The sequence below is a fragment of the Panthera leo genome, chromosome A2, assembly GCF_018350215.1.
Source record: "Panthera leo isolate Ple1 chromosome A2, P.leo_Ple1_pat1.1, whole genome shotgun sequence".
Classification (NCBI taxonomy): domain Eukaryota; kingdom Metazoa; phylum Chordata; class Mammalia; order Carnivora; family Felidae; genus Panthera; species Panthera leo.
In genome coordinates this window covers 1,128,612-1,264,875 of record NC_056680.1, presented here as the reverse complement: position 1 = coordinate 1,264,875, position 136,264 = coordinate 1,128,612, and the positions used below count along the sequence as shown (strand labels likewise).

The 136,264-nt window shown below is 62.4% G+C and overlaps 7 protein-coding genes across 9 annotated transcripts in view; 4 read left to right on the top strand and 3 right to left on the bottom strand.

Moving 5' to 3' along the window:
- Window positions 1-10,660, top strand: part of BTBD2 (BTB domain containing 2) — a 20,695-nt gene extending 10,035 nt beyond the window's left edge. Inside the window, exons 3-10 of one of the 2 annotated variants that reach the window (XM_042927846.1) lie at window positions 2,794-2,950; window positions 4,096-4,201; window positions 4,291-4,488; window positions 6,321-6,513; window positions 6,611-6,698; window positions 6,860-7,006; window positions 9,691-9,883; window positions 10,204-10,660. In XM_042927846.1, the coding sequence (XP_042783780.1) occupies window positions 2,794-2,950; window positions 4,096-4,201; window positions 4,291-4,488; window positions 6,321-6,513; window positions 6,611-6,698; window positions 6,860-7,006; window positions 9,691-9,852 (1,051 nt within the window). In that variant the 3' untranslated portion in view covers window positions 9,853-9,883; window positions 10,204-10,660. Of the gene's footprint in view, window positions 1-2,793; window positions 2,951-4,095; window positions 4,202-4,290; window positions 4,489-6,320; window positions 6,514-6,610; window positions 6,699-6,859; window positions 7,007-9,690 lie in introns of both variants that reach the window. The other variant, XM_042927847.1, reaches the window with a different exon arrangement.
- A 7,151-nt stretch (window positions 10,661-17,811) lies between these two features.
- Window positions 17,812-31,004, bottom strand: CSNK1G2 (casein kinase 1 gamma 2). Its single transcript, XM_042927805.1, has 12 exons — window positions 30,918-31,004; window positions 25,755-26,190; window positions 20,094-20,134; window positions 19,900-19,969; window positions 19,660-19,808; window positions 19,313-19,547; window positions 19,163-19,248; window positions 19,007-19,091; window positions 18,774-18,922; window positions 18,515-18,598; window positions 18,309-18,415; window positions 17,812-18,184 (listed from the first exon to the last, which is right to left on the bottom strand). Exons 2-12 carry the CDS (start codon window positions 25,936-25,938, stop codon window positions 18,130-18,132), a joined length of 1,245 nt encoding a protein of 414 aa, XP_042783739.1. The 5' UTR covers window positions 25,939-26,190; window positions 30,918-31,004; the 3' UTR covers window positions 17,812-18,129.
- Window positions 31,005-46,975: 15,971 nt separating this feature from the next.
- SCAMP4 (secretory carrier membrane protein 4) lies at window positions 46,976-68,854 on the bottom strand. The gene is made up of 7 exons (XM_042927822.1): window positions 68,777-68,854; window positions 61,774-61,820; window positions 59,726-59,854; window positions 59,298-59,454; window positions 58,409-58,510; window positions 52,184-52,301; window positions 46,976-50,277 (listed from the first exon to the last, which is right to left on the bottom strand). Exons 2-7 carry the CDS (start codon window positions 61,778-61,780, stop codon window positions 50,098-50,100), a joined length of 693 nt encoding a protein of 230 aa, XP_042783756.1. The 5' UTR covers window positions 61,781-61,820; window positions 68,777-68,854; the 3' UTR covers window positions 46,976-50,097.
- Window positions 63,521-68,847, bottom strand: ADAT3 (adenosine deaminase tRNA specific 3). 2 transcript variants are annotated; one of them, XM_042927813.1, is made up of 2 exons: window positions 68,777-68,847; window positions 63,521-64,616 (listed from the first exon to the last, which is right to left on the bottom strand). In XM_042927813.1, exon 2 carries the CDS (start codon window positions 64,597-64,599, stop codon window positions 63,529-63,531), a length of 1,071 nt encoding a protein of 356 aa, XP_042783747.1. In that variant the 5' UTR covers window positions 64,600-64,616; window positions 68,777-68,847; the 3' UTR covers window positions 63,521-63,528. The 2 variants fall into 2 exon arrangements, with proteins under 2 accessions (XP_042783747.1, XP_042783748.1); XM_042927814.1 differs by lacking the exon at window positions 68,777-68,847 and adding an exon at window positions 65,525-65,817.
- Window positions 68,855-83,094: 14,240 nt separating the features above from the next.
- ABHD17A (abhydrolase domain containing 17A, depalmitoylase) lies at window positions 83,095-92,121 on the top strand. Its single transcript, XM_042927815.1, has 5 exons — window positions 83,095-83,227; window positions 86,736-87,272; window positions 88,502-88,696; window positions 91,348-91,527; window positions 91,626-92,121. The coding sequence occupies exons 2-5, from the start codon at window positions 86,941-86,943 to the stop codon at window positions 91,849-91,851; spliced, it is 933 nt and encodes a 310-aa protein (XP_042783749.1). The 5' UTR covers window positions 83,095-83,227; window positions 86,736-86,940; the 3' UTR covers window positions 91,852-92,121.
- Window positions 92,122-102,032: 9,911 nt separating this feature from the next.
- KLF16 (Kruppel like factor 16) lies at window positions 102,033-111,515 on the top strand. The gene is made up of 2 exons (XM_042927819.1): window positions 102,033-102,561; window positions 111,095-111,515. Exons 1-2 carry the CDS (start codon window positions 102,090-102,092, stop codon window positions 111,394-111,396), a joined length of 774 nt encoding a protein of 257 aa, XP_042783753.1. The 5' UTR covers window positions 102,033-102,089; the 3' UTR covers window positions 111,397-111,515.
- Window positions 111,516-119,083: 7,568 nt separating this feature from the next.
- Window positions 119,084-136,264, top strand: part of REXO1 (RNA exonuclease 1 homolog) — a 21,587-nt gene continuing 4,406 nt past the window's right edge. Inside the window, 5 exon segments of the mRNA XM_042927769.1 lie at window positions 119,084-119,339; window positions 130,629-132,208; window positions 132,210-132,371; window positions 133,418-133,522; window positions 134,297-134,510. Coding sequence (XP_042783703.1) covers window positions 119,183-119,339; window positions 130,629-132,208; window positions 132,210-132,371; window positions 133,418-133,522; window positions 134,297-134,510 — 2,218 coding nt within the window. The 5' untranslated portion in view covers window positions 119,084-119,182.

The window sequence follows — 136,264 nt, the reverse complement described above, 5'->3', positions numbered from 1 at the left end:
CTTCCGTGGATGATCTGGACGTTTCACACACGCGGACTCACACCCCGCGTGGCCTCTCGTGTCGGGTTCCCTCCCTGAGCGTCGCATGTTGAGGCCACGTTGCCGTGCGCGTGAGTCCCCGTTTTCATCTTTTGGAGTCGACACGAGTTTTGGAGGAAGTAAGACGTTGCAAGAATGTTAAATGCCACCTCTAGCTTTTCCTTTTTTGAGCCTCAGAATTTCTCAAGTACTTGAAATAAACACGGTGGGTGCCCGGCGTGGGGGCCGCAGGCAGCTGGCAGCCAGAGGCCACAGGTGAGGCCTGGCCGCTGGCTCTCCCGAGCTTCCAGACTGTTCTCCTTGCTCAGCCGAGCACGATTCTCTTGCTTCCAGAAGCGCTGGGTGTGAATCACAGTGGGTGACTTTAAGGATTACGCGGAACAGTTAAAACATCTCTGTAAACGCGGTTTATTTTTTCTCTATTATCACGATAAAGAGGGCAGAGGTCGCAAGAGAGAGAGGAAGGGAGGGAGGGAAAGGGAAAAAAAGAAAGTTCCAGAAGAGCATAAGGGACAGAACAGACCTGCCTCCCATCTGCCGTGTCCGAGGCCATGTGCTTCCTGGCTGTGCCCCCCAGCTGGTGTCCCTGCACCCCCCTGCCCCCTGGGGAGAACTTTGTTCTGGTTGGTTCCGTCTGTGGATGCCCCTTAGTCCTTGACGCTGACGTGGTTGGTCCCGTGCGCTGCCCCCAGCGTCTTCCCAGTGACGGAGCGCTTTTGGGGACAATCTCACGGCTGCGTCTCCATGTAGCTTCTCAGACCGCTAAGGCCAGGGGCGGCCGACTGCCCGTTTGGGGCCACACGGGCCCCGTCACCACCGCTCACACTGCCGCGGTTCCCGGAAAAGCGGACACGGCCTGTTCGTAAGGTGTGGGTGGGGCTGCGTGCCGATAAAACTTTATTGACAAAAACAGGTGACAAAACCATAAGCTATCACTTCGTACCCACCAGGGCACCTAGTGTTAAAAAAACCAAAAGCCAGAAAAGCCAAAGGAAAGTAACAACAATTAGGAAGTGAAGACATCGGGGCCCTCGGGGCCTCCGCGGAAACTGTGGAGGCCCCTCACAAGGCGTAAACGTAGAGTCACCCTGTGACCCGGCTGTTCCACTCCCGGATGTCTGTGCGGGTAACCGGAAGCCGGGGCGCGGACGGACGCTTGTACCCCGGTGTCACAGCAGCAGCGTCCGTGAAAGGTGGACACACAGTGTCTGCTGGCATGTAACAAACACGGGGTGTCCATTCACCCCCGGAGGATGACCCAGCCTCAGGGAGGAAGGACGTCCCGCCGCCTGCCGCCGCGTGGACGGACCCGGAGGTCGCTGTGCGTGGTGACAGGAGCCGGACACAGAAGGACGCGTCCCGCACGACCCCACTCACAGGGGGTCCCCGGAGGAGTCCCGTCTACAGGGACAGAGAGCGGATGGTGGGAGCCAGGGGTGGGGAGTCCGTGCTTCGTGGGGGCAGGGTCTCAGTCTGGGGAGATGGAAGGTTCTGGAGGCGGATGGCGGGGGCGGGTGCAGGACAGTGTGAGTGTGCCCGATGCTGCTGAAGTGTATGCGTAGAAATGCTTATGATGAAAAAAAAAAAAAAAAAAAAAAAAAAAAAAAAAAAAAAAAGAAATGCTTATGATGGTTTAGTTAAAGTATTTTTTTAAGTTTATTTAATCTCTACACCCCATGTGGGGCTCGAACTCACGACCCCAAGGTCAAGATTTGCGTGTTCTGACTGAGCCAGCCAGGCGCCCCTGTGTTGTATTTTATTGTAATGAATAGAAGAAAAGTGATAGCCGTGAGAACACACACACACACACACACACACACACACACACACACACACACACACACCAGCAGGGGACAGGTTTAGATTGAAGTCTGGTGACATGCGGGTTCCGGCTACAATCTCCCTGCTCTGTCTCTCCCGCCGTCCCCCCCGACCTCCCCGGGCTTGAGTCAGTTTTGCTGGGCTGCCACCAAGAGGGTAGACACTGTCATAACTGGTGTGTGAAAGGCTCAGCCGTCTCCTGGCACCGATCCTGGCTGTCCCCCCCACCCCACCCCTGCACTGCTGACTTCGGGGTTGGGTCCCGGGTCCTGTGGGGGGTCGGGCAGCATCCCTGGTCTCCTCAGGTCCAGGGTCTCCCGGACCCCACAGGATCGTAGCTGTTGACACGTGGGGCTGCGTTTGGCTTCTGGCACATTCGGGGGGGGGGGGGGGGGGGGGCGGGGCGCTACGAGGGCAGGCACACCCTTCCAGGTGTTTGCCCTTGTGGCTGCGTCCTGAACCCCTGCCAGCTCTGCACGAGGCTCCTGGTACCTCCACTGCCTCGTTGTTTTTCAGTTGAGCCCAAGTTCACACCGCGGGAGGGGCGGTCATGGTGTGGAGTGTCTGATTCAGGCCGGCGTTTCTGGTCCTCCGCTCGCCCAGAACTCGCTGAGCTCTGCAGCCAGGCCTGCCGTCCAGGCCCGGAGGTGTGGCAGGCTCTCCCCAGGGCAGATCCCATGCAGGTGCCTCTGGGGGAGTCTTGGTGGCCCTGGTGCCCCCGCACGGGGGTGTCACCGGGAAGGAAGCCGGTCGCTGCACGGCCCGCGTTCTGGTGTCCGAGTGCGGGTGGCTTAGCCTCTGGCCGGTTTCGAGGCAGATGGTCTTTGCCGGGTCACGTCGGTAGGCTACAGAGCGAAAGACACGGGCTCTGGAAGGTTCCTCGGGCCGGGCTGGTGGGGCGGGGTCTGAGCGAGCGAGCCGTCTGTCTTCCAGGTTTCTCTACTCGGATGAGGTTCAGATCGGGCCCGAGACAGTCATGACCACGCTGTACACCGCCAAGAAGTACGCGGTGCCGGCGCTCGAGGCCCACTGCGTGGAGTTCCTGAAGAAGAACCTGCGGGCGGACAACGCGTTCATGCTGCTGACGCAGGTGCGCGGGGGCGGGGCCGGGCCCCGGGGGCGGCTGGGGAGGGCAGTGCGACCCGGCGGGGTGCTCGTGCTCCAGAGAGGGTGCGGGCGCGCTGGGGCCGGGCAAAGGCGGGGACCAGGTGAGGATGAAGGGGTGGGGAGATGGGTGAGGACGCGGGGGCGGGGCCAGGCCGAGGGCGCGCGAGGCTACGGGCGCGGCCGCGCCGCCCACAGAGGGCGCAGGTGTGCTGCGGGGAGGGCAGGTGAGGGCGCTGGGACCCGGTGAGGACGCGGGTGGGAGGACGCCGGGACGCGGCGGAGACTAAGGTGCGCGAGGTGGGGGAGGCGGCGGAGACGAGGGTTTGGGGGGCGCCGGGGGGCGGGCGAGAACGCGGGTGGGCTGGGCGAAGGCGCAGGGTTGGGGGCCGGGGGAGGAGGTGCGCGCGGACTTGGGTTGAGGAGGAAGGTGTGGGGGAGGGGAAGGGCCAGGCGCGAGCACGCAGGTGCGGATAGGTGGCGGGGGGGGGGGGGGGGGGGGGGGGGGTGGTGGAGGGGCAAGGGCGAGGACCTGAGATGGGGATGGATCCCTGAATTTTTGGTGTCCCTTAAATTTTGCTCTCCCCCCCCCCCCCCCCCCCCCCCCCGCATCCTGACCTGGTGCCCTCGCAGGCCCTTCACGGGCGGGCACCTGGCACTTGTTGACTGAAGATTTTCCGCCCGCGATTTTCCCTTTTCCAGGGGGCCGGGCGTGGCCAGGTGGGGCTGGTCAGGCCCAGAGCGGCTGCGCAGGGGCTGGCGGTGGGGGCGGTCCCTCTCCCTGGGGGTCCCGGACCCCTCACTGAGTTGCCCTGGCAGGCTGGAGCTGGGCCCGCGGGGCTCAGAGCTGCGGCCACGCCGGCCCCAGGCTGTGGGGGTCGTGCTGGGTGGAAGGGGCCGGAATCTTCTGGGCTCCTGGTTCCTCCACCCTTCGGGCAGGTTCCCGATGGCGCGGTCTCAGGTGCTGGGAAGTGCGCGGGCCGTTCAGGGCCCCTCCCCCCCGACCCGCAGGGGCGTGTCCTGTCCACCCACCTCGCGACACTGGGAGACTGCGACAGGGTCAGAGCGGCAGCCGGGTGGGGGGGGGGGGGGCGTGCCTCCCACCGCGGCTGACGCGCTCCCTCTTTCCAGGCACGACTCTTCGACGAGCCGCAGCTGGCCAGCCTGTGCCTGGAGAACATCGACAAGAACACGGCCGACGCCATCACCGCCGAGGGCTTCACGGACATCGACCTGGGTGAGGCGCGCCGGCCTGGGGTGGGGGGGGGGGGACGAGCGCGGCCGCGAGGGGGAGGGGCATCCGCGCTGAGCCGGCCCCTCCCACAGACACGCTGGTGGCCGTGCTGGAGCGGGACACGCTGGGCATCCGGGAGGTGCGCCTGTTCAACGCGGTCGTGCGCTGGGCCGAGGCGGAGTGCCAGCGGCAGCAGCTGCAGGTGACGCCCGAGAACAAGCGCAAGGTGCTGGGCAAGGCGCTCGCGCTCATCCGCTTCCCGCTCATGACCATCGAGGAGTTCGCTGCAGGTAACTGTCAGGGGGCGGGGGCCGCTCGGCGGGAGCCTGACCCCCGGGGACCCCAGGTGTGACCCGCCCCGAGAGCTGGACGGCGAGGGTCCACGTGTGAGGACGGAAGGCCCCGCGGATGCCGCCAGATCGGCGCCTGGGTTCCCTTCCTTCTGCGTCGCGTGTCTGCGTCTGCGCGCTGGTCCCCCCGGGGCTGGGGCCGGCGTCCCGGGGGCCGGGCTCTGGCATCAGCATCCTTGACAAGCCTGTGGGGGGGGGGGGTGGGGGGCTCGGCCCGGGCGGACGCGGGGGCAGCCGGCCGTGCCTCCTGTCCCGTGTGGACGTGGCTCCCGCGGCGGTGCCTGACCTAGAGCCAGCCCTCCCCTGCGGGGCTGGAGGGTCCTGGGTGAGGCCACGTCACCGCCGGTGGCCTGGCCGGTGCACCCCCGTCCCCGGTTAGGGCTGTCTGGGACCGTGTAGCAGGAGTCTCTTGTCTGTGCTCCCTGGGACAGATTTACCCCCCCGAGATTAGCTCTCTTTGATCTGAAATCTGGATGCGACAGGGTCCCCTGTGTCACGTCTGTTCGTCCATAGTGTTGTCAGTGCTGGGGTGAGGCTCTGTGTTCCGGGATCGCTTGCTCATCACTTAGTGCCTCCCGTGTGCCAGGCTCTGGCAGTAGGTGGTGACTGTGGTGGCCTGGCCACTTCCGACCGGGGCTGGGTCGTTCTCCAGGATGGACGGGGGGGCTGTCACTGGGGCCAGACCCTGGTCATGAGGGTCCCAGATGTTAACCTAGACGTGGCTCAGGGGGCCAGGCTCCAGGCTGCACCGTCCCATCCTAAGACCCCTCCCTGTGTGAACCTAGCTGGACCCCTCCCCCGCCACCAGACTGGTGCCCCCAGCACTCTCCTGGAGGCCCCCCTGCCCACCTGGCAGCCAAACCCAGTGGGGTCCCAGGCCCCCGTGACCCGGCCCACCCCCTCACCCTGGGAGGGGAGTGTTTGCTGCTTCCTGCCGCCACCCCCTGTGCGGGCCCCCTCCTGTGTCCACCTCCCCCCCCCCCCACCCCCCCCCAGGCTGAGGTAGCCCAGTCCTGGCCCCTGCTCTGCCCAAATCGTGGGGAAGGACACTGTGTCCTCTTGGATTGAGCCGGGCTTTCCTGTTCCGTTCCTCCGTGATGGGTGTCCCTTGTCACTCAGCGTGTTTTAGAGAAGTGTCCTGCTTCTCGGGTACCCTAAATACAAGAGACCTAGAGGGAAGTCTGAAAAAACCCTCCGAAGACCGCCCCCCCCCCCCCCCCCAGCTAAGTGTGCCCCAGCCGCGGCCTCCTGTAGCTCCTTCTGCGTTTTCTGTGCAGAGATTAAAAAGCCCTGGTTACCGTTCTGTCTCCCAGTTGTATCCTCCTTACTCACGTAGAGGCCCCGGGGCCAGGGCACAGGAGCGGGGGGCCGAGCAGCACTGGGGCAGCCTGCAGAAACCGGCTCAGAGCTGAAGGATTCTCGTGAGCCTGCGGCGGGGGGGGGGGCGGGGGTCGAGGGGAGTCCCCCCACGCCGCCTGTCCTCCTTGGCTTCCACCTCCTGGAGCCCCTCCGGCTCGGGGCCTGTCCGGGAAGTCACGCCCAGGCAGCGGGCGGCCCCACGCGCGCAGGGCAGGGGTGGCTGCGCGCCAGGTGGGCCACCTGGGCGGTGGGGTTGCTGAGTGAGGCCGTGAATCGGACTCCCTCCCCCCTCCCCCATGCAGGGAGGGGCCACCCCCCCCTCCCCCGCATCTTCACTCTGGTGCCCTTGGAGGCTCACCGCCACCCACCCTGCCCGCCCGCCCCAGCCCGACCTCCGCCCCCTGTGCCCGCAGGGCCCGCGCAGTCGGGCATCCTCGTGGACCGCGAGGCGGTCAGCCTCTTCCTGCACTTCACCGTCAACCCCAAGCCGCGCGTCGACTTCATCGACCGGCCTCGCTGCTGCCTCCGCGGGAAGGAGTGCAGCATCAACCGCTTCCAGCAGGTGGAGAGCCGCTGGGGCTACAGCGGCACGAGCGACCGCATCAGGTGGGGCCGGGCGCGGCCGGGGTCCCCGCGGCACCGGGTGGGGAGCGGCCAAGGCGGCCGGCCCGGCGGCTCAGCATCCCCTGTGTCCGCGGCTCAGGTTCTCGGTCAACAAGCGCATCTTCGTGGTTGGCTTCGGGCTGTACGGCTCCATCCACGGGCCCACCGATTACCAAGTGAACATCCAGGTGCCCGCCCCGCCCCCGTCGCCTCCGCGCGGGTCCCAGGCTGGACTCCTCGCGCGGGCCCCCCCGGCCCCCGTCGGCCTCTGAGGGGCCCCGGGGGGGTGGGGGTGGGGGGCCCTGGTGAGCAGCGCCGGCTCCTGCCCCCCCTCCCCCCACCCCCGCAGATCATCCACACGGACAGCAACACCGTCCTGGGCCAGAACGACACGGGTTTCAGCTGTGATGGCTCCGCCAGCACCTTCCGGGTCATGTTCAAGGAGCCGGTGGAAATGCTGCCCAACGTCAACTACACAGCCTGCGCCACGCTCAAGGTGAGCCCTGGGCCTGTCCGGGATCCGCCCCTAGTGGGTACAGGTATAGGGCGCCTATGCGGTGTGTCGCTGTGGGGGTGTCTGCCGCGCCGGCCCTCCCCCACAGCACAGACACCCTGGGGAGGGGCTCTGCTGCCCCCCGGCCCCCCTCACAGCACAGACACCCTGGGGAGGGGCTCTGCCACCCCCCCATCCCCCCTGGCCCGCCCTCACAGCACAGACACCCTGGGGAGGGGCTCTGCCGTCCCCCGGCCCCCCCTCACAGCATAGACACTCTGGGGAGGGGCTCTGCCGCCCCCATCCCCCCGACCCCCCCTCACAGCACAGACACCCTGGGGAGGGGCTCTGCCATCCCCGGCCCCCCCTCACAGCATAGACACTCTGGGGAGGGGCTCTGCCGCCCCCCATCCCCCCGACCCCCCCACCACAGCACAGACACCCTGGGGAGGGGCTCTGCCGCCCCCCATCCCCCGACCCCCCCCCCCCACCACAGCACAGACACCCTGGGGAGGGGCTCTGCCGCCCCCCATCCCCCCCGACCACCCCCCACCACAGCACAGACACCCTGGGGAGGGGCTCTGCCGCCCCCGGCCCCCCCTCACAGCATAGACACTCTGGGGAGGGGCTCTACCGCCCCCCATCCCCCCCGACCCCCCCACCACAGCACAGACACCCTGGGGAGGGGCTCTGCTGCCCCCCATCCCTCCCCGACCCCCCCCACCACAGCACAGACACCCTGGGGAGGGGCTCTGCCACCCACCGACCCCCCCACCACAGCACAGACACCCTGGGGAGGGGCTCTGCCGCCCCCCGGCCCCCCCTCACAGCATAGACACTCTGCGGAGGGGCTCTACCGCCCCCCATCCCCCCCGACCCCCCCACCACAGCACAGACACCCTGGGGAGGGGCTCTGCTGTCCCCCATCCCCCCCGACCCCCCCCCCACCACAGCACAGACACCCTGGGGAGGGGCTCTGCCGCCCCCCGACCCCCCCCACAGCACAGACACCCTGGGGAGGGGCTCTGCCACCCCCGGCCCCCCTCACAGCATAGACACTCTGCGGAGGGGCTCTACCGCCCCCCATCCCCCCCGACCCCCCCACCACAGCACAGACACCCTGGGGAGGGGCTCTGCTGCCCCCCATCCCTCCCCGACCCCCCCCACCACAGCACAGACACCCTGGGGAGGGGCTCTGCCACCCACCGACCCCCCCACCACAGCACAGACACCCTGGGGAGGGGCTCTGCCGCCCACCGACCCCCCCACCACAGCACAGACACCCTGGGGAGGGGCTCTGCCACCCCCCGGCCCCCCCTCACAGCATAGACACTCTGCGGAGGGGCTCTACCGCCCCCCATCCCCCCCGACCCCCCCACCACAGCACAGACACCCTGGGGAGGGGCTCTGCTGCCCCCCATCCCTCCCCGACCCCCCCACCACAGCACAGACACCCTGGGGAGGGGCTCTGCCACCCACCGACCCCCCCACCACAGCACAGACACCCTGGGGAGGGGCTCTGCCGCCCCCGGCCCCCCCTCACAGCATAGACACTCTGCGGAGGGGCTCTACCGCCCCCCATCCCCCCCGACCCCCCCACCACAGCACAGACACCCTGGGGAGGGGCTCTGCTGTCCCCCATCCCCCCCGACCCCCCCCCACCACAGCACAGACACCCTGGGGAGGGGCTCTGCCGCCCCCCGACCCCCCCCACAGCACAGACACCCTGGGGAGGGGCTCTGCCACCCCCCGGCCCCCCCTCACAGCATAGACACTCTGGGGAGGGGCTCTACCGCCCCCCATCCCCCCCGACCCCCCCACCACAGCACAGACACCCTGGGGAGGGGCTCTGCTGCCCCCCATCCCTCCCCGACCCCCCCACCACAGCACAGACACCCTGGGGAGGGGCTCTGCCACCCACCGACCCCCCCACCACAGCACAGACACCCTGGGGAGGGGCTCTGCCGCCCCCCGGCCCCCCCTCACAGCATAGACACTCTGCGGAGGGGCTCTACCGCCCCCCATCCCCCCGACCCCCCCACCACAGCACAGACACCCTGGGGAGGGGCTCTGCTGTCCCCCATCCCCCCCGACCCCCCCCCACAGCACAGACACCCTGGGGAGGGGCTCTGCCACCCGCCGACCCCCCCACCACAGCACAGACACCCTGGGGAGGGGCTCTGCCGCCCCCCATCCCCCCGACCCTCCCCCCACAGCACAGACACCCTGGGGAGGGGCTCTGCCGCCCCATCCCCCTCCGGCCCCCCCTCACAGCACAGACACCCTGGGGAGGGGCTCTGCCGCCCCCCATACCCCCCCGACCGCCCCCCACAGCACAGACACCCTGGGGAGGGGCTCTGCCGCCCCATCCCCCCTCCGGCCCCCCCTCACAGCACAGACACCCTGGGGAGGGGCTCTGCCGCCCCCCATACCCCCCGACCGCCCCCCACAGCACAGACACCCTGGGGAGGGGCTCTGCCGCCCCATCCCCCCTCCGGCACCCCCTCACAGCACAGACACCCTGGGGAGGGGCTCTGCCGCCCCCCATACCCCCCCGACCCCCCCACAGCACAGACACCCTGGGGAGGGGCTCTGCTGCCCCCCACCCCTCTTCACCCTGGGCCCCCCCCCAGCCCCCACCCTCCTGGGGCCCTGGGTGCCTGACCGCAGGGACTGTTCCCACCCAGGGCCCAGACTCCCACTATGGCACCAAGGGCCTGCGCAAGGTGACCCACGAGTCGCCCACGACGGGGGCCAAGACGTGCTTCACCTTCTGCTACGCGGCGGGGAACAACAACGGCACGTCCGTGGAGGACGGCCAGATCCCCGAGGTCATCTTCTACACCTAGGCCGCCCGGTCCCCGAAGCCACCTGATGCAAGTAGGCCGCCCCCACCCCGTACCGCGCCCCCTGCCACGTTTCTGGGCGTCAGGAGAGGGTCTTCACTCCCTGCTCGGGGGAAGCCGGGCAGGGGCTGTGATGCGGTCCTTCAGGACGTGGGGGGGTGGGCAGGGCTGGCCCGGACCCGCCCTGAGCCAAGTGTCCCCCGGGGCCTTGGACGTGGGGGGGTCTCACACGCCGTCCCTGCAGCTCAGGGCCACCTGACCAACCGCCTGACCACAGGATTCAAATAGGATTGCGTCTCATGTTTGTTCTAACCGCACATAGCAATGCATCTTGGGTCCCCATTTCTCTGGTAGGAGGCAGCGTGTGGCGTCCTGGTCTATTCACTGGGGATGCTTGGGCCGCCCTGACCCTGGCCCCCAGCACGCTGGCCCAGCCCCCCTCGAGGTCCCACAGGCTGGCTTTCTGCCAGGCCCTGGCCCGCCCAGAGAAGGGCCCCTGCAGCTGCGGGCACGAACTCCCCACCTGATCTGCCCAGAGGGGCGAATGGTGCGGGGCCTGCCTTGGTGGCCGCGACCCCGGCTGGCCCCGCCCCCTGTACATACCGAAGCCCCGCCCCACCCGGCCTCTGAGTGAGCTCTAGGTCCAGAGGTGCTGGAGGGCGGAGCCCCTCCCTAAGTCCCCAGTCCTTCCCCCACCGCGTTTTCACCCCAGTGATCCCTTCCGGAAACTGTCCTCCCCAAGCCATGAAAGGTGTGCCCTCCTCACACCAGACCCCCAAATGATTTTTTTAAATAAAGGAAAGAAACGAAACCATCCTGACCTGCGTGCTTCTTCCGGTCAGGGGTGGCGGGAGGGGACCCTGGCAGCTTTGAGATCTGGCTCTTCTCTCTGCAGTTGTCTCCCCGCCCCCTCCACCTGTAAGATTGGTGGGGGGGGGGGGGCGCTGTGACTCTGTCTGCATCCGGAGTCGCTGCTAACACAGATGTCCCACCCCTAGGGCGTCCAGACCAGGTGGGGATCCTCCCCATGCCCTCTGTCCTCACAAAACTTCTGTGACGCCCATCATGTCCCTGCAGAAGCCCCCAACCAGACCTGCTGCGACAAGCTGTGCCTACACCTTGATGGCTCTGCCCTCTGGACCGGGTCTGTGTCTGTGCAGCGTGGGTAACCTGACCCGGGTCCGCCACCTGGCTCTGCCCCACGTGTTAGGGCGTTCCTGAGAAAAAGCGGAGAGGGAACAGCACGGTAGCCAGGAATTTTCCAAAATGAATAAAGACCTCAATTCACACACTGAAAGATCTCAGTGACCCAAAGTGAGGTTAAAAAAAAAAATTCACGTATACACAAACTGCTAAAAACCAAAGGGAAAAAGATGTCACAAACAGCCAGCAGAAAGAACTACCAAACTAGAATTCTGAGCCCTTCAAAAATGTAAGTAAAGACAGACGGAAACTCAACCGCATCAGTTACGTTAAACATATGCAGATCTAAATCCTCCGGTTGAAAGGTTAGGACCATCAGACTGGATGCAAGACCAAAACCAGACAACTTCCTGATTGCAAGAGTCTCACTTTAACTACAAAGAAACAGAAACTGAGGCTGAACGGTGGGAAAAATCGCCCTGTGCAAACACTGACCACACCTGTATCAGTACCAGACAGACCTTAAGGCAGTGAGCGTTCGTAACAGTTAAAGGACATTTCACGAGGATGAATGGGTCAATCCCACAGGAAGAAAGGACTGCCCTAAGTCTATGCACCAGAGCACCATTAGATATGTTTAAGAGTCGGCAGTACAAAAATGAGAAACCTATGACCCTAGTTGGAAATTAACACTGTCACATCTCTAAATGACAGAACGAACAAAAATCAAGAAGGATCTTTAATAGTTGAACAGACTTTACCTAATCATCCATAGAACACTACACCCAGCTCTGATGACAGTGGAATCAAACATGGGCTAAAAAAGCCATATGTAAATTAACTATGTTGAACTGAATGATACTCTGATTATAATATACCAAAATTTCAGGATCCTGCTAAAGCCAACTTGGGGAAATTTACATATACATTAGAAAAGAAGAAAGGTTTAAAGCCAAAGGTCTAAGCTTTCATTTTAAGAAACAAAACAGCAAATCTGACCCCAAAAATGGGAAATAAAATAGACCAAAAGTGAAGACAAATGAAATACAAAACAAACCATTAGCTGGTTCCTTGATGAAATCACAACAAATATATTTTAAAGAGCAAAAACCCAAGAGCGATGTCAAGGTCGAAAAGGGGACAGCACTACAGACCCTGTAGACCTTGAGGACACAGTAAGAGGGGTGACTTCTGGTTAGAACATAGAGCACTGCAGCAGGCCATAACTTTAGCTGGTTAAACACAAGATGGGAGCGTCTGGGTGGCTCAACTGGTTGAGTGTCCGACTTGATTTCAGCTCAGGTTATGATCTCACAGTTTGTGAGACTGAACCCCACATTGGGCTCTGTGCTGACAGTGTGGAGCCTGCTTGGGATTCTCTCTCTGCCCCTGCCCTGCCTGCATTCTCTCTCTCTCAAAATAAACTTAAAAAAACAAAATGCACTACAGAACCATACACAGGTGCAGCCAATGAAAACAGTCTTAGAGGCGCCCCCAAGAATTCGAAATAGAAATACGTGATGCGGGGGTGCCTGGGTGGCTCAGCTGAGCATACGACTCTTGCTTTTGGCTCAGGTCACGATCTCATGGTTTCGTGAGTTCAGGCCCCTCGTCGGGCTCTGTGCTGATGGCTCGGAGCCTGCTTGGGATCCTCTCGCTCTCCCTCTCTCTGCCCCTCCCCTACTCACGCTGTCTTTCTCAAAATAAACTTAAACAGTTAAAAAATTTGTCTATATATAACATGCAGCAATTCCACCTCTGGGTATACATGCAAAGGAAATGACATCAGTGTCCCAAACATCTGTACTCCCAAGTTCAGTGCAGCCCTGCTAACCAGACAGGGAAACCAAGTGTCAAGGATGGATGAAGAAAATGTGTAGTATCATTCAGCCCTTTTTTTTAAAAAAGAAAAGCTTCGCCCTTTGCAACGACGAGCATGGCGCTATGCACACAGAGGCAGGGGCCATATGACCTCTCACACGTGGAATCTAAAACCACATCTGAACTCACGGAGCCGGAGAGCACAGCGGCGGCCAGGGGTGGGGGAGACGGGCAGGTGCCGGTCGTGGGGTACGGGTTTCTGTTGTACGGCGCGCACATTCTGGGCGTACAGCAGACAGCCTGGCGGCCACAGTCACTACTATCCCATATGCCTGAGGACTAACAGCGGACCCGGTGTTCTCACCGTATGCACACGTGGTCGGCTCTGAGGTGGCGGGTGTGTCTGTTACCCCGATAGTTCACCTTGGGCTAATTATTTCATATTGTACGCGTGCATCAGACCACGACGAGAACCCTAAGCTTAAAAGAAAACGTAAAAGAAATATTTAATTGTAAACCCATCAAAGGGACGTGGATGCCAGGCCGTGGAGAGAAGCTGGGTTTTCAGGGGAAAAAGCCACTGCCAGATGAACAGGGGCCGGCAGGCCACCCCCGGAGGCACTCGCGAGTGGGCTGTGCCGTGGGCAGGGCGCTCTCTGACAAAAGGGAAGCCGGCGGGGGCCGGTGCCCGTGGGGGCGGCGCAAAGGCCTGGAACCTGGAGGGGCTCGAAACGCGGCAGGCTTGCCTTCTCCCTTGGCATTCTGCTTAGCGCTTGGCTGCTGGTGCGGGTGGGTGGGGTGGAGAGGCAGAGCGAAGTCTGTGGTCTCCCCGTGCCTGGAATCAGAGCCCCCGCTACAACCCGGGGCTGACAACAGAAACGCGGCAGCTCAAGGGGCGCCTGGGCGCCTCAGCCGGTTCAGCGCCGACTCTCGATTGCGGCTCAGGCCACGATCTCACGCATCAGGCTGTGCGCTGACAGTGTGGAGCCTGCTCGGGGTTCTCGCGCTCTCCCTCTCTCTCTCCCTCTCCCCAGCTCGCATGTGCGCGCTCAAAAAAAACATGAAAAAAAAATAACCCCTCCCCCAAGCAAGGCAGCTCGAGACAGGAACAAAGTTCAAGACGTGCAAACTGGAGGTGAGATGAAGCCAGGTAGAAACCCGGTCTCGCCAGCGGCCCAACCCCCTGGTCCAGCCGGTCCGGGAAGGGGGCTGGAGCGCGACAGCAATTCTGAGACGTGCGAAGGGGGAAAATGTAACCTGCAGCCAAGAGGAGCAAAAGCCGCTAAGAGAAGCGGACCCACGGGGGACGGGACGCCGAGGTGAGATGTCAAGGCTCATCGGGTGGCTGCTGTGGACCCGTTAAAAGAACGGAGAAGACGACGAGGCCGAGGTGAAGAGTTGGGAGGATTCGCGGAGAAACAAGCTTCAGACACGAGCGGGGCCTCTAGAAGGTACGAGATACCGGAGAAGACTGCCCCGGAGAGCTTGAAAGCACACGGAGCAAAACGGAAAAGGACCCGTAAGTCTAAGACACATCGGGACCGGCCAAACTGGAGGCACAAGGGAAGAACAGAAACCTGGGGGCTCAGTCAGTTGAGCACCGACTTTGGCTCAGGTCGTGATCTCATAATCCGTGGGTTCGAGCCCCGCGTCGGGCACTGGGCTGACGGCTCAGAGCCTGGAGTCTGCTTCGGATTCTGTGTCTCCCTCTCTCTCTGCCCCTCCTCCATTCACACTCTTTCTCTCTCAAAAATAAACAAAGATAAAAATAAATAAAAATAAACAAAAAGGAAAACCACAAAATCAAACAAAATCCCCAGAGTGTCGGAGACCCTCGGGGTCAGATGAGACGGTCCTGCATGTCGATAACCAGAGTCCTGGGGGAGAGAGAAGCTGTGGAAAAACACGTATGAGCTAACAGTAGGAAATCTGCCAGAACTGATGAAAGACACAACCCACAGATCTAAGGAGCTCAACAAACGCCCCGCACAATAAATCCAAAGAAAACCACACATCACAGCCAAGTAACTCACACACGTAGTCTTACAAGCAAAGAGGTACGCAACCTCCAAGGGAACAATGATGGCAACTCACCTTACGTCAGAAGCAACCGGACGAGGTCTTTAAAATGTTGGAAGGCAACAAGGGGCGCCTGGCAGCTTCAGTCAGTTCAGCGTCCCACTCTCGACTTCGGCTCAGGTCACGATCTTGCATTTTGTGGGTCCGAACCCCACGTTGGGCTCCGCGCTGACAGCATGGAGCCTGCTTGGGATCCTCTCTCTCTCTCTCTCTCTCTCTCTCTCTCTGCCCCTCCCCTGCTCACAGTTGCTCTCTCTCTCAAAATAAACTTAAATTTTTTCTTTTAAATATGCTGGAAGGCAAAAAAAAAAAAAAAAAACCCACATGCACACAAAAAAAATGAATCCACCTGCCAACCTAAAATTCCATTTCCAACAAAAAACACCCACCGTTAGCGCAGGCAAAATAAAGCTGTTTTTCAGGCAACGAGAAGCCGTGACGCTTCGTTGCCCAAAAAAGCCACGCAACAAAAAACGTGAAAGACTCTTCGGGCTGAAAGGAGAGGCCCCCGGATGGCATCTCCAGTGGGCAAGGATGAAGAGCACTGTGGAGTCCGCGTGTGGACCACGTGTGTCTATGGATACGTGTATATGAACGCGTATTCAACAGATAACCACGCAACACAAATACAACACCTGGGAACTGTGGGCTTGTGACATTTGTCAGAAATAAACTAAATGGCGAGAGGAGCACAAAAAGTGGGGTCAGTGAAACGGGAAATACGTGTGCAGGTCGGCGCGCACCCGCACGTCTGTTTTTGCGTTCATCTACCTGCTTACACATCACGGGGCCCAGTCTGAGCTGAGCCCTCTGGCTCGAACCCGGCGCCGCAGGGCTCATGCTGGTCTCCGCCGTGAGTCTTGAGCCTACACTTGTGTCATTTGTGCTCCTTCCTCTCCGTCTCAGGTGGACGTGTGTATGCGCACATGTTTGCCTGCGGCCCCAGCGCCCCCCGCCCCCAGGCCAGCCCGCACAGGACTGCGACTCTGGGCGTGAGCTTCTGGGGCTTTCTCCTACCTTGACGCTTGAAGGACAGCCTGGCGGCACGCGGACGCCCGACTCATTTTACTTTACGAGAGGCTGCTGCCCGCGTGCCTCGCACCATGTGCCGGTTTGGAAAGTCTCCTGGCTGGATCCTCTTGCCCCGGTGGATTACTCTGTCTTCTTGCCTGCAGGCCTCGAGGACCATCGTCATCTTGACGACGGAGTCATTTTGCCAGGCGAGGCCTCAGAGGTGGCTGTTCCGTGCGCTTCCAAGGGGCCCGTTCAGCGTGGCGTTTCGGGGCTTTTCCTCTGTCTGGAAAGTTTCCTCCCACGGCGGTTTTTAAACACGAGCTCCGCTTTGCCTCCTCCGGGGCTCGGCTGGCGTGCTGTTCCTCCGTGGCCGGGCTTCCCCCACCCCTGCCTGCCCCCCGACGCGTGGCCACTCGCACCTCCTCTCCTTTCATCTCCTTCTCCTGCCTCCCCGCCCTCCGGCAGATCTTTCGGGGCCCTGGGCACCCTGCGACTCACTCCCCGTTTCCGGAGTCCTTTCCTTCCCGAATTCAGGCTGTTTCCACTGGCAGTCTTTGCCCATCTCCGTCCTCAGGTTTTGAATTTCTGATCCAAGAGGATTTCCCCAAATTTCTTCAAATGCCGCTGGGAGCAAGCCTTGCCAACTTTTTCAGCTTTCCAGTTCCCTCCCCGGGGAGGCTGGATGTCCCCTGGTCACACTCTCCGCCATGTAGTGTGAGGACCACGTCCTAGCTTTGCTCAGAGTTCACTCCCTTTGCTTCTGGCCACATGGCTCCTAGACCCCTGAACAAGGGCACTAATCCCACGGGGGGGGGGGGGGGGGGGGGGGGGCAGAACCTCACGGCCTCACCTGACCCTCGTCACCTCGCAAAAGCCCCGTCCCTGACACTGTCCCATCCCACTGGGATTAGGGGTCAACATATGGACGATCCACCAAGAAGATCACTCTCCCTCCATGCCGCATTCAAGGCCACTTGTGAGACTGTCCTGGGGTGTCCCACCCTGTCTGGGGGGTGCACTGGAGACCCAGCCGGATGCAGCTGCCCCCCCCCCGTTTCTCCTCAAAAAACAAGCCATTCCATTAGGGTTTCAGATGCACCTGTGTGGAGCCAGACCCAAGGCGACCTGTCCTTGACTCTCATCTTGGTGAACAGCTGTGCCCACAGCCCCCAGGCGGAAGCGCACCGAACTCGGACACTGACGGGCTCAGCGGTACTGCTTCCGACCATCCCTTTCTCCCCAGCAGGAGGGTCACCGCCTCTTATTAGCCTGTCCCCTCCCCGGGGGAGGGAGGCTGCGATGCCGCCAGCCGGGCCTCCTGGAAACACCGGACACCACACCCGAGAGTGCTTTCATTTTCCTTTATTTTTTTAAAAAAGCCCCTAAATCCTATGGCTTCCAGGAAGCGCCGAAGAAACCGAAGTGCCACTTCTGTACACCGTGTAAAGCAAGCCCTGGACACACACACCACCGCCGGGCCGTCCGCAGCCGCTCGGCCCCCAGCGGCACCGCGGGACCCACGCGGGGACCCGCGAGCGCCGCACCGCCACGGGGGCTGCCCGGCCCCGAACGCACCCGCGGGGCTGGGACGGGGCTTTAAGGCGCTTGTCTCCCGCTGCTCGGCCGGCAGCGCGGAGCGCGGACGCAAAGGCGCCCACGCACCCCCCGGGGCGCGGGCGCCAGGCGGGAGGGGGGGGCCGCCCCCGGGCTCCGGACGCGGCCCCGCGAGCAGGTGCCGCGGGAACCGCCGCGGGGCTGTGCCCGCCGGCCCAGGCTTTGGTGCAGCATTTTGGTTGGGGGGGGCCGCCCCCACCCCACCTTCCCCTGTGGTGCGGGGGAGGCCCGCGGCGGGTTCGCCCCCGGCAGCGTCGCCCACAGCGCCCCCTCGAGAAAACGGCCTTTGGATCGAGGGAGACAAGCTGGACTTTATGAAACCAACAGGGCGGCCGACTACTCACTTCGGCGGCGGGAGGGGCGCAGGGCGGGCGGCCGCTGTGTTTCGTTTCCTTGTTTCAAATAGTTAATGCTCTCGGAGGGGAGGACTAGACACAGGTGTAGAAATTTCGGCCAAAGTCTCGTGTGAAGGTGACCCCACGTGGGGGGGGAGGGGGGCGGGCAGCTGCGGCCGCCCTGCAGTCTGCGTCTGGGCCGTGGGCCACACAGCCACGGACGAGCTGGTCCCAGGGGCTGCGGCGGGAGGATTCAGGGCACCACTGCCCCGGGTCACTTGTGTCGCTGCGCCGATTTTCTCTTTCTCCTCTTGAAGAAGCAGCAGCACCTGAACGGGGTGGGAGGTTCGGGGGAGGTGGGTGCGGGGGAGGGGAAATACGCGAGGGGGAGGGGGTGTGGAGCCCGCCCCAGGCGTCCCCACCCCCCCCCCCGCGGCTGCCCAGGGGCCTTACTTGGTGTCATCAGTCACCTCCACCTCTGCGGGCGCCGTGATGGGGGCGTTGGAGTGACCGGCAGTGGGGTCGTCCGTATTCAGCTCCCCGTTGGTGGAGTTCAGCGCCTAGGATTGGGGAGGGATGCGGTGGGGGGAGTACAGTAGGGGAGCCGGGTGGCCCTACCCCACCCCTACATCACTGGGGTCCTTGCCCCGGCCCCTCACCTGGTTTTTGCTGTACAGCTGGGCTTTGTCCCGAGGCTGAGGCTGCGAGGGCAGGTCGGTGTGGACCGTGCCGATGGGGGTCGGCTGCGGGGGGGGGGGGTGGGGGGGTGGGGAGGAGGGGGGCAGGACGCAGCGCTGAGGCCGGGCGGCCTCTGCCCACCCCCCACAAACCCGGGGTCCCGCTGGCAGCAGGCACCCAGGCTCCTGGCCCGCCTGTCCTGGGGCCCCGCCCACTCCAGGAACCCGGACCCCCACGTACCAGGGGCTTCCCCGCCCAGTCGTACTCGTAGTCGAACACGAAGCCGCTGCGGTCGAAGAGATCGGTGAAGAGCTTGCGCAGATAGTCGTAGTCAGGCTTCTCGAAGAAGTCTAGGCGCCGCACGTAGCGCAGGTATGTGGCCATCTCCTCTGTGGAGAGCCGGCGGGGGACACAGGGGTCAGTGGGGCGCGGGCCGCGCGGGCCCGGGGCGGTGCGGACCCGGCGTCCCTCACCTGGGAAGCTCTCGCAGAGCACCTCGATGGGCGTGGCCCGCTTGGTGTCCCCGATCTTCTGGTAGCGCTCCTTGAGCGTGTCGGCCTGCGGGGACAGCGGTCAGCCGACGCCGACCCGGCGGCGCCCCGCGCCCGCGCCCCCGGCCCCGCGCCCACCTTGAGCCCCTGCCAGGGCAGGCTGCCGCGCAGGAAGTACATGAACATGTGGCCCAGCGCCTCCAGGTCGTCGCGGCGGCTCTGCTCTGCGGGGGGAGAGCAGGTCAGCGCGGCCCGCGCGCCCCCCCGCCCGGCCCGCGCGCGGCTCACCCTTGCCCAGGTGCGTGTTGATGCTCATGTAGCGCGCCGTGCCCGTCAGGCTCTTGTGCTCGCGGTACGGGATGTGCTTCTTGGTCTCGGGGTCGATGTACTCCTTGGCCAGGCCGAAGTCGATGATGTGGATGGCGTGCTGCCGCTTGGTGCCCGGGCGCCCCACCAGGAAGTTCTCGGGCTTCACGTCGCGGTAGATGAGGCTCTTGGTGTGGACGTACTCCATGCGCGTGATCTGCGGGGCGGCGGGCCTCAGGGCCGGCCCCTCGCCCCGCCCCGCCCCGCCCCTCCCCCCGCCCCTCCCCACCCTCGCCCCGCCCCCGCCCCCACACGCCCTCGGCCCGCACCAGCTGGATGGCGATCATGAGCACCGTCTTGAGTGTGAACGTGCGATCACACAGGTCAAACAGGTCCTCCAGGCTAGGCCCGAGCAGCTCCAGCACCATGGCATTGTACTTCCCACACGGGCCGAAGTAGTAGACCTGAGGGACGCCCTCTGCAGGGGACGACACACGGGCCTGTGAGGACCCTGCCCGCGAGGCGAGGCGCCCCCCACCCCGGCCCCCGCACTGCGCCGGCGCGGGTACCTGTGGCGCTGAGCTGCTTGTAGAAGCGGTACTCCAGGTGCAGCTGAGGGGCCCGGGACTTGATGGGCTCCTGGGAGGGGCAGGTAGACGTGGCGGTCGGGTCACCGAGGTGCGTGCCCACCGCCCCTCCCCTGTAGACCGGGCAGCGGGGACGGATGTAGGGCAGGGAGGCGGGAGGGGGGGCCGGGACTCACCAGTTTAATAGCTACGTATTCATTTGTATAGAGATTCTTCCCTGTGGAAGAGAGGCTTGTCAGCGTGGTATGCACCCCCCTGCAGGGAGGAGACCCCCCCAGGGGCCAAGCCCCCCCCCCCCCCCCTTGAACTTGACCATGTCCTAGGAGTAACAAGAACGCCTACGAGCCCCACCCCCACCATGGGCGGCGCTCATGTGCCCCACACCCTCATCGCAGAGCCCACCCTGCCAGCCAGCCTCTCCTCCCCCTCCAACCCCCACCCCGCCCACTCAAGGGGGCTGGTCCCAAACTCCTCTCTATGGGATCCTTCCCTCCAGCACACCAGCTCGCTCCAATTTCTCCCATCTATAAAAACAAAGAGAACAGACGGCCGCGGTGATCCCGGGGCGCCCCCTTCCGCTCCCACCGCGGAGAACCAGGAGGCGTCCAGGCCCCTGCCCGCTCCCCCCCCCCAGCTCCCTGGACCCCGCCTCCCCCTCACTGTGGAGCAAGGCCCCCCTGGCAAGAAGCCCCACAGAGAGGCCTGTCCTGGTCAAGTCCTGCAAAGGACTCACCCAAGGTGCTGCACACCCTCCTCCCGGCCCTCAGGGTGGGGAGCTCCCTCGTGGCACAGAGAAGGGACTGGCCCCAGGCCCCTGCCCGTGCAGGAAGGAACCTGTGCTCCAGTGACACCTTGCCCGGCAGCACCTGGTAGGCTGAGAGTCCCTGGCTGGCTTCTCGGGGCAACATAGTCACCACACCTGGGGCTGGGAGTGTGTGCCTCATGGGTTAGAGACACACACAGCCCAGGGCACACGGCCTTCCCAAGCCCATCACCAGCCCTCAGGACCCCTAGGGAGCCCAAACTCACAGAGCTGTCAAAACTAGAGCCCCTGACGCCCGCAGTACCCCAGACGGGCCTTCCGGCAGCTCGGGGCTTCTGTGAAGGGTCTCACCTCCCTGTGTGCGGACACCCAGCCCCCACCTGCCTCGTGATGGAGGGGCCGCCCGACCCCTCAAGTCTAAATGCCGGCCCCCAGCCCCTGTGGAAATTACCGTGCACGGCGCTGTGCCCGCCTGTGCCCCTGCCCGCACTGTCCTGTCCCTGCCCTTGGACTGGCCTCACCAGGCCCTGAAGTCCACGGACGTGGCCCCCACATGGTACACCTGCTCCATCACCACCTGTCCCGCTGTCCTGAGTAGGATCCATCGTGGGAGAAGGCCTCGGCTTCCTCTCCATCCCGGTGCACGGTCTGGGCGACACCCGCCCCGATGTGGTGGCAGAGACATGGCTGAGTCCCGCCTCACAGGACACGGCCAGGGCTCCCCACGCACGTCAGCCCACGGCATGGGTCACCGCACCGCCCCGCCCCATCGTGCTCCGAGGTGTCTGCACCACCACGGCGGCGCCCGGCGGGGGGGGGGGGTGGGGGGTGGGGGTGGGGGTGCCTGGCCCTGCGTCGGCCACTCTCGGGCCTCTGTTCCAAGTGGCCGTTTCAGAGTCAGCCTGTCAACGTCCCCAGAAGGCTGCAGAGACGTCGCCTCAGGCCTGCAGGAGAGGCTGAGGAGGGGACATCCCGGCCCCAGCCACGACTGGGAATTAACTTCCCTCGCTGATGTTTTCGGTTCCTGGTGAAGAGCCTGCACGTCCTTTATTCACTTATTCCGGAGGCACTGGGCAGGTCTGGGCACACTTACAATGGTACTGCTTTTAAATGTTTATTTTCCAACTCTTTGTTGCTCAAACAGAAAAATTCATTTCTAACTGCTTCTTGAGAGACCGCTCTGGCTGTTGCGTGCACGTGATCACGCCTCTGGGCTTAGCCCCAGCTCGCTGCTTCCCCGGTCGGTTTTTCCGCTTCCCCCATTTCTTGCCACGGCCTGGAAGGGGTGGGCAGAGGGGCCCCATCTTCCCGCAGACCTCGGTTCTCTCGGTGTGACAACTGAGAGGCTTCCTGCGGACTCTCAGCAGGGAAAGAAAGTTCCCCTCAAGCCCTGCTCCCTGGGCTTTGATTACAAATAGGTTTTTGCCTCCTGTGTTATGAAAGTTTCAAACCAAAAAAATGGAAAACCGGTGCAGGGAAGACCCACGTCCTTACTGCCTAGATGACATCAGTAGCCTGCTCTTCGTCCCACTGCGTATCTGCGCAGCTGTCACCCCCTGCTCTTTTGTTTTTTTATTTTTGAGACAGAGCGCAGGCGCCAGTGGGGAAGGGGCAGAGGGAGGAGGAAGAATCTTAAGCAGGCTCTGTGCTCAGCGCAGAGCCTGGGACCATGGCCTGAGCCAAAATCAAGAGTGAGGCCCTCAACCGACCGAGCCACCCAGGCACCGCTGGATCTCCCTTATTTTTAATTGAAAAAAAAAGAGCATCTCACAGTCGCAGACATCAGCAGCCTGTCCCGTCAACATCCCAGCCTATTAGGACCGCGGATTAAGCTCAGGGTGGACCCAGTTCTCGTTCTCCCCAGGGAGACAGTTACCTGTAATGCACACACCTTACGTGCCTCAGACCGGGAGCTCTGGCAAACGTGGAACCCTGTGCAATGCCAGCCCTGTATCAGGACAGAAAACGTGGCTACCACGCACGCCCCTGCCCGGTCAGTCTCCACCTTCACGTCCCGAGAGGGAGCCTCCGAGGCGGAATCATCTGGCACGTTCTCTCCTCCCTGGGTCCTCCTGCACGCCGCGCTGCGGCACGTCCGTCACGGGGACACTGCCTGGCTTACCCGTGACCCTGGGGGACGACCACCCCATCCCCAGGTCCTTCTACAAGCACGGCTGACGTGAGCGGCGCCACACGGGACCTCCGACGGGGCCGGCCGGCTCCCTCGTCTGGCAGATTTGCTGGGGTGGCCCCCCCGAGGGAGGAACTCACGCGGCTGCCTTGCTCGGGCTCCTGCGGCGGAAAGATTCCCGTGCTCCCCGGCTGTTGGCCTGTCTGCTTTTGCGAAGTGTCCGTTCACATCTGTCGCCCATGTTCAAGTTTTTAAGAAACCTCTACAGCCCACGGTGGGGCTCAAACTCATGACCCCGAGATCAAGAGCCACGTGCTTCTCCGACTGAGCCCGCCGGCACCCCTCTTGCCCGTTTTTCATCGCAGCATCTGTGCGCAGGAACCAGCGCTGTCACACGGTGCCCTGTGCGAGCAGTGGCCTGCCCGCGGCCTGCCCGGCCTCGCTCTTAGCCACGTGTTCTCATAAGCAGATGTTCTATTGAGCCTTTCTGGGAACTGCTAACTTTACTGTGTCCTGCTGAAGAAACCTTCGTGTTTTGACTGCACACGTGAGTTCAGGGAGAGCCAGTCTCCTTGAAGTGCAGCCCGAGGTGAAGGCGAGAGTGGGTGTGTCCGGCACGACTGGGGTCTGGGGACGTGCAGGCCGCAGGGGCTGGAGCTCAGGCACTCGGGGCTCTGGGAGCCTCGCCCCCTGCACGGGCGGAAGGCAAGAGTCCAGAGGCCAGACGGGAAGTACCTCCCGAGGGGCCGCGAGCAGGAGGAAGGTTCCGGGGGCCACACAGGGCCGGAGCCGTGGCCATCCAGCGTGCGGAGGCTGCCCTGACCTCCCCTGACATTCGGCCGGGAACCCAGAAAGCCCTCGCCTCGGGACCGGGTGGCTCCAGGCTTCGAGTAAGGTCAGCCCTCAGCCTCCCCTAACGGAGCCAAAAACCGGCCCTCGCGCTATCGAGAGGGGTCTCCAGGACAAGGCAGAACCCCGACCAATACCATGAGACACCCACAATTTCCAACACGTGAAACACCACTCGTGTAGAAAAGGAGGCAAATCAGACAATCACAAGGAAAAACATAGTCAAAGGCGCCAAAGACCTGGCCTGTAAAACGGTTACAAGTAGGTTTGAACGAGCAGCTGGGAGATCCCGAGAGAGAGAAGCAGGGGTCGAGCGGAGTCACAAATGCCACATAGAAAATCAAGAAGTCACCAGAATGACTCCAACAACAGACTGGACGCGGCAGCAAAAAAGAAGGGTGAACTCACACCAGAGCAAAAGGTAACTGGAGTGAAGCAGGGGGAAAAAAACTACAAGAAAACCGAAGAGCAGCCTGAGGGACCTACAGGAAGCATCAAACCCTCTCCACCTACGTGTAACTGGAGCCTGAGGATGCAGAGACAGAAACGGAGGCAGAAAAAAACCCGAAGAAATAATAACTGAAGTTTTTCCAGTTTAATGAGGAAGTATTACACACACCGACGCGGCTCCAAGGAGCCCCAACCGGGACTGTCACAAAGAAAACCACCTTAAACAGCGCAGGATCGAAATCGGACGCCAGAGGTGAAAAGGGGCTCTCGGAACGTCCAGCTCACTGTCATCAGGGAAGGCCACGCGGAAACCCCTTCACATCCACGCGCACGTTCAAAGTGGAAAAGCCTGGCCACTGAGATGGTGGTGAGGACTGGGGTACCCCGGACCTTCGCGCGCTGCCCGCGGGAGCTTAGAAAAGCTACCACCACTCTGGAGACCAGTCCGCACTTTCTCATCGACACACACCTCCCCTCCGACCTGGGGCTCCAACAGAAACACTCGTGCGCTCAGGCCGGTTTTATTCACGACGGCGGAAACCTACCCCCGGCTGAGCGTCCCCGAGCAGGACGACAGACGTGGACGGTGAGGTGCGGTCACACAGATGGACAGGGTGACAGACAGCAACCGGTCACCTACACACCCAACCGCGGGGACACTCGCGAAACCTCGCAGAGCAAAAGCCGGGCGGAAAGGAACACATACCTCAGTTTTAGGAAACGTTTAAGCTACCAGCCGCTGCACCCACGGCCCAGCACACGCACTCTTCTGTCGGTGCAGAAGACCCCTGCTGTACAGACCGTGATCCGCACACCAGGCCGCAGGTCAGGACCGGGCCCGCTGCGTGTCCGTCTGCTTGCACAAGCACGCGTGTGCGCACACACGCATCCTAACGGGGCAGGCGTGCGTCGAGGCGGCCCCATCTGGCACGAGCTGCAGACTGGTCACCAGGTTGCCGGGGGCCCTGCTGCGCGGGCCGGGCCGGGTACACCCGGTCCGGCTCTGGGGAAGGCGCCTGTCTCTCCCGTGAAGCCGGCAGCGTCAGTCGCTGAATGACAGACGCCTCTGGTGTTGGAGCCCGGCACCCGCCCTGCCCGCCCCACCAACCCGCACACGGAGACTGGAGCCCAGCCCTTGCCCGTTGCTGGCTCAGAAACCCCGAGCCTGGGGCCGGGGAAGCCACAGACAGGCAGTGACACTCCCCAAGCCCAACCCCGGCAGCCTCTGCAGCGGCTGAGGTACGGCTCTGGCTCAGGACAGGGAGGTCAACCCAGCCCCGAGGGGCCACCAGTGACCCCGGCCCCGCGTACGGTTGCTGAGCCAAGTGCGGAGAGGGAGCCGAGCTCTCGCTTCACCTCGCACGTGCACCCGCACCCACCAGCTAAGGGCTAGCGGCTTCCACGTGGGTCCACCCACACGGGGGCCCAGACCCACCCCCCCCCCCACAAAACTGGCCCTCAGCAACGCAGGGGTGAGGCCGGGCACCCGCCCCTCCAGCACAGCCTCCTCCTTCGGGGGCAGAAACTCACACGTACCTGAATTCCCAGTCCCGACAACCTGGAAACCATCTGGGAGCGGTGACCGCGGCCCTGCCAGGACCTCCCCTCCCCCGGGCCCCAGAACGCACACACGAGTGGGCTCACCTAGCCGGAGCTCCCCGAAGTTGCCACAGCCTATCTTCTTCCCGACCCGGAAGTTGGGGCCCACCATCAGGACCCCCGAGCTGGTCCCCGAGCTCCGGACGCCATGGCTGGTCCGGCCGCTGGCCTTGGACATTCTCCGACCCTCCTCCGACTCCCCTTTCCCTCCTTTCTTGTCAAAATCCATAAGTTTGTGGTACCCTGGCCTCTCCACGGTGACTCTGCTGCCGAGCAAATCCCGGGTCTGTGCAGACCTGAGGTTGCGGGCGGCTCTTCGGGGCTAGTACACCATGGTGGCCCGGCGGGCTCCCTGCTAGTGAGACGTGGGCGCTTGCCAGGGCCCGGCCGTGGCGCTCATCTCGGTGGCCTCGGGGTCGCGTGCAGAGGGAGGACGCATTCTGTTGACCGGTCCCGCCGCCTCAAATCTCGTGGCTCCCAGCTGGCGGAGAAACGAAGGCACAGGTTAGAGTCTAGGCCGGAATCTGTCCCCCTGCCCCCGACGCAGCCCCGGGGTCCAGAGCCCAGACTGGCAGGGAGGCCCAAGACTGTGGTGTTAGCGGAAAACCACGCCACAGAGGCTTGTGCAGCATAGTGGCGTCCTGGAAAGATCTCTCAAGGCACAGATGCGGCTGTGGACTGGGATGCACAGGAGTGCAGTGACTCAGGCCATCGTGAACTGCACGTGTGAGGGGTGCTCTGACCCCCACCCCATGGCTCAAGCACAATTCTGCTGGCAGAGGTGACGGCCAGTCAAGAGACAGGGGCCCTAGAGCCTTAAAGCCAGGTGTGGAGACCAAGGCTGGGTGCAGAGAGGGCCGGGCCCTCTCCCCAAGCCAAGGGTGTGCTCCTCGGTAGAGAGAAGACAGACAACAGAGCAGAATGTGCCCAAGGTTGGGAGACAGGCCCTCACCACTGACCTCAGAGGCCTCTGAACTGCACCCCGCACAGCACCCCACCCCACGATGTCCCTGGGCCTAATTCCAGGAGCCTGTGACCCCGCGGTCAGGTGGGGCTGCGGAGGATCCTGACCCTGGCAAGGCTTCACTTGGGCAGCAGCCGCCGAGGGAGGTCAGGCGGGCTCCGAGGTTGACAGGGCACAGGCCGTGCGTGCCACCGGGGTGGGACTGGCCTTGGCCCCTTGGGTACGAAGCTGGCCTTGTGGAGGGCAGGGCAGACACTGAGCAGCCCCCAGGATGCAGGGGGCAGCAGGCAGCCACCCGAGCTGGGAGCAGTGAGGGACAGGTGCCCACAGAAACCACCCCGGGTCTGTGTCCCCAGGCCCAGCCCTCCCCAACCACCCCCACCCCCCGTCCCTGCAGTCTGTGGTTGCCACCAAGCTGGCCTCTCAGCCACGCCTCCGCCTGCAACCCCCGCCAGCTGCTCGCACCAAAGCTGAAGAATCTCCTCAAACAGAAACCACCAACGAGCTCCTCTAAGCGCCCCCTACCAAACGCGTCCCCCTTTAGAGTCTGAGTGCAGCGCCAGGGGCCACACCGCCATCAGGCCCAGAGCGCCACAACCCAGCTTGCGAGTTCCCGCCCCACAGGCACCGGACGCCTTCCCACATCTTGCAGAGGCCGTGCACCTCTGACCGTCCGTGAGCGACCACCAGAGTCCAGGCGACAGAAGACAGGGCAGCGTGGGCACCGCCGGGCTCAGTGCGGGTAGGGGCAGGCAGCGGTTTTACCTCGAGGGAACTACACTGAGGCTGTGTGAGCGGGGTGGGCAGGGTGTGGAAGCGCCCTTGCTGCGGGACGTCCCAGGGAGGCAGTGACCGTGTCACCTGACCCCAGTACTCCCTCGACGTTGACCAGCCCAGGGCCGGGGGGCCCCCACGGAGGGGGTCCGGGGTGTGGTGCACACACACATGCCCACGCACACACGTGTGCATCCGCATCGCTTAGAAAGCTCCTCCCACCCCCCTGCCTGAGCCACGAAGACCTCAGGCCCTCAGGCTTCCTAGTCAGGAAGAAGCAAGGCCCTGCCTGCCTTGGGGGCCATCGCTCTGGTACGCCCTGGGGACCCTGGGCCATCGCTCCAGTGGGTCCTGGAGGACCAGTCGCGAACAGGGCCCAACCCCGAAGGAGGCTGTCTGCACAGATCCCCAACTTCCTCGCTCCATCAGTGGCATGGCCTAGAACAGGCAGGGGGGATGGGGTCTCAGGACGGTGGCTGGGCTCACCCGGGAAGGAATGTGTACGTCTGGGGCCGATGGGACCCGTCCCCCGCCCACCATGAGCACCCAGAGGCCTGCGAATGCCTCTGTCCACCTGAAGGTGAGTCTACACGGACGGACCCGAGTCTGAAGTTTACTATTAGAACAAAGTCCTCCCCCGGCTGCAGCCGCCCTCCTGAGCTCATGCCAGAGCCTTGCTCCCCGCGTATGGTGGGGGCATCAGATCCATCCGAAGAGAAAAGCCAGAGAGCACTTCTTTCCTCCGCAGGGTGGAGGCTGCCTGCTTTGGCTTCGAAGTCCCTAGTTTATTATTTGCATTATGGAGATACGATCCACATATCATACAACTCGCCCTCGAAAAGTGTACAATTCAGAGGTCTTCAATACGTTCAGTTATGCAACCATCACCGTGATCCAACTCCAGAACATTCCATCAACCAAAATAAAAAAACCCCATCCCCATCAAGCAGTCACCCCCCAGCACCCACGAGCCCCCCCCCCTCGTGTCCATGGATGGGCCTGTTCCGGACGTTTCACACACGCGGACTCACACCCCGTGTGGCCTCTCGTGTCTGGTTCCCTCCCTGAGCGTCACGTGTTCAGGGTCCGTCCATGGGGCAGCGGGTGTGGGCGCCTCGCCCCTGCTCGCGGCCGAGGGACGTGTGCGCGCGCGGTGGACCAAGCGTATCTGTTCGTCCGTCAGCGGACATCTGGGTCGTGTCCATCTTTGGGTGCTGAGAAGCGTGTGTGTGGACGGACGCTGGTGCACGAGTTCCCGTGTGGACGCGAGCTTCTGTTTCTCGCGGTGCACACCTGGGGGTGCACCTGCCGGCTCAGATGGAAACTTCCAACTGGCGGCACGACTTCCTGGAAGCCCGCACAGCGCGCACAACAGTGCCCTCCAGCCCCGGTGCCGCGGCCTGCGGTGGGTGTGCTTCTAGTCTGCAGCTCCCCGAATGCCTGCGTCCCTTGCAGACACACACCTTCCGTCACAAAGTAATTAAGAACGTACGCATGTGCACACACACACATGCACAGACACACACAGACACACACGGGCCGCCAGAGTCAATCAGATGGAAAACCCACGGGAAATCAAAAGACCCCAAGGAGACAGAACGCGCCCTCATCTCATGATCTGCACTGTCCTGATGACGGCAGAACTCAGGGCTGAAGGGCCCTGGGCGCGCCCCGAAGAGGAAGCGTCAAAGAAACGGGGCGGGAGCCAGGAGCGGGACCTCCTCGGGGCCACACAGAAGCAGGCGGCCAGGGACGGCCTCCACGCAGATGAAGCCAGGGGGACACACACTCGGGGCAGATAACCATAGATGCGGTCTTTGTCCCGGGGCCTGGCACGCAGCTTCTCAAACCCTGGGCACCTCCCGAGTGATGGGAGGGTCTCTGCCCTTCTGAAGCAACCCGTTCCCGGCACACAGGAGCTCATGCCGGGACAGGGCACCAGAACGGAGCTGGAGAGGCTGCGGTGCAGAGCACAAGGTCTGGGGAGGGCTCGGCGACCCCCTCTGCAGGCAGGGAGACTCGGGTCCGGACTCCACCCCCCACCCCACCCTGCACACAGGCTTCATGGGGCAGGAAGTACCCGTACCACTCTGCCCCGAGGCACACAGGAGCCGCCCCTCCGGACGCCTCCCGCTTCTGCACCTTAGCCCGCAGCCCTCCTGGGAGGCCCCTCCTCGGCCCTAGCAGCCCCCTCACCCCCTGCGCAGTGACCCCCACCTGCGCTTCCAGGTGGGAGGCGCCCTCGGTCCCCACCCCAGATCGGCAGGCACGCCCTCCATCTCCGCCCGGCCGCGTGATCTGGGGTGCAAACCCTTCCTGGGCGCGCAGAGCCGCCCTCTGTGGGCCAGGGAGGCCCGCGTGCCCCTGTGGGACGGCTTCGAGGGTCCCCTCTGAGAGATCCCTGTGACGCTGGGGGTCCGGGGTCTGGCAGCCGCCTCCACCAGCCTCCCCACTCCACAACAGGCTCCCTCTGCGTGCGCCTCCCTGCAGCCCCTCGTGGCCTCACGGTCCCAAGGGGGCCTCTGACGGCCCCGCGGGCAACAGAGACCAGGCGACCGGGCGCAACGCTGGAGGCCTGCTCGTGCACGCACCGCCCCACCGCCGGTCCCGGGGCCCACAGGTCCCTCGACACAACGCCGGCGCCCCCCAACGGCAGCTTCCCCAAGCCGCGTGCTGGCCAAGGGTTGGTTCACGTCTGCCCCTGTAGGTCTCCTTACAACAGGCTGTACGGTCGCCACGTGGGTCACCGCCCGCAGAGGACGGCAGGCGCCATGGAGGCGGGGGAGCAGCGCTCCACTGCGACCCCTTCCACGGACAGCCCGGAGGACACCGGCCCCTATTCACGAGGAAAGGGCCACCACCCCGCAACCCCAAAGGCAGCACAGACTTGCAAATGTTCCGGACGGTGGCCAAACTCGGCACGCCCTGGCAGGCCACCCCACCCAGCGCGGGCCACATGGGAGCATTCTGGGTCCCCTCGGGACACTCTGGAAGCCAGGTGGGACCCGCAGGGGAATGGCAAGAGCGAATCACGTGCTGGCGGGTGGGAAGCAGGGACAGGGACGACACAGCGCCGCTGAAACAGGTCCGGGGCCAGAGCCTGGTGAGAACGATGCTCGGGCAGGGGCCCAGCCCGGCATACCTGGGGGAGGCAGGGTAACCCGAGAGCTCAGGGGAGCGGAAGTGTCTGCTGTCGGCCCAGGCCCAGCGCCAGAGCTAAAAATAATCGTCCTGGGGGAGAGGGCCTCCCATCCCTCACTCGGGACGAAAATAAACCCCGTCCCAACGCAACCAACGTGGGCCCGGGCTCCTGACACGGGGTAGGAACCCCACCGCAGGGACCACTGCCCAGCGCCCAGGCAGAGCCCCTGGAAGCTGCCGGCCCGCCGTGGCCACACCGAGCGGGTTTTGCAGAGACTGCTCCGGGCCGGGGCAGTGCCGTCCTGCGAGTGCCCCCTCAGCTGAGTTACCTGCTGTGGTTTTGGGGGCGTCCCCCATCTTGTCAGGGCCAGGGGTCAGCTCCCCTGGTGGAGGCTCCAAGAACCCCCTTCTCTGACCGGCCCCACTCAGTGATGTCACAGTCCCTGGCTGACATCACCAGCCTGGCCCAGAGCTGGGGCACGTGCAGACGCAGGCAGCCTCCTGCCTAAGCGCAGGTAGGAGCCGGCGGTGGGTGCGGACTCAGAAGCATGCGCCTCACTCGGGACCCAACCGGGCATCCCTGGGCACGCGCATCCCTCCTGAGCTTGCGGACGCGTAGGCGAGGCCCCCTCCCCAAGAGTCACCTGGGCTCAGGGTCACAGTGCCCCAGGAGCCCCGAGTTCCCCTTGTGGGTGCCACTCCCCGGGAGCGACCTGGACCCCGGAGACACGGCCGACCTTGTAGCAGCAGCCGAGAAGCCCAAGGTCACCCGCGAGGTCATGTTATGACAAAGAGGAAGGAAGCGGCCCCAAAATGGCAGGCACGGGCGCCAGCCCAACCGGCCCCCCGTGACGAGGCCAGTGTTGACGCAAGTTAAGCAGCAACGGGTCGTCACAGTGGAGCTACGATGAAGGACCCCGACCCCAAATAAACCGGGGAGGAGAGTGCACACCCCACCCCGACCCCCACGGCGGGGGCTGCCAGCTAACCGGCGGGGTGAAAGCGGGAGAACCGTCATCCGTGGGAACCACAGACGCGGGCTACGTGTGCCAAGAGGGTGGCCTGAGGTCACTTCTCAGTGACCAGGAGGGAAAGGCCGACGTCCAGGGTGAGCGTAAGCCCGCGGGCGCACTGAGGGGGCACAGGGTTCCTGCCCAGAGCCCTGGCCGGGACGCAGGGACAGGAGACAGGCTGGTCCCATCACGGCAGGCGAGGGACAGAGGCACAGGTGACAGGCTGCTGGGCCGTGAAGAGTAGGGGCGTCCAGAGCATTGTACTTTCCTTGTGACCTCTGGACACGCTAGAATTCTCCCAGAATTAATCAGATTACAAAAGAGAGGCAAGGTCCCGACCACAAGCCCCACAGCCTAGACTGTGGCCACCAGGACCAAGCAAAGAATTGTCAGCAGCCGTCCTCCAGACGGTGGGGCCATGGCGAGGCCCAGGGTCACCTGCCGGCACCTCCTGCTCTATTTCCAGCGGCAGGAAATGATATCTGGGAGGCTGGTGACCGTGGGGCCTCTCTCTGCACCCAGTTGCGTCCGAACATTTCCGAAACGAAGGGCTGAAGGCAAACGGGAGGGGTCCGGGGTGACGGCAGGGATGCCCGCGTGGCTGGTCCGGGCGCAGGCCCTCCACCGGATGGCTCACGTGAGACGCTGGGCCACTAATGGCACGAGCGTCCGGCTGGGTCCTGCTGCTCAGGCAGCACTGACCCCCCCCGGCCCCCCAACGCCCCGCACACAGTCCACGCGGAGCCGTCCAGCAAGGAGTCACCGTCACATTACCGGAAACACGCTCGGTCGTGCCGGACGTGTGCCAGGGCTCGGCAGCTGCCCGGGGCTGGCACACACTGTCCTGGAGGGCGCACGTCTGGAACCAGCCACCATCAGCAAGCACCGGCCTGTGCCCACAAACCCCCACCCGCACCTTTCCACGGAGCTACTGCCTGCCGAGGGGGCAGGCGCGTCCCACCGCACATGATGGTCCCCAGGGCGCCGCTCACCTGGCAGGCCCACCGGCCCAGCGTGACTGTGACCGCGACGCCAGCAGCACAGCAGTCCTCAGGGTGGGCGGGCTTGTGTCCCCACGAAGTCACGTCCTGACCCCCAGAAACGTGACCCTATTTGCAAATCAGGGTAGGCCCTCTCCTCAGACCAGCGTCCCCGCGAAGAGAGGACACAGATGCAGGGAGGGGCGGTCACTACCTTCACGGTGACGGCACACTATCCAGAAACGACAGGATGCAAAAGAGAGAACAGGCAAAGCCCCAGAAGAAACACAAACGGCCCCACGATGGCGGGCCACGTGCACCGGCCTCGGGAAGCGCGGGCTGGCACCCACGCACTCCGGACTTTTCCATCGGCGCGGCCCCGTAGAGCACTTCCTCCTCCTCCGCCTTCCCGGGGGCGCTCACTCCCTCTAGCTCGCTCTGCCATAAGGCAAAGACCCCTGTCGGTGACGGCTTAGTCGCGGGCGAGGCTTCCGGTCAACGGCGTTGGAGGACTCAGGCGTTCCACGTGGATTTTCGGCCCTCAGAGGCCGGCGCCCCCAACGCCCGTGTTGTTCAAGGCTCATCGGTGACGGAGACCATCGCCACCGGTCAGGCTGTCGGAGACTGAGAACAGGAGTGGCGTTCAGGAGCCACAAGAGCGCGGGAATAACGACCGTGACATCAGCAGAACCGTGCTTCCTAGGGGACATCCTCCAAGGGGGTGGAGGAGGCGTCTGCACTGCCACAGGCCCGCAGGGGGACAAGGGACCGCCCGCCGCTCTGCAGGTTCGGTGGCCTCGCGCACAGAAAGGAAGCAGCGATGGTGCCAGCCCCACAAAGCCATGTCCCTGTGTGTGGGCAGAGGTCCCAGAGGTGGCCTCTCGGGCTCAGGGGCCCCTCACAAGCTGGGGTGTGGGGAGAAACGCCAGGACTCCCGCATCTGCCTTTCCCAGGCAGGGATCTGCTTTCTCCCTCCAGGTGAGTGCACCCTCCGCCATGAAAACAATGTACAACAGTGGGGGAGGAGGGGAGAGCAGGGGAGGGGGGGGGAGTGGGTGTGGAGTGGGAAAGAGGAGGGGGAGGGGGGAGGAGGGGGAAGAGGAGGGCAGAGGGGGGGAGGGGAGGAGCGGGGAGGAGTGGGGAAGAGGGGAAAGGAGGGGGGAAGGAAGGGGAGCCAGGCGGAGCTTAGCCTCTTCCCTTCTGCCCCAGGCCTGGCCACCCTCAGGGGTGAGCTCGGGGTACAGCACACGCGAAGCCACCGGGCATACAAAGGTCGGAGGTCATGGTGTGGGCCCTGGAGGGCCCCCAAGGCCCCTGCAAACCACCCAGAACGCACAGAGAGGGCACTGCCCCGTCTCTCTGGTTCTACTGGGGCTGCACTGGGCTACCTGCGGGAGGGACTCCCTCAGGGTAAGGACCACCCCTCGACCCACACGCGTCCCCGAGAACCAGGCACGGCAGCGGACTAGGGACCCCAGTGACTCTCGCCAGGGCCGGAAGGGCCGACAGCTACGTCAACGCAGGCGACACGGAGGCAGCAGCCCCCCCCGGAAGGAGTCTAGCGCGTGCCCCATGTGCCGGGCACCGTGCCCCCCACTCAGCCCACACCTGAGCCTCCACGGGGCCTTCCAGCGGTTTCTGTCCCCCCCACAGTCAGAGCCGCGCCGGCCGTCCAGGGCAGGCACCGCCTGGCAGGTCCCACGGTTGAGCGTGCTCCTGTGTTTCAGATGCCCACGGGGTCACGCTGAAGTGCCAATGGTGCCCACCTGCCAGGCTCCGAGGGGCTTCTCCCAACGTCCTTTCATGTTCCCCTGTAGGGTCAGCACGTGCTTACCCACGTGCGCACACGGCGTTTCCGCCACTTAAAACCACCAAAACCAGGGCACTGACTCTGTGTCCTCACAAGGCCCACGTGTCCCTCAAAGACACTGGACTCACCGCTCAGAGGGGGGTGGATGAGGGGAGCCCACGGCCTCGGGAGCCGGGAGACCTGCCGCATGAGGCTCGGGAGCCCGGCTTTCTAGAAAGTGCCAGGCAGCGGGGAGGCGGGCCTGCAGAGAAACCAGTCAGGGTGCCCAGAGGAGGCAGACGTGCCCGGAAAGGGATCAGACCCTGACCCAGGAAGGAGACACGAGTGGCCACTGTGGAAAACGGCCACCGGTTCCTCAAAAGGTTAAACACGGAGCCACCACGTGACCCAGCAACACTGCTCTTCAGTGTCCACCCAAGAGAACCGAAAACACACGTCCACACGAAACCGTGTTCACGGCAGTCGAAAGGCGGACACGGCCCAAACGTCCACAGACGGGTGAATGGATACACACGTGTCCACCGTGCACACGCACGTCCCTCGGCCGCAGCAGGAGCGAGGCGCCCACCCCCGCCGCCCCGCGGACGAACCGAACACACGACGCTCAGGGAGGGAACCCGACACGAGAGGCCCCGCAGGGCGTGAGCCCACGTGTGTGAAACGTCCAGACAGACTCGTCCACGGACGGGAAGGGGGCTCGTGGGGACGGGGGCTCAGGGGGCTTCTTTTGGGGTAATGGGATGTTCTGGATTTGAACAGAGATGACCGTTGCACAACCCTGTGACTGTGTTAAAAACCACCAAAGTGGGGCCTGGGTGGCTCAGTCAGTTAAGCTTCTGACTTGATTTCGGCTCAGGTCACAATGTCACAGGCTCACTGAGTTCAAGCCCCCGAGTCGGGCTCCGTGCTGACGGCACAGAGCCCGCTTGGGATTCCCTCTGCCCCCCTCCCCCATGCGCGCACAAGCGCTGTCTCTCTGAAATAAGCTTAAAAAACCAAAAAAAAATAAAAACCAAACCTACCAAGGTGCACATTCCAGTGAACTTGTCCGGTTTTGTGAATTCGTCTCGACTAAAACCAAGTGGAGAGCGTGATGTGTCAATAAAGCTGGCGAAAAAGGCACAGCGAGTGGGGAGACCCGTGCAGAAAGCCCACAGCCGGGGCCACGCCTCCTGCTCAGGGCCCGTGGGGCCACAGGAAGTGTACGACGCAGGAGAGGTGGGAGGGCTGGCTCGGCGACCCCAAGCTGCGCGCCTCGGCCCCTCTCCGTGGCCCTGGGCGAGCCCCCTGCCCCCACGGGCGCAGCCCACGGGGAGGACACAGAGCTCACTCGGCACAGCGGTGAAGGCGCACCAGGCCCAGTGAGGGGCTCGGGGCGACGGCAGGACCCCCACTTACCTGCGCGGGGCTCACCAGGAGCGGGCCGACCTAAGGCACACGGGACGCTGCCCTCCCCGTGCAGCAGTAGGGGCCGGTTCAAGACCCAAAGAAACCCCACAGCTGCCCAGCCCTTGCCTCTGGCCCCAGTGTGGCAGCCCCCAACCACAGTCCCCTAGATCAGCCCCGAGACGGAACAGTCCCCAACACCCAGGAGACCGCACCGGGATTCACTCGCAGGACTGCTGAAAACGCGGATTCCATCCGAGATGCTGATGCGGGTGGCCGGAGTGGCCGGAGTGTGGCCTGGGGGCCACCGTGAGACCGTGAAGGTTCCGCTCCACACCTCACAGGCCCGTCAGCCACCCGCCCCAGCCCAAAGCGGCCCTGGCCTCAGCAGCCGGGTAGAGCGGATAAGAACGCAAGGCGCCCAGTGAACACCAACTGCAGCTGAGCAACAGACACCTTTCCGTATGGCTGCGCCCCTCGCGGTGTGGGGGACACGCTCATCCCCGGCAACATCTGGCTGGCTGAAACCGAGGTCCCTAGACACGGCCGACTGGCAGACCTCCTGAGAGCCTTCTGGCCGCAAGGGCGCTAATTTTCTACTCAGTCGTGTGTACTCTTAAGACCCAGCATTTCCAAAGAAAATGTAGCTTCCAAGCAGTGACGAACCAAGACTATAAAATACACACCCAAACGGGAAGAAAACAGCAAACCGTCCCAACAACCTCTAATAGCAAGGACACGCCTACGTGACCCTAAATACGTTGAGCAAAACAAGATAAAGTGAGTTTCACCTACTGTGTTTTCGCCAAGGCCACCGGTGTCCTGTCAACTAGCCGTGTGGCCCGAGTCCCATTCCCACCGGGGGACTCCACCGGGGTCACCACCCAGGAACCTAGCACCACCGAGCGACCTCAGCCGGGGAAGCCGAGGCCCAGGGGTGAGAGGCACCGGGGAGCAGGGGGCCAGGGCAAGAGCCACGAGGTGGGTGGGGACCAGCCGAGCAGGGCCCTCAGGTTTGGAAGGAGACAGTGCAGCATCCGCTGTGGCTCTCTGCTCCCCACCAACCAAGGACATCTCCTGACCAGCTCCCCGGCCCACCTGGCTGCGGGGCCCTCCACCCGGAACAGAAGGCAGACACCCCCTCCCCTCCCCTCCCCTCCCCGGGCAGCAGGTACAAGTCCTCCCCCTGCAGCCAGGCGGCCATCGAGGAAACCAGGAAGGAGCAGGACAGGGCAGAGTGGCAGGGACGCACAGCTGCCCCCTGCGGGGCGGGCGTGGGGCGACCCTGGCCACCAGGGAGCCACAAGGCAGCACAGGCCACCTCCCCAATGGCTGCTGGAATGACCTGCCCCCATCGCCTTCTCCCCACCTGCTTCCTCAGCCTTCCTGCTCTGGGGGGCGAGGGAGGGCCGTACTTTATAGGTCCGGGACTGGGACCGAGAGCCAAGGAGGCCCGGCCACACCCCCAGGGAGGCCCCGAGACCCAGGGAACCCCAGAGACCCTGGGAGGCCCCGAGGCCCTGGGAGGCCCTGAGACCCAGGGAAGCCCCGAGACCCTGGGAGGCCCCGAGACCCTGGGAGGCCCCGAGACCCTGGGAGGCCCCGAGACCCAGGGAAGCCCAGAGACCCTGGGAGGCCCCGAGACCCTGGGAGGCCCCGAGGCCCCGAGACGGGCTCCCTCGGGGCTCCAGCTCACGGCAACAGCTGCAGGTTGGCAGGAAATCTCTAGGGCGGGGCTCTCACCCGGGACAATCCTGCCCCCAGGAACAGTGGGCGACACCTGGGACATCTGTGGCCGTCACGACTGGAGGGCTCCTGGCATCGCGTGGGTGGGGCCCGGGATGCCGCTCAGCCCCCACAGCGCCCAGGACGTCCTCGGAGAGCGATCCAAGCCCAATGTCAGCAGTGCCGAAAGGCAAAGAGCCGAGTGTAGAAAGTGTCCTCGGCAGAAATTTCCAACAGACCCATCAGTGCAGCTGAAGGAAAGAGAAGGCGGCCCAGAGCGGGGGCCAGCGGACTAAGAGGGTGGGCCGTGAGCGAGCAGAGCCACGAGCCCCCCGACCACCCTCCCTGCTGGTGTAACGGCAGAGGCACAACCCTGAGCCCCCCGCCCCCGGTACGTTGGCTCTTCCTGAGTCGGCTGGGGGTGAGTCCTGAGAGCCAGCACAGACGCACAGGTGGCACAGTAAACATTCTGTAAAGACATCTGCCCCCCAGCACAGCCCCTAAGCACTTCTAGAACCAGTGAGAGAGCCCTCAGGTGCCTGCGTCCAGACAAACCACATCCCAGTCTCCCCCGCCCCCGCAGCCCCCAGCCTTTCTGGAAATCTCTGTCTGGGATTTCTAATCCCTGGGGCACCCAGGTGACCCTGGAGAGACTAAAACGTCCTCATCCCTCTGCTGGGAAGCCGCTAGAGGCTTCGCTCGACCGAGGGGTGCTGTCTAGAGCCCCTACGACCACAGGCTGGCAGCAAAGTTCCACTGGGCCCACTCCCCGCTGGGTCAGCCACCCCGCCTACTCAGTGCCCAGCAGCCCGGTCCTGGGACCACAGCAAGCAGAGACCCCCGATGACAGGCACAGCCTCTGGGGCAGCACTGGGAACGCCTGCCCGTGGAGGCCATGTCCGCAGAGGGAAGAGTTAGCCGGTCTCTCCAGACCCAAGACCAGATGAGCTGTCAGCTCCAGGAGGGTCCCCGACTGTCTTCGGACTCTAAGGTATCACAGCCCAACGGGAAGGCAGGTAACAACACGTCACGCCCCTTTCCACCTCTGAGACAACAACTGCCGGCCCCGGGACCCCCCCCCGGAGCCACTCGGGGTCTGGCAGGAGGCTCTGAGCAGCGCGGAAACGGCTGGCACCTGGCCCGCCCGCCAAGAACGCTCCTGGACTGGCGCTTCTGGGGGGAGCGGCCCAAGTGCAAGCAGCCCCTCCTCGGCGGGGGTCGGGGGGAGCGATGGCCCCGGGTGTCCCCACCCTCCCCTGCACGCACCCCGTCCACGCTGGTCCCCACGGCCACCCTCTCCGCTGAGGGACTCACTCCGCGTCACTGCGGCTCTCGAGAACCTCGGGAGCTGTAACCTGAGAGCCGACCTCGCACCCCAGCTCCGGCCTGCTAGTTGACTTGACTTCCTTCTCGCGCCACCAGGAACTCACAGGAATAACCCAGCATTCGACGACGGCTGTGGCCGAGCTCCCAGAAGGGGAAGGACCTGTCCCAAGGGGGAAGGCTCCCAGAGGGGACCTCCGGCTGCCCCCCGAGGTTGAACAGAGCACGTGGGAGGCCTTCTAGAGGAGGGGACCCCAGACAAGGCCTGGACAGGAGCGGCGTGACAGCCGGGCCCAGAGCCACGGTCTGTTCTTGGGAGCAGGAAGACACGGGGTTTCTGAGCAAGGAAAAGATGTGCTGTCATCCCCACCCCGTGACAGCGCCTCCGGCCCTGCATGTGGACCCCCACGCCAGTAGGGTCCTGCGCGAGCACGGCCTGCACCACAAGCTTCTGTAGAAGCCGGGTAGGAGAGAGACGTAAAGGCAGGCCACCAGCCACGGGGAGAGTGAGGGCGGGGGAGTGCTTACAAGCAGACTCCCGCCACACCCACTCCTGCGTGGGCCAGTCCCGCGGGCACCGGGGAGCACAGGCGTGCGCGCTGTCTTCCACACTCAGCGGGTCACTCAGGGCTCGGCCCGGCACGGGCTCCCCAAGCCCCCAAAGGCGAAGGGAGCAGACTCGAAACCGCCCTAGGTGGGGTCCTCCCACGCCAACCAAGACTTGGTTCAGGTGTCCCCTTCCCCAAAGGTTCACGGAGTGTGCCACACGTCAACATTGCCGACCAGTCATCACAGCGCTCCCTGGCATGTCCCGCTGCGAAGCCCAAGACCCCGAGGCATCCATCGGGTGCGACGGGCCACCGGACACTGATGCAGACCCCAACCCCAACCAGCACGCCCACGCTGGCCTGCCCAATGCCACCGAAGGCCTGAAGGCTGGCGGCCCCCAGCACCCCGTCTCTCCTGCTCCTTCCCCAGCCCGCTGCCCATCACCTGACCCATGGCCTTGATGGACTTCTAACTCCTCACAGGAGGAGACGGAGCCCCAGCTGCTCAGCCCTGGGTTTTCAGCGCCCACCTGGAATGAATCTACCAAGAATCCACCACAACCAGGACAAGGGACCCTGCTGCTCGTGAGGTGGCCTGGGACAGCTCCATGGGGGCCAGGGGATGGGCACCAAAGGCAATCACGGGACAAGAGGTTACTGGGCATCCCAGGAGAAACGCCACCCTCCACAAGTACAGCCCTGAGGGAACCGGGTCAGCGGGGGCCCCCAGACCTGTCCCAAGCATTTACTCAGACCCACCAGGAAATCCCCGTGGACACAGGTGACACCGTAGGTGTCTGGAATGTCCACTGCCTAGCATGCCGGCTTCCTCAGAGCGGGGATGAGTAGATGGGAAGGCTTTCAACTTAAAAAAAAAAAAAAAACACACCTCACCTACTTCCTCTCCCGACCCACAGATAATTACTATGTAATTAAGAAGAAAAGGAGGAAAGCCAGCTGGAACCGGAACCAGGAGTTCAAAGAAGTCTGTCTTCACAGGGGCTCTATCCTCCCCGAGCAGGGACACGCCCAGGACCAGGCAACGAGACACTCATCCCCAATCCGCTCGAGAGAAATGAGAAGTAGTCAAAATCCGACCACAAGCCCCTTTACCCAAGAAGGTCCGACTGCCAACCTGAGGCAGAAAAAGCAAGCCCTGTGCCCCATGACTACTGCGAGCCCGGCGCCCCTGGGGTTCTGCCCACCGCTGGGGCGGGGCGGGTGTGTCCAGCCAGCTCCTCTCACACCTCCCTCCCCACGGCCCCACGCAGGTCACACTTCCATCAGCCAAATGCAGCACACACAGCGGTGGCCCCCCAGCCCCTTCCAATTATCAGGGCTACTGACACCATTCTGGGAAGGGGGCGGGGGGCAGATCATCTCAGGTGTGTGCACCCCCTATGCACTCCCAGAGGTGCTGCAGTCAGTCCCCAGCCATCACCCTGCCCATCTACCTGCAGAGCCTGGGGGTCCCTTTCCGGGGGCACAATTTGGAGACACGAGCGAAAAACAAAAACAAACTACCAGGGAAACCGCAAACTTCCCCCTTTCAAACCTGCGGGTCTGGCTCCCAATCTGTTCTCGTCACAGACACCACTTCCTTCGGGGACCAGATCAGGTCCCTGCGGACATCACCCCCCTACACTGGAGCCTTTGTGCTCCCACTCATCTCTCACACCCACGAGCTACAGGGGCCTGAGCCTGGCCATGTCCTTCAGGGTAGGGACAGAGGACCCACACAGATGGAGCCCCAGCAGATGGATGATGTGTGGACGCCCCCGCAGGCCAGGGTCCTCTGTGGGGAGACTGGGAACAAAGTGCTGGAGCCCTCCAGGGCCACTGCCCACAAACAATGCCGTCCAGAGGCCAAGAACCCCCAAGCCTGCCCAGGACGACAGCCCCTAACATGAAAGCTTCCCCAGAAAGTTGGGGCAAAAGGGGGCAGGGAGATCAGCGTGGCCACCGCCCCGGGCGCATAGACACCTCACCCCCTCCCTGATCCGAAGTGTTTCCGGAAAACAAAACCGGTGGCAAGGGCGGAAGGGGGAGGGCACAGCCACACCGAGGCCGCAGTTCCCAAGCAGTGCCCTGCAACAGGTCACCCTGGACGAGACCCCTCCTGCTGCGGGTCTCGGGCTGCACGCCCCTTCCCCACCCCAGCGCTCCCCACCCCCCAGCCCCTGCTCTTCCCTCAGGGCCTTCAACACCACAAAGCCAGGAACGGGTGGGTGCGCTGGGGCAGGGGTCCAGGGTGAAAGATGGAGGGTGGGGGACCTGGGGAGTGGGCAGTGGGCAGTGGGGTCCGGAGTCAGGAGACAGTGGAGGAGAGCAGGGTCTGGAGTCAGGGCACACCGGGAGTGGGCAGGAGGGTCTGGAGTGAGGGGTCCGTGGAAGACAGCAGAGTCTGGAGTGAGGGGTCCGTGGAGAACAGCGGGTCTGGAGTCAGGGGGTCGGGGAGGACCGTGAGATCTGCAAGGTAGGCGCCAGCCGGAATGAGTAAGGCCTGAGCCCGGGGAAAGGGGCAAGGTCTGGAGCGAGGAGGCGGCGGGTAGAACGCGGGAGTCCCCGGGCTGCGGGGGACGTGGGGCTGGAGTACGGGCCCCGGGGGCGGGGGTGAACAGGGTCTGGAGTGAGGGGTCCGCGCGGTGGGGCGCGGCGGCCCGGGCGCGTGGCCGTGGCAGCGGCGAGGGCGCGCGCGTCCTTACCTCGGGGCCTCCGCCGTGGCCGTGGCCGTGGCCGGCCGGGCAGCAGGCGGCCCGGGCTCCCTCAGCAGCGCGGCGCGGGCCCCCGCTCCGGGCCCCGCTCGTGCCGCGGCTCCGGCTCCAGCGCCCGCTCGGGCCCCCGCTCCCGCGCCGCCGCCGCCGCCGCTTCCGCCGCCGCCGCCGCCGGCCTCCGCATGTTGGCGCGGGCCGTCCCCGCCGCGCGGGCGCCCGGCTCGCCCCGGTCTCGCAGCGTCGCCCGCGGCCCGCGCTTACGCCCCGGCGTCGGGGGAGGGTCCGCACCCACTGCGCAGCCGCCGTCCGGCCCGGGGCGCGCGACGGCTCAGCGCGGGGCGGGGCTTCGAGGCCGCGGGCGCCGCCGCACGACGGCCGCCGCGCTTTGCGGCCTCTCCGGGGCTGCCAGACCGCTGCCCGCGGGGGGTTTCCCGGAGGCGCGCGCCCCACGGCTTGGGTGGGGGCAGGGGAGAGCGCGCGGGCGCGCGGGGAAGGAGCCGGGCAGCGTCCACCCTCCCGGGGGCGGGGCTCCCGCCGCTCGCCCGGGCCCGCCTGCCGTCGCCATGGCGACGCGTGGCCGGCCGCCCCGCCGCGCTTCTGTGACGTCACGGTCTCGCCACCTGACATCACGGCCGGGCGGTGGCGCGGGGCGTGGCCGGCGCCGGGACGGGCCGGGAGTGACCGGGACTCGGTGGGGCGGCGCCCGGGATGCGCAGCTGAGGGCCGGTCAAGGCGGGGCGGGGGAGCGCTCCCCGGGCCGCCGCCGGGCGCGCGCCGCGGCAGCGGAAACTCGAGGGGCGGGGGCAGGTCCACCTGATCTGGCGCGGCCTGCAGGGCTTGCCCTGGGCTCCCAAGGTGGCTGCCGGCCAGGACCCCGGGCGCGGCTTTCCCGGGGGGTCCGGGCAGTGAATAATGGGCAGGGCCCTTCACGAGGTCTTGTGGGCAGCGTGGGGCAGGGCCCAGTACTCTGGAAAAAAGATGTGATCAGGTGGAAGAGTGCCGTCCTGCTGGTGGCGGCCAGATGGGATGCAGAGGAAACCGGCTGGGAAGAGTCCAGCCGGAAGGGCCAGCGGCCGGGTGCCATGAGCGGGCGGGGCGGGGGTGGGGGGCAAGCCAAGCGCTCGCAGAGGCTGGCGTTGGTAACCCAGGACTTCAGCCACCTCCATTCCACCTCAGTCGGTACTTTCTAATTGATGAACTTCTTTCCAGCTTATCTCTTAACTCAGGCAAAAGAGCCTGCAGGGGAACCATCCCCTGATGGGAACCAAAATTTACCCCAACAAGCAAGAGGGACTGCCCTGAGCCAGCAAGACCCCACTTGTGATGGATCCCGGGACAGCGATGTGCTTGACATCACTGGCCACACGCTCATACCCACTGACTTTGTCCCACAGTTTCCTTATATAAACCTGGAAGTATTTTCGTCATTTGGGAGGGGGTCTTGAGACGCTAGTCTGCTTTCTTCCCGGCGTTGGCCTCACTGAAAGAAACTTCTCGTTTTACCACCACTCGGGTTCTCTGCCTTTGGATTTTGTTGGCAGCGAAAGGCTGGACCTGGTCTGTTTGGGATTCCCGGAGCCAGGTGCTTTTGCACCCCTGGACCCCCGCCACGTTAGGGCTTTTCCTGCCACAACTTTCTCCAGCCCCCTTGCACTGTCACCACCACCAGGGAGCCCATGCCACATTCCCGAGTTGTCCTTTCTCACCACATCCTGACCCTTTTCCATAAAGAAGTAGATTTTAAAATCAGCCTCCTCCTAAATACAGTGCTCAATGGATTACTAGGAGGGAAAGGAAGAAAGAAAGAAAAAGAAAGAAAGAAAAGAGAAAAAGGCAGAAAGAAATCTACCTTGTCCACCAGCCAGGCCAGGGACCACATCTGCTCTGCTCACTATCTATGTCTGTGCACCCAGCAGCAGGCACTCAGTCTGTGATCACTGCGTGTGGCAAAGGAATGACGGAATGAATGAACAGAGTTCACAGTCCTTCCAGATTCTGGAGCACTCAGGGGTTTGTTTCCTCAGACTTCCTGGCCCCATCTCTCCTCTCCTCTCATTCTTTAGGAAAATCTGCTCTCTGCGCTCAGTTCCCAGGGGGTCAGGAAGCACGGTGGCCGCTTCTCCAGAGGAATTTCAGCCTAGCCTTAACCCTGAGCTCCAGCCCCGCCCCTGTAAAAAGCTGCGTGGCTATGCAGCTGAAAGATCATGGAAAGTGAGGCCAAGTCTGGGGTTGTGCCAGTAAAAGGCTGTGTGACAATGCACCGATCACCCACCCTCTCTGCTTCTCCGCGTCCTCATCTGTAAGTTAGGACTATCCATAGCCTCCTCAGGTATATTATGGGAATTCATGGAGAAAGAATTTGCCAGCACAGGACCCTCTGCCTCAAATGAACATCTCTCTAATCGCGGAGTCTCTGAAAAAGCAAACGGCCTCTGTGCTTCCTCATTTTGGACCCACTTCAAATGTGGTCCACATGTCCCTGCCTCCTTTTAGCTTTGATCATGGGGACACCATTTGGAAAGCTGGGGTGGGAAGCAGCCCCGCGGGGGCTCTCAGCACAATAAGAACATTGTAAAAAGGGTGAGCTGCTCTCTCCATTGCCCATCCCCCCATCCGGAAAAGCCAAACAAAATCCCAGCCTCCCGATAAATCCCAAACAGCTGTGGATTTCAGGGAGGGCATGGGCAGGAAGCGACCCCTTCTGTTCCTTTACCCTTACGAGAGGCAGGCCCATCTCTCTGCCTGTCCTTGGAGAGACCCCAGCACAGGAACAGGCCTGCATCCTGGGGTCCAGTGACAGCGTACAGGCACAAGCAGGTGCCGGGGGTCACTTTTGTCAAACTGAATTGGATTTTCGCTCCCTGCAGCCAGGCCTTTCCCCCTGTGGGGCAGGGATGCAGACGCGCACATTCCCGTTTTCGAGATGTGGAAACTGAGGTTTACAAAGAAGTGGCTGGCCCACTGTCCCCTGGCTTCAAACTTGCAACGCTGGTACCCTCCGCCGGTGGGTAGCACCCGCCCCCACTGTTCTCCCTCCAGTCCCCCATCCCCCCGCTTGGGGGGAGGCAGCACCCCCCACTCCCAGCCCCAGTGTTTGTGGTGGAAGAGAACGCTCAACCCAAGGTGAGGCCTGGTGCCACACGCTCACAGTTCTGTCTCTCTGTGAGCTCTGGAGGGGAAACCGAGGCCAGAAGGCACGTGAGAGGCAGCCAGTGAGGGGTAGCCAATGAGAAGAAACCCAGGAGTTTCTGGGAGAGAGTGCAGAAGCTCCTGCGCGTGTAACTACCCACCCCCAAGGTCTCCCATCCTCTGAGAACGGACCCCAGCAAGGCTGTACCATGTGACCAACCAGCCACCTCTGATTGGCCCAGAGCGAGCCAATCAGCTCCTCCTCTGGGATTGCGGGGCGGGACGTATCTCTGTCTGCTTATGTTAAATGTGCCCCAGATAGTGGTCTTCTGACCTCGTGTGGCTTCTCCGGCATCTGACTCTGGTGGTGTTGAGATGAACCATAGGTGAACAAGCGCCCCAGTGTGCCCCGGCTTCCTGGGACCTGAAACTTCTCGTGCTAAAACCCTGAAAGTCCCAGCAAACCAAGATGGCCTCGTCACCCGAGCACGGGACACGCAATGTGCTATTTGTCACCACAGATCCCAGATGAGGAGCTCCTCCACCCCACTCCCAGGGGGCCAAGGCCTGAGTGAGGTAGAGGGTTGAATAGCGTCAACCCCAAAATTCAAGTCCACCTGAAACCTCAGAATGGGACCTTATTTGAAAATACGGTCTTTCCTCTTTGCAATGGAAATTAAATTCAGATGAGGCCGTGCTGGATCAGGGTGGGCCATGACTCAATGGCTGGTGTCCTTAGAAGACACACAGGGACAGAGTGGACACCCGAGGCATGCAGCCACAAGCCAAGGCGCGCCTGGAGCCCCCGGAGCTGGGAGAGGCAGGACGGTCCCTCCCCTGCAGCCTCCAGAGGGAGAGCAGCCCTGACACAGGCTTCGGGGCTCCAGCATTTAGGAGGATAAATCGTTGTTTCAAGCCACCCAGTTTGCGGTACTTTGAAACGGCAGCCTCAGGAAACTCCCACAGACGTGGACCCAGAGTTGGCCACTGTTTTGGGTTGAGTTGTGGTCCCCAAAAAGGTCTGTCGAAATTCCAACTCCCATACCTGTCCAAGATCAAGGTGTCACAGGGCTATTCCTGCTGAGGGAGAATCTGCCTCAGGCTCTCCCAGCATCGCTGGGGGGATCACTGCAATCTTGGCGTCCCTTGGCCTGTAGAAGCATCACCCCATATTGGCCCCATCTTCACGGGGCTTCTCCCTGCTTGTGTGTCCCAATGTCCCCTTTTTGCAGACACCTGTCGTATTGGATTAGGGCCACCCTCCTCCAGTGTGGCCTCACCTTAACTTGAAAAATTACTCCTTCAATGACCCTCTTTCCAAAGAAGGTCACCTTCTGGGATCCTGGGGACTAGGACTTCCAACGTATAGATGGAGAGGTACTCAACTGAACTCGTAGCAGAGCAAGCACATGGGCACACGGCACGGACCCACCACGGGGGGTACGCACACGGGCACAAGGACCAGCACCCACCACGCTCCACCTGAGTGAGGGCACAGTCAAGGCCCTCCAACCCCCAAAACACGGACAACCTGAGACAGGCTCAGTGCCTTCCAAAGCGTCCCAGAGGGACGGAGCCCCGACTGCCTGTACCTCTGACCTCCCTACTGGCTCCTGCCCTCTCGTCTCCCACATAAAGCTTTCACCCCCAGTCTTTATGTTGGGCCCAGACAGGTCACAACACAGTGAATGCAGCGGCGACGGGAGAATAGAGCTGCCCTCTCTGCAAAAATGAAAAGAATACGACTCATCCCTTTTTGTAAAAAATGTTATTTTTTTAATCTTAGAATGTAATGAGCATATTTTTAAATAACATTAACAAATGTTAAACTTTGTCTTAAATTCTGGTTAGTCCTAGTACTTAACAGGGAGAGGCAGGAAGGACCGGTCCCTGGAACTTGCAGAGGGAACACAGCCCCACGGAGACCTTGATCTGGGATGGTCCGGCCCCCAGGATTTGAGAACGCTGAGCCCCCACACCGCCCCATCATCCCCACCAGGGCCTTTCCGCCTGCCTCCCCTGGATTGCAGGCTCTGCCTTCCAGAAGGTGGGAGGATAGACGCCTGTGGCTTAAGCCCCCAGTTCATGATCTCCTGGAGCAGCCACCCAGGCAAACTGTCCCACTCTCAACTCCACCCCCGTCCTCTGTCCTTACAGGTCACCTGGGGGCCGAGGACACGTGCACTCCTTCCTCCGGGCCTGGGCGTCCATCTCCTAGGCCGTCCCCTCCTCCTCCTCCTGTCACCAACACCATCTCCCACCCAGCCCAGGGACACGTGCAGTCAAGGCACAACCACGCAACCCGTGTCCCACATCCATAGGCACGTCCCCCCAGCACAGCGCACCCCATCTCTTCATGGTTTCATTTCCCTAATATCTGCGGGGCGCCTTCCTGCTGCAGCCGAAACATTTATCTTCACAACTCAGGACATAGCCCAGGAAGCGTCACAGGGCTGCGGGGATCACTGCAATCTTGGCGCCCCTTGGCCTGTAGAAGCATCACCCCATCTCGGCCCCATCTTCGCGGGGCTTCCCCCTGCTAGTGAGTCCCAACGTCCCCTTTTTAGAAGGACGCCAGTCACTGCTTTAGGGCCCACCCTACTCCAGCGTGACCTCACCCCAACTAACTATACCTGCAACAACCCTATTCCCAAATAAGGTCCCCTTCTGAGGTCTGAGGGTCAGGACTTCAACGTACGGACCTGGGGGGAGGACACAGCACAACCCACGCTGCTTGCCTGGGGCTTTGCTTTGTCTGGTTTCTGTCCGCAGGTCTCGTTTCCTTCCCGTGGTGGCAAAGCGTCCTGTGGAACAGGACTCCGCCCTCCCTCCTGTGTCCACGCGGGATGTCCACTCTGCCGACAGGCCGCCACGCTGAGCCCCGGGGAGGCCCCTCCAGGTGGGTTTCTGTGAGACCTTCCTGTTTTTATTCCAGACACTTCCACCATTACTTTGCCTTCATGCCAAGTGACGCTGGTTTTTCATTTTCTGCAAACTCCCTTTTTCAAATTAAAAGTCGAGCAGCTGGGGGGCCCAGTCGGTTACGCGTATCTGACTCTTGGCGATTTCGGCTCAGGTCATGATCCCAGGGTCGTGGAATCGGGCGGGGTGCTGAGTGTGGAGGCTGCTTGGGATTCCCCCCCACTGCCACACTCTCTCTCAAAATTAGAAAGTAATAATTAAAAACAAAACCAAAAAAACAGCTAAGCGTATAAAACCAAGTTGATTGAAAAGGAGGACAGGAGGGAAGCACACCGTGGAGGTGGATGGGCAGGGCTGAGGGGGTGCCTGTGCGGGGCAGGGTCCACGGGCAGGGCGCAGGGGCGACAGGCCACCGGGGCCGTGCGCCGGGTAGGGCAACACCGCGCCAGCCACAAACGGCCCCGCAGAGGCTCTGCGATGCAGGCAGGACTACAATGTTTATTTCCAGGATCCTCCCCCGTAACAAAACCCACCGTGACGTAACAAAGGTGCCCAGCGCCGCAGGGGCACGGGCTGTGCAGGGGCGAATCCGCACGTGCGCACGCACGGTCCTCCAGGACGGGCTACCGCCTGGCGAGCCGGCCATCGGGAGGGACTCGGCCCCACGGTTAGTGCAACGCGTGCCTCTCACGGAGGCTGAATTGGGGACTTAGTTAAAGGGACCCCCGGGAGACCCAAGGCTTGGGTTTCCCACGCAGGAGGCCTTGACCTTCGGGCACCCGGACCCGGGCGCTTTCTCAGGGACCGCGGCCACCTTTGGACACCACGTGGTGTTCAGCACGAGTAGCCAAAGCAAGCAAGCGTGTGTGGAGAACAAGGCTGGCCGTCCTGGGGCTTCTGGAGAGGCCGGCGACCCGGTGCGGCAGTGTGGGACGGAGAGGGTCCCCGTCCTACCCCGAGGCAGCCAGCTGGGAGGAGAGGGGCAGCACTCGGGGCGCCCGGGAAGCCTGGCCAGCAAGGGCGAAGAGCCCACTACTGCTTCGGACCATCTGTTCACAAGGGTGCTGCAGAGATCCCCATGGGACGTTCGGCTGCTCCGTCTCAGAAGGAGCTAGAACAATCGGAGGGGAGAAAAGTGGAGTCTTGTTCCGGTTCCTCACTAAGGCACAGGTTTGTCCTGTCTTCTTTCCTTCCGAAAAGCCGTTCTCCTGAGAAACTCCATCCCCCGCTTCCTGCAGCTCGAGCACAGGGCTGTGAGGCCACAGGCTCCGAGCAGCCGGGGGCAGGCGGTGAGCGTGCGGGCCACCCGCCCTCTGCCAGGTGCCGCTGCTTTCCTCGGCTTGTACACGGAGGGGAGAGGCCAGCGGCCCCCCATCCTCCCCCAGAAGGATTCTGCCCCCGGTTTCGGATCTCGACAGAGGTCTACTGCAAGTCCCCAGGAGGAGAGCCACCGCGGGCAGGAAGGCTGGAGCCAGGCTGGCCAATGGCCCCAGCACGGAGCGCGTGGGGCAGGCGGACGGGGAAGCCCAGCTAACGAGCCTCTGGACGACCCCGGAGGCTGGTCCACAAGAGCCCTCTGGCTGCAGGTGAACAGAGACTTAGAAGGACGAGGACATGGGCGACTCGGCCACACGCCAAGCCCGTCAGGAACGAGGTGAGAAGGCAGAGGGCGAGCGGGCGGACACGGGGCCGTCCACTCTGCAGTAAGGGCGGGTGGGCGGCCTGCTGCTGCCTTGTCCGTGGGGAGGCCTGTGGTCGGCCCTCTGAGACCTCGACAGGAGGGGGCGTGGGCGTTTCGGTAACCAGACAGGACTCGCAGCCAGGGAGGCGTCCTCCTGCTGGGCAGCAGAGGCTGGACCTCCACGCCTGAAGGTGAGATGAACACGAGTGGGCCCCACGCTTTGGCCGGGGGCGGGGGAGGTGGGCGGCGGGGGCGGGCAGCAGGGCTGGTCGGCCCCTCTAAGGCCACTGGCTGCCAGCAGCCGGGTAGCTGGGCACGGTGGGGTACTCGGGCAGACTATTCCCCGAGAAGTTGTTGTACTGAGCCTCCCGAGACGGCGGGTTCCGCCAGGTGCCCGCATTCCACTCTGTCTGTGCCTTCTGGAAACTTCCACCGGCCCCCCGGTAGATCCTGTGCACCTGCAGGGACAGAAGGTGGGGGTGGGGGGCAGAGAAGTGCACGTGACCAAGAGAGACCTCGTGCTTAAGCCTGTGCTTTTCCTAAGCAGACTATAAAATACCAGAACGATCCTTGTGGAGACTTCAGGAAACGCATGGAAGCTGAGGCCGTCCCTCCCAGCTTCTCTCTGTGGACCGCCCCCCCGGACACCCACCCTCGGGCCCCTTATGATGCTAACAGCCATCCCTGGGCATGACCGGTGGCTTCCAGGCAGAGACCCCCAGAAAGGACTAACTCCCCATGGCCCAGCAGGCCTGTGCTAACAGGCCCCCCACCGCACCTCTGGGAATGCGGGGCAGTACGAGAAATTCTAGAAGTCCTGGAAAAGTCAGGAAGTGAAAACTGGCATTTTAACTCAACGCTCTTGATGCTTAGTGACGCTGAACACTTTCCTCGTTTCTCACTGGGATTTGCCTTTTTTCTTCCACACAACTATTACTAAATATGTTTCTTTTCTTGGAGGCAGTGGGGGGTGTGCAAGACAGAGCCCGCACGGGCCTGACACCTCCGTCCCCCAAGGCCGGCTCACGAGGCTGGCCCTCAGGGGCGTCAGGACCCGGACTCTGGGGCTCCCACCACCCTCGCCGGCAGGGGGCTCGTGTCCCGGAGCTGTCTGTGCAGACACGAGGTTTGCACTGAGGACCTGCTCCCCTCCTGGGGTCTGGGGTCTCAGCCCGAGCCCGGCAGAGGGGCCTGCTGACCGACACCCGGTGAGAACCTGGGCGCTGGGTCCCTTCGTACCCCCTGGAGACCACACTTCACATGTGGTCACGTGCCGTTTTGGGGGGACACCTGGGAGAGGATTCTGGAAGCTTAGCCTGGTGTCCCCGCCCCCACTCCACAAGCCTCTGCCCTTAGGTCATTTTGCTTCTCATCCTTTCTCTGTATCAACCTAGGCCTTGGGGAGACTGCTGAGCCCTGGGGGTCCTCCTGACATGCCCCGCCCCTGGGGCATCTCTTTGTTTTGGAAGCACAGGCTCTCCTTCTGTCCAGGCAGCCTTTCTTTCTGGCCCAAGAGCCCTTTTCAATTTGCATTTGCTTTCTACTCTGTGAGGTTTGCTGCTCGGAAGTCCCTGGTTGGAAAGTCGGCTCCTGCAGGGACCTCGTGGTGGAACCGCCTGGAGGCTCACTCGCGCGTGTTTTCTGCCGGCCCCTCCCTGCCCTCAGACTGTCCACACGGCTGAAGGCATCTGGGGTGCAAACGGTGGGGGGGGGGGGGGGGGAGTGGCAGGATCCTTCTGTCCGCCCAGCCAGGCGCACCCGGGAAAAAGCCTACGTAGGCCAGGAGCCCCACTCAGACAGCTAGAGGCGCGGGGCCAAACGCTCACGACACTCCGCGCGTGCTGGGGGCGCAGCGCTAGAGCCCGCACCGCTCCTCTTTCCCACGGGGACTCCACGCACGTCCCCGCGCCCGGGCCTGTGACCACCACCTCCGGGGGGGCTCGAGGCCGCCGGCCAGGTGCGGCCGGCTTCCCCAGCACCGCTCGGTGCGCGTTCCCGCTGCGGCCTCCGCACACCCAGGGCAGCACCGCCCGCGGGAACTTTCCGGCACAGAGACGGCGCCCCTTAACTTTACCTCATGTGACTTTAACCGTAAATGGCAACAAATGTCCGGTGGCGGCCAAATCGGGCAGCGTGGAGTACACCCTGGGACACACAAGTGCGGGGACACTAGTGGGTGGGCCCCCAAAGGCAGGCGCGGTCATCATCAGCCCACACTCTGCGGTTTCCCTAAGCCTGCCTTAGCAGAGATCAGCTCGTCATGGACATTAGGTCACGTCCTGGAACAAGGAGGATACGAGCCCCCAGGGCCCGGGCGATCCGGCGACCGGAAGATGCCGGAAGTCCCGGGCCCAGAGGACTCACCTTTATGATTGCGATGGCCATCATGGCAGCTGACATGGAGAACATGATGGCCGAAAGCAGCATGACCACGGCGGCCCCGACGTTGGTCTGGAAGAACCCGACTGCCGCCAGCCAACCACTGCAAGGGGCAAGAGAGAGCAGCATGGGTGCCAGCACGTCCACCAAACAAGGGCCCAGCATCCTTCATATGTAAACAGCTCCAACAAATCAACAACAACAAAAACGAATGGCAGAGAAATGGGCAATTTGTGCAAGGGCTCGCAGGGGCCAATGCACACATGAAACGATGCTCAAACCCAGCAGTGGGGAATGCAAGCTAGAACGCGGGAACGTGTGGTGTGTGTGAGGGGCCGAGAGGAGCACTGCACCGGTGGGAGCGTGTCCCTTTGCGGGAGCGTGTCCCTTTGTGGGAGCGTGTCCCTTTGCGGGAGCAGTGAGAGTGGCCTACAAAAAGCCCTAAGAGCTCATTTCCTGCACCCCGGCTCTCCTCCTCTGAGAATTCACGCCACAGCAATGACTTATAATGAAAAGCCAGGAGTAACCCAAATGTTCACCAGCCGGAAACACAGCCACACGACAGAATGCTGAGGAGACGTTAACAAAACCAGAGCAGAAAAGAAAGCTGAAGATGAGTCAGGACGGCAAGACTCTACGAGACCCGTTCTGTCCATGGCACATGTGCAAAGTGGAAAGAACACCCACGCCCGCCTCTGGGGGGAGAGACAGAAGATAACTATTGTCGAGATTTTATCATTTTACTGATTTTTTTTTAAAGTAGGCTCCACGCCCAACGCAGGGCCTGAACTCACGACCCTGAGATCAAAACCTGAGGTGAGATCAGGAGTCAGACGCTTAACCCACTGAGCCATCCAGGTGCCCCTTGAGATTTCATTTTTCTAAACAGGTAATAAAGACACACGGTTCAAGGTTCAAGGAACCTAAAGGCTAGGAAATTATCACCAGTTCATTACTATTACTGGAACCATGTACTTTATTCAGGTTTTGTTGCTGTTCCCCTGGCATCCCTGTTCCAGAGCCTGTCGTGTGGCCACATCCACTGAGAGTCCAGCCAGGTCCCCCCCGCACAGGCTCCTGCGGCCACCCCCACACCGTGGGAGCGTCACACCCGGAGAGGTGGCCGCCCAGCACGCACGTGGTGGAGCCCCACGTCTCCAGGGGCTGCCCGTATTTGCTCGCGCCTTCCGGAACAGCACGAGGACCGCAGCGCTCAGCAGCACGTGGGCTTTCCCGCAAGCATGTTTAGGGACGATGCCACGCTCCCACCGAAAGGGAAGCTGCGTGTCCTCCTCACCCAAGTGTGGGAAGTGGGGGCAGAGGACCCCTGGCCCACAGGCCCATTCTGTGCTGGGTGCCGGGGCCGAGAATGACCCTGGCGGTGGGGACAGGCCTGCTGCCTGTTCCCACTCAGCCTGGGGGAGGTGGAAAAACTACTGGGGGCGCCCGGAGGGCTCGGTCGGCCAAGCGTCCGCCTCTCGATTTCGGCTCGGGTCGTGATCCCAGGGTCATGAGATCAAAGCCCCACGTGGAGCTCTGTGCCGGGCGTGGAACCTGCTTGAAATCCTCTCTCTCCCTCTGCACCTCCCCAAAATAAAATTAGAAAAATTTTGAAATAAAAAACTTAAAAAAAAAACTGAAAAAAGAAAAGCCACTGGGAGGGGAGACTCAGCTGGGTGTTTAGGCCGAGGGAGAGGTAGGTGGGAGCCCATAGTGGGTGTGAGCACAGCTAGGCAGCTGCAGGGCCAGGCGGGCACCAGGCGCTCCTGGGAGGGCAGAAACGCTGGCTCTGCTGGGGGTGTCACCTTGGGGATGAACATCCTTCCACCAGATCTGGGGCTCTGGAAAGAGGGGCCGGTGGGCGGGGGCCCCAGCCTGAGGATCGTGGTCTCCGGGGAGGGCGAAGGCACCCACGGGCTGAACGTAGGACTGGGAGTCTGCCCCAGGCTCCCAGCAAGCCCAGCAGTGAGAATAACCTCCTTTATTACCCAGGATGACAGCACTCAGGTTCTAAGGACAGCAGGTGACAAACTGGCCTCCGTCAGGACCAACTGGATGAGCGACGGAGCCTGCCGCATGCCACCCTCGTCGGGGAGACACCACGGCATCAGGGCTGGGGAGCAGGGAAGATGGAGAGGGCAGGGCTCAGGGAGGAGATGAGGGGGTGCTGCTGGGTGCTCCCCCAGAGAGTCTCAGGAGCTCGCGGGGCTGGAACCAGGGACAGGACAACATGCACGTAAAAGAACGATGCGGACACAAGACCTGGGGAGTCTGGCAGCTCCCCAGGAGGTCAACTCAGCTGCCGCGTCACCAAGCAACCTGGCAGCCGAGTGCACACCCGAGACACTGAGACCTGTGTCACAGCGGCACTACTAACGGCAACGCCCATAGACACCCAGAGCCCGTGAGCTGTGGACGGAACCACAGCGTCCACCGCGCACACGCACAGATGACCGTGTCTACCGCACATGCGCACATCCCTCGGCCGCGAGGCCCCCACCCCCGTCGCCCCACGGGCCGACTCTGAACACACGACACTCAGGGAGGGAACGAGACACGAGAGGCCACATGGGGTGTGAATCCACTTGTGTGAAAGGTCCAGAAAAGCTCATCCGGGGACAGGGAGGGGGCTTGTGGGGGCCGGGGGAGCGGGTGGGGGTGACGGCCAATGGGGGCGAGTTGTTTTCGGGGCAATAGAACATTCTGGCACTAAACAGAGGTGATGGCTGCACCACCTGTGAACGTACTCTAAACCACTGAATTGTTCACCTTAAAAGAGCGAATTTCTGGTCTGTGACACGTACCTCACCAAAGCCATTATTCTAAAAACTGAAGTCTGGGAAACTACAGGACAAGCAAGCCTGTTTCTTCGATGAATCGATCAGAAAAAGACTGGGAAGAGCGAAGACAGAAAACGACTCATGGAGACGTGCGCGCCTCATCTGGGTCTGACCCGGAAGGACGGCTAAAGCAGAACATAATTCAACGCCACGTGGAATCCTGAGCAGGGGGGCAGCCGTGGGGACGCGGCGGAAATCCAAACGCGGCCCACGTCTGAGCACAGGCACTGCAGCCGCGCACACCTGGGGTCGTACCAAAGGCGTATCAGACACCCCTGCTGGCGCACGGCCACGCGCTGTCCCGTCTCCGCGCCTCTCTGTAAACCTCCAAGTAGCCTGACATAAAATACCCTGTTCAAGGGGCGCCTGGGAGCCTCAGTCGGTGAAGCGGGTGAGTCTTGATCTCAGGTTTGTGAGTTCAGGACCCACGGTGGCCATAAAGATTACTTTACAAATAAAATTGGGACACTTGGGTGGCTCAGTCAGTTAAGCATCCGACTTCGGCCTAGGTCATGATCTCGTCGTGGTTCGTGGGTTCAAGCCCCACGTCGGGCTCTGTGCCGACAGCTCGGAGCCTGAAGCTGCTTTGGATTGGGTGTCTCCCTCTCTCTCCCCCTCCCCTGCTCACGCTCTCTCTCTCTCAAAAATAAACATTAAGAAAAGTTTTTTTAATTAAAAAAATTACTAAGTAAAGTGGAACTCATGAATCAAGCCACCCAGGCGCCACCCAATGTGGGTTTTGAACTCACAACCCCGAGATCAAGGATTGCACGCTCCACGGACTGAGCCAGCCTGTTTAAAAAAGACAGGATCTCAGCGAGCGGACGGCACGAAGGACTTTAGGTTGGTCTGTGAGGCGTGAGGCAGCATCACGGTCTCGCACGTAGGGACACTGCGTAGGATACTTGTACGTCCTGAAAGTTCTTCTCCTTTATGAGTTCGCGGGGAAGCGTCTGCGGAGGAGATGACCCACGCGTGGAGCGTGAGGGGGGCAACAGACCCGCAGGATACAGAGCTGGCTGCGCAGCGCGGCCGGCACCCCGAGAGCACCCTCTGAGGACGCGCTGGACCGTCTCCGGGAAGCGCCCAGCGGCCGCTCCGCATCCCACGCGGAAGGTCGCGAGCAGGGACTGGCCGGGGCCACAGCCGCGGTCCACCCGGCCACCGGGGACCAGGAGGACGGGGAGACCCTGGCCGGGCTTTCAGGGGGAGTGCGGTTTGGTGAAGCACACCTTCGGTCCCAACCCCCTGCTCCGCGCCCTGAGGAGGCCAAGGGGCCGGCGGGGGGGCCGGGGGTGTGCCAGCACCAGGCAGTCCACCTGTGTGACAGTCAAAGAAGCCACAGCAGGGCAGGGGGGTGGGGCGCGCCACACACTTGGGGAAATGAAAGCGCCCGGAGGCCCTGTCCCGCTTGTGCTGGCCCCAGGCCTAGCCTTGCGACAGAACGGGAGCGGTGACGAGCTTCGGGAGAGCGGATGGGCCTGCAGCGTCCCCCTCCCCCTGCCTCCCCCTAATTTTCCAGAGCAGCTCTCTGCCCAGGCTCACCAGCTGGTTGGTCACCGTCCCCTGCTCTGTTTGGCCTGCACTCAAAGAGGGCTGGGACGTTCCTGAAGTCCCCTTTCTGCAAGCCAACCCCCAAGGAAGGTGCCCACCATGCCAGCCCAGTGTGGAAAACGGCGTGGGGGTGGCACCGGGCAGAAAAGAGCCCGCACGGGCCTGACACCTCCCGCCCCCGAGGCCGGCTCGCGAGGCTGGCCCTCAGCAGCATCCGGACCCGGACTCCGGGGCTCCCGCCACCCTTGCCGCCCGGGGGCTCGTGTCCCGGAGCTGTCTGTGCAGACACGAGGTTTGCGCCGAGGACCTGCTCCCCTCCTGGGGTCTGGGGTCTCCACCTGAGCCCGGCAGAGGGACCTGCTGCTGACCGACCCCAGTGAGAACCTGGGCGCTGGGTCTCTATGCCCCCTGGAAACCACACCTCCCACACGGCCACATGTTGTTTTGGGGGAATTAAGTGCCTCCTGGGGGACACCCTGGGAGAGGATTCTAGAAGCTTGGCCCAGTGTCCCCGCCCCTGCCCTCCATCCCTTTGCCCTGAGTTCAAATTACTTCTCTGTATAAACCGGGGCCTTGGGGACGACAGGCTGCTGAGCCCTGGGTGTCCTCCCGGCACAGCCCCGCCCCTGGGGTCCGAAGCCAGCCCCTCACTGGCCCTGTAGACCGAGATCTGAGAGAGCATCAGAGACAGCTCATCTGCCCGACAGGTGCAAAGACCCAGAGGAAGGGTGTATCTTGGAAACGGTCCCAGGCGAGAGGGGACTTCAAGCCTCTATAAAGGGGGCAGAAGACACGGGAGGGAGCTGAGGAGCAGGTCCAGGAGGCCACCAGCACCCACCCGGGGCCTCGAGCAACAAGACAGCACACGTTCGACGTGCGGTGACCAGGACAGAGCCTCGTGGCTCTTCCAGGGCAAAGAGGAAAGAGTGACAGGAGTGAAACCCAGGAGGATGGCAGCAGGGTGTCTCCAGCTGAGAGCTGGAGACACGGCGAGGGCCACGGCGTGTGACACCCGCCCTCAGGGGACGAGCTCCCGATACCGAGATTTCGACCGACAGGCCGAGCAAGACACACGTGAGCACAGAGGCGCGTGATGTCACGGCACCGACCAAGCAGAGCCACACACACGCAGCCGTGGCTGTCGCCCACAGGACGCTCGGTGCCGCAGACGTGACCTGGGGGTGCCCACATCCTCATCCTGGGACTTGTCCCCTCGTGCAGCAGAGGGGACCTTATCAAGGCCCCCGAGGCGGGGGTGACCCTGGGTGCCCAGCATCCTCACGAGGTCCCACGAGAGCAAGGCGGAGCCAGGCGACCCGAGCTGCTGGCCGTGAGGATGAGGAGAGCCCGTGGGCCAAGGATGCGGCGCCTCCGGGAGCCGGGAAAGGGAGGAGACGGGGCTCGCTGGGGCCCCGGGCGGGGGGGGATTCCAGCCCTGCGCACACCTGGCCGTGAGGCCCGTGTCAGATCCCGGAGCCCAGAGCTGTGAGATAAACCTGCTTCCCTCCGAGTCCCCACGTTTGCCGTGGTTTGTTCCGGCAGCCATGAGACCAGGTACGAACCCGTCCAGGCAAACTGAAGGCCGGCCCTCTCTCCGGCTGTGCCCCGAGCCGCTCCTCCCAGGACATGCCACCGGACCGCACTTCCCGGTGGCCCCGGTGGCCCGCGAGCGCGTCCTGGGCAGAACCCGGAGGGCAACAACCCCCAGCCCCCCCCCCACCCCCCCACCGCCCCGTGCGGGTGCTCACGATGGCCGGGGCACCGCTGAGCACCCACACGTCACACCGCTGCGCCACAGCCCGGGGGCCCGGCTCACCACGCGCCCCATCCTGAGAGGCCGATCGCCTGGATGACGGTCAGGACGAACTGGGCTCCGAAGACGAAGAAGAACGCCATGAAGTTGAAGGAGCTGTCGGCCCTGCGGAGGGAGAGGAGGGAGAGGACGGCCGTCACCGCGCGCACGCACGGCCGGTGAGGGGACTGGCTGCCTCCCCGGGTCAGCCCGGGTCTCGGTGACCACCTAGGGGCAAACGCGGCACGCTCCTGAGTCGTGGGGCCCACTGGGGGCGAACATCCACAGGAGCCAAGAGGTGCCAGTGACCCAAGTGTTCGCAAACGTATGAGCAGCCAGACACAGGCACACGTGTCCACTTCGCACGCGCACGTCCCTCGGGCCGCGAGCAGGAGGAGGTGCCCACGCCCGCTGCCCCGCTGCCGGACCCAGACACGAGAGGCCACACGGGGTGTGAGTCCACGTGTGTGGAACGTCCAGAACAGGCTCATCCACGGACAGGAGGGGGGCTCGTGGGGGCTGGGGGAGGAGAGGGGGTGGAACAGGGATGGAACGTTCTGGAACTGGAAAGAGGTGATGGATCCACAGCCCCGTAAAGATACTGGAAACACCGATACACGAAGCGTCTCCCGACGAAGTTATTGAAAGACAACGGGTCGTGGTTGGCTGTAGCCCGCAGACCGTGGACATAACCTGTCCCCCGCCAACCGGACAGGAGGAGGGACCCAGGCACCAGGCACAGAGCAGGTGCAGGTCCCGATCCCGAGAGTGAGAGCGGGAGCTGCATGGACCTGAGCGCACGCGGTCAGGCGCGCACGCGGTCAGGCGCGCACGCGGTCAGGCGTCCTGGCTCCCCCCCCCCCCCCCACTCCGAGCACCAGACGCTCCAAGGCCGCCCCGCACCCCCACTCACCGAAAGGCCTTGTACGCAGGCCGGAACCAGCACACGTAGCCGCAGGGGGAGAAGAGCAGTAGCCAGACCAGGGCCAGGCCGAAGTTGGCTCCCGAGCCGCCACCGATCCACCAGGCCAGGCAGGCGATGAGGTTGACCCCCAAGGTGACACAGTAGACTGGGCGGGGGGAGGGGGGAGAGGCGAGGAGGGTGAGCCTGGGCGGAGGGCTCCGGGCCGGGCCTCTCGGGCCTCTCCCACCCGCCGGGCGAGCAGGGCTGCGGCTCTGCTGAGCGAGGGCACCAGGGGGGCCAGAGAACAGCTCAAGGGACATCATTTGGTTGGAAAAACGGATTTATCCCAGAACCCTTGGGCTCTCACCGCCCGGGAGGGGGCAAGCTGTGGCCCGGAGGTGCCCCATGCCCGCCCCCGCCCCACCCCGGCCGCTCACACAGCCAGAGCTGGTAGATCTTCTTCACCAGGAGCTGGTGCTCGATGGGTATCTCGTCGGAGAAGTTCTGGTAGAAGCAGGGCTTCAGAGGGATGAACTTGGGCAGCGGCGGGAAATTATTCTCCTTTTCTGCAGAGACAGAAACCACCGCAAAACAAAACCAGGCTAAGGGACCCAGTGACAGGCCCACACACGTCCCTGTCCTGGTCCTCAGAACCCGTGGACATGTCACCTCACGTGGCAGAGGGGACCGTGTCAAGGCCCCTGAGGCGGGGGTGACCCTGGGTGCCCTGGGTGCCCGGCGTCCTCACGAGAGGGAGGCCGGAGAGCCGGGCGGACCCCGCGCTGCTGGCCGTGAGGATGAGGAGGGGCCGCGGGCCCAGGATGCGGCGCCTCTGGCAGCCAGAAAAGGGGGACACGGGTCTCCCTGGGGCCCCGGGAGAACCGGCCCTGCCCACGCCCAGGTGTTAGGACTTCGGAGCCCATAATCGTGGTTTAAATCACTACGTTGTGGTGATTCCTCAGAGCAGCCACAGAAGACACGCAGACTCAGTGGCAGAACACAAATGCTGGTGACAGCTGCCTCGAAGGAAGGTTCTGGCATCCTGAACATATGAGCTTCCTGGGGAAGCTCTAAGAAATGACCACAAACCGGGAGGTATCAACTATAGGGATTTACTCTCTTCTAGTCCCAGAGCCCAGAAGTCTGAGGTCAAGGTGTCCATGACCTCATACCACCGTGTGGCAGGACACGACTCCCAACTACCTCGGGGCGCCAGACCACGAACAAAACAGAGAGGACCCCTGCCCTCGAGGTGCTGCCCTCCTAGGCAGGGGGAGCCCGGCAGTAATCATATGGGAGATGTCACGTGCGGGCCACCAGGGATGTGTGCTGGGTGCTGGTTAGCTGTGATTTAAGAAGCGGGTCAGGGTAGGCCTCACTCGAAAAGGCAGAATTGGAACCAAGACTCCAGAAAGCGAAGAGGAGAGGCCGGTGGTTCTGGCCCCTGCAAAGGCCCCGGGGTGAGTGCCAGGTGCTCTAGAGGCAGCGGGGAGACCAGGGGCCGGAGGGGAGGACAGGGAGAGGCAGACCATACCATACTGGTCACAGAGAAGCCCCAGGCATCTACCAAGGGACACAGGAAGCCGTGGAGCATGCCAAGCCTGAGCCCGGCGGGGTTCGACCCCACCCCGAGCTTGCTGGCTCTGCGCCTGTGTGATGAGACACGGGGAAGGGCCTCCCCGGCACAGCCTCCGTGCCACGGTCACAGGTCACAGCCCTTCGCGGTTCCTGCCCGAGGCCCCAGCAAGGACCTCACCTGGCCCCTGCCCCGCTGCTCTCCCTTCCCCTGACGTGTGACCCCTCCCCCCGCTGCCCACAGCAAGGACGGGGTGACGCCTCCAGCGGCCAGGCGGCCAGCACACCCTGTGCCGAGGGGGGAGACAGAAAACCACCAGGCAAATCACACGCCCCTTGAAACCCTGTCTTCTTGGCAGATGAAAAGCCCCAGGGGAACGTTGTGCGCAGATTTGGGACTCGGGGGGCCCGAGTTCCAATCCCAGCAGCAGCACCACCAGCTGACCCCAGGCACCTAGGGCCCCAGCCGCCCTACACCTGAGCTCGGGGGCAGGGTGACCCTGTCTGGAAGGCGTGTCCCTGTGGCGCCTGGCCGTGGCTTCAGGGCCCCACCCCTCCTCCTGAGCGGGAGGGGGGCAGGCAAACCCACGAGGGAGTGAGGGTGTCATCTTACGCACGTAGGGATGAACCCAGATGTACCAATCTCACGCCTACACTGATGTCAACCGCCCAACGGGCCCCAAGGCAGAAGGCCTGGCCGGGCCAGCTACTCCTATGGAGACCGGCCTCTCCCTCTAATCTGGCTCCAAGCTAGGAGGCAGCCCCGACACCCGTCGTGGGAGGAGGGGAGTGAGGTGTGCGCCCCTCCCCGCGGTGGGGGGCATTACGGTCCGTCGGGCCACCAGGGGACGCTTCCCAGAGGAACAGACAAGCTGGATTCCCCGCTGCAGGGCCTCCGGGCGAGACTTACCAGACATTTCCGCTGTGACAACTGGCGGGGCCGAAGCCTACAGCCACCTGGAGGGGAGACAGCCACAGTCAGGGGGTCCCCAAGGCCACTGGGGGACCCCCACACCAGCTGTGTGCCCAGCAGCACCCACGGGTGGAGTCCTCACCTCCAGGCCACCCCAGGGATGGTCTGGTCCCAGAGGCCAGTCCCCTGCACCACCTCCCTCCAGAGCCCCGTCGGCAGCTGGCAGGAGAGGGGTCAGGCTGTTGCCAGGTCACACACCGGCCAGAGCCAAAATGCTCCTGGGACCCCCCCCCCCAACCTACCCCATGCCCTCCCCACCCCCCAGGCTTTCTCTTTATCCACGACTGGCTCTGAGCACCTCCTCGGGGCCACAAAGCCCAACTTGTGAGACACTGAGAACTGGGTTCGCGCTCACTGCTACGTGACACGCAATCAGTCACACGACCTCTCTGGCCTGCGGTTGTCGCCCCTGCAAGCCTCGCAGAGCTGAGGATCGCGTCACGACCCGAGCCAAGCACGTGGCACCCCAGCGGCCCTTCTACGTGCAGCCACGTGAGCTGGTGTCACACGGCGGCCCCACGTACCAGGCTGCCACTAACACACACGCCCGAAGAGAACGCGCCGGTCCCCGAGGGCTCTGCGGGTGGGCACCGCCATCTCCAGGAAATGAGCCACAACGCGGCCTTGCCCGGCACCCACCGGGGCCTCACGGCACAGGTGAGCCCGGCGTGGGCAAGGGAACCGTACCTGGAGGCGGGCAGGGGGACGGGAACCCACAGACGTCTTTCTCACGCACAGCCCGGGTGAGAAGGTTCCAGTGACGTGACGCGGAGTTTCCAGGGTCCACGCCCCCGAGACCCTCCCGCCCGCACCGCCCATCCACTGCACTAGCTCGAGGGCAGACCCCCTGCCCCGGCCCCAGGGGCTAGGACGGGCCGGGAGGGCTCAACGGCGGGCTCACAGCGAAGACCACCCGGGGCCCCCAGCTGGCCCGGTGATCCAATCACGCACGGCTGCTGAAGGGACGCACGTCGCTCCTAGCACTACCTGCTCTGCGGCAGACCCCCGGGTCAGCCCCTCTGGCCAACTGTGAAGGTCAGGAGCCGGGCTGACCGGAAGGAGCCTTTCGGTGGGGTGAGTCCAGGCCGGCAGGCTACACCCTAGCGTAAACACACGCTGGCCGGCCACGCCCTTCCAGACGTAGCACGCAGGCAGAGGCCCCGCTCCCAGGGCCATGCTCTCGCCACACTTGGCTCAGAAGCTCCCCTTCCGCTGTACAAACCCCACACCCGGGAGGAAGCGGTCACTCCGACCCAGGTACCCTCGGCCACCACGGCCCCATGCCTCCGTCAACAGACACCGACCTGGTTTGGGGGTGTTTATTTTCACATGTGGAGCCGCTCCGTGACACCTGACACACGGGGGACACCGTCCCAGTGGACCCTCGGGCTGGGGGCAAAGGGCAGCTGGAGGAAGGAAGTCCGAGTGCCCGGCTCCCCGGCCCGGGCCGGACCCCCGCTAAGCTCAAGCCCAGGGAAGAGCTCAGTTGGGCGCAGATGCGTCCCCACACACCGATGCAGACAGCACAGGGTCTGGCTCCGGGCTGGGAGACGTGAACGTCCCTCCAACTGACCGGCAGGATCACAGCCGGGACGAGGACGGACGCAGGGGCCCGCCGGTGGAGTCTGCCGGGAGGCTGAGATGCCAGGGGAGAGCCCGGCCCGGGGTCCGGGGTCCAGCGGGCACGGCCGCCTACACAAAGGGGTGCAGCCGGCGGCACTGGGCCTCCAGAACACCACGGAACACCTGGAAGCGGTGGTTGAGGTCCGGCCGGGCGTGGATGCGGAAGCGGGTGCCCAGGGCACCGTCGGGCGACGGCGCCCCGTAGAAGACGCGCTGCACGCGGGAGTGTACCAGGGCCATGGCGCACATGGCACAGGGCTCGCGGGTGACGTAGAGATCGTAGCCGGTGCACACGTAGGGCAGGCCGTCCCCGTGCGCGTCCCCGTCCTCCTCCAGCTTGCGCACAGAGCCCGCGCGGACGCCCTGGGGGACGACGGCGGCCGGGGCGAAGGAGCAGGCAGGGTAGGGGCGGAGGTCATAGGCGCCGCGCCCCTGGCCCCGCGCCACCAGGTCGATGCACACCATGGTGGCATGCAGCAGGGGGCTGGCCGCGCTGCTGCAGTCATGGCCCGTGGCCAGCACGCGGCCCGAGGACGGGTCCACCACCACCGCCCCCACGGCCCTCAGGCCCCTGGCGGCCGCCTGCTGTGCCGCCCACACGGCCCGCTCCATGTGGCCCTGCATCGCCGCCTGCTCCTGCACCGAGAAGAGCCGTCCGGCCAGGGCACGGGCCACCTGCCTGTCCTCGTGGAAGGACGTGGGCCAGTGGGCACGCGCCTCCTCGAACTGGCCTCTGGTCAGGGGCGGCCGGGCGGGCACGGGCACCAGGAAGGGCTGCCCCAGGCCGCGAGGGTCCACGGCCGGCCGCGGGAGGAGCTCGGCCAGCGACCTATCACCCGGGGCCGGCCCCGCCAGGCACAGCAGCATCTCCAGTGCGTGCGGGCGGCTGGCATCGCGGCTGGGCCGCACCCTCTTGAGGTGAGGCTGGGCGGGCAGCGGGTGCACGGCCGACACCTCCTTGAGGAGGCGCGAGGTCTGACGCTTGTCGAGGACGGGCGCGGCGTAGGCCAGCACCAGCTCCACGTCCTGGGACTGCTGCTCGGACAGGACCGGGAGGGCTTGCCACGGCGCAGGCGCTGGCTGGGGGCTCGCGGCCTCCTCGTCCCCACGCTGCTCCGCGAGGCCCGGGGCGGGGTCCATCCTCGGCAGGGCTCCGACTGTGGGAGACAGAGATCGGGGCAGAGCATCATCCCTCAGCCGCAGGAGTCCGTCCCAGGTCCCAGGTCCCAGCGTGCGGCATCCGAAGTCCGGGAGCTCTGCCCACGCGACGCGCACCGCCGGCCGCGCTCGCCCTCAGATCCTACTAACTCTTGGTCTGCAGAGCTTAGGCCATCACTGGCATCCTTTTCTCCCTGTGCGAGGTGCCACGGGTGAACGTGAGCGGTCTCGTGAAGCGTCTTCACGCTGACTACGTGCTCAGGTGCTCACGTTCCGTGTTTCAGGTTAAGCGAACGCATCTTTACAGTGAATTTCACCTGCTTCTTTGCGCATTTTTTTGGAAACACGGCTTCTAAAACGCTTAACGTTTCGTGCGTACCCCGCGTCATAACCCCGTCGGTCAGCACCGCCTCGGGTTACATCGGGGCTGAACCACTGGTCCTCTCGACGAGATTCAGAGGCATCAAAGGTGCCACCGTGTGCCCGGAACACACCGTCCTCTGGAGTCCTGGGGTGGACCAGCCCCCTGCCCCTTCCCCGTGGACAGGAAAGTGCTGGGATCGTCTTACAGCCGTGGGCTTTCACCCTCTCTGATGCGCCTGAGCCGCCCAGAACCTCACTTACTCATCGGTCGGGCCCGCTGGAGGGCACAGGGCACCCTCGCCCACCGCGGTCCGTCCTAAGCTCATGATACAAATTTGACAAACGCACAGAATCGGGGGGGCCCGCGGCAGCCACAAGAGGCAGAGAGCGGAGAGGGGCCCCGCGTGCGTTCCCAGTACTGTGCCCGGCAGGGCCCGCAGCACCGACCCTGAATCTGCTCCCGGCACACACCACGCTCAGGACCCCACGGCCCGCACCGGTCACGAGGCTCCCACTGTCTCCACGGCAAAACACACCGTCTCACCTGTCCTCCAGGAGCACAGCCGCTGAGTGACACAGGCAACAGGGGGCTGTCAGGGGGACGCCGCCGGCGGGGGTGCCAGCTCTGAGGCAGAAGGGGGAAAACCCGCAGCACAGTCACCGTGTGAGCCAGTGGCCGCTCCCCTCCACGCCCAGGCGGGTGCCCACGAGAGCCGAGAACACACGTCCACAAAGAACCCCGCACACGTGTGTCCACAGCAGCCAGACGGCGGATACAGCACAAGCGCCCTTCAGTGGATGAACGGACGGATACACGCGCCCACCGCGAAAGGTTCATGTCCCTCGGCCGCGAGCAGGGGCGAGGCGCCCGCCCCCGCCGCCCCGCGGACGGACCCGAACGCACGACGGTCAGGGAGGGAACGGGCCACGAGAGGCCACACGGGGTGTGAGTGCGCCTGCGTGAAACGTCCGGAACGGGCCCATCCACGGACGGGGAGGGGGCTCGCGGGAGCCAGGGAGGGGATGGAGGAGTGACTGGTGATGGGGACGAGGCTTCCGCTGTGGGGGGCATGGAGATCTCTGTAAGAAGACAGCGAGGAGAGTCCGGCACCCCTGCGGACGTACTGAAAACCCCAGAGCCGGACGCTTTCAACGGGTGAGCCGCAAAGCGGTAAGGCTGCTAGAGAAAGCGGGGAGGGGGAAGGACACGGGGCAGGCGCGAGGTCAGCAGACTCCACGCGAGGCCCAACCACTGGTGCGGTCCCCACCACGTGTCCTCCCAGTGACACAGGAGGGAGCTCCTGGAACTGTCCCCGTTCCACAGGACAAAGACAAGGCTCTGTGGGGTGCAAGGCCTTGCCTGGGGCCACAGGCAGGCAGAGTCACGATGTGACCAGGCTCTGGCCAGGCGGGCCAGCTCACCGCCTCTGCCTTCGGAGCCCCTGCGTAGGGCAGGGGTCCTGAGCCTCTCCCACAGATAAGAAAGAAGCAGCTTCAGGGGTGCCTGGGTGGCTCAGTTGGTTAAGCGGCCGACTTCGGCCCAGGTCACGATCTTGCGGTCCGTGAGTTCGAGCCCCGCGTCGGGCTCTGTGCTGACAGCTCAGAGCCTGGAGCCTGTTTCGGATTCTGTGTCTCCCTCTCTCTCTGCCCCTCCCCTGTTCATGCTCTGTCTCTCTCTGTCTCAAAAATAAATAAACGTTAAAAAAAATTTAAAAAAAAAAAAAAAAAAGAAAGAAGCAGCTTCAGGGCACCTGGTGGCTCAGACGGTTAAGCGTGGACTTCAGCTCAGGTCAAGATCTCACGGTTCGTGAGTTCGAGTCCCATGTTGGGCTCTGCACTGACAGTGTGGAGCCTGCTCGGGATTCTCTCTCTGCCCCCATCCCGCTCTCTCAAACTCAATAAACTTTAAGAAATAAAAAAAATAAATAAAAGAAAAAGAAAGAAGCGGTTTCAGGAAACAGTGACCCGCCTGAACCCCCAACCCCAACGTCCGGAGGGGAGTGCCAGCACGGGGGCAAGCAGTGTCCACGCACGCGTGTTCCGTATAAACACGCCCAGGGATGTGGAGCAGGATGGGGTCGGCTGCTGGACCTGGGCTCCTCCTCTGTCCCCAAAGCCCCAGATGAGTCCCCAGCTCCAGGCACCTGGCTGCCTCTACCCCCCCCCCCCCCCACTCTGCTGGTCTCGCCCAGCTCAGTCCCCACCCTGGCATCTGCAAGGACAGCCGCGGCGGGCTCAGAACTGCCTGTGTACGTTTCTGGTTGCAGAGCCTCTGCCTCTGGTGCAGAAGTCCAGGGCCCGGGAGCACTAACAGCATCGGCGGCCCCCAGAGGGTGTGCTGGGCCAGGGAGGTGGGACCCTAACCTCAAGTCCCCTTGGCAGCTTAGGCACCTCCCCACTGGAAGCACGGGTGCTCCGGGACCCCCCGAAGATACGCGGCAGCTGGCTCTGGGAGGGAGACAGAAAATGGCATTTATACACCCAGGAAAGCGTAGGCTCGAGGCCTCATCTTGTCCCTGGGTGACGAAGGCAGGCCAGAACCTGGACCTGGGTGTGTGTCCTGCCCTGTCCTAGAAGTCCACACCCAGCCCGGCTGTTCCCTGCCTGTGAGACCTTGGGCACCTGCCCTAGACCCCACCCTCAGTGCCCCCTCTGAGAAATGGGAACCCATCACCACCTCCCAAGGCTGAGAAAAGCCACATGAGCTCCACGCTGTCCCAGGGTAGAGCTCCCAGGGGGCGCGGTGCCCTGTGGTGGGCAGTCTAGGAAGGCTCCTGGGAGGCGGTGACCCCAGCTGGACCCAGAAGGCTGGTGAGGCAGGGTGGGGAGTCCTTGGCAGAATCTCCGAGGGCTAGTGCCCTGTGGTGGGCAGTCCAGGAGGGCTCCTCGGAGGCGGTGACCCCAGCTGGACCCGGAAGGCAGGGGAAGCAGGGTGGGGAGTCCTGAGCAGAAGGCACAGACGGCTAGAGCCTCACACATGCCCACAGGGCGGTAGCTGCTGGATTCCAATCCAGTTTCCAGGGCTTGGCTGCCACCTGCATCCCTAACAAACTCCCCACTGGAGTGGGGCCGCTAAATTCGAATTCTGGACATGCGCAGAATTTGCGAGCGCGGTGGGGTCCCTTGCAAGCTCTGAGGCTTGACGCGAACACGGACATCGCTTGTCGTGTACACAGAATTCTAACCTCCCGGCACGTCCTGCGCTTCACCTGCCCAACCTGGCCACCCTACAAACGGCCCCTCTGTGTGTGACAGTTCGCGAACACTGGGCATGTGGGGTGTGGTAGGAGACCCCTTATCCGCGGAGCCAGGGTAAGAGAAGGCCTCGAAAACCCACTCTTTCAGTATCAGGAAAGTTTAATGTTTGCCACGTTTACCAACGTTTAAGACGCCAGGAGCTGGCGGGAAGCTAGTGAAAGGGAGGACCGGAGGCAGGGGGCTGGCCGCGATGACCCCAAGCACGCGCACAGGGGAAGGGGAAGGGGAAGGGGAAGGGGAAAGGGAAGGGGAAGGGGAAGGGGAAGGCGATGGGAGGAGAGGGGCAGCTGGCTGTACGGGGCCTCCACCCCCGGCCGCAGGGGCGCACGCACGCGCAAAAGGTCGACGGGCGCGGGGAGCGGCGGCCCGCGGCCCGGGCGCCCCGCGCGCACGCGCACACGAGCGGATGCCCCCTGCTGCCTCCTCGCGCCCCGCGCGGCCGGCGCCCCCACGCCAGCCGAGGCTCCTTGACTGCCCCGGCTCGCCGCCCGTGGGAGCCGGGGCCGCGAGAACCGAACCCCCGGGTCCGCGCGCTTACCTGAAGAGCCGCACGCGAGGACTGCGCCTCACAAGTCTTAGCAACCGACCGCTGCCCCGCCTCCGCCTGCGCCGCGCGGCACGACGGGAGCGTAGTTCCAGGGGCGGGGTCGGCGCGGGACTGGGGCGGGGTCCGGACTACAATCCCCACAAGGCTGCGCGCCTGGCCGCCGAGCGCCGCCCTTCTCTCGAGTGCGGGTGAGCGCGGAGTTGAGGATTCAAGACCTCCTGCGGGCGGCCGGAAAAAGAAAACCTTGGCTGCCGTTTAGGGAGTCAGAGTAGGGGAACTGAGGCAGAGGGGCACACGACCCCCAGTGTGACGCTCCCCCAGCCCAGGTTGCTGCTGCCACGTGGCTCCTAAAAGGGCTGTCCCCAGAGACCCAGATGGATGGGTCAGGTTCCCATAAGGGTCTTAGGAGTGGGCGATGCTTGGCCTCAGTTTTCCCATCTGTACAGTGGATGAAGGGGACCTCTTGACTCTTTTAGGCAAAACGTGCTAACTTTATGAGCAACTCCAGTTATTCATTCTAGTTAAACAGATTTAACCCAGCGGTTCTCAACCAGGGGCAATGCGACATTGGCCAATGTCTGGGGACATTTGTGGTTGTTACAACTGGGGGTGCGCTTAGCATCAAATGGCATCAAAACCGGGAGGCCAGGGATGTCCCTCCACACCCTGCGGTGCACAGGACGCCCGCAACACAAGCAACCCCAAATGTCCACAGAGCAGAGGTTGGACGACCCTGGTTTAACCCCGTTGCTGAGTAAAGAGAAAAATACAGCTCTAAAAGCACCCTGGGCGGGGGAGGGGGGGGTACTGGAATTCCATTTTCTGGATGCTTACTTCCTGCAAGAACCAAGGAACACCCCCCCCCCCCACATCTGTCAGATGTCTATCCATGGAGGGGGTGGCTGCAGGGGAGAACCCTAGCTGCCACCATGTCCCTCAACCCTGCGGGGCCCTGGGAATCAATCCGCAGGTGTTTCTCTTAGTTTGCAAAGCATCGTGATGTCCGCGTTTATTCCTGGTAAAACAACATCCCAGGAAACAATGCTGCTCACAGCTGGTCACTTTCCTTTTTCTCTTACAAATAAAAACTCAGATTAATATGTCTTTTAGTGTTTGGGCTTTTTTTTTTTTTTTAACGTTTATACATTTTTGAGAGAGAGAGACAGACAAGAGTGTGAGCAGAGAGAGAGGGAGACACAGAATCAGAAGCACGCTCCAGGCTCTGACTGTCAGCACAGAGCCTGACCCGGGGCTCTAGAATCTATGAATGGTGAGCTCATGACCTGAGTTGAAGTCAGAAGCTTAACTGACTGAGCCACGCAGGTGCTCCATGTTTTTTGTTTGTTACACAGATCTCTCCACCCCTGGAGGTGTCCCTCAGACTAATGTAGATCCCCCTTTGCTGATTTTTTTTTAAATTTTCATGGTGTTTGATAGGCATATTAAAAGCAAAGACTAGATTTTCTGCATGCAAAAAATGAAACTCCTCAATGTATTTTTCTGCCTATTTTTTTTATTATTTAAAACAATTTACGGGGCGTCTGGGTGGCTGTCAGTTAAGCAACCGACTTCAGCTCAGGTCATGATCTCACAGTCTGTGAGTTCAAGCCCTGCGTCAGGCTCTGTGCTGACAGCTCAGAGCCTAGAGCCTGCTTCGGATTCTGTGTCTCCTCTCCTGCTCATGCTCTGTCTCTCTCTGTCTCAAAAATAAATAAGAACATTAAAAAAAATTTTTTTAAACAATTGGGGCGGGACACCTGGGTGGCTCAGTTGGTGAAGTGTCTGATTTCAGCGCAGGTCATGATCTCGCGGTTTGTGAGTTCAAGCCCCACATTGGGGGGGGATCTGTGCTGTCAGCTCAGAGCCCGCTTCAGATCCTCTGTCCCCCTCTCTCTGCTCCTCTTCCGCTTGTGTTCTCCCAAAAATAAATAAATATTTTTGAAAAGAAACAAAACAAGACAGACGGGATCGCTCACACATCCCCTTAAGAGCCCCATGTAGCCTCCCCAACCTATAAGAATCACGAGGGCACCGTCTCACTCACCTACTAAAGGCAGCATGTCCGCATCCCTGGCCTCAGTCCTGATAAGCTGTGCAGTTATTTGAGGGCTCCCTAAAGCATCCACACCCACAGCCTCGCCCCCCCCTCCCCCCCCCCCCATCTGAGGGGCCTTGCCTCCTCCAGGTCACTCAGCGAAGCAGGGGTGGCTTGTTGGTAGCGGGCCTCTCAGCGACACCAGGTACAACCTGAACTCCTTTAGAAATGCAGCCTCTTGGGCCCTGACCCAGACCCTCTGAATCAGAATTCTGGGCTGGCCCCCCCTGGGGGTTCCAGTGCTCTTGACTTTGAGAACCAGGCCCTGAGAATCAGTAACTTTGCTCCCCCACGTTTGCAATGTCTGCAGATGTCCGTGGTCCTCACGACTAGGGGTGTTCCTGGCATAGAGTGGGTGGGAGCCAGGGATGCTGCTGAATCCCATATAAGCAAGAATCATCCACCCCAAGTGTCAATAGTGCCAAAGTTAAGAAATCCTGCCCTAGAGCCCACGATGTACTAACCACGGTGAGGGACCCTGGACTAGGGTCCTGGGGCTCCGAGCCTCAGTTTCCCCACCTGTAAATTGGAATGATGACAGCACCCATTCGCCTTCGGCTGTTGCAAAGACAGGGACAAGCCAGGCCAAGGAGAGACCCAAACCCCGGGTCTGGGGTGGGGGGCGGGAGGGTCTATTCGGCGGCAGACCCCGCCCCGTAAAACGGAGGCTCTTCTCCGACTTGGCGATATCTACTTGGGGCAATAGGGGCCCTTCCTCAGGAGAAGGCAGTGCCCTGCGTCAGGGGTTGGAAGAACCCCCTTGCCCCTGTACCCCCCACAGCTCGGTCCTCTACGTCCCAACGTGGAGCCCGCGTGGCCCCGGAGCTACGGGGAGGGACTTGCGCCACATCCCGCCCCCGCTCTGGAAGAGCAATTTCTATTGGCCATCAGGCAGCGGTAGCCAGGTCCTATTGGCCGAGAGGCGTGTAGCGGCGAGTGATGGACGGGCTGGGGCGGGGCCTCCAGGGCCCTGCCCGGGATCTGCGCCTGCAGGCAAGCCCTGGCTCGGCGCCGGCTGGGTGGGGACAGGGGCGGGGCTGCGGCTATGGTGGGGCGGGGCTTGCAGAGCGCCCCGCCCACCGCCGGACGGGCCTGCCGGGAGGTGAGTCTGCAGGTCCTCAGCCGCCACCACTTTTCCTTTCTCAGACGAAGCAACTCAGTCCCGGCTACCCGCTTTTATTTAACATGTTATCTCTGCCTCCGATTTCCGCTCAGGTCGTGATCTTGTCCTTTTGGGGTTCGAGCCCCGCGTCGGACTCTGTGCTGACAGCTCAGAGCCTGGAGCCTGCTTCCTACTATGTGTGTGTGTCTTTCTCCTGCCCCTCTCCTGCTCCTGCTGTTTCTCTCTCTCACTCTCAAAAATAAGTAAACATCAAAAGAAGTGTTTTTAGGGGCGCCTGGGGGGCTCAGTCGGTTGAGCGTCCGACTTTGGCTCAGGTTCTTGGGTTCAAGCCCCACATCAGGCTCTGTGCTTGTAGCTCAGAGCGTGGAGCCCGCTTCGGATTCTGTGTCTCCCTCTCTCTCTGCCCTTCCCCCGCTTGTGCCCTGTCTCTGTCTGTCTCTCAAAAATGAATGATAAATGTAAAAAATATTTCTTTAATGTTATCTTCAACACTGTGGGGTGTTGTTTCTGCATTACCTTTGATTTTTAAATATATTCCAATAAAATAGTATTTACCTCCATGACCGTTTTGTTTTTGTTCTTGCGTCTTGTAAATTTTGGGCCCAACTTGAGCTTCTTGCCCTTTTGACCCAGGTCCCAGCTCAACAGAAAGGGTCATAGGCAAGTGAGTTCAGTGGATCCACATTTGGGGAACACTGATGCTGGGGTCAGAGTCATTACTGACCTTCAGGGGATGGAGAGGGAGGGGACCTGGCTCCTTTGGCCTTATATTCAAAAATTGAGGGGGCGCCTGGGTGGCTCAGTCGGTTAAGCGTCCGACTTCGGCTCAGGTCACGATCTCACGGTCCGTGGGTTCGAGCCCCGCGTCGGGCTCTGTGCTGACGGCTCAGAGCCTGGAGCCTGTTTCCGATTCTGTGTCTCCCTCTCTCTCTGCCCCTCCCCTGTTCATGCTCTGTCTCTCTCTGTCTCAAAGATAAATAAACGTTAAAAAATAAATAAATAAAAAATAAATTGAGTAATTAGAGGCACCTGGGTGACCCAGTCGGTTAAGCACGTGACTCTTCATATTGGATCAGGTCATGGTCTCAGGGTTGGTGGGCTTGTCCTGCTTTGGATTCTCTCTCTTGTCCTCTCTCTGCCTCTTCCCTGCTCGCTTGCTCTCTCTCTCTCTCTCTCTCTCAGAATGTATAAATAAACTTAAAAAATTAAGTAATTAGACACAATTATCAATTTCTGCAACATCTGTATAAAGATAGAATTCACCTACCATACAATTCACCCATTTAGGGGCCCCGGGCTTCTCGGTCAGTGAAGCGTGCGGCTCTTGATCTCGGTGGTGAGTTCCTGCCCCACGCTGGGCGTAGAGATTACTTAAATAAATAAAAACTTACCCAAAAATTCACCCATTTAAAGTGTACAGTTCAGGGGCGACTGGGTGGCTCAGTCGGTTGAGCGTCCGACTTCGGCTCAGGTCACGATCTCACAGTCCGTGAGTTCGAGCCCCGCGTCGGGCTCTGGGCTGATGGCTCGGAGCCTGGAGCCTGTTTCCGATTCTGTGTCTCCCTCTCTCTCTGCCCCTCCCCTGTTCATGCTCTGTCTCTCTCTGTCTCAAAAATAAATAAACGTTAAAAAAAATTTTAAATGTACAGTTCAGTGGTTTTTAGTACATTCGCAGAGCTGTGCATCCGTGACCATAATATATTTCAGAACATTTTCATCTCTCTGAAAAGACTGCATCAGCAGTCACCCTCCACACCAGACCCCCGGCACCCACCAATTCCCCTGACTCTACGAATTTGCTCCTTCTGGACATTTCGTGTGAGTGGGACACACAGCATCTGTCCCTTCGTGCCTCCTTTCACTGAGGGCGATGTTCTCAGGGCTCACCCCCCCGTGTGCCAGCATGCCGCTCCTTTTTACAGCTGAATACTATTCCAGCGTGCTGGACCACATTCCGTTCGTCAAAGGGTGAACATTTGGGCTGCGTCCACTCCGTGGCCATCGCAAGTAGTGCTTCCGGGAACACGTGTGCACAAGTTTGTGTGCGGACATATGCTTTCGTTTGCTGGATCGGATGGCAACTCCGTGTTTAACCCTCGGAGGAGCGGCCGGCCTGTTTTCTGCAGCGGCTACACCGTTTCGTGCCTCCACCTGCCTGTGTGCGAGGGTTCTGACGTGTCCGTACCCTCACCAGCACTTGTTATGGCCTGTCTTTTTTTTTTGTTTTCAACGTTTATTTATTTTTGAGACAGAGCGTGAGCTGGGGAGGGGCAGAGAGAGAGGGAGACACAGAATCCCAAGCAGGCTCCAGGCTCTGAGCCATCAGCCCAGAGCCCGACGCGGGGCTCGAACTCACGGATCGTGAGATCATGACCTGAACCGAAGTCGGACGCCCAACCGACTGAGCCACCCAGGCGCCCCCGATGGCCCGTCTTTTTGAAGGTAGCTGTCCTAGCAGGTGTGAAGAATCATCTCAGTATGCTTTGGGTTTGCATTTCCCTGATGACTCAAGATGTGGAGGTGACAATGATTATTGAACACCTACTATGCACCAGCTCCTTTCCTGGGCTCTAGACACAGGGCTCTGGAAAACAGACTTGATCCTTGCCCAGCAGAGCTCCTGAGCAAGGGAAGGGGACAGATGACAGTCAAGGAGGACAAAAGAAGGGAGAGGTCATGCCGTTGGGGTGAGTATTCCGCGGAGAGCTGGAGGCAGGTGTGGCCTTCACAGGGACTGAAAGGCTAAGGTACACGAAGTGGTCAGGGAAGACATATCTATGGAGGTGACACTTTCCCACAGCCCCAAACAATGCAATGTCTTCTGTGGGAGAGCATTCCATGCATGGGGAACAGCCAGTGCAAAGGTCCTGAGGCAGAGCCTGGCTCAGCATAGTCAAAGCAGGGACAAGATCCTGCAGGTTGGAGTTTGGTGAACTCAGAGGTTCACGGAGAAGCCAAGAGAGCCAGAGAGTGCTGGCACTTTGCAAAACCCTTTGGCAGTTTCCATTAAAGCTATATTCATGCATATTCTCTGACCACACAAATCAACTCCTGAATAGATAAGCACCTGTTATGGACCTAACTGCGCCCCGCCCCCCATTTATACCTTGAACCTGCCAAGAGCTCAGAATGTGACTGTTTAAACACGGAATCTTTAAAGAGGTGATTACATTAAAACGAGGTCACAAGGGTGGCCCTGATCCAGTGTGACCGGTGTTCTCATAACAAGAGGAGACGGGGACACAGAGGGACGACCCTGTGGGGACACTGGGAGAAGGCAGCGTCTATAGACCGAGGAGAGCGACCTCAGGAGAAAACGGCAGACACCCTGATCTCAGACCCCCCAGCTCTAGGAGACAGGGGGTGTGACCAGCTCCCCCATCCGTGTTACAGACACGTCTGCACCGTAGAGTTGTTTCACTCCCTAAAATTGCCCTGTGCCCCACCCGTGCCCACCCTCCCCAGGCCCCGGCAACCCCACCCCTTCGTGCTGCCTGCCTAGCTCGGCCTGTGCGTGTGTGCTTTGACTAAGCTATGCGGGCAAGGTACATGCACGCTACTTTCTAAGGCGTATCTTCATTGTATAAATGTTATTTCCAGGTATGTCTGCGAGGATGTTTCTGGATGAGATTATGACGCGTGTTGGTGGCCTCAGCAGAGCAGAGGCACCACCCCCTGCTGAGTGGGCATCCTCCAGTCAGTCATGGACCTGAACTCGAAAGAATGTGAAGGGAGGGAGAATTTGTGTCTTCTGCCTGGGCACTGAGGCTGAGCCCCGGCCTGGGACCCACACCACCAGCCCCTCCCGGGTCCCCAGCCTGCGGATGACAGATCGTGGGACTTCCAGCCTCCATAACTGCATGGTCCAATTCCTCATAGTAAGTCCCTGTCCGTATAGCCGTTCTCATGTTCTTTTTTTTTTTTTTTTTTTTTGAGAGAGAGAATGTGAGCAAGAATGGGGGGGGGGGGGGCAGAGAGAGAGGGAGACCCAGAATCCGAAGCAGGCTCCAGGCTCTGAGCTGTGAGCACAGAGCCTGACTCGGGGCTCGATCTCACAAACAGTGAGATCGTGACCTGAGCCAAGATCAAGATTTGGACGTTTAAGGGGCGCCTGGGTGGCTCAGATGGTTAAGTGCCAGACTCTTGATTTCGGCTCAGGTCGTGATCTCACCTTTGTGAGTTCCAGTCCTGCATTGGACTCTGGGCACGGAGGCTGCCTGGGATTCTGTATTCCCTCTCTCTGCACCCCCACCTCTCCCTCAAAATAAATAAATAAACTTTACAAAAAAAAAAAAGACACTTTTGGACACTTAACTGACTGAGCCACCCAGGCATCCCATTCTCATATTCTTTTTTGTTTTTTTGAACCTTTTTGGCATTTATTTTTGAGAGACAGAAGGAGACAGAGCATGAGTGGGGGAGGGGCAGAGAGAGAGGGAGACACAGAATCTGAAACAGGCTCCAGACTCTGAGCTGTCAGCGCAGAGCCCGACGCGGGGCTCGAACCCACAAGCCATGAGACCATGACCTGAGCTGAAGTTGGACGTTTAACCAACTGAGCCACCCAGGCGCCCGCTGCATTCTCATATTCTTACATGTCTTATGGTTCTGTTTCTTTGGAGAACCCCGACTAATACAAGCTCCCAGGGGCTCCTCCCAGCACCTCCTTCTCTGCTTCCAAGCCCTACTCCTGCAGTGGGACAGACAGGAGGGACAGAGGGCAGGAGGGGCAGGAGGGGCAGGAGGGGCAGTGGGACAGGAGGGACACGAGGAGAGGGGGACAGGAGGGACAGGAAGGGCAGTGGAACAGAAGGGACAGGAGGCCCAGGAGGGACAGGAGGCATGGGCGAGGAGTCTGGCCAACTTGGGAGAAGGAGACGGCTGGATTCCCGGGAGAGGCTTCCTGGGAAGTCCCTGGCCTCCCGGTGCCCCCTCCTGTGTAGCCCCCCCTCCCCACCCCACCCCTAGGCAGCTGGGTGAGTGGTGCTATTTTAAGTCACCCCCCACTTCCTTCCTCACCCCTGTCAGGAGCCCACTTCCTGACTGGGTCTCGCTCGCTCTGTCCTCTCAGGGTGGGGTAAAGATAGACTTGCAAGTTGGGGTGTTTGTAGGGCCCCAGACCCGGAATTTGGGCTTCCCTGTCCATTGCACAAACCAGGAGCGGCCACGTAATTTGCAGATCGCAGTTCAAAATGAGAATACAGGGCCCGTTGTTCAAAAATCAGTAGGAATTTCAAGACAGCAGCCACAGAGCAATAAACCACGAGTGCGATCCTTCGGAGCCTGAGGCTCTGGGCGACTGCACAGGTCCCAGTCCCCCGAAGCTGGTGCCGCCCTGAACATCTGGGGCTCTCCCCACACCTCGTGGCTCCATAAACTTGTATTTATCTACTTTATTGTGGCTAAATACACGTAACCTCAAATTCACCATCTGAACCCTTTCCAAGCGCACAGCTCAGCGGCATCAGGCACACTCACACTGTGGTGCAGCCGCCCCCCACCATCCGTCTCCAGAACTTTCCATCTCCCCAGACCGAGACTCTGTCCCCAGGAAGCACGGACTCCCCTCCCCTTGCCTCACCCCTGGCTCCCACCATCCGCTTTCTGTCTCTGTGGACGGGACTCCTCTGGGGACCCCCTGTGCGTGGGGTCACGCGGGACGTGTCCTTCTCTGTCTGGCTCCTGTCACTGCACACAGTGTCCTCCGGGTCCCTCCACGCGGTGGCAGGTGGCAGGACGTCCTAACTTTCATGGCAGGTGTGTTCCCCGGTTCAAGTCCCTGCTCTCACTCTTGGGCAGATGCCAAGAAGTCTAAACATTAATTAAAAAAAATTTTTTTTTAATGTTTATTTATTTTTGAGAGAGACAGAGAGAGTGTGAGCAGGGGAGGGGCAGAGAGAAGCAGCCTCCAAGGGCAGCCTCCAGGCCCCGAGCAAGCTGTCAGCGCAGAGCCTGACGCGGGACTTGAACTCACGAACCGCGAGATCGTGACCCGAGCTGAAGTCGGACGCTTAACCGACTGAGCCACCCGGGGGCCCCAACATTAATTTTTTTTAATGTTTATTTATTTTTGAGAGAGACAGAGACAGAATGTGAGTGGGTTAGGGGCAGAGGGAGAGGGAGACACAGAATCGGAAGCAGGCCCCAGGCTCCGAGCTGTCAGCACAGAGCCCGAGGCGGGGCTCGAACTCGCGAGCTGTGAGATCATGACCTGAGCCGCAGTCGGGTGCTCAACCGACTGAGCCACCCAGGCGCCCCCCAACATTAATTTTTTTAACGGCCAGTCTTCTTTAAGCCATTTCATTTTATTTCAGCCTCTGCCTGATCATAACAGTGAAACCTATCCTCTGCCAAGCAAGACCCAAACAAACTCAAAAGACACACCAAAGTGCAAAGAACAGAAAACAGCCACCAGAAACCTCATCTCCCTGCACTGCTGGCCGTTCTCATGGCGGCGTGTTTTTCTCAGGGGGGGACCTGTGGGTTCTTCATTTCCCAGACCTTCGACCTTCTCCCTGGAATCCTGTGCCTCCAGGAATCTTCCCCGCTGGTCCCTGCCCACCAGTGTGAAATGCCCCACATGCCGTTTCTGTTCTGGCCACAGCCAGAAACAACACGCATGTTCATCAGGAGGGGATGGGAGTCCCCAAGCGTTGGACCAGCCTGGGGGTTGCACGAGAAGGTTGCGGCTGGGCCAAGGCAGAAGTCACCACCCGTGCAGTGTTGGCTGAAGGCTACTATGTGTGTTTAAGAGTTTTTAAAATGAGGGAGGATCTCTTTGCACCTGCTCACGGGTGCACACAGATGCATAGATTTCCTAGCACAGAAACAGAAGCAACTGAACATTGGCTGCCTTGGGATGGGATCATCCTTGTCCTGGGAGACAGGACCGAAAGCAGGACACTTTATGCGTTGTCTCCCGGACCCTTTATTTTGAACCATGCAAGTATATTTCCTATATAAATGCAAGTAAACATAAAATATTAAAAACAAGCAAACAGGGGCGCCTGGGTGGCTCGGTCGGTTAAGCGTCCGACTTCAGCTCAGGTCAGGATCTTGCGGTTTGTGGGTTCGAGCCCCGCGTCGGGCTCTGTGCTGATGGCTCGGAGCCTGGAGCCTGCTTCGGATTCTGTGTGTCTCTCTCTCTGCCCCTCCCCTGCTTGCTCTCTGTCTGTCTCTCAAAAATAAACATTAAAAAATGTTTTATAAGTAAACAAGCAAACAAATAAAAAACAAATGGATGGACAGCTATGGGCAGAATTAGCCGCCCTCTTTCTGTATTATTTGCTTAGATCCTGAGAAGGAGAATTCTTTTCCTCCCCTCCCACCCTCCCTTCTCTCCTTCCATCAACATTTATTGAGCACTTACTGAATGTTAAAACCTGACTCAGGCACTGGAAATACAACCAGGAACAAAACAGACACAGATACCTTTCCTCGTGGAGCTCACTGGCTAGGTCGATGCTTCTTGAACTTTCTGGGCGATGGACACATTTTCCATCTGTAACATCTGGGAGCTACCAGCTGCCCTGTGGCCCTTGAACACTTGAAATGGGTCCTTGCAACTGAAGAACTGAGTTTTAAATTTTATTTACTTTTTTAGTGTTTATTTTTTATTTTTGAGACACAGAGAGAGAGTGTGTGCACTAGGCACGTGAGCAGGGGAGGGGCAGAGAGAGAGGGAAACAGAGAATCCCAAGCAGACTGCCAGAGCCCAATGCGGGGCTCGATCCCAGGAACCACAAGATCATGACCTGAGCCAAAAATCAAGAGTCAGAGGCTTAACCAACTGAGCCACCCAGGCAGCCCAAATTTTATTTACTTCTAATCGATTCATTAAAAAAAATTTTTTTTAACGTTTATTCATCTTTGAGAGACAGAGAGAGACAGAGTATGAGCGGGGAAGGGGCAGAGAGAGGGAGACACAGAATCAGAAGCAGGCTCCAGGCTGTCAGCACAGAGCCTGACGCAGGGCTTGAACTCACGAACTGTGAGATCATGACCTGAGCTGAAGTTGGAGGCTCAACCGACTGAGCCACCCAGGGACCCCTACTTTTAATCAATTCATTTAAATTTAAATAGCCACATGGGGCTAATAGGTTCCTTATTGGATGGCACGTGGTTGGAATTCAGGGCTCCAGGGTGGGAGCATTTTTAAGACCATTGACTCCTGTGACCCAGGCTGTGTCTCAGGTCAGTAGAGGAGAAGAAGTCCAGGGTCAAGACCGCTTGAGATCTATGCTGGGTGCCGCTCAGATGCTCACAAAAGCCGTCGGATTATCCTCATCCCAAGTGTCATGCATCCACACATTTGTCAGACATCATGGGGGACAGTTGGGGACATGGTGAACAAGAGCCTGGGTCGCTGCCCTAAGGAGCTCATGGAATGTGGGGAAGACGGGATAATCAAGGAAACAACCCCCCAGAATGACCAGAGATCGGGGTGCCTGGGTGGCTCAGTCAGTTGTGGGTCCGGCTCAGGTCATGAGCCCACTGTTCGTGGGATTGAGCCTCACATTGGGCTCTGTGCTGACAGTACAAAGCCTGCTTGGGATTCTCTCTCTCTGACTCTCTCTCTTTCTCTCTCAAAATAAATAAACATAAATAAAAGATCACAAATGGTAAGTTCTATGATGGAAATAAATGAGGCCATGGGATGGCGGTGCCTGTGGTAAGGGCTCTGGCTGGGGGTGGTCAGGGTGGGCTCTCTGAGGAGGTGATGTGTGAGCGAGGCCTGAGGCCTGAAATGAGAAGATGTTGGCTGCGGGGTTATCTGGGGACAGGGCACTGCAAGCAGTAGGTGCTGCTGGTGCAAAGGCCCTGAGGCAGGAACAAACTTGGGAAGGCCAGCATGGCTCGGGCTGAAGGGGTAGGAAAAAATGGGCTGGCGTCTGGACCACCCAGGACCCTTGGGAAGGGAGGAAAATGGAGGTGACCGTCCTGAAACATTGGGAGGTTTATAGCAGTGCTTGTGTCTTTGCAGAGTTTGCTCTGGTCAGTGGGGGAAGCTCACCGAGCTCAGCAGATCTCATTTGGGTAGGAAAGGAGCCTCATCCCCACCTCCTGGGCCCTCCCCACTTTTCACTGGTAACCGCCAGCATTCCCCTTGAGGCATATTGGTGCAGCCCACAGGGAGAGGGGCAGGAGAGGAAGGAGGGCTGGAGAAGGAGGCTGTGGACAAGCCTCTTCCTGCTCAGAGAAGTCACGAGGACATCAAGGAACCTGGCATGGTTGTGACCTTTGGAGTTCAGAGGAACTTGAGCTTGACGGAGGCAGCTGGGCAGGGGCACTGTGGGGCCCCTCTGGACAGCCCCCTGACCCACAGCTGGGGAAGGTGGCCAGAGGAAATCACAGGAAGCCACCCTGGGGAGCCTGGACCCCCAAGCCCAGGAGCCCAGGTCCTCTTCTGGCCCCTGTCCGGAGATCTGGGGCGCTGGGGGAGGGCTGGCTGGGAAGCCCAGAGCTTCAGGCTTATCTCTGTAAACAAAACTGAAGATTAGAGTCCCTGGGGAGAAGAGGGAGCTGGGGCTTGTGGTGGGAGCATTTTTGAGCTGGAAAAGCCCTGCATGCAGGCAGAGGGGGCAGAGTGGAGGCCTGGAAGGGCAGGGCTCTCCAACTAATTCACAATCCTGCCTCCAGGCTGGGCTCTGTTGGCTTCTGCAGACTCTGCCTCTGTCCCTGTCACCTCTTCTGAAGGCTGGACCTGATCACCCTCTCAACAGAGGCTCATCAGTAAACTTTCGCCACGTTCCCCATTTGGCTCCCAACTCTCATCCTTATTCAGCTTCTGTTCCTTCCTTGTTTAATGTTCTGCTCCCTCCCTGCAGCGGGAGCTGAGACTGGACTAGGGCCGGGGCAGGAAGCACTCCCTGAAGGCACAAAGTTTAAGGGACACAAAGAAAAAGCTCAGCTACGAAGACTCAAAGCTTGTGCATTTCTTTCTTTAGAGTAGGCTTGATGTGCAATGTGGGGCTTGACCTCAAGACCCTGAGATTGAGAGTCAAATGTCCCGCTCACTGAGGCAGCCAGGCACCCCAAGGTTCATAGTATTTTTTAAAAATTTTTAAACATTTATTTATTTTTGGACAGAAAGGGAGAGAGTGTGAGCGGAGGAAGGGCAGGGAGAGAGGGAGACACAGAATCCGAAGCAGGCTCCAGGCTCTGAGCTGTCAGCACTGAGCCTGACGCGGGGCTCGAAGAAGCCACAAACCGTGAGATCATGACCTGAACTGAAATCAGATGCTTAACTGACTGAGCCACCCACATAGTATTTTAATCCAATATTTTAAAAGCTGAAACTAGGGGCACCTGGGTGGCTCAGTCGGTTGAGCGATGACTTGGGCTCAGGTCATGATCTCACGGTTCGTGGGTTCAGGCCCCTAGTCCGGCTCCTTGCTGACAGTGCAGAGCCTGCTTGGGATTCTCTCTCTGTGTGTCCCTCCCCTGCTTGTGCTCACTCTCTCTCTTTCAAAATAAATAAATACACTTAAAACAGTATAAAAATAAAAAAATAAAAAGCTGAAACGAATGCAAAATAATCCACGATGGACAAAATATTAAGATTTTTAAAAAGGTAGGACCAGACCCTGCACTAGCATGACCTTGCCTCGCCGTCCTCACCCTGTCAGGGTCCTGGCTCTAGTAAAATTTTATTTTTTGATAGTCCGTTACTATTTTTATCTTGATTACAGAGTTTCCTGGCGCCTCTGTAAATTTCGTTCCGAAGCGAGTGCCTCACTCGCCTCACTCTACTCCTGGCCCCGGAATGAGTGAAAGAACGAATGAATGGCCGTGTCTCTGCGGAAAACCTGGGCTGCAACCCTTAACTCCGCCCCGCGCACCCTGCCACGCCCGCCCACGGCAGCCGAACCCGCCCACCCCACCATGCCCCGCCCCACCAGCGAGCCAGGCCCGCCCCCAAGCCCACATCCACCAACCACAACTAGGCCCCGCCTACTCCACGCTCGCCCCCGCCTCCAAGCCCGCCCCCCGGCCCCCGGACGCCTGCAGCGCCAGCGCCTGTCCGCAGCCCCTCGGCCCCCGCGCGTACCTTGCGTCACTTCCGGGGCGGTGGCGGGATCGAGGCTCATTTCCGCCTGTGGGGGTGCGGCGGCGGCGGCGGCGCAGGAGGCCGGGCCGGGGTGCCGAGGGACCGACGGACGCACGGGCGGCGGCCGGGAGCCATGGAGCGCGGCCCCGGGGCCGGGGGGCGCGGGCCGCGGCGGTGAGTGCCGAGCAGGGGCGAGCGCGGCGGCGCGGGGAGACCTCGGTGCCGCCCGCGGCCGTTTGGGGAGCTGGGCCTGCCCGCGAGGCCGGGACAGCCGGGTGGGACGCCCCCGAGACCCCTCACTGCTGGGGAGGCCGCGGTCCCGGCTGTAGGACCCGTCGACCAGGGACCGGGACCGCGGGCCAACGTGGCGACCCCGGCAGAGTCCTGGCCCCCGGTCGTTTGAGGTCTCGGATGTGGGGTGAGCGCCCACCCCTCTGGGGACGCGGCCCCCGCCTCCGGGCCGGGGCCGTCCAAGTCGCGGACTCTACCTAGTTTCCCGCCCCAGCCCGACACCCGGGCCCGCCGCAGCATCCCTTAGCTGAGTCCTCCTTCCTAAACGTCTCCCGGACGCCTGTACCCCTTCGCGGGCGTCCTCTGGCCGCCTGGGACACCGGGGTAGACTTCCCGGTCTTCACTCCAGTTTGATCTCCAGGTTGCAGCCAGGGGACGTACCGCAGCCCCTAACCCGTGGTGCCCGTCCATGCTCCGCCCAGGACTCCAGGGCTCCAGGGCTCCCCGTTTCCTCCAGGATGAAGTCCAAACTCTGCAGCAGGGCTCACGGGCGCGGCCTGACCCAGCCTGACCCAGCCCTGGCTCCCTCTGGGACCCCTCTGCTCACCTCTTCCTCCCAGCGTCCGCTCGACAGGGAGATCTGCAGTTCCTGGAACTCGCCGTCACTTCTGGGGTTTTGCAGTGCCCTGTTCCTTGCCACTCGGTCACTTTCTGTGCACCTCTCAGACTGCACCTTACTCCAGGCAGCTTTCCCACCCCGACTGGCTGGGTGAGGTGCCGCCAGGCCGAGCGTATTTAGGTCATTCTCGAGTATCGCGGTTGTTTGTTTCCTCGTTGGTGCTCAGAACACCGGCAGCCCTTACGGGGCCTGGCGGCAGAGTGCCCAGTCCGCGCTCGTGGACCGAATTGCCCCGCTCGCAGGGCATGCCTAGGGACACTCATAAATGTCGCACGGGAGGCCCCAGGCGTTCATGGCCTAAGAAAAGACCGTCCTCCTTCCCTGTCAAAGCCGGCACACTGTAGCTTCCCTCTTTTCTCTTTACCTCTTGTCACTTGCTCTCTTGTTCAGCCAGGGTTCACTGGATAAGAACAGATAGCTGTCCTGCCCTCATGGGGTTTCTCTTTGATTGCTGTCGGGGGTGGTCAGACAGGTAAATACAAGCTGTGGCAGGTGCTGTGGGGACAGACTGGAACCAGGAGAGCTTGTGGCATCTTCCCGTGGTTTGGAAGGCCTCTCCAGGGGCGCTGGAAGGTTGATCTGAAGGGTGGGCAGGACAGGGGGCAAGGGCTGGCCAGTGGAGATTGGGGGAGGGGGTCCCTGGCTGGGCAACTGCCTGGGCTCTGGCTTGTCTGGGGAGATCGAGCGGGAGTGAGGCCGCAGAGGTGGGCCCTGGCAGGCTGTGGCAAGGCTTCAGTTTCTACCTGGAAGTGGCAGGAGGCCAGAGCGTGTCCAGAAAAAGGGTGTGCTTTCTTATCTTAGGTTTGTGCCGGGAGAGGGATTCTGTGGCTGCTGGGGGAGAGTGCGGGCGGGCGATGAACGGGACGGCACAGCCGTCCAGGTGCAAGGTGGTGGCTGCGTGGACCGGGCGTTGGTTGGATGGAGACCCATCAGGCCCCGGCAGACGGGGGAGCGAAGGATGGCATGCTGTGTCTCTGGCTCGGGCAGTGGGGCTTCTCCACCTTGGTGTGCCCCTTCATTTCCGGGGTTGCGGGGGGCTCCCGCCTGCCCACGGACTCTCAGCCAGGCCTTCTCTCAAAAGCAGTCTTTGCTGTGCTGCCCCGGCTCCAGACCCTCTAAGCTTCCCCAGCACCAGGGCAGTGTTGCTGTTCGGGCCTGGATCTGAGAAGACATTGAAGCCGCCTGGGCTGGGTTGACTGGTTGACACTTGGGGACGGATAAGTCCCTTGGGGTAATGGGGGAGGACATCCTGTGCTCTGGAGAGCATCCATCAGCATCTCTGGCCCCCACCCACTCAGGAATGGGAACACCCTTCCCCGCTTGCCACAACCCAAAGTGTCCCCAGGAGTTGGCAGGTGTCCTGGGGACAAACTCCTACCTGGGAACAGGTACGATGGACTCTTTCCTCCAAAGGATGCTTGCACGTAAAGTGTGCGTCCCGCCTGCGAGTTCAGGGACCCTGGAAGCTGCCTGGTGTCCCCTCCTGGTGTCCCCACCTGGGCCCTCCCACTCCCTCCTGTGTGCCCAGACTCTGGGCAAACTCAGGCTGTGGCTCTCTCCTGACCTTGGCACCAGATCACAGGCCCAGAGGGAGCACGTGTGTCTCTGGGCCTCAGCCTGCTCTGGTCCGCTCTGAATCTGTGTGTCCCCGGCCCGGGGGGTTTTGAAATGCCACGGCCCCAAAACCGCGTGTGCCAAGGTGCTGTGCTGCTGAAAGTGAGTTGTGAGTGTTCCAGTCTGTAAGGAAAAGCCTAGTAAGTGGTTATTTTCTCAAGGCTTTGTATTTCTTACAGTCTCTGTTGGCAACTCCCTGTGGGACTGTTAGTGATTTAGCTGTAGTCTGTGACTTACTGTGCCGCCTCTGAGCCACACCCCCCCGTCCCCCACCTACTTCTCGCTAAGTCCCCGTGGGAGGCAGTGTTGTCTTCCCCAGTAGGTGAGGAAACTGAGGCCCAGGGAAGGAAGGAGCCTTGCCCAAGGTCACAGAGCCCTCCGTTGAGCTGGAGAAGGAAGCCATTCGGGCTCCAGTGCCCCCCTCCCCCGCAGCCTGGCCCCAGCACAGGGCCCAGCCATTGTCCGAGCTCAGTAGGCCTTCCCAGCCTCTAGATGTATCCTGCTTTTGTTACCAGAGCCTTTGTTTCTTGTATTTCCTCTGCCTGGGCTCCACTGTCTCTGGACGTTGCAGTCCTGCCCCTCGAGGCCCGGCCCCTGTGAGCATGCTCTTACGTCCGAGTTCCTTCAGTTGGCAGTCTGTCCTTGCCTTGGCTGCGGTGTGTCACCTGGGGTTGGTGGCAGATGAATCCTTGAAGGATGGCCTGGAGATGGGCTGGGGGGGTGGGGGAGTCTGGGCCGGCTGTGTGAACAGGGGCGTAGGGAGAGCACCGGGGTCTCTCTGCGCCCAGAGCAGGGGCTGTGTGGGGGAGAGCTGGCGTGAGCCAGGGGTCTGATTGCCCAGTACAGCCTGCTGGCCGAGGCTGGGCTGACTGGGGGGGCTTACCTGGCAAGAGTTGGTGACTGCGTGCTGAGAAAGGGTGCAGCAGGTGGTGGTCCGGTTAGCTTTGGGTCCCACAAGGGGCATATGGGGGGTACGTGGTCCCTGTGGATGACGAGCTGGGCCCCCAGGCCCATGGGGCGGAGAGCAGACCAGTTTGAGTGGGAGAGGGTGGACTGGGCTGCGGGGAAGGCCGAGAGGCTCGGTACGGACAAGATCGGGTCACTGTGTCCTAGCGGAACCCTGAGGGAACCCCGTTTCTCGCTTCCCCCCCTCCCCAGGGTTTCCCTCTGCAGGACGTGGAGACGCAAGGCTGCGAGGCTCCCGAGGGCTCGGCTTGGACCACGATGGGGCTGGGCTGCAGCCTCCTAAGGGGGCTCTCGTCTGGGGCAGTGGCTGGGGGCTGCCCTGAGCCCTGCCCGCGTCTCAGAGCACCCCCACCCCTCCCCTGCCAAGTGAGGCCCGCCCTGGGGCCCGGCGCCCGCCATGAACGGCCTGTCAGTGAGCGAGCTCTGCTGCCTTTTCTGCTGCCCACCCTGCCCCGGCCGCATCGCTGCCAAGCTCGCCTTCCTGCCGCCGGAGCCTACCTACTCGCTGGTGCCCGAGCCCGAGCCGGGGCCCGGTGGAGCTGGGGCCGCCCCCTCGGGGGCCCTGCGGGCCTCCGCCGGCAGCCCGGGGCGCTGGAAGCTCCACCTGATGGAGCGTGCTGATTTCCAATACAGCCAGCGCGAGCTGGACACCATCGAGGTCTTCCTGACCAAGAGCAGCCGGGGCAACCGCGTCTCCTGCATGTACGTGCGCTGCGCGCCCGGCGCCAGGTGAGCGTCACGGAAGGACGGCACGGGGTCCGGACAGTGCCCGGAGGGAGGCCCGAGAGGTTCCCGGTGCAGAAGCAGAATGTGTCCCGTCCTCGGGCCCCTGGCGTCCTGCCGGAGGCCGTTCCCCGCGGGCCGGAGCCGGGGCGAAAGCCCGTCAGGCGGCGCGGGTGCCCTGGGGATTCTTGTTGCCAAAGGGGTGGCAAATGGGATCCACCAAGAGCAGGCCACGTGGGACTGCCTGGGCCCTTACTGCCGAGTGCCCTGCCACGTGCAGCCCCAGCCCCGTCATGGAGGAGTACCCTGGGGCCGGGGGGGGGGGGGGGGGGGGGGGGGTCCTGAGTGGCCTTGTCGCACCTGCCTGACAAGGAGCCGCCTGCGTCAGGGTCTCCGTGCTCACCTGCCCAGGAAAGGGCTCCTGGGTGCTTGGTGCTCAGTGAGGACTTGACATCTGCTTCAGGGCCAGGGCACTTGAGGCCTGGCAGGTGGCTCAGGCCAAGTCTGCCTCCTCATTTAGAGTGTCCTTGAAGCCTGGAGGCACAGCTCTTCCTTGAGTACAGCGGGACAGCGGGAAAGAGGTGGGGCCCTTCAGGTGTCTCTGCCTTTAGACAGGGCGGGGTCTGAGTCCAGATCTGAGTTCAAAGGGCAAGCTTTTACCTTTTAGCTAGGCTGGGGCCCAGGGGTGCTGGAGGAAGAAGACTGTAGGAGTGCGTTGGCCAGGATCCAGCCTGTCGGGGTGACCTGGGGCAGGTCCTGATGGCCAGCAGCATTGTAGGGCGGAAATGAGTTTTGGGTCATGTTCTGTAGGAGGGGAAGAGATGGTGTGAACAGGGATTGATCTGGTTCGTTTGTGGGGGCAAGGGTGGGGGCCAGCTGTCGAGAGGAGCAGCCGCTGTCTCATTCTCTGGAAGGTTCCAAGCAGCGGGCACACGTGCATGCCATCCTTGGGCTGTCAGAGTCCCTCTAAAAGGAGTGATTCCAGAGGAGAGAGCTGCTGTCCCCAGGCAATAGAGGTGCGGCGGTCACTGACTTGCCGAGCTGTGGGTCCACCCTGTGCTGAGGCCATGGCCAGCAGTCCCCTTTCACTGAGGGGAAGCCCTCATGGCCAGAGGAGCCAGGCCACTTTGTGGCAGAGGCGGCCTCTCTCCCGCCTTAGTGCTCTCGTCCACGGGGCGGCTGGGAGCCTCCCTTGCCCTCTGACCTGCCCCCGCCCCCCCGCCCCGACCCCCCAGGTACACGGTTCTCTTCTCGCACGGCAACGCGGTGGACCTGGGCCAGATGAGCAGCTTCTACATCGGCCTGGGCTCACGCATCAACTGCAACATCTTTTCCTACGACTACTCTGGCTACGGCGTGAGCTCGGGCAAGCCCTCCGAGAAGAACCTGTATGCCGACATCGACGCCGCCTGGCAGGCGCTGCGCACCAGGTGAGCTGTGTGTTGGGAGTAGCGGGTGAGCACCCAGGGCCTCAGGCCGGCCTCCCTGGGGAGGCCCTGGTGGGTGGTCCTCAGGAGAGGGCCATCGGCGGCCACACTGGGCGGCAGGGTGAGGTCTGACGTGTGTCCCCTTGGTGTGGCGACAGGCATGCTGGTGTGCGGGGAGGTGGGGCGGGCAGTCTTCAGATCTGCCCTCCCCTCCCGGGAACCCCTTGTCCGGCAGGGGTATAGATGGGCTGTACCTAGGGGAGTGGGGGCTCTGCCTGCAGGGGTGGATAGAGGACCTGGGCCCAGGAGGTGGGCTGTGTGGGCTCTGAGAAAATACTCAGAGTCCTGGGGCCAGGGAGCATTTGGGGTGCAGGGAGGAGTAGGGCTGCTCTGTCATGGTTCTCAGGGCTGACCCATGAGGCATGCATGGCCATTGACGGTGGCCTCCTCCTCGGGGCAGGGCTCCTCTGGGCCTAGAGGGTTCTGAAGAGTTCCAGAAGGTTCTGTCAGGCAGTTTGGTGTCCAGCACAGCATCCGGGGGCCGGTGGGAGGCTAGCAAGCAGAGGCACATACCTCTGTGCTTGACTCAGGGCCACCAGGGCATTGGCCAAGCCCCCTTCCCTGGACCCCCCCCCCCCCCAATCCTGTTTATTTAGATCCCAGACAGCCCCCTTCCTCTCTCACTGAAGCTCATTTGCTTGGTCTCTGAGCCCAGAGATTCCTCTGGAAGGAGGCCACCCTGACTCTGGCCTTCCCAGACACGGGGCCCTATCCATTGCCTTCTTGGGGCTGCCCCATCTCAGCCCTGCCTGCCCGACCTGCCACTCCCCTCCCTCCCTCCCCCCCCCCATTCCTGCAGGGACCAAAGTCAGCTTGGCCTGGGGAGGTGGGGACCCTGGTTGCCCAAGTGATGCACCAGGCAGTTCCTGCTGCAGGCCCCAGGAGTGGGGTCCCCTGGCACAGCCCTGGCACTGGGGACCAAGCGTGGGCAGCGTGCTGCAGGTACGTGCTGTCCTCGGCTTCCTCAGTCCCTTGTGCTGCTCCTGCTGGCGGTGCTGGTCCTCAGTCCCTTGTGCTGCTCCTGCTGGCGGTGCTGGTCCTCAGTCCCTTGTGCTGCTCCTGCTGGCGGTGCTGGTCCTCAGTCCCTTGTGCTGCTCCTGCTGGCGGTGCTGGTCCTCAGTCCCTTGTGCTGCTCCTGCTGGCGGTGCTGGTCCTCAGTCCCTTGTGCTGCTCCTGCTGCTGGTGCTGGTCCTCAGTCCCTTGTGCTGCTCCTGCTGGCGGTGCTGGTCCTCAGTCCCTTGTGCTGCGCCTGCTGGCTGCTGGTGGCTGGCAGAACCACCCTGCACTGTGGTGTGAGGGATCTGAGCTCTGTCCATCCAACCCATCTGTCCTGCGGCCAGCACTGTCCTCCAGAGACCTGATCCCGCAGAGAGAGAATCAGGAGGAGGGCAGGAGGCTTGGGCCCCACTGGTGACCAGGGGCTGGGGAGGCCTGGGGAAGATTTGCTTCTCCGTCTGCCTCTCGTGTGTCCGAGTGTTAGGGCTGGACCGGCTGGTGCTCGGTGCAGTGGTAGCTTCCGTGTCCGGGGAGCAGGCTGAGGAGGAGCGGCGGGGTGGTAGGCAGAAGGCCACGTGGCATTCCCGAAGCTCAGGGCCAGGCGATTGTTAACCTGGAAGGCCGCCGGGACGGAGACAGGTGTGGATGGCCCCTGGGTGGACAGGGAGGTGGACTCTTGCTGCCTGGGTGGGCTGCACAGGTGAGATGTAGCAGAGGGGTGTTCCCTTGGTGTGTCGGGGTCCAGGTCTGTGGAGGCCTCGTACCTGGGGAGGGTGGCTAGTGGGTCCCCAGGCAGGTGGGAACGGGCGTTCGGAGGCTGTGGAGTTGGCTTGGGGCTGGATCAGCTGTGCTGGGGGTGGAGGGTGAGACTCTCGGGGGTGGCGGCAGGGTGGGGGAAGAGGCTGGGGCCTGGACGCGGGAGCTGGTGCTGAGGAGGCTCGGGACCCGGCCACGCTGTAGGGAAGGTGCCCCGGGAAGGAGGTGGTGCCCAGCAGCCTGCAGGAGACACCCTTCTTGCTCTGCCCGTGTTGTGACGAGGTGGACGTGCCGACACCAAGGGGCTGCAAACGGGCCGATAAGTCAGGGGGCATGACTGCCATGATTTCCCGTGGCTAAGGGATGGGCGAGGAACGCCCGGAGGGACCTGTTCCCTATGTGCTACTGGGAACTGGGTGTGTCCCTGGGCAAGTGTGTTTGTGGGGGGGGTAGGTGTTGGGGGGTGGAGAGCAGGAGAGGCCTCAGGGCCTGCCCTGCCCCCAGGAGCCCAGGCGTGGCCTTGGGGCCCTCACCAAGGGCACTCGGCATGTGTGATCCAAATTGGTACTGTTGGTGAGGCAGGGTTAGGGCCACCTGTCTGCACACCTACCCAGGCCCTACTTTCCTACTGAGCAGACTTGTTCATTAATGGGTCAGGGGTGGGGGGTAGGGGGCTTGTCACTGGGCCCAACCCTACTGCTTGGAGGCTGTGCAGGAAGGTTGGAGGGGGGACTGCCCCAGGAGGGCACGCGGTGGGGGGGGGGGGGGGCGCGGTGCGCGCGCGCATGCAGCTCACTCGCCCAGGCTGCTGCTGGCCGCGGCTGACCCTGCCCCACTGCCAGGTACGGCATCAGCCCGGACAGCATCGTCCTGTATGGGCAGAGCATCGGCACGGTGCCCACCGTGGACCTGGCCTCTCGCTACGAGTGCGCTGCAGTGGTGCTGCACTCGCCGCTCACCTCAGGCATGCGCGTTGCCTTCCCTGACACCAAGAAGACCTACTGCTTCGATGCGTTCCCCAAGTGAGAGAGGGGAGGGTGGGGGGGCGGGGCGGGCGGCCGGGGGTGGGGCTTCGGCGGGGCGGGCGCTGCTCCCAGACTTGACGCGCCCTGCCCTACAGCATCGAGAAGGTGTCCAAGATCACGTCACCGGTGCTCATCATCCACGGCACGGAGGACGAAGTAATCGACTTCTCCCACGGGCTGGCGCTCTATGAGCGCTGCCCCAAGGCCGTGGAGCCGCTGTGGGTGGAGGGCGCCGGGCACAACGACATCGAGCTCTACAGCCAGTACTTGGAGCGCCTGCGCCGCTTCATCTCCCAGGAGCTGCCCAGCCAGCGCGCCTAGCCTAGCCGGGAGCCGCCTAGCCTAGCCGGGAGCCGCACCGGGACTTCAGCAATAAGGCGGCGCCTGGACCTTGCCCCCGCCCCGGCCCGGGGGCTGCATGTGAACCCTCGGGCACCCCGGTCCTCCGAGGCAGCTGGAGGGTTAGGGGGCCGGGACCTGCCCCGGCCCAGGGGCCGTGGACGATGTACAGGCGCAGAGCTACGCTCTCCTTTCCTTTTGGAAGCAAAAAGAAGGAAAAACGTGAACACGAATTAAAGATTTAAAATTTTAGGATTCCTCTCCCTTTCGTGGTTCGTGCGCGCTCTCCCAGGGCCCAGCGAGTTGGAAGAGGGAGCTGGGCTTCGCCCCTAAACTTCCAGGACATTTCGGCACAAATGCAGAGGTCAAGCCACTGCCACTGTGGAAGAGGCGTTGGGCTTTGAGGCCCAGCCGAGGCACCCCTTGAGGCTCCTGGTTGCTTGGGTGGTGATGGAGGGGTAAGGCAGCATTTGAACCCGGGACCCGTGCCTGCCTTCTCCTGTGCGCCTCCTGGGAGGGTGGTGGGCTCCCAGCATACCAGGGGTGGCAACAGTGGGTCTGAGGTCAGCCTGTTCTGGGGCCCCGGTAAGGTCACCCGTTCCCATGTAGTAGAAGAGGATGTTGAGGTCTGGGAGATACAGTGCAACCTCAGGGCTGCCCTAATTGTCCCGCCCATTCTAGGTGTCCCCTATAACCCCCCCCCCCCTCGTTCCCCGTTCCCGGACCCCCACAGAGAGCCCCAGTAGGGGCTCTCCAGGAAACGGGGCTAGGGCTGGGGCCATCAGAGCTATGTCCTCCTGGGGTGTCATTGAATGCAGGGCTAAGCCAGGGTCTCCCTGGACCTCAGCTAGAGGCCCACTCACCACCAGCTCCTGGAGTGCCCTCTGCGCCACCCTAGAGCGGGAAGGCCCTCGGAGACGAGTGGCCTGTCATTCCTGGCAGCTCAGCGTGTGTTGCGGCACCAGGCGGTGGCGAGGCCAGGACCCAGAGCTGCTTCCACATTGCCCTAGTCCGGGGCTTCGTGGGTTTCGCGGCCCCTTTAAGGGCGGGGGGGAGGTGCTTCGGTCCAGGGGCGGGGCGACGCCGAGAGGGGTGTGGCCAGGGCGGAAACGGAAGAGGCGGCTTTCGCGCGCTCGGCGGCGTCGGCGGCGGCGGCGGCCGGATCCCGGAGGAGGTGGCGGCGTCGGTGGTAAGTGGCGGCGGCTCGGACCCCGGCAGCCCGCCCGGCTCCCGCGTCCTCCTGCGCGCCTCGTCTTCCCCACGCGCGGAGCGGGCGTGTCCGGGGCCAGCGGAATGGACGCCGAGCGGGGCCGCGCGCCTGTGGGACTCGGGGCTCGGGGTGCTCAGAGCGCGCAGGCTGCTGCCACCGTGGCGGGGTGACCGGCCGCCGACGGCGCGAGGGGTCCCCCCCCACCCCCTTCAGGCTAGTCTCGGGGCCCACCCTGCCGGTGGAGCCCAGGCCCGGCCCTCTTGCTGGGAGTCTAGTGTCATTTGTGATAAGAAGGGACGCCTACAAGCAAAACTGGACGTGAGATGTGTCCTCGGTGGAGTAGTCTAGGGGCCCAGCTCTCCTCCGCCCTTCCCACCACAGGGCCTTTGCTCGGGTTGGTCTTTGTGACTGATAATGCCCTCACTACGTCCCGGCTTCGTGCGGATGGCCCCAGCATGGCTAATGTTTCTTGCTACAGTATTTCTTCCCCAAAGTGCATCCGTCCCCTCGTGCTCCCCCACCCCCACCCCGAGGTGCTGCACTTGTCACAGAGCATGTTGTCTTTTGATCCCATCAGAATGCAAACTCCCTGAGAGTCCGGGATCCCCAAACGCATCAAGTTGAAAGCCATTTGCTTAGAATTGGAACAAGAATGTTTTCAGATACACAGAGTAAAAAATTTGGAGTTCGTAACGGTGTTGGGTGAAAACTTGGCCTCCTTCCGACCCCTGACCTCCAAGACCTGGCTCCCCTTTCCTGGGGCAGTTTCTTATATGTTAACACAGAAAATCTGTGTTTGTACATCCAGTGTATTTATACAAAACTCTGCTCACTGTACATGGGATCCTGTTACTCAGCATAGCTTGGAGAGCATTGTTTGTGTTCTGACGTAGAGATCTAGGTCGTTTGTTTGCATTGAAGCACCATATTGTGTTAGTCCTATGATTGGGTAGAAATTTAGGTTCTTTCTAGTCTTTTTGTAATAAGCAATGCTAGATTGATTATCCTTGTACAAAAGTCTTTGTACCCAAGTAGGAATGTTTTTGTAGGCTAAATTCTCTAGTGCAGGAGTGCTAGGTCAAAGGGCTTTCGCACGTCTCTAAATGCCTGTGTGATCTCTCAACAGGTCATACCAAATTGCCTCCCACCACCAAAGGAGGGGCCTGGGGTCCTGCACCGCCGATGCTTGAGTTTGCAGATCTGGTAGGCGTAAAATAGCATTTTTTTATTTTTATTTTTTTACATTTATTTATTTTTTTTGATAGAGCAAGACAGAATGTGAGCGGGGGAGGGGCAGAGGAGAGAGGGAGACACAGGATCCGAAGCAGGTTTCAGGCCCTGAGCTGTCAGCACAGAGCCCGACCTGGGGCTGGAACCCACGGACTGTGAGCTATGACCTGAGCTGAACTCGGACACTTAACTGACACCCACCCAGGCGCCCCAAAGTAGTATTTCATCGTAGCTTTGTTTGGGTTTCCTAGAAGTATAATCAAACATCTCAATGGTTTTGTCAGATTTATTTTTATGTTATTTCTACCTCTAATATAGTCATCTCAAAACTGGAAAGTCTGTACATATAAACATGTATATATTTATTTATTTTTAATTTTTTTAATGTTTATTTTTGAGAGAGAATGAGCAGGGGAGAAGCAGAGAGAGAGGGAGACACAGAATCTGAAGCAGGGTCCAGGGTCTGAGCTGTGAGCACAAAGCCCGACGTGGGGCTCAAACCCCCAAACCATGAGATCATGACCTGAGCCGGAGCCAGATGCTTAAACCGACTGAGCCACCGAGGCGCCCCAACATGTATATGTTTAAAACCCATGTGTATTTTATATTCTTCAACCATTTTTCCATTGGGTCGGTGGTGTTATTGTTTTCTAAGAGCACTTTACATATGAAGGAAATTAGCCTATTTCCTGTTTAAAGGTTTTTTTCCCCCTCAATCTGTAATTTGTTTTTGACTCGGACTGTGTTTTTTCCTTTGATTTCTAAAAAATTAATAGTCATTTGGCCAAGCATTTGAAACCATTATTAGTCATTACTAGTTTTTTTTCATTTATGGCTCCTTCATTTTGTGTCATGCTCAGAAATACCTTCTCTACTCCAAGATGATAAAACATTGGATGTATTTTTCTCGAAATGTAATGGTTTCTTTTTTAAATATAGATTTAAATTTTTGGTGTAATTTTGGAAAGTGCTTCTGGGAAGGAGTGCGGTGGGAACCAGCAACGTGTTCCCCCCCACCCCCAAAATCGTTCACCCCAAGTCCATTTCTGGCAGAGGCCACTCCCGACCCTACTGAAGTGTTGCCTTTTTTTAAAGTTTTTTTTTTTTTTTAATGTTTATTTATTTTTGACACAGAGAGAGAGAGACAGGGCATGAGTGGGGGAAGTGTTGCCTTTATCGTACGAGTGTGAGTGGTCTGTCCCCGGACTCTGTATTGTCGCAGTTCTCCGAACTCCACTGCCTTCTTTACTGAGGGTCCCAAGACCCCGCCTCCCCTCGTTCAAGTCCAGGGAGGACTCTCCTAGAAAGGACTCTGAAAGCTTCAGTGTTTGCCCCCCCCCCCCCCCCCCCCCCGGGGCCATGCACAGGGCACAGTGGTGACCTGGGTTGAGGCAGGTGGCTGTTCTCAGTCTGACTTGAATAGCACCGGCCCTTGGGGAGTGCTCACCCTGCTTTTCTCCCCGGGTCCTGCCCATTGCTCGGAAGGGATAAACTAAGGCAGGCCTCTGTGGCCCCCGGGCTCCGCTGTCTCCTCTTTCCATGTGGAGCCCTGGGAAGGCTCACCCTCAGCCTCTAGACTGGGGGTGGGGGGGTGGGGGAGTTGGGGAGGGGTTGGGCCATGCGGAGCGGTGATGGGGGGAAGCCTGTGGTACATTCCAGGATGCGCCCCCCCTTCCTTTCTGCTTGGTATGGCCCATGGGCCAGGCTGCCTGGGAGAAGGGCCAACTTTCGGTTCTCCATTTTGTGGATTTTCCAGAACACATGTGTGCACACCCGGCGGCAGCCTTCCCCTGCTGCCCGGCAGGTCCCTTAGCGCGCACCCCGGCAGGGCGCCGCGCGGCTCCCCGGCACCTTTGGTCCCCCCCGAGACACCTGACCCGGCACACCTCAGACGCGGGCCCCTGGGTCGCATGGCCTGGGCTCGCCCCGGGGCCCGGAGACCCCGGGGCCCACAGCCTGCGTGGGGGGTGACAGACACAGCTGCCTCGCCGGGCGCGGGCCCCTTTCGAGGGGCGGGTCTGGGGCGGTGTGGGTGCCGCTCGCCCCGGCCGTGGAGCCCAGACCGGACTTCGTGCGGGGTCCCCAGCACCCGAGGGCCGGTCCGTCCAACCTCTCCTTGCCTCTGGCGACCCTGCTTCCCCGCGTCATCGCAAGGGAGATGGTGGAAGCCCGGCTGCGGCTGCTTTCTGTCTCCGCCCATCTCCGTGTGAACTGCGGGGGAGGGGGGGGCGGGGGGGGGGCAGGATTCCGGCAGAGCCCCCCCCCCCCCCCCCCCCCCCCCCCCCCCCCCCCCCCCGTTCCCTCCAGACAGTGGCCGGCTGCTGGAAGAGCACTTGCCCAGCAGGGCCCGGACCGGAGACGGGGCCTCTGGTGGTGCCCCTACTGAGCGCCCCGATCCGAGGCCTGGGCGCTCCTGCGGGGCGGGTTACCCGTCGGGGTGCGGGACCCACCTGGGAGCTGGGGGGCCCCGTAGCTGGGGGTGCCAACCCAGCGTCAGGATCCCCTTCCCTTACACTCAGCACTCCTGTCTCAAGCCAACTCTGGGCCACCGGGGTGGCTGTCCCCACCGTCCCCAGGAGGAGAAGTCTCGGGGATCCCAGCTGGGCTTAGGCCCTGGGCTCCCGTGGTGCTCAGTCTCTGGACACACACGTGCCCCTGCCGGACAGCGGGCTCTGTGCTGTCACACCCCAGTGCGTGGCACCAGGCAGAACACACACCAGAGCCACGTGTGTCCATAGCGCGTGCCCGTCGGGCCTGGGTGGTCAGGGCCTGGCCGCTGTCGCTCAGGGATGCTGAGCCCGGGTACCCTCCGTGGCCACCGCCCAGCCCCGGGGTGAGAGGAGGAGAGGGCCTTAGGGAAGGGCTGTCGTGTCGCTCTGCAGCCTGTCCTCCCACAGCCACGGTCTCCAGAACTTAGGAACCCACGTTTGGGCTCGTGCCTTCTTTTTTCCCATTGCAAGCGATGCAACGATATGCAGACCTGCCTGGTTCCGTGTGAGTATTTGGGGGGTACCTTTTTAGGAGTGGAACCGGTGGGTCAAGAAGTACATTTAGTTTTGACAAGACGAAGCGGGGGGGGGGGGGGGGGGGGGGGGGGGTAAAAACTCCGTGGTGCCTCCATGGCAAACTCCCGATACCTTAGGACCCTGTACTGTGTTTGCTTGTAAGGTTTCATCTTTCAGCCTGGGGGGCTCAGTCGGTTGAGCGTCCGACTTTCGCTCAGGTCACGATCTCACAGTTCGTTGGTTCAAGCCCTGTGTCTGGCTCTGTGCTGACAGCTTGGAGCCTGCAGCCTGCTTCGGATTCTGTGTCTCCCTCTCTCTCTGCCCCTCCCCTGCTTCTGTTCTGTCTCTGTTTCTCTCTCTTAAAAATAAATAAAAATTAATAATTTTTTTTTTAAATAAAATTTTCATCTTGGGGGCACCTGGCTGACTCAGCCAGTGCAGCCTGCAACTTCTTGATCTCAGGGTTGTGAGTTTGAGCCCCATGTTGGGTGTAGACGTTACTTAAAAAAAAATTTCAGGGGCACCTGGGTGGCTCAGTTGGTTGAGCGTCCAACTCCGGCTCGGGTCACGATCTTGCGGTTTGTGAGTTCGAGCCCCACGTCTGGCTCTGGGCTGACAGCTCAGAGCCTGGAGCCTGCTTCGGATTCTGTGTCTCCCTCTCTTTGCCCCTTCCCCGCTCATGCTCTGTTTCTCAAAGATGAATAAATGTTAAAAAAATTTTTAAAAAAAATTTCAGGGGTGCTTGGGTGGCTCTGTCAGTTGAGCGTTCAACTCTTGATTTGGGCTCAGGTCAGGATCTCACGGTTCCTGAGGTTAAGCCCCGCGTTATGGCTCTGCCCTGACGGCATGGAGCCTTCTTGGCATTTTCTCTCTCTGCCCCTCCCCATCTTGCTCTCTCTCTCTCTCTGAAATAAACATTTAAAAACCCTTCATCTCGGAATACTTTGGGCTCTGCAGAAAAGACAGCAGTGAGTCCCATCTACGTCTCACCTGGTGCCCCTCATGTTAACATCTTGTCGGAACCAAGAAGTTCACTTGTGTGCGTCAGCGTTAACCACACTCCAAACTGTATTCTAGTTGTTTCACTAATGTCCTATTCTGTTCAGCATCCCTCATGCTGTTTACCCATTTTGTCTCCTTAGTCTCTTAAACTAGGACACTCCTTCATGTTTCTTGTGCTTCATGACCTTGACAGTGTTGGGGACTAGTCAGGGGTTTTGTAAGATGTCCCCTGACCTGGGCCTGTCTGAGGCTACGTGAGGGTTATGGGTTTGGGGGAAGAACGTAGAGTCGAGGTGTCCTTTTTGTCACCTCCCATCAAGAGTCCTTGATGCTTCCCGGACATCATCCTGAGTTTGACCTTGATCTTGACCACCTGGCTAAGGTGGGGTCTACCAGGCCTCCCCACAGTCAGGTTACTGCCCTCCCCTTCCCTGCTCTGTTCTTTGGAATCGAGTCCCGGAGTACAGCCTACACTTCAGTGGGAGGGATGTGTTTAGAAAAGAAATTTTCATATAGAAAACCATAAAAAAGAAAGGACACATGGCCTGTAATTGCACTGTTTAGGTACCTGCTGACATTTAAAGAGAACAAATGATACATACACATGGGTTCCCAAAAAACTTGAATTGCGTAAAGTATTATTAAAACTATTGCAGTGGGTGCCTGGGTGGCTCAGTCAGCCAAGCATCTGACTCTTGATTTCGGCTCAGGTCATGATCTCACGGTTTGTGGGTTTGAGCCCCAAGCCAGGCTCTGCGCTGACAGCACAGAACCTGCTTGGGATTATCACCCTCTCCCTCTCTCAAAATATTTAAACATAAAAAAAAAAAAAACAAAACAACAACAACAAAAAACTATTAAAAAGAAAGTCTTCACCCAAAAAAAAAAAAGCTAAGGTCATTCCAGCATGTGTATACACACATTCGCACACTGGAGCTTTGATTCTGACCCTGACCTATCTGGGGCACCTTCCTCGCGGGCACGCGGTCTGGGCCATCCGCAGCAGGGATGCCCCCACTTTTTGGAACCCTCCGCTCACCTGTGCCCCCAGGAGTCCCTCCCTTCCACAGCTAGTGACTGCCCCCTGCCCTGCTTGGGTCTTGCAGCCGGGTGAGAGCCCTCCTGACCCCTTGGGAACCATCAGGGCAGGGTAGAGACCGGCCCCCAGTCACGGGTGAGGAAACTGAGGTAAAAGAAAGCAAGCACTGGCTGCCGTGGGTGTCCCAGCAGGTGTGCACTCGGGCCGCCTCTATTTTCCCCAAACCCTGTGCTGCCTCAGCTTTGCCCACAGGCAGGCCACTTCGCTGTTCTCCCCAGCCTTGGTGTCCTCATCTGTGAAATGGGGATGCCACTTGTAGGGTCGTAGTGAGAACAGTGACAAAAATGAGGCAGAGGTGCGCGTGGGGTCAGAGCGGGGCGGGGATGGTCGAGCTGTGCGGGTGATAACTGAGCACAGGTCCCGCGGGTGCAGCACGGGCTCCCACGCAGGGACTCCTGCCCACAGAGCGGCCGGCACAGCCCACAGATGAGGTCTGAGATCCCAATTATTGCCAGGAGTAACGACTTGTGGGCCACCCTGTGGGGAACAACCAGGACGCAGCCCTGACCGCTTTGCTCACATCCTCTGCAAGAAGGTGCCTGCCTCTGCCCTGAGTGTGGCCTCGACCCACACCTGCCCCGGGGGGGGGGGGGGACCGCGTGCTCCAGGCCCCAGGTGGGGCTGCTGATGCCACGTTTCCCCAGCCACCCCCCTCTTCCTCCACTCTGTAGGTCGCTGCCCACCTACCACCTATGCCCTGATCTGGCTCCCAGCTGCCTTGCCCTAGACCTTGAGCCCCTTGAGGGCAAGATGCTGGGGGGAATGGCTCTGAGCTCAATAAACATCCCTGGAAGCAACAAATGATTCCCGGCCTCTTTCTTGTCCTGGTCGTCGCCTAAGTGCCCGGTGCAAGCTGTGGGTGGGGGAGCCTCAAGGTGCTTCTTGCCTTGTCTGAACTTGGAGGGCCCTTTCTGTAAAGACTGGGCAGCACCTAGGGGTGTGTGTGGAGGGGATGTCTAAGGCTCCTGAGGGCTGCTGAGTTGGTGGGAGACTGGGGAACCCGCCCAGGTGGTTCACCTCCTAGACCTTTAGAGGCCCAGGGGCCCCGGGCCGGCAGGAACGAGGGCTCCCAGTGCCCACCTGGATGGTCCGCGGCCTGTCCAAGGGGCTGTTCATCTCTGCGGCCTTCAGTCTACCGTGTGTCCCTCTCCCGCCCTCCTCAGTACGGCCACGTGCAGGGTGGGGGGCGCAGGGAGGGGACGAGAGAAGACAGTCGAGGATGGGGCCAGGGTTCCAGCCTCCGTCCACACGCGGGCAAGCAGCTCTGTTCCCAGGAGCCCACCCTGGCCATTGCAAGGCCCTCACAGCCAGCTTAGGAAGGGGCGGTGCTATCGTCACCAGGGAGGGGGCCACCTTGTCCCACTTCCGCGTGTCACCCCCCACCCCCCCCTCCCGCCTCGGACTGCTGGCTAGGCTGACCCCCTGCGTCCTAGCCGCTGTCGAACTCCCCGGCCTGGACGTCCTCAGGGCTTCCACAGGCCCCACTTTTCCCCTCCGAGTCCCAAGGATCCCTGCCCAGCGTCGGGGAACGATGTTCCCAACCCTTGTGTACCGCCGGGCCGGAATGCTCTGCCTCGCCGAGGGGTCCCGAGCCCGGCCCTTTGCAACCCCACCCGTCTCCTCTTCCCGATGCGCCGACCCCGCTCCTCCTCCAGCGGACACCGGCCTTCCCCACCCGTGAGCGGGGCGCAGGAAGAGAGACGAATGCAGGTTCACTGGGCGGGGCGCCCCACTCCTCCCTTGTCCAGCCGCGGGGCTCCGGGAAAGGCGAGAGGGGTTCCCGCAGAAGGGGGCGAAGGAACGAAGGGGAGCGCGGTCCGGCAGGGCCCAGGTCAGGGGAGAGAAGGTGGGGGGGGGGGGAAGGGTCGCGCACGTGGCCGGGGGGCGGGGCTGGCCGCTTCCGCACCCCCACCCGGCCACGTGGGGAGCGAAGCCCTCCCCCATCGAGAACGGGGGCGCGCCCGGGGCCGGGGTGGAAGCGTCCGGGGAAGGGGCGGGCTCCCGCCGGCCGCGCGCCCTGGCGTGGGGTGGGCGCGCCCGCGAGGGGGCGGGGCGCGCGCCGGGGAGGGAGGGAGGGCTGCGCCGGGAGGGGGTGGGGCCGTCCGGGGAAGGAAGGAGGGACGTGCCGGGACGGGGCGGAGCGCTCCCGGGAGGGAGGATCATACCGGGGGAGGGCGGAGCTTGCCGGCGTGGGGAGGGGGTCCTCCGAGAAGGGCCCGGGGGCGCGCGCCGCGGGTTACGGAGGCGGGGTCTCTGGCTGGGGGCCCGCGTGGGGAGGGCGCGCTTGGAGAAGCAGGCGGGGGCGCGCTCCAGGGCCGGAGTGGGCGCGCCGGGGGCGGCTCCTTCGGCCCGGACCCCGCCCCCGGCGGCCGCGCGCCGCTGGCAGGGCGGTGGAGGGCGCGCCGGGCGGGGGGCGTGGCCGCGCGCCCCGAGGGGGCGTCCTCCGGGCGGGGCGGGCCGCGGCCGCCCCCGCGGGCTCCGGTGCGTCAGGGCGCGTCAGGCGGGGCGGGGCGGGCCGAGCGCGGGCGGCGGCGGCGGCGGCGCGCGCCGGCCTCCTCCTCCTCCTCCTCCTCCTCCGCCTCCCGCACTCGAGCAGCCGCCGCCGGCCGGACGGGCACCGCTCCCGCCGCCTCCTTTCAGCCCGCTCGGCCCGCGCCGCGCGCCTTTGCCCGGCATGTCGGCGGCCGTGGCGTGCGTGGATTACTTCGCTGCCGACGTGCTCATGGCCATCTCCTCCGGCGCGGTGGTGCACCGCGGGCGACCGGGCCCCGAGGGCGCGGGCCCCGCCGCCGGCTTGGAGGTGCGCGCGCCGCGCCGCGAGGCCGCCCCACCCGGGCCCCCGGGCCCGCCACCGCCGCCCCCCGCCGCCTCCGGCCCGGGCCCCGCCGCCACCGCCGCCGCCGCCGCCGCCGCCGCGCCCCACCTGCTGGCCGCCAGCATCCTGGCCGACCTGCGCAGCGGGCCCGGCGCCGCCCCGGGGGGCGCCTCGCCCGCCTCCTCCTCCTCGGCCGCCTCGTCCCCGTCCTCCGGCCGCGCCCCCGGCGCCGCGCCCGCCGCCGCCAAGAGCCACCGCTGTCCCTTCCCGGGCTGCGCCAAGGCGTACTACAAGTCCTCACACCTCAAGTCGCACCTGCGGACGCACACAGGTGAGCCCCGCTCCCCTGTCCCGCGCGCGCGCGCGGTCTCCTGCGCCCCTTCCCCCTCCGGGACCCCAAAACTGCGTGGCGCGTGGGGGGCGGGGAGGGGGGCGCGCCCGGGCCGCCGCCGCGCCGGCCGGGCGGGCGGGGCCTCGGTGGGTGGGGCGCGCGCAGGGGGCGTGGCGGCCACGCGGTCGGGCGGCGCGCGGTTGGCGGGCGCGACGGTGGTGGCTGCAGGCGCTCTCGGGGCGCGCGGCGCGATGGGGTCCGTGGGCGGGATCGGGGCTCCCGGACCGTCCCCTCCCCCCTCGGCTCCGTTTCTCCTTAATTTCCTGTGGCGTTTGGGTCTGGGGAGTGGATATTGTGGTTGGAGCACGTAGCTCTGAGATGGTTGTGTTTTCCTTTCCCTGTCTCAGTTTCCCTATCTGGAGAGGGAGGAGGAGCCGCGCCGCCGCCTCCGGGGTGGCATCGAGGATTCACCCCCGAGGGCAGCAGAGCGCCTGGCGCGGGAGTCGGGGTGGGGGGGTGCCCGCGCGGTTTTTTTTGTTTTTTTTCCTTATGAGTTTTAATACGGCGGAGGGCGGGGCTGAGAGTGAGGGTTGGGGCCAGAGTCGGGGTGGGGTGGGGAGAGGAATTTGAAAGGGGACCCTTGAGGGAGTCAGGTCCTCATCGCGTTTGGAGGCAGGCTTTGGGGGAGGGTTCAGCGACATTTGTCACCTCTCACAGCCGAGCGGGGGGGGGGGGTGCGGCGAGGGGACGCCCGGAGGAGTCTGAGGCAGGGCCGCCGTCATCACCCTGTCACCCCCTCCCTTGTCCCCCTCTGGGTCCACCACCCTCGACGCTGAGAATGGTCTCCAGCTGGGAGTTTGGGGTGTCAGGGGGAAGGTGGGTCTTGGTGGCTGGCCCGGGCTTGAGTGTGGAAGGCGGTCCTGCCCTGGCGGTGGGCATCTGGCCACCGGCTGTGAGGATGTACTTCGATTCCAGCCCTGCCCCTCTCCAGCACGAGACCTATTCCGGAGCTCAGTTTTTTCATCTGTGTAAAGGGCTCACGAAAGTCTGCCTTCTGAACGTCACTGTTTCTCGTGTCGCAACACTGGCTCTGTGGACACACTCTCATTGTGGAGAGAGGGCAAGAAAGCAGGGCTGGCCATAGTGGTGTGGTGGGGACGTGGTGGGGCAGCCTCAGGCCATTTGCAAGGCCTCGGATGCCAGGCGCCCTCCTCCCTGCTCCACCCCCCTCCCCGCCTCATGTCTTGTTCAGTCCCCATCCTGCCCACAGGGACATACAGGCTCTGCTTGCTAGTGGGCGTAAGGCAGGACAGGGCAGCCGGGGCAGACTTGAGCGGGGAGGATCTGTATTTCCTGCAGGATCCTTCCTCTTCTGAGCAGTCCCTGGGTGTTACCTACACTTTGAGGCACTGAGGTGTGTGTGAGGGACTCCTGGGGGGCCGTGAACACAGAGAGGCATCTTTATTGGGATCTGAGGGCAGATTCCTCTCTGGGTGGGGGGCTGGGGTCAGAGCAGAGCCCTGGCTCATGCTAGGTGAGTTTGCCCGTCTGAACAATGGGGGTGCTGGAGCGGGAGACCAGCCAGAGAGGGACCTCGTTTCTCCCACTGTATTCCTCCGCCTGTCCTAGGTAATTGTTGCCTGGCGAGGCTCTGGTGCACTGATTTGCTTTTCCCTTCTGGGTCGGTTGAAGGGGGGTGGCCAGGCCACCTCCTACAGCGGCTCCCAAGAGACCCTCCTCTAGGGTGTCCTGGAGTGCTTCAGAGCCTCCATAGGCCCCCAGGCAGTGGCGGCCGGCTCCCTAAGCCCTGGGAGAAGAGGGACTCCTTACTGGGCCCAGGACGCCAATGTTGTCATCCATGTTTTAAACGAGAAAATTGGGCTCATCCGGGGAGTGTCCCAGGGGAGGGTGGCCTCCCTGGATGGATCCCTAGTGCCAGTAGGAACTGTAACTCCGGGTATCCTCTCCCAAAGCCCTCTTTCATAATTATGGTGTGGGGACCCAGAGAACGCAGCTCCTGGGCCAACCCTGCTATTCCTGAGATTGGAAATCCTGGACTTAGGCACCCCTGGTGTTCTGTTTCTCGAGGGTTTCACACACTTGTCTGCATAAGACTGTGGGTTCAGTGTATCTGTGACCCCCCACCCACCCCGGACCACAGAGCCCCGCGTAGCTTTTCTGGCACCTAGTTGGGGGGGGGGGGGGAGTCTCTGCCCTTATACCTGGCTTGGGGGTGGGGAAGCCATGCTTGTCCCTGGTGCCCCAAGGCTAGCTTGGTGTTGCCCATTCACAGGGGCTGGCCTGGGGACAGATGTGAGGAGGAACAATAATTAGAGGTCAGCTGTCTGCCGATTGTCCCCAGAGGCCTGTCTCCCCCTGCTCTGCCTGAGGTTCACTCCTCCTCTCAGTAAAGAGAATGAAGGCCAATCCCAGCCTAGCTCCATTTTACAGATGAACAGACTGGGATCAGGTGCCTGGCCAGGGTCAAGTGTGGTACCCCCACCGTCCCTGCTCCGCTTGGCTTGGGGGTGGTGAGGCTGGGAGGGCAGTGGAGTCTTTCAGAGGGCCACCCAGCTGCAGGGGCAGGGCTGTCCTGTGCTCCCCCGGGGCCTGGCCTGCAGCCCCAGCACAGAGCTCTCCTGTGTGGGGTGGGCAGGCACTTCGGAAGCTTCAGGAGAAGTTGACGCTGTTGCTATGGATACGGAGATGAGAGGAGATGGGGCGGGGGGTGGGAGGAGAGGCTGGCTGGCTGCTCCCTGCTCTCCCAACCTCCAGATCCGGACTGCTCCCCTGCCCCAGAGCCCCCAGCTCTGAGCACGCGGTGAGCCCTGCGCCTTCTGGGGTCTCAGGCTCCTTCCTGGCAAGAGGGAGCTCAGATCGGGAAGTGGAGCTTCTAGGGCCAAGGTCTGATCCCCGGGGCACAGCTGATGCCATTCTCTGTGGGGCGTCCTGGGCACCTTGGGGAGTTCTGCAACATCCCTGGCCTTGCTCACTCCATCCCAGGAATCCCAGGAACGTACCCGGTTGCGACCAGTGACAGGTGTCCCGTGGGGGAGTTGCAAGGTCACCCCCCAGGAGAGACCCCCTGTTTTACTCTAAAACCCACTCTCCTTACGTTTGAGGAAAATCAGGTAAGGGTCCAGTGTGCAAGGTACTGCGGGGAGAGCCCAGTCCCTGTGCCCTTAGATTCTGGAACCTTGGGAGGGGGTGACAGGGGCAGTGACGGAGGAAGAGGCTTCTCAGCTGATGGCATGGGGTCCTGTGGGGCAGGAAGGGGTGTGTCCCCAGAGAGGGGACCACACCCTGGCCTCAGGGGATGGGGGCAAGGGCCCTGGGGCATGAGTTTTGAGGATGAGGTGGAGAAGTGAGGTGGGGAGGGTCAGAGCAGGTGAAGGGTTCCATTTAATCCCAAGGGCAGGGTGGAGGGTGGGCAGGAAGGCAGGCCCGGCTTTGCAGAGGAAAATCCGTTTATGGAGCAGGGATTAGGGTCCCGGGAGAGGGGTTGAGGAGGGCTGTGGTAGGGGAGGGAGAGGGGTGGGCCAACCCACAAACCGGGGCCAAGTAAGAAGCCCCAGGACCCAGAGAGTAGGAGGTGGCTAGGGTGAACCCTAGTTTTTCTGACTGAGCAGCCCAAAGGGGGGCAGGGCAGCAGAGGTGGTGTTCTTTGCTGAAGAGCCCCCCCCAGGGGAGAAGCAGATGGGGAAACTGAGGCCAGGAGGGGAAGCAGGCATCGCCCTCCCAGGGCTGAGCCGACGTAGATCCCACCCTCTCCCCCTGGCAGAGCTGTGAGCTCCTTTAAGGACAGGTGGGGTTCAGGAGACTGGTGGCTTATAGGGGGCAGGGTAGGACACTGCCAGGCCGGAGGGGGTGGGGGTGGCCTGTGAGCTCCCTCCTGTAGCAGGCGGGGTGCAGAGAGCAGCTGGAGCTGACTTTAGGTGCCCGTGCTGTAACTGGGGAGTGCGGGAGGGCCCCCAACATTGTGGGGGGCGATAACCACCCCCGCCCAGGCTCCCTGATAAACGTGGCCCAGATGGCCTGGGAGCGGGCAAGTGATACCAGTTCCAGGAGCCGGCCGCCAGGGGAGTGAGGGCTGGAGGGCCGGCCCTCACTGTCACCCTTGGCCAGCACTGTTCTCCCCATCACACATGGTGGGGGTGGGGGGGGGTGGCTGGGGGCGGTGTGACCCTCTCATCCCCAGGCACCAAGAGCCCCCATGCCAAGGATGCCCGTCCGGGTGCCAAGCGGGTGATGGCAGTGTGGGTCTTCAAGGAGGAAGGGGGGATGAGGGGCTGCACGTGGCTGGCCCTTTAAACAAATGGTAGTGGGAGCCCCTACCTGGGGGGGGTGGGGGCAGGGCGGGGAGGAGGGGTGAACCGCATGATGAACCAACAGTTAAGCCGGCAGCCCAAGCTTGGCTGGGAGCTCTCCCAGCCGCAGACTCTCTCCACAGATGCGTTAGGTGCCCATGGCATGCCAGGCCTGTGCCCTCGGCTTTGCAGTCAGGTGAGGGGGCAGATATCACACCTAGGAGATGCTAAGCACAAGGTTATTGAAGCTAAGAAAGGGGACAGTGAAGTGCACCAGCGGGGTAAAAGGTAAACACTTTGGCTTTGATCCTGGATCAGGGAGTAGCTTTGGGAGTTCCGGAGGGCAGAGCACAGGCTGGGCGGCTCAGCCCCAAGCCTATGGGCTATTGCACCAGTCCAGGCAGGAGCTGGAGTCTAGAGCCAGGGTGGGGTCTGGAGATACTGTGAAGGCGTTACTGATGGGATTTGCTGCCCGGTACCACGCAGGCCAAGGTGAGGGATAGAGAGATGGCTGGGGGATGCCTGCCTTAGTTTTCGTGGCATCAACACAGTGCTTGAAAGGGGAACCCTATGGGAGGAGCTGGGATGTGGGGTGGGGTAGGTGGTAAGCCTTGGCTTTTCGGGGGCAGGGCCCAGGGGGTGGTTAAAGTCACAGAACATGGGGCGTTTTGGTGGCTCAGTCAGTTGAGCGTCTGACTCTTGATCTCAGCTCAGGTCGTGATCTCACAGTTCCGGGGATGGAGCCCTGTGTCAGGTCCTGCGCTGACCGCACGGAACCTGCTTGGGATTCTCTCTCGCTTTCCCGCTGCCTCCCTGTCCCCCCTCGCTTCTGCACACTCCCTTTCTCAAATAAATTCAGGAAATAATAATAATAAAATCCCAGAACGGGGCACCTGGCCGGCTCAGTAGGTGGAGCATGAAACTCTTCGTCTCAGGGTGAGATTGAGCCCCACGTTGGGTGTAGAGATCACTTAAAAACTATGAAATAAAATCGCAGAGTAGACAAGCCTCCCGTGGGCTGGTCTTTGTAAAGCCATAATGGCTACTTGAAGGGCACCCCCTGCCCTGCTCTCCAGACCTCAGCATCTATTTTCCACCTTTCTGCTGTTATTTCCAGAACTGCTCTCTGGGCTCTTTCTGGACTACTCGGGGGCCGTCTTCAGGTAGTCTCAGCTGCTCCCCGCCTTCTGTAGCTCTGCGAGAGTGCTCCCTCACTTGTCCTCCCCCATGCAGTCTTCCTGGTAGGTGGGCGTTTGTTCCGGTCAGCTGGCAGACACCCGTCCCTACCCCTAGGGATGACCTCAGGAGGTCACGGTGAAGGTTAGTTGTCAGAGCCCTGGTCCTTGGCCCCTGGCCCTGCGGGGGGAGGTGGGGCACCCACCCCACGCAGGCCAAGCCGTCCTGGCTCAGGGACCACCTTTGCTCTGTCCTGTGTCAGGTCTCAGGACCTCTTGGCCTCCATTTTTCTGAGCCTGCACGGCACTGTGGTGGCCCCAACTGTCCCGAGGTCACCCCAGCCCAAGTCAAAAGGTTATGTCCACCAGGGCCCCGCCCACCACATCTTCCTCTAGTCCCTGTTCCAGTCCGCTTTGGGGCAGCCGGTGGCCGTACCTAGGGTCCCCTCCGGCTCTGAGCTTCCTGGTTGCTCCCCACCAACCTCCTGGCTAGTGGGCTGTGGCAGGGTGACAGGGCCTGGTATCTTGCAGGCATTCGCTCGACGTTGTGGGGGCGGCGGGAAGCCTCCGCGCCCAGGTCTCCGCCACCCGCGTGTGCACGTGAGCGCCCCAGCAACTGGGTGTGGGGCGGGGCTGGCGGGCGTCCAGCCGGCGGCAAGTCGACCCCGACCCCCCACCCCCACCCCCCCGCCCTAGAGGGAGCGGGACCACGTGAGCGAGGCCGGCTGGGCTGCGGATGTCCCCGCCGCCACCGAGCTACGTGCGGCAGCTGTGTTCCCGGCGGCTGCATGTGTCCTGCCCCAGTGGGCGCTGGCACCGCTCTTGCAACCTGCTCATTGCAAAGTAGAACTGCCGGAGGAGGGGAGGCTGGGAGGCGGGTACTAGTCCCGCCGCCCGAAATGGGGAAGTGAGCCAACTGCGGGGCGCGCCAGCAGCGGGATGCCCGCCCCCCCTCCGCCCCGCCTGCGCCCTGCAAGATGGCGACAGGACCGCACGCCCCTCGGAAGGGGCGCCGCTCCCCCTGGCACCAGGTCTGGTCTAAAGCCAGCAGCCCCGCCTCCAAAACCGGACTCCCCTCCCCCAGACTGCAGCCCCGGGGAACTGTCAGATCCAAGCCTTCCGCCATCCAGGTGGGGTAGGGGTCCTTTCCGGGCTGTTTTGAGCTCCGTGGTTCCGTAGACGAGGCCCTTGCTGAGACCCCTCCCCCTGCCTTCTGGATTGTTCCAGGGAAGGGTGCAGCCCCAGAGATTTAGGGTCTGCGAGGTCTTGGGCATAGTTGTGTAACCTCCCCTCCCCCCCGGGGGTAGGTGACAGCTCACCTGGATTCACAGTCTCCTGGGGCATGCCCTGCCCCAGGCGTGAGCCTGAGCCACAGGCAACCCACAAGAAATCTTCCTGGGGGGACCGCTGGACTCCACCTCCTCCTTTGGTGCTGGTGGTAGCCAGGAAGAAGGGGTGGGGGAGGGGAGGTTTTGGTCCCGCTCTTTCCTGGGCCCTGGGAGATGGCAGGAGCCCCTCTGCCTCTTCTGACCCCTACTCCCCTCCCCCACCCCTCCCCAGCGGTTCTCCCCGGGACAGTCCCTTAGCTTTCAGAGCAGAGATGTCCCTGGCCTACCCTGTTGCCCCCACGGCCACAGGTCTGTCCCGTGGGCCTTCCTGCTGGCTCCTGGTTACCTCCACCATCGCTCCTGTTTGGGGAGCCTTTCTCTGATCCTAGACCGTGTACCTTCTCCTGGGTGTGTTCCCTGAGACAAGGTCAGCCTGGATCACTGCAGGGCCAGCATGTAACCCAGGATGTGACCACCCTGACCGCTCTGTGGCCTCCCCCAATTCCAGCGCTCTACCTTCCTATGTGGGACTCCATCCAGTGCCACAAAGGGTATAGCACAGGGGTGCGGGCATCACGGATCAGTGTCCACATTCTGTCCACACCCCCACCACACACACACTCCAGAACTCGTGGACAAAGCAACGCCTGGGGAGTCCAGGGTTCCAGGCGCGGGGCGCAAGGGTGCAAGCTCCAGGGTGCTTACCACCCCTTGGCCTGGGGCGTGGCGGGGTCCCCGGTGGACCCTGCGTAGAGGTGGGGCCCTCGGCGCTCCCGGGTCGGCCGGGGAGATGCTGATAATACTCGCTGGGGGTCGGGCTGAAGCGTTCTGGGGCTGAGACCCCAGACGCGAGGGGTGGGTGGGGACAGGCGCCCGGGGCTGGCAGCGCCGTTCACGGCAGGATGGGCGAGGCCAGCCGGGGAGGTGGGAGGGGTCTGCAGAGGAAGTTGCAGGGTGGCGGCCCGCCCCTCCCCTCACGGTCTGTTCCGCGGGGGCGGGGTGAGGCCAGTGGCCGTGGCCTCCAGGCCCTCCCCTTCCCGGCGGCCGTCTGTGCCTGGGCCTCGTGCCCTTCTCCTCCCTCTGCCCCCGTGTGGGGCTGCAGGTGGCCCTAGAGGCCCTTCACGTGTTCTCCATCTATAGAGGGGCCACGAGGGTCAGGGGGTCGTTGGGCCACGGGGATCCGCCCAGGCACCCCCACACCGACTTTGCGTCCGGGGTGGTCATTTTCAAAAGGAGAGGGCCAACGGGTTGTGAACACCTGAGAGCCTCCGGTAAGCTCCAAAGGAGAGCGGAGGTGGAGGTGGGGACGGCGGGATCCATTTGCATCGGGAGAAGCCCCTGCAAAACCCCGCATGCGTTCCGAGCAGGCGCGCACGTGTGTGTGGCTCGTGCACCGCGAGACCCTGTCACGGATGTCACGGAGGCGGTGCGGTGGTGCCGCGGGGGCGGGCCTGGAAGGGCTCGGGCTCCGCACGGTCTTCTTTTAACGCACGGAAACTGCTCGTGGAATTACTACGAGTTCATGGGAAAGAAAGGGCAGGAATACTAATCAGGGGTTCTTGAAGCGAGTGGGGCTTTCCTCTGCACATTTCCACGTGTTGAATTCACGCCCGGAGTTCAGCCTCTAGAACCGGGGCGCGGGGGGGGGGGGGGGGACGAGTTGCCCCGCCCCCCTCCCCCCCTCCACTGACCCTGCTGTCTGCCCTCTGCCTCCTCTGCCCAGGTGAACGCCCCTTTGCCTGTGACTGGCCTGGCTGCGACAAGAAGTTCGCGCGCTCCGACGAGCTGGCGCGCCACCACCGGACGCACACCGGCGAGAAGCGCTTTCCCTGCCCCCTCTGCTCCAAGCGCTTCACCCGGAGCGACCACCTGACCAAGCACGCGCGCCGCCACCCCGGCTTCCGCCCGGAACTGCTCCGGCGCCCGGGCGCCCGCAGCACCTCGCCCAGCGACTCGCTGCCCTGCAGTCTGGCGGGCAGCCCCGCGCCCAGCCCCGCGCCCAGCCCGGCCCCCTCTGGCCTGTAAGGGCCCTAGTCCAGCCCACCCTGCCGCACCCCTGCTGGGCCTGGGCCTGGAGCACCAGCAAAACGCCTGCTGTCCACGGCCCGGGGCGGGCCACGGACCGACGGCCGGTGTCCCCGACACTGGGGGGGGGGGGGTGGCCCTTGGGAGGGGTGGCTGGGGCCCCGTGTGTGTAAATAGCCATGTCGGATAACTCTCTTCCTATGTGTTAAACAGGAACCCCAGGTGGGCAGCCGGCCGGCGCTCCCCTCCCCCCATCGCCACCTCCCTGCTTCGGAGAGGGTGGGTCTGGGGGGAGCGGCCCAGGAAAGGGGCACGTAACCAGTGCTCAGACTTGGCCCCCCAGCCCTCCTCTCCAGGTTGGGATGATGTGTGCAAAGAGCCATAGATGAACCGGGGGTTCCCGCGGCCCCACCCCCACCCCGCCCGGGGCCCCCCACCCCACTGAAAGCCATTGGAGACGTTCAGGGAATTGGGGTGCGGCTCCAGCCGCCCCCATCCGGGTATTCAATCTCAGGTGTCCACAGATTCTGCCCTGCCACCCAGCTCCCCAGCAGTGGGGGCAGGGTGGGGAGGGGGGAGGCCGGGAGGGGGGAGGCAGTAGGGTCCAGGTTTTGCTCCTAAAACTGGGGTAGGGAGGGAGAGAAAGGGGTTCTTCCAAAGAGCATTTTGACTCTCGTTTGGGGAAGGTGGATAACACGGGCTGGGGCAGATGCCTGCTTATTTATTTTCCTCTGTCTCTGCTGGTAGGAAGGAGGGGGCCGGTGAGCGGCCCCCCTCTGGGTGGGTGTGTGAGTGTGTGAGTGAGGACTGCTCCCTTCGGGGTAGAGTCCCCAGCATTGGCCTTCCATAGCATCACATGACAATCAATCCCTCCTGTTTGGGACCGTGACAGTCATTGAGCATCGGGCAGCCCTTCCCTGCAGGTGCCCCTGGACCAGAGGTTGAGGTCCTGCTTTGCAAGGGCAGGAAGCATGAGGGCTGACCCCTGAACCCCATGGGATAGCTCGCTTTTTTGGACCGGATAGAATATTTTTTCAGGCGCCAATCCCTTTCTTGATCTGGGCCCCATGGGTGGTCCATTGTCCTCAGGGGGTGTGGGTGTTGGGGGGAAGGTCTGTATGATTCCTACTTATGGTAGGGAGGGGTAAGCGCCATGACCCCTCCTGGTGTCTTCCCACTGTGGCTTCGGTCGGATTTCATTTTGGGTAGGGACTGAGGGCCGTGCCCTAGAATGGAACAGACCCAGGGTCCCTGTCCCAAGACCCTGAAAGGACCTATCGCCCACTGTTGGCTGCAGGAGGTTTTTGGCACCCACGTGTGTTCCAGAACCCTTCTGTCTCCCCACTGGGGGCTGGGGATCTGGATGGCGGTGTGGACTGGACCTGCCTTAGCAGGATCAGGGGGTGGGTGCCTGGGGTCCTGGGGAGGAGGCCAGGGAAGCCCTTTGGAGCTGGGCTGGGAAGGGTCTTCTGGCCCAGTCTCTGGGCAGATCTTGGCAGGGCTGGCCCATTCGTGCCCTTAAACCCTCCCTGCCAGCAGTGTTGGTGAGATGCCTTAGTCTGTGGGGGCAGGCTGGGGTCCCATTTTCCTTTATGTCTTTATGGACGTCCTCCTGATTGTCCCATCCCTGGCTGGTGCCTGTCCACAGGACGTGAAGTGTGGGTCTGAGGGCCCAGGAGGCCGAGGACTCGTCCCTGGCCCCTCTCCCATGTCCAGGGGTCCGGCCAGACCTGTGCCCCTCCTCCCCCAAGGAGCTGGAGGTCACTGGGACCCGGTTCCAGCCACTTCGCTGTGGCATCTCAAGGGGAGGGCCCCAAGGGACTCGTGCTGTCAGGTGGCGCCCCCCCCCCCCCCACCTTACCCTGCCCTGCCTGGCCTTTTCCTTGTATTTAATTAAACAAGCCCTTTTTTAAACCCGACTCTGGTGACTGTGTGGTCTTTCTCACCTCTGGCCTTCAACCGGAGAACTCTCTGAGCCTCTGTCCCACGCAACAGGGTAGCCCCCAGGTCACCAGCGTCCCGCTGCAGAAAGTGAGGCAGTGGGGCCCTGAATCTCGGGACCTGGTGGGGGCATGGGATGACGCCCCCTCAGCCCTAAGGCCTGGGGAGGGGGCTGCTGGAAGCAGAGCGCGCTGCCGTCCCGTGTCACCCACGCCTCTCGCAGCTGCACCCCCCTCCTTCCCGCTCGGTTACCCGGCAACCGAGGCGCGGTGACACGGCGCCCGGGGGCGTCCCGCGCCCGCCCCCTTCCGGCACCGGGAGCCGGGCGGCAGGGGAGCCTGCGCCGCTGGGGCTGCTCGTGGGCGTGACAGGACTCCTCCCCAGAGTGTCCCCCGCCCCCGCTGTCTGTGCCCCGCCTGGCCCCTGTGCCCAGGGGGCTGCCCACGTTCTGCACGCCGGCCGTGTGCCAGCTCCCGACTGGAGGCGGCCGAGCGGGGGGGCCCCTTGGTGAGGGCTTGGCGTCCCCGGGAGCACCGAGAAGCCGATGAGGGTCTCGGACCCCTTCCTAGGAGATAGACACCCAGATTCCAGCGGTCTCCCGAGCCCCGAGGGCGGGTGTGGCTTGGGCGGGGAGCCAGACCCTCCCCAGGGCCTCCCCGGAGTCCGTCCCCGGGGAAGGCGGAGGCTGCGCCCTCTGGCGGCCGCCCCTGTCATTGCACCGCCGGCTCCTGCCGCGCCCTCCTCGGGGTCCGGGGTCCGGCCCTGGCGGCCGCGCAGGTGGCCCTCGCCCTTTCTCGAGGTCGGCCTCCCTGTTGCATCCCCTAGCTCCTGCTTCACTTTGTCCCCCTTTCTACCGGCTTCTGCCCCGCAGGCCCGCCGACGTTGTTCCTTGGACCCCTGTCCCACTGTCCCTCTCCAGCCCTTCTGGCCTTTCTGCCCCTTTGGGCAGAGTTCCTGGAATTCGGGGAACGCAGCCCCTGCCTCCAGTCTCTCTTGGACACCATCCCACGTGCTCTGAACAGCTCGAAGATGTCCCCCTCCTGCCTTCTCGACACTCCCTGGTCATGCGGCCTCGGGGACCCCTGACCCTCCCCGATGCTCCCCCCCCCCCCCCCCCAGGCTAATGTTCCCCTCTGGCTGTGCTGCTTGTACGCTCACCTCCCCTGTGTGCAGACGATACTCCCTGGTCCGACACCAGGACCTCACCCTCAACTCCAGACCCTGAAGGTGCCAACTCTCACCCCCAGGCCGCCCAGTCCCATCCCCCCCCCCCCCCTCGGGCACTGGTACCTCCATGTTTCCTGGTGCGGAGGCCCAAATCCTTGACCTTGACTCAGTCTCACTACCACACCCATTTCCATCAGGAAATCTCCCCGGAGTTTTCAGAGCACATCCGAAATCTGCCCACTTGTACCCGGTCCTGGCGTCCACCCAGTCCACCACCTCGTCTCCTCATCTCAGGCAGTCTCCCCCCCCCCCCCCCCCCCCCCCCCCCCCCCGCCCTGGTCCCCGGGGTCGCGCGGCCCCACCGTCGCCCCGCCCCCGTCCGCCCTCCCCTCAGCGGCCACCAGAGGACGGTCGTGAGCGCCCGAGTCAGGTCCCGCCCCCTAACGCCTACAGCCCTCGGAGGCTCCCACCTCCCGCCGTGTGAAAGCCTAAGTCCTCACGGAAGTCCCCAAGGCCCTGTGCGACCTGCCCCCATCCCCCGCATCCCTTCCATTCCTCCGTGTTTCCCTCTTGCCCACTCTGCTCCAGCCGCGCGGACCTCCCCTCGGTTCCTCCAACACGCAGGCCTGGTGCTGCCCCCAGGGCCTTTGCACAGACTGTGCCTGCTGCCTGGAATACCCTTCCCCCCTTTAGAACTGTTCATATCCCACCGTCCTCAGAGGACTACACGGACCACCTCTTAGTCCCCTACCCTGTTCTACTCCCCCCACCCCATAGCACTTAAATCATGCTATATCATTTACTTATTTCCGATTGTCTGTCTCCCCCATTGAGAACGCTACTCCCACCGGGGTCGGGATCTCTGCCTCGTTCACCGATGTTTCTAGCACTGTGTCTGGCATACAGTAGGTACTCGGTGAATATTTGCTGAATGGATGACCAAGGCCATCCTCGGGCGTGGATGGAGACCAGGCGGGCTCTCGCAGAGGGGGGCCCTCGCTTCACCTCGCACGCGCCGTCAGACCACTCTCAGGGGCGCACCCTTCTGTTATTGGCGATGACGGGTGTTGAGAGACCCCTGCATGAGGGGCCTCAGGGCCTCAGGTGGCTGAGGTGAGGAGGGCAGTAGGCTGGGAGGGTCGGTGGCAATCACCAGCCGCTGGACCCCAAGGGTGGCCAACTGTTCATACAGAGGCTGGGATGGCAACTTTTAGGTAACGTCTCCCCAAGTTTTAAACACGGGCGGCAACAGATTTATATCATTTGAAAAGCTAGTACAGCACTCAAAAAACCTAGTCCCCAAACACGCACATTGAAAGCAAACACACGCTGCACAGCAGCACAGAGCACGCCGCCCAGAGACGCCGCAGCCAGGGGCCCTTGACAGGTGAGCGGACATGACCGTGTCCACCGCGCACGCGCACATCCCTCGGCCGGGAGCAGGAGCGAGGCGCCCACACCCGGCGCCCCGCGGACGGGACCCTGAACACAGGCGCGCCGCGGGACAGACTGAACACACGACGCTCAGGGAGGGAACCAGACGCGAGAGGCCACACGGGGTGCGAGTCCTCGTGTGTGAAACGTCCAGAACGGGCTCGTCCACGGCCAGGAGGGGGGCTGGGGGGGGGGCGGGGAGGGGGAGGGCGTGCTGGGGGAGGTGATGGCTGATGGAGATGGGGTTTCTTTTTGGCTTCAGAATATTCTGGAATTACACAGAGGTGACGGTTGCACAGAACAGTGAATGTACCAAATGCCCCTGAATTCTCACTTTTTAAGATCAAGTAATTATTTTTTTTGTAATTTTTTAATGTTTATTTTTAAGAGAGAGAGAAAGTGCCAATGCAGGAGGGGCAGAGAGAGAGAGAGAGAGGGAGAGACCGAGAATCCCAAGCAGGCTCCATGCTGTCAGCAGAGAGCCTGATGCGGGGCTCAGACTCACAAACCTTGAGATCATGACCTGAGCTGAAGTCAGATGCCTAACTGACTGAGCCACCCAGGTGCTGAATTTTCACTTCTAAAATGATTAATTTGGGGGGCACCTGGGTGGCTCAGTTGGTAGAGCATGTGATTCTTGACCTCAGAGTCATAAGTTCAAGCCCCATGTGGGGGGTAGAGGTTACTTAACAGTAATATTTTAAAAAATAAAATAAAATGATTAGTTTTGTTAATGTGAACTTCCCCTAAATAAAAAGGGAACGAAGCGGGGAAGAATTTGTCCAGGATGCCCTGTTGTCCCATCCACCCCTGCCCGCATTTCTTGTTTTCGGTCACTAAAGTCTTATCCCAGTTAGCACACATCACATGCGGTTTTCCGCACCCGCCTAGAACTGAGGACACATTCCTTCCCTGAACATTCATTGATCCATGTTACAGATGTGTGTTTAGGTCCTGTGTCCAGCCGGGTCCTGTGGTCACGGGCCCTGGCCCTGAGGTTCCCTTAGTCCGATGAGGGGTGGGTGGAGGCAGGTGTGAAAAAAATTTGTTCGCTGTCGGGGATAGAAAATGTTGTGAGGCTGCCGTGGCGGGAGACCCTCGGGGAGAAATGTGGTTGTCAATTGGAGAAACCCCACTTCATCCTCCTCCGTGGCTCCCAACCCTTTGTGGCTCCCCATTGCCCTCCTGGTTTGGACAACAAGCACCCTCACACATTCACAGCCGCAGGTTGCCTCTTGCCTGGACACTTGCTCAAGAAAGAGTGTCTGCGCTCAGAATCCACCCCCCCCCCCCGCAATATTCCGTGCACCCTCCACTGTCAACGCTTACTGCGTTTGAAACCAGGGGCTCTCGGTGATCTGGCCAAAGAGGCAAGGGCTCTCCGCCCTCAGGGCCCACTGACCAGCCACCAGACAGACTTCGGACAAAAATCAGATCGTGTCCTCTGGAGAGTCGTCTCTGACCCTCTCCACCCCACCTGCCCTCCATTACCGTCCTTCTTAGTCAATTAATTTGTAATTGCGGTAAAAATACATAACAAAACGTTCCCTTTTAACCACTTGCGAGAGTACAGTTCACTGGCATTAAGCAAATGCACACTGCTGTGCAGCCACCCCCACCATCCATCTCCAGAACTTTCCATCTCCCCAAACTGAGACTCAGTCCCCATGAAGCACCGACTCCCTGTCCCCTGGCCTCTCCTGGGCTCCCACCATCTACTCTGTCTCTGTGGACGGGGCTCCTCCAGGGGACCCCCTGTGAGCTGGGTCACACAGGATGTTGCCCTTCTGTGTCTGGCTTCTGTCACTCTGCACAGTGTCCTCCGGGTCCGTCCACGTGGTGGCAGGTGGCAGGATGTCCTTTCTTCTTCAGGCTGAATAACAACATTTCATTACATGGACAATCCACATTTTGTGTGCCCACTCACCTGTTGATAGATAAGGGCTGTTCCCATCTCTTGGCTGTTGCGAATTATGCTGCTGTGAACAGGGGTGTACAAATACCTCTTCAGGATTCTTCTTTCCATTCTTTTGGATATACAACCCGAAGTGAGATTGCTGTATCACAGGGTAGCTCCATTTTAAACTTTTTGAGGAACGACCATACTATTTTGGCTGCACCGTTTTATAATCCCACCAACATACATAGTATGGATTATAAATATGTTTACATATATACTATATATACGTTTATATACTTGTGTGTGTGTGTGCATATACATATACATACATATATATATACATACGTATATATACTGTATATATATATATATATATATATATATATATATATATATATATATGAACTTGAACTCAGGACCCTGAGATCAAGAGTCACTCGCTCCACCGACTGAGCCAGCCAGGAGCCGCATTCTTACAATTTTTCATTAAGATGTTGGCCTAACCCTCCAGGCTCCAGGGACCCTCCCCTCCCCACCATATCGCTCATTTGTCCAGGTCAAGGTAGCATCTAGGGTAGATCTTGGTATACACTCGGCACGCGGTTTTATGTGAACACATGAATGAGTGAGAACGGGATTCTTGTGGGTCCGGGACAAGAGTCCAGCGGGGAGAAAGGAAACACTCATTGACTCAAGTCGGCTGCACACCAGGGCGGAGGTAAGCTTTAGGGGTAAACGGAGCAGGTTCCCAGGCACAAGACGCGCCTGTAGGGCTCGCCTCATCCAGCAGGGGGCACTTCAGGGCAACGTGTTCCTAAAACGCAAATTAATAGCAAATGCATGACAGCTGGTCCTGACGGACTTCGTTGTTGTTGTTGTTGTTGTTGTTGTTGTTGTTGTTGTTGTTGTTGTTGTTGTTGTTGTTGTTGTTGTTGTTTTTTGATCAGGCGCGCAGTAGACAGCCCAGGCGCCGTCGGGGCCTCGGGCTCAAGATGGCTTTGCTGCCATAGCTCAGGGCCGGGCGGCGGCGGCGGCGCCGGCGAAGCCCCTGGAGGCCGCAGGCGGGGCCGCCCGCACCCTCCGTCCCTCCTCCCGCGGCCACCTGTCCCTGCCCACGGGTCCGCGAAGCGCCTCGGTTCCTCGAGGGCTGGAGTTTCTGATCAGGCGCGCTGCGGGCAGCCGCTCCCGGGGTCCCTTGCGGCGGCGTCCCGGGGGCCTGCGGGGGCCTCGGAGCAAGATGGCGGCAGCGGGGTCCGTGAGGCGCGGGCGGCGGCGACCGCGGCGCCAGTGAGCGGCCCGGGGGCCCGGGCGGCTCCGGGCCGGGGTCCCGCTTCGGGACGGACCATGCTACGCTCCACCGGTTTCTTCCGGGCCATCGACTGCCCCTACTGGGCTGGGGCGCCCGGGGGGCCCTGCCGGCGGCCCTACTGCCACTTCCGGCACCGCGGGGCCCGGGGCCCCGGCGCGCTGGTCGGCGGTGGAGCGGCGCCCCCCGCGGCAGGTAATGCCCGACCTGGGCTTGGCGCCCCGACCCGGGGCTAGACTCCACGGCTGGGACTTTCCCGGCTCCTCCGTTCTCGGCCCAGACCCCTCTCCGGACGCTGGTGGGCGTCGTCTCGCCAGCCGGGACCGGGACCACCCACCCCGGGGCCCGGTGCAAGTCGCGGCATCTGTGCGAGCCTCCGTTTCCATGAGCGTACGGTGTAACCGTGAGGGGGCATGCCGTCCTAGAGCTGTCGCGAGGGTGCAGTGAGCTAGCGCAGGCCGAACGCTGAGCACGGGGCTCGGGAAACGAGCGCGGCTGACACTGGTCCGCAGGCCCAGGACTCCCCTGCCTTTACTCGCACCCGAGTTTCTCGCTGGGGTGACCATCCCCGCCGCGCCCCCAACCCCAGGTGCTGTGGCAGCTCTTGTTTGCTGCTGCGTTGCGTTCCCCCTCCGCGCCTCCAGTAGTGGGGTCGGGAGGGTCTTAGGAACACCTACTGTGTGTCGAGCCCTGTGTCAGACGCAGCTGGACAGGGAGTAAGCCAAACCCGAGGGACTGGGACGGGAGGGCGGATAGGCTCCCAGGAAATGACCTTCTTTCGGTTGGGCAGAGAATGTTAGCGGGCTGCACCTCGTATCCTCGCGGTGATTGTCATTGTCATGGCAGAGTTTGGTGAAAGCTGGGAGCTCTTCTTGTAGGAGGTGTGGGATTTCAGCGGAGACTTTAAGAACGGGGCGGGGCGGGGGGGGCGGAGGAGGACATCGCAGGGAAAGGCTTGGAGGGAGGATTAAGTGGTGTCATTCCTTCTGAGGGAAACTCAGGCTCCCGCTGGTGATCTCTGTCCTTCAGGACTGGCTCTCCCTTTCCATCAGACCCAGACTCCCTCATTCAGCCTCAATTTCAAATTCCCTCTCTGTCTTTTCCCAGGAAAAATGTCTTTTATTTCAGAACCGTCTTCGAAAGAGGAGTGGGCCGGCTGGGATTAAATAATAGGCCTGTTTTCCCATTTTGCCAAGGAAAGAATAGGAGGGTTTTTTTAATTTCTCGCACGAATTTGTTTAGCCCCCCGCACCTGCAGCTGACGGTTTGCAGACAGCCAGATGCGAGCGTTCATTGCCTGGCTCCCCACCTATTCTGGGCACGGGGCATTCAGAGCTGCGAGCCACGGGCGCCGCCGTCAGGAACCTGTTGAGAAGACAAAACAGAGGTGCCCCCTGGTACCTCAGCATCGGGTCATTATCACTCCCGTCTCTCGTGGGGGCCAGGAAGGTGGCGGACAGCACGTTGGAGGCATCTGGGAGTCAGCGCCCCGCTGACGTGTGGAGGCGCGGTTTCTTGACTCCATTTGTTTGCCTCTTGGTGTCATACGCCTTGCTTTGCAAAGAGCCCCCTGGGTTTTGGGTTCCTCTGGGTGAGTCCAGAGAGGGCCGGCCCACTCCCTTATGCCCCTGACGTTCTGACTTGGCCCCAAGTCTGCGTGTTGCCTTCCAGCCTTCCGTTCTGGGGTGTTGATTTCTGTCCTCGTGTGTCCCTCCCGTGGTAAGTCACTTTTCAGATTTCTTTCTGCGTCAAGAATGGCCAGTGAGTTTCCTAAAGGATCATTTCTAGGAGGCTGTTTGGTGGGGAAGTCCTGTGTGCCCCACTTGCTATAGGGGAAAAATGCAGCCGTCTACCCCTTTCCATGGTGGGTCTGCATTTTCTTTTTGCAGGGAAGGGAGGGAGGGGAGGGAGGGGAGGGAAGGCCTGCTTTCTGGTGGCGCCGCTTCTCCTGCAGAGGGGCAGGGCCAAATCCCAGCTCAGCCTCTTCCTTGCCGTGCAGCCCCTCTGACCCTCTGTTTCCTTCTCCGTGGCATGCTTCTGGGGTCGCTGCCCTGTGAGGACGCCAGGGGAGAGTGTGTGCCTAGTCCTTTCCCTCCCTTTCAGCCTCCCCCTGCTCCAGATTTTGACAAGCTCGGTTTCCTGTGGGTCGGAAGAGGCCGCAGCGGTCCAGATGTGCACAGGGAGGCGCTCTTGCCAGGGTGGGCTGGGCCAGCTTTGCTTGGACTCATTTTTAAGCAACAGCGTTGCTAAGGTGCTTGGTGGACGCAGCCTGCAGGAGGGACGTTGGGGTCCCCGTGAGGCCCAGCACCTCCAGTCTTGGGCCGCTGGGTGCCTGAGACTTTTGGCAGAGTCTGAGGCCCGTGAGGGGCCGGGGCAGGGATCCTGTTCCTTCCAGACCTTCGGCTCCAGCCCCGTGCTTCCCAGTGTGGGATTCAGGATCCCCACCTCCGAACTTCGGTGTGATATTGCCCAGTTTCGGCAGCACGCACTTGGGCAGGCTCTCTATGACTCTGAATGGTAGGGATGATTGTCCCCATTTTACAGATGAGGAAACTGAGGCCCAGAGATGGGAAGCCACTCTCCTGTGTGCACGTGGCCGGTAAGTGGGGTTATGGGATTGAGTTTGGGCAGTCAGGCCCTCGCCCCACGCACCACCTTCCTCCAGTTTCTGCTGCCCAGCACCTGCGTGGCTCACACACGCCTGGGCACCCACGGTGTGTCAGGCTCAGCGCTCTGCGCTCTGTCCTGGGGCCGGCAGGTCACAGCGAGGCTTGGGAGACACAGAATTGTGACACCTGAACACGAAACCTGAGGACAGGCTGGAAGGCAGGAGCGGTCACGGCCGTGGCAGGGGCGGCGGCTCTCGGGGCAGCCCTGCCCCTGGGCTTCACATTTAAGCCCTTGAAGGCCCTGCGTGATCTGGAGCCCCGAGAGCGAGCACCGCTTCTGTAGGGCAGCTGTGAGCCCACAGAGTCCTGCAGAGGAGGGGGCTGGAGCCAGAGAAATAATGCCTCCCAGCAGAGGGTGGGTTCTGTTTCCTCCGCGAGCGGACTCGGGACAGGAAGGGCACGGCCTCAACGAACAGGCAGCCCCTGAGGCGTGGCCACGCTGCCCCTCTGCTGCTTCCTCTGTGGGCGGGGTGCCGGTGGGTTTCAGGGGGCGACTCCCCCCACCACGGAAGTGTGCTTTCCTGCGTCCAGCCCGTCAGCGCCGTGACCGTTTCTGTGCCCCGAGGCCGCGGGAGAACCCCAGCAGAGCCTGGTGTCTGGAGGCCTGGCCGGGCCGAGCAAGGACCCTGCACCGTTTGCTCGCTGGTGGGCACGTGGGCTTGAGTTGGGCGTCCTGCAGGGTCTGGGTGGGAGCTCTCAAGCTGGTTGGAGGAATAGTAGTCCCCCGTTCTCGGGGCCAGGCCTGCGTGGGGGGTGTGCTGGGCGCCCCCGGTCGTGACGCCCCTACCCCAGCTGCAGTGACAACAGACGTTCCCCGGTGTCACCCAGTATCCCTTGGTCATAGGCTGATTCTCACTGCAGCCACTTTACTTTGTTTTTCAACTTCAGCCCCTGCCGCTCCCCAGATGCCGCAGCCCCCAGGGGCCCAGCCGCGCAGGCCTCCCACGGGAGAAGCCGTTGGTACCCTTGGTGGTGCTTCTGCTGTGCCGTTGCTGGTTTTCTGTGAGGATGGCATTAGAGGAGAGATGTGGGGGTTTTCTGGGCCCCCGGGTGCGCCCTGCCTGTGGTTTCAGGGGCGGAGTCCCAGCCGGTGAAGCCTGCACGTTACCTCTGTTCAGAGCACTTCTTTTCAGGACTTGGGTAACGTTTGTTTTAAAAACATTGGACGATCCCCAAAAATCCGAAGAAACACGTGGAAATTGCTGCAAATCCGTGCCTCCTGGCTTGCGGTGCTCCGCCTGGCCTGAGCTGGAGGAGGCCTGCTGTCCTTTCACGTAGCTGTGACCCTGCTGCACTGGTGACGTCGGATCGTGTCCGACGATCCGGGGCTCCGCAGCCCCAGTGAGGAGAGGGGCCGTCCTGGGACCGAGTCCCCAGCTTTCCACACCTGGCAGTCCTCTGGATGCCCGAGGAGCCTTAAAAAACCTGCCTTCGCACCCCGAGCCGGTCTGGAGCCACACGCCTATCGCTGTGTCTGCACATAAAGCTGCTGATGGCCCCGTGACCCTGCCCCCGGGGGACTCGGAGTGGTGTCTGGGGAGGTCTGTGCTTGTCGGTTCGGAGGAGCTCCTGGCGTGGAGCGGGTGGGGGCGCCCCTCCCCGTGGGGCTGAGCACCCAGCCCCCGCGTGGGGCTGGCTGCGCGGGGTTCTCCAGGGGCTTCGGGGAGGAGGTGCGGCCAAGGCGGGGGTGCGCGGCCCCGAATGAGGGCGTTCCTGGCTCCGCTTTCTGTTGTGCAGAGAGCCCGTCTGGCCGGGGGCCTCCAGCAGGTCAGCGGTACCTCCTGGGCCTCAGTTATCCCTTCCGTGCAGCGAGTAATGACACGGGCCCTCGGCGGACAGAGCTGCAGGCACGTTCTCCCGCTCTGCAGCCCGTATCCCCTTTGCAGAATAACCCGTGGGGCTGTCGAGGGGTGTGCGCACGGGGATTCTTTCTGCTCCGTGTGCGTGTGCAGTGGGCAGACCGGTCGGTGTGATGTGCACGACGAACAGCCGGGCGCTAAGAAGCAGATGGGCAGCGGGTAGGAGGCATGGGGCTCCCCGGAGCCTGGAGCCCCCCGGGCGGACTGCCGGGGAATCAGGGAGACGCCTCCTGGCCACTGCTCTCCTCCTTCGCGATAGCTGCGTCCTCCAGGGTTTCTGCCGTTGGCTTGTGCCTTTTGAGGGAGCGGGCACGTGTGCTCGCCGTGTGAGGGCCTCTGGTCTGGCGGCCCCCCAGGCGCTGCAGGTTTCTGGAAACGGCCACGTGGAGCACCTGGGGGGACCTGCTTTTGCTGTAGTTTGCTGGAGAACAGGGTGGGAGGCTGATGGGGGGCCCAGCTCGGGGGGTGGGGCTTGGCCTGGACACGTGCGTACACAGGCAGGTATAGCTGGGTCTTGGGTGTCTTCTGTAAAATCGGGAGCTAGCCCCAGGACCCTGCAAGGGCTCTTCCGCATGGATCTGAATTCAGTACATACCTGTGGACCAGGATGGGGCACCGTGGAAGCAAAGGATTGGTGTCCAGCACAGATAGGGGCTGGGGTCTGGGGGAACTGCAGGTTGCAGGGACATCGGGCGGGTGTCCCCAAGCGAGTGGTTGCCGAACTGGGTTTTGAAGGGTGAGTAGAAGTTTGCCTGGCGGCTGGAAACAGGGGTGGGCAGATGGTAATCCCTGGTTGGGACTGGGAGACAGTGCAGTGAAAGGCCTGGAATCTTCTGTCCTGTGGTTTTGGGGGGAACTGGGGCGGGGGAGGGGAGGCTGCCCGCCAGCATCGCCGCCATCCCCGGCGGCTCCAGCAGGGGTCAGCGTTGTGACACTGATTCTGACTCCTCCAGCACGGGCCCCTGAGTCCTGCTGTGGTCTGGGAGTCCGCCCCACAGACTGGGAGGTGGGGGCGGGTGCAGGGGACAGGGGGAGGCAAAGCCCAGCAGGTAACGGGGAGGGCGTGTCCGGGTAGCACTGGGACCGCTTTCACTCCAGGCACATCCGGGTGAAGCTTGTCCCTATGTGTCCTAGTTGACGGTCACACAACGCTGTTGTTTGTCCTGGGAGACCTGTGTGCTCTTCTCCAGCGGAGTGGCCCAGAGGGCCCTCAAAGAGCAGGAATGTGGGTGCTGTTTCAGGAGACAGGGCCCAAAAGCTCTGGGGCTCCCATCCCCACGCACCCATGAGCGGAGGGCTGCCTGGAGGAGCCGCTGAGACTGTCCAAATATGTGGGTGGGGGAGGGGCTGGCCCACCTGGGAAATCTGTCCTCATCACTCCCCGCCTCCCCAGCCCCCCCCCCCCGGCCCAGCACCTTCCTGGGGGGTCAGGTAATAGAAGCCGCTGATGCTGATGGGTGATGTTGGTGTGTGGGCTCGTAGGGGCCACAGCCGGCTCCCCCTGTGTCTTGAACCCACGTTCCAGGAATGGCCGTGACGGGCATGGCCTTCCTTCCCTGCCAGCTTCACCTGGAGCATCCCGAGCACACTGTTCCACGTTCTAGGCCTCCCAGGACCTCCCAGGAACCTGTGTTGTGGAGGAAGGTGACCCCAGGAACATCCACTGGCCAGCGTGTTGGAAACGCACCAGGGCCAGAGCGAGAGAAGTGCTGAGATGGTGTGTTCGGGCCCTGAAAGTGATCTGCGCCTGCCGCGGACTGGCTGTGAGGGCAGAAGGGGGGCCGCGGTGTTCCATGCTCGTGGTGGCCTGGCCGCAGGAGCAGAGGGGGCGCCGCAGAGAACGGGCCACGGTCAGCTGCACCCCTGGGAGGCCCGTTGTTGCCAGTGCGGCCTAGTCCTTCGAGGGTGCCGTTCTGTTGCGTTTTTGTGCTCTTTAGGGATTTCTGGGTTCTCTTGGTTTTTTTGGCCTGTGCCGTATGCTTCCCTGTGTTTTTGCAGCATGGTTGAGCCCCGTCGTATTTACACTCCGCGACTCCACGTGGGTACTGCTGTCCTGGTCCTCCCAGGATCAGGCCCTGGGGAGAGCGCGGAGTGCCGAGCGACCGGTATTCCCAGGCGTGCCTGGGGCCCTCGCCTCGAGCTTGCTTCTGGGCTGGGGGCTTCAGAGCTGAGGGGAGGCTCCAGGGGGCAGAGGGCAGTGAGGGGAGGCCGTCCAGGGGTCGGGCCGTCCAGTGTCGTCAGCCCAAGGTGGAGGTGGACCCCAGGCCCCGCTCCCCAGGCACAGCCCGGGTGTCCCTCACGTGCACTCCCAAACACCTGCTTCTGTTGGCTGTCACAGTTCTCTTGCTGCGTGTCCGGGGTGCCACAGGCAGCCACAGGCCTCTGCCCTCTGCCCTCTGCTCCGGAATGAGTGAGTGGCCAGGTACTTTTTCCCTGGGCTTCAGGCTCCTGCTCTGTCCAGTGGGGCACTCGGATGTCCAGGAGTGGGGTGTCGGGGGCCCCGGGAACAGGGCCTCTGGGCCTGGAGGGGAGTAGTGACAGCCAGCCCCTCTGAGGACCTGGGGACTGCCCTGCCCCCCATAGGGGTGGTGAGCGCTCAGAACCGCTGTGCCCCCGTTGGTTATCCACCCTGCATTCCAGCCGAGCCCGCCAGGGCTGGCCGGCAGCCAGTGTCCTTTCTGCCACCGTGGTCTTCTGGGGATGTCCGCCCTCTCTGCGAGGCCTCGCGCCCTATGGAGTCCTCAGAACGTGGCTGGGTTTACTGTCTCCACTTCGGCCCCACACAAGCAGCCAATGTGTCCTGCTTATCTCTGGTGCTGTAGGGACCGTCTCCTCCTGTGCCCCCGTGCGGGGTCAGCCGGCTGTGTCCGCCCCCGCCACCGCCAGCCGGGTTGGAGGAGAGCCCCGCTGATGTCTTATCCGAGCTCAAAGCCGGGGTGGGACCGCTGTGCGCTGTGTGCTTATCGGCTTTGGACCTTGGGCCGAGTAGAAGGAGGGGAGCGGCGACGGCCAGCCCTTCAGAAGGCAGCGCCGGCTCCCCTTTCCGGAGGGGGGAGAGGACCCAGGCTTTGGGGTCAGACCTCTCCAGCTGGGCGGGGCTGGCAGCTAGGCTGGCCAAGACTCCGGCTCCTTATCTGTGGAAGGAGGGCTCTGTCCGTGCCTGAAGTTCACGGTGGGGCTCACGGACCTCCCCCAGTGTGGCCTCCGTGCTTGGCTGTCTCGTCGAGTCCGCGTGCGTTGTGGACGGCAGGCTGCGCGCTGTTGTCCAGAGCGGAGTGAGGCACAGAGGCGCGGGTGCGGCCAGAATTGGGTGTCTCCCGGCAGGGGGAAGGGTCGGAGTGACTGGGGCCGGCTGCCCTATCCTGCTGTTCTCTCAGCCCCTTGCGGTCTCCGTAGCGAGCCTTGACCCAGCCCCAATGGGCTCTTGCACTCAGTGACCCACAGCCCTGGAAAGCGGGGGTCTGGCCTTTCCTTGTGGGGATGGGGAAGCAGGCCTGGAAGCCTGTCCTAGAGGCTGGTGGTCAGAGAGGGTGTCGGGCCTCCACGGCCGGGAGAGCCAGAGGAGGGCGGCTCTGTCCTTCAGCAGGGCAGGTCTGGTGGACGCGTGGCCTCCGAGGGCACAGAACCGAGGCTCAGGCACCGCCAGGGGAAGACTTGGCCTGTGTGGGCTGGCGGCAGGGGTGGGAAGAGGCATTTGGTGACTTTCCTTTTCCAAAAGTCAGCCCAATTGATCTTGCTTTTCCAGGGGCAAACCCCCACGGGAGCGCTCTTGGCTCCCGTCCGGATCAGCCCCCTCAGCATTGGGAGACGCCTTCCACGGTGCCCTGAGGGCCGGCCTCGCAAGGTGCCACCTGCCCAGAGCCTTCGGCTGTGCTCCCGCAGGCGGGTGGGCACTGCCCCCGGGCACCCCGCGGCTTGCAAAACATTTTCTTGGGGAGCTCCTCCAGTTCCCACAGGCTGTGCCAGGGACCCGGCCCTCCGAAGCAGGGCGGGGCAGGGGCCACGTGCCTGGAACAGGTAGCTTTTGCTCTCCCCTCCCCCAAGCCTCAAGTAGCCTTGGCTGGGGCTCAGCGGGCGCCTGCCTGCAGGGACTGAACTCTGGGCTCCCTGTGCCACGAGGTTGTAACAGAGCTCCTGGCAGCTGCACTCAAAGCTCCTAGACCTGTCTAGAGACCCTCAGGCTATTGATGAAAACTTACAGGACCAGTGGGGAACCAGAAGCCCCACAGGGGCAGGCTCTCGGCCTTGACCTTCTTAGGCCCACTGAGGGTGTTGCTTTTTGCTTTGTGGTTTTGAAGGCAGCCTCCAGCTGGGGCTGAACGCGCCCTGTGTTGGCAGGGCTCATACCAAGGGGCTGGGTGCTTGGACTGGGCTCAGCCGGGGGCTGCACCCCCTTCAGAGTCTGAGCTGCTGAGACCCCAAGTGCACTCGCCCCTTCCCGGTTGAGAGGCCAGGGTGCTTGGAGGCTAGAGAGGATGGAGCGAGCCGGTGTGACTGCCCTGACAACGCCAGTATGGGCTCCAAGGTGGAAAAGGAGACGGCCTCCTTCCTGGCCTGTCTGCCTCCGGTTCCCCAGAGCTGAGGTGGCCTCAGGCTCTTTGTGGGGCCTCCTCTCTCCCTCCCTTGGGGGGAAACCCTTCCTTTCAAAATGTAAAGTGGCTTCATTACTTGGAACCAAGCTAAGGGGCCCCTGGCTGCCCTGCATTGTTTGTAGCCCTTTTCCCTGGGGAAGGGTAGGGAAAAGACCCCCATCGGTGCCTCCCTGACCGGCCCCTGGGGGAGGGGCATTGCCGCTAGGTGGACCCTAACTCCCATCTCCCCCACCCGGGGGAGGGCTCTTAGCCAAAGGAGGGCAGCGTGGGGAGTGAGGTGGGCTGGGCCGGAGGCCCCTTGAGACCCGCCAGTCCAGCCCCTCCAAGCCCCTGGTGCACGTGCCCAGTAAGTGCCCCCCAGCTTGTGGCTGGTCTGGGCGCTTCCGCTCTGCTGGCAGCCAGGACTTCTGCGGGGAGGAGAGGGCAGGGCACTGTCTTCCCTCTGTTCACTCAGGGGTCGTTAGGCTGGGGCGGGTCTCCCATTGGTGCCTTTGGACTGGTTGGGGGGTCAAGGTGGGCTGGGAGGGAGGCCCCCCTCTGGGTGGTCCCTCCACCTCTTACCAGGGGCCGCTGTGCGCCCTGCCCCCAGTCTCCCCTCCCCCGTACCCTCTAGTTTTCAGCCATGAGGTGGGGGGCATGGAGTGGCTGCCCCCCCCCCCCCCCCCCCCCGCCGGCTCTGGTTTTGCCTCCCTGTCTGCGTCTGAAGCATTTCTGTCCGCTCCTTTTCTCCCGAGTACGACTTAAGATGTGGGCTCCAAGGCAAAAGGCAAGCCACAGGCCGCAGTCTCTTCCCTTCCTCGGGCCCCAGGCGGCCCCAGCCCCAGCGCTGTCCCCTGCAAAGCTCCCTGTCCCCTGAAGGCAGGCAGGCAGCCACACGGTTTGGTTTCCTTTCCTTTGTCGAGTTTCCTGGGGCCACGGTGGCCGGTGGCCGGCACCACCACCCGGGGCCTGAAAACAACACAAGATTTCCTTACCTGAAGAGGTCAGAGGTGCAAAATAGGTCTCACCGGGCTACATCCAGGTGTGGGCAGGGCTGGTCCTTTCTGGAGGTTCCAGGGGAGAGTCGCTGCCACACGGTCAACCACAGGGCATCGGATCTATTGACATATTCTTCGGTGATGGTGTAGAATTATCTCCGGTAAGGTCTTTTAAGTTTGTGAGTATAGTTGACCTACACTGTTACGTTACTTTCAGGCATACTGCTTAGCGGTTTGAAAAGTTTGTACGTTACGCTAGGTTTTTTTAAAGCACATTCTACGCTTTAGATGGGATTTCTAACAAAGTCTCTGAATTCTGGAATACGTCAACACGGCGAACTTGAATCTGGTGTGTTGTCCCTTTCTTGGAACGGTGGGCTTCATTTGGTCACATTTTATGGAGAATTTCCGCACCTCTGTCCATGAGGGAGAGTCTCTGGTGGGTTTCGTGCCGACGTTGGTGGCACTGGTCGTGCTGGTCTCGTAGACCATGCCCTGGAACCTGGAACAGAAGCAGGATTGTCTGTCTCACAGCCGCCCCGGGGTGGGGGTGGGGGGGGGCGGGCATGACTGTTCAGACTGATAGAAACGGTAAAAGGACGTAAGGTGGGGCGCCTGGGTGGCTCAACCGGTTGGGGTCCGACTCTGGATCCCAGGCTCGTGGGTTGAGGTGGCCGCTGGCTTGCTCTCCACCCTACTTGGTGTTCTCAGAATGCGATGTGAATGTAAATGCTTTTTTCCGCTTTGCTCCGTGGGGCCGCAGCACGGACAGCATTCTGCCTTTCCTGTCCCCTCACAATCGCGTGTGGGTGTCCTTCGTGACTCCGTGCTCCCTGACGGTGGGCCCCTCGGTGGCTCCGTGCTCTCCTGGCGCGTGCACGGCCCCGTGGACGTAACTGCGGGGAGCAAGTTTGTGGGACAGAGCCCTAGAGGTGACACCTCTGGGGTGGCCCTGACCCAGGGGAGGTGGGCGAGGGCCGTGGCTGCTCCCTGCCTGGCCGGCCAGCCTTCCGCGCACACCCTCCCGGCTCCCGTCCGTAGGAGGCAGCACGCCGTGGCTTCGGTGTGGGCCAGGTCCGTGGGACTCCCGTTCTCACTCCAGCTCCTGGAGCTACTTGTCCAGTCTGTGAGGTCGCCACTGCCCCACCCCATGCCGGGAGGCCTGTGGACGAGTGGCCGTGCCCCCGGGGGCCCGGCCCCTGTCCTGCCTCCTGGCCGGGCGGCCTCCCTAGGGCTTTGCCAGAGGCCCCGCCCCCAGTGGGTTCTGCTTCTCTGCTCTTCCCCGGCGGCCCTCCGGGGCGACGCCCGGGTTGAGGCTGTGGCCCGCGTGGCTGCGGCTTCTTCGGGGGGCCTGCTCACTGCCGTTTTCTCCCGCTTCCCGTTTCAGGGCTTGGATATGACCCGTACAACCCCGAGCTGCCCAAGCCCCCCGTGCAGAGGGAGAATGGCGCCCTGGGCAGCGGGGGGGAGCCCCGCTCGGACATCCTGGAGCTGGAGCTGGTCAACCAGGCCATCGAGGCGGTGCGCTCGGAGGTAGAGCTGGAGCAGCGGCGCTACCAGGAGCTCCTGGAGACGGCCCGCGAGCACCGCTCGGCCGAGGCCCCTGCCGTGGCGCCCCGAGGCCCCGCCGCTAGTCCCGCCGCGGGCCTGGACGAGGACGCCTTCCCGCTGTCCTTCGATTACAACCCCGGCGGCCGCCCGGGCCTGTTGAGCCCCGATGCCGGCTACCAGCCCACTCCCCTGGCCACCGCCGCCGAGGCGGCCGGCAAGTACTCGCTGGCCGTGGATCGCGCTCAGGGCCACGGCGGAGGGGCTGGCGGCGCCTTGGAGTACGTGCCCAAGGCCGTGAGCCAGCCCCAGCGGTACAGCCGCCCCGTCCCCAGCGGCAAGTACGTGGTGGATGACTCCAAGCCGTCCACGGACCTGGAGTATGACCCTCTGTCCAACTTCTCTGCCCGGCTGCTCAGCAGGGCCAGCTCCAAAGACGACAGGGCCCCCAAGCGGCCCCGGGGCTCCCGGGGTAGCGAGCCCTACACGCCCGCCCTCAAGAAGCCCTGCGACCCCTTTGCCGGCTGCGACGCCAGGTTCTCAGACTCGGATGACGACGCCGCCGCTCCGGGTGATGGGCCGGTCACCACGAGCCCCCCGCGAGCCCAGGCGGGCCCCGAGGGCAAGGCCCCCGGGAAGCCGGCCTCCAGGGAGGTCCAGGAGACCGAGGAGGGCAGCCTGCGCGAGACCAAGGAGATGGCCGTGCAGTATGACGTCGAGGACCTCGGGCAGCCCCCCAAGGGTCCCGGTGCGGAGCCCGGGGCCAAGCCTGGCTCCCCGGCCAGGGCCTCGCAGGACCCCAGCGGCCCCAAGGAGGGGAGACCCAAGAAGAAGAGAGGCGGGGCCCTGCCCGCCCCTGGCCGCAAGGACGGTGTCCGGAGGAAGGACCGGGGTAAAGACGGAGAGCAGGGGCGGCCTGCCGGGAAGCCCTGTGCGGACCGGCGGGGCGCGCGGGCCGGCAGCCCCCGGCACAGGGCCAGGCAGCCCGAAGGGACCAAGAAAAAGCCATCTTCGGCCACCCCGGTGGCCAGCTCAGGGAACAGCCGGCCCGACCGCGGGGGTGCCCACCAGCTGCCAAGCAGGACGGGCGGGAAGACGCCGCCGGGGAAGCTGGCCGAGCGGAAGGCCCGCTCGCTGGACGAGGGTGCCTCCCGGGACGCCCCCAAGCTGCAGAAGCGGGCGCTGAGCCACGCGGACCTCTTTGGGGACGAGAGTGAGGATGAGGGCCTGGGCCCGGGGCCCGCGGCACCCCCCGCCCTGCCCTGCCTCAGCTCGGACTCGGACTCGGACTCGGACCCGGACCACAGCCTGGGCTGCTCCCCCGCTCAGGGGCCGCGCAAGCGCCTCAAGGCCCCGCAGCCCCCCTGTCCTGCCCCCGCCCCCGCCCCCGCCCCCCCCCTCCTCCTCCTCCTCCTCCTCCTCCTCCTCCTCCTCCTCCTCCTCCGGGGCCGGCGGGGATGTGGACTACTCAGCTTTGGAGAAGGAGGTCGACTTTGACTCCGACCCCCTGGAGGAGTGTCTGCGCATCTTCAACGAGTCCACCAGTGTCAAGACAGAGGACAGAGGCCGGCAGGCCCGGCAGGTGGGCCCTGCTGGGGGGGGTGCTCCCCTCCCTCCCTGTCCAGGAGCCCCTGCTGGCGCCCTGCTGCCCCTGCACCTTGTCCGGAAACAGAGCTCCAGGTCCCCCAGGCAGGGCCCGTGGCCACTGAGGCCCCGAAACCAGGGAGACCGGGCAGAGTTGTTGGGGGGGGCAGCTCCCCTCTCCTTCACCCTTCATCTCCCGCCCCCCCTCCTTCCCACGGTCTCTCTTCCCCTCCCCCCCACTTCCCTCTCCTTTCCCCCCTTTCTCCACTTCCCTTCCCTCTGCCTCCCTCCCTCCCCCTGTGCCCCTCTCATCCCCCCTCCACCTGCCTCCCTCTCTCCACTTTCCCCAGGCTACTCCTCTCGTCCTCCCCTCCCCACTTCCCTCCCTTTTCTCCTCCTCCTCCTTTCCCAACCTCTTTTCCACTCCTTCCCTCCCCCCTCCCTCTCCTCTCACTCTCCTCCCCCACCCCCCAAACTCCAGTGTGCCCACGTCCTGCCACCAGAGGGTGCTTGCTTTGAACAAAGCCAGAGGGGCTAGTCCCTGCTCAGAAACCTGCAGCTTCTGTGCGTGGCACAAGATCGGGCCGCCTGCTTGGTCCTTTAGTGCTCTGCTCTGTTCACAGACCTTTGAGGTGTTGCTGTTCAGATTTTTTCTCTCTCTTCCCACATTTCTGAGTTGCCCCGTGTGAGCTGGCGAGGGAGGGGAGCAGGAGGCAGTGGTTTGGGCCCGAGACCACCTTGGCCGGGGCCTGGGTCACACTCGGGCTGGGTGCGTCTGCGGGAGTCGCGTGCAGGACTGGCCAGCGCTGGGGTTTCCCCATCTGTGAGTGGGCAGAGCACGCCTCCCGGTTGGGGCTGAGAGCCCCACATCGTGTTTCCAGACCCGGTAGGCCCTCCCTTGACTGTGTTCCCGGTTTCCCACCTCACTCTCCGTGTCCTTTCTGAGTTACATATTCGCAGTGGGGAGGGTAGGGGAGTCGCCCCGCTGGTGTGGGGGTGAGGTCTGAGGGAGGAACCTCATCGAGGATTGAATGTGTGTTGCAGCCTCCCAAGGAAGAGAAGGTCGAAGCCCAGGGCCATTCGGGCCTCACCACTCTGTTCCCGGGGCAGAAGCGGAGGATTTCTCATCTCTCCAAGCAAGGCAAGGAGGTAAAGTCCACTGCTGGGCCCTGAGGGGAGGCCGGTGGGAGAGAGAAGGCCCCCGGCCTCTGCTGACGGCTTCCTCTGGCAGGCACGTGCCTGGCACTCCCCATGTGGTGGCAGAGACGTGCTTGGAGCCCACCTCCGGTCTTCGGTTCGGTGCCGGGGGGGTGGGTGGCGCGGGGCACGGAGGGGCACGGGGTCGGGGGGGAAACTGCTGGCTGTGAGCTGTGCTGTGTGATCTTGGACCGGTGGCCCGACCTTGCAGAGCTGGATCCCACCCCGAAGAGAGAAACAGCTGTCGGTGGCAGAGGGAAGGCTGGGGCAGAGGACCGGGCTCTCTGCCAAGCACCTGGGAGCTCTGGTGGATTCTATCACCAGACCCTTCCCCTGGCTAAGCTGAAGGCCAGAGAAAAGGAGTCAAGTGGGATTGGATTAGCGTGCCAATCCAATCAGGGGCCTAATGAGTCCCACCCACGCCGCGCCTATATCAGGGCCAAGGGCAGGGCCTAGGCATTCCGAGGCCAGGAGCCAAGAGAGCAGGGCAGCCGAGGTGCCCTGGGACAGCGAGGCAACATGAGTTTGAGGGCCAATGCGTGGAGCTGGCTGGTTCCTGCCAGGGTATCTGAGCACTCAGAGGAGGGCGCCGGGGCCGCGTGCCTGGCCCCGGCCCCGGAGCCCCTGCCTTCCTGTCTGTGGCCCTACCGTCAGCCTTTTGCCCCGTGTGGCCTGCTCTGGGTGCTCCCAGCATACAGACCCCCCCGGGAATTTGTCATCACCCAGGCAGAGCCCGGGAGGAGAGGCCCAGCGCCCCCTGCCCGGCCTCCCACCGCCCAGGAGGTGTGCTACCGGCGGGCCCAGCAGGCCCAGAGGGACTCCGCCGCCTGGCTCCAGGCCACCCAGCAGCCGGCCGAGAAGCCGTCGTCCTCCGTCCACATCTCGGCCCCCGGCGAGAAGAGGAGGATCGCCCACGTCCCCAACCCCCGCCTGGCTGCAGGTGAGTCCCGGGGCACAGGGGCTCGGGGGTGTGACAGGAGCCCAAGGCCAGGCTCTGCTTTTGCCAGCGATGTTGAACTCCAACAGGGCCCAGCTGGGGCCTCAGTGTGCTGGTCTGTGGAATGGGGATAAAAGTTTCCCTCCACTGTTAGCAGCAGGCTAACTCAGGCCTGATGCAGTGCCCGGCGGCTCCGGGCCTTTCCCGGCCTTGGTGTTGGTAGCCGGGGGCTGGCTGTGGAGGGTGTGCGGGGTGCCTTCTTCCCACCCCTTGTCTGTCTAACAGACCCAGAGAGTCTGTTGTGCCGGCTTCCTGCCTCCCTCTGAGGCCCCGACCCAGGGATCTCCCTGTGACTTCCACTCTGTCCCTGCCTGCCTGGTCTTTTTGTCCTTGCCTCCCCCGGGCTCCTGAGTGGGGGCACCGGGCTCTACACCGTGATCCCGGGAACGGGGGGGGGGGCTGGCCTCGGTGGTCTGTGGGGCTGGGGTCAGCCCCGGAGGCGCTCAGCTTGGTTGAGTTGAGCCAGCTGGTCTGGAGGCCCCCGGGGCTGTGTTTCCTTCTGTCTTGTGGGTGCTTCCCCCGCTTGGTCTTGTCTGAGGGTCCGGTCAGACCTGCGTGGTCCGACCGGCAGGACACTCGCTGGCGTCTGCAGCTGGGGGATGTGGGGGGGCCCCTGGCTGCTCGGCCACCGGGAGGCCTCGTTCGGATGCACATTCAGCTTCTCTTGGGTTGTAGAGGCCCCCTGCCATCTGGCCAGCCTCGGGGGGCACGGGGTGGCGTCCTTGCTGCTGGTTCAGATACTCCCTGGAGTCACCAGGGCCTGAAGGGTGGGCCCCACGAGGTAGTCCTCCACAGCCCTCCCCTGCCTCTCCCTGCTTTGGGGTAAACTGTCTGGCTTCTGCTCCTTCCCCTCCCCAGGGCTCCCGAGTTAGAACTTGAGGGCAAGAAGTGTGCACTGTGGATCTTCAGTCGTGGTTTAGCTGCAGGGACAGGAGAGCACCCCGAACCGTGTGGATCCTGGGACGCGGACTCTCTCGTCATCCCACCCCTTCTGCACGTGACCGGGTCCCCTGGGTCATCCTCCATGGCTCGGGACAGTCCTTGCCACAGTCATCACCAGACACACTTGGGGTGGCATTAACTCGCAGATGACCCGGCATCCTTAGACACGGTGGCAACCTTCCCGAGCTGCAGGGGGTCACCCGAAGTTCAGGAGTCCCCTCCGATGCCTCGTGCTGGCTTTCCTCCCCATGCACACCCCGGGTGCCGCACAAACAGTCCGTGTGTAAATGAACCTAAGAGCTGTCTTTCCGTTCCGGAAGAGCGCGCGTTTTCCGCCCGCTCTGCAGAGGCCGGCCCTGGCGTGGGATGGGCCGCGGCCGGCTTGTGGTGCCACGGTCCCTCCAAGAGGCCGGGGGCCCGGGCCCCGTGCTCTCCTCATCCGCTCCCGTTCTTTTGTCGGCACAGAAGCCCCGTGCAGGCGCGTGCGCACACCCGCACCCCGGTCTCCGGCCCCCGCCGCCTCCCCGGAGCCCTCGGAAACAGCCCGGCAGGCGGGTGCCCTCCTCCCCGGGGAGGCGGGAGACTGTTTGGTTTGTGACCTCATCAAAGGGAGAGGCAGAACACACAGGCAGCGGAGGGCCGGCCCCGCCGGTCACAGTGACTGGGCCGGGGGCATCCTGTACCCTCTGGTCCGCAGCCCAGGAGCGAGGGCCTTTCCTCCCTCAAAGGTCAATGCCTCGGAGTCGGGGGCCGGA

Bases quoted from the DNA above. Each gene is read 5' to 3' on its own strand.
- CSNK1G2 (XM_042927805.1), bottom strand. From the start codon at position 25,938: ATGGATTTTGACAAGAAAGGAGGGAAAGGGGAGTCGGAGGAGGGTCGG. The intron at 19,970-20,093 runs GTGAGTCCCGGC...TGCCCCTCCCAG, and splicing joins AATACGTAGCTATTAAACTG to GAGCCCATCAAGTCCCGGGC. The intron at 19,092-19,162 runs GTGGGCGCGGGG...CTGTCCCCGCAG, and splicing joins TGCCCTGGCAGGGGCTCAAG to GCCGACACGCTCAAGGAGCG.
- KLF16 (XM_042927819.1), top strand. From the start codon at position 102,090: ATGTCGGCGGCCGTGGCGTGCGTGGATTACTTCGCTGCCGACGTGCTC. The intron at 102,562-111,094 runs GTGAGCCCCGCT...TCCTCTGCCCAG, and splicing joins GCACCTGCGGACGCACACAG to GTGAACGCCCCTTTGCCTGT.
- ADAT3 (XM_042927813.1), bottom strand. From the start codon at position 64,599: ATGGACCCCGCCCCGGGCCTCGCGGAGCAGCGTGGGGACGAGGAGGCC.
- ABHD17A (XM_042927815.1), top strand. From the start codon at position 86,941: ATGAACGGCCTGTCAGTGAGCGAGCTCTGCTGCCTTTTCTGCTGCCCA. The intron at 87,273-88,501 runs GTGAGCGTCACG...CCGACCCCCCAG, and splicing joins CGCTGCGCGCCCGGCGCCAG to GTACACGGTTCTCTTCTCGC. The intron at 88,697-91,347 runs GTGAGCTGTGTG...CCCCACTGCCAG, and splicing joins TGGCAGGCGCTGCGCACCAG to GTACGGCATCAGCCCGGACA.
- SCAMP4 (XM_042927822.1), bottom strand. The intron at 58,511-59,297 runs GTGAGTGGGGGT...CTCCCTCCGCAG, and splicing joins CCTGCGTACAAGGCCTTTCG to GGCCGACAGCTCCTTCAACT. The intron at 52,302-58,408 runs GTGAGCCGGGCC...TGCCCCTTGCAG, and splicing joins CTCTCAGGATGGGGCGCGTG to TGGTTGGCTGGCGGCAGTCG.